The 116638-nt window shown below is 59.6% G+C and overlaps 14 protein-coding genes across 30 annotated transcripts in view; 5 read left to right on the top strand and 9 right to left on the bottom strand.

Moving 5' to 3' along the window:
• The first annotated feature begins 424 nt into the window (after positions 1-424).
• PIAS3 (protein inhibitor of activated STAT 3) lies at positions 425-19831 on the top strand. Of its 7 annotated transcripts, none has more exons than XM_074928946.1 (15): positions 425-535; positions 2131-2188; positions 5459-5915; positions 9587-9671; positions 10356-10406; positions 12587-12677; positions 14138-14272; positions 14430-14535; positions 15124-15197; positions 15709-15869; positions 16307-16443; positions 16907-17078; positions 17294-17427; positions 18177-18214; positions 18683-19177. In XM_074928946.1, exons 2-15 carry the CDS (start codon positions 2174-2176, stop codon positions 18914-18916), a joined length of 1890 nt encoding a protein of 629 aa, XP_074785047.1. In that variant the 5' UTR covers positions 425-535; positions 2131-2173; the 3' UTR covers positions 18917-19177. The 7 variants fall into 7 exon arrangements, with proteins under 7 accessions (XP_074785047.1, XP_074785049.1, XP_074785046.1 ...); XM_074928948.1 differs by lacking the exon at positions 2131-2188 and adding an exon at positions 16556-16566 and having other exon boundaries at positions 434-535; positions 16307-16448; positions 16929-17078; XM_074928945.1 differs by lacking the exon at positions 2131-2188 and having other exon boundaries at positions 434-535.
• Positions 19832-20100: 269 nt separating this feature from the next.
• NUDT17 (nudix hydrolase 17) lies at positions 20101-22390 on the bottom strand. 4 transcript variants are annotated; one of them, XM_074928951.1, is made up of 8 exons: positions 22297-22385; positions 21890-22012; positions 21632-21815; positions 21516-21541; positions 21299-21391; positions 21084-21182; positions 20336-20466; positions 20101-20247 (listed from the first exon to the last, which is right to left on the bottom strand). In XM_074928951.1, exons 1-8 carry the CDS (start codon positions 22366-22368, stop codon positions 20106-20108), a joined length of 870 nt encoding a protein of 289 aa, XP_074785052.1. In that variant the 5' UTR covers positions 22369-22385; the 3' UTR covers positions 20101-20105. The 4 variants fall into 4 exon arrangements, 1 of the variants encoding a protein (XP_074785052.1); XR_012635295.1 differs by having other exon boundaries at positions 20111-20247; positions 20336-21182; XR_012635296.1 differs by lacking the exons at positions 21516-21541; positions 21632-21815 and having other exon boundaries at positions 20111-20247; positions 20336-21182.
• A 218-nt stretch (positions 22391-22608) lies between these two features.
• On the bottom strand, positions 22609-31188 carry POLR3C (RNA polymerase III subunit C). 2 transcript variants are annotated; one of them, XM_074929010.1, is made up of 15 exons: positions 31107-31188; positions 30507-30683; positions 29804-30059; positions 29323-29508; positions 29118-29206; positions 25733-25837; positions 25496-25588; positions 25302-25382; positions 24555-24606; positions 24406-24466; positions 24177-24327; positions 23906-24007; positions 23125-23174; positions 22857-23006; positions 22609-22774 (listed from the first exon to the last, which is right to left on the bottom strand). In XM_074929010.1, the coding sequence occupies exons 1-15, from the start codon at positions 31125-31127 to the stop codon at positions 22693-22695; spliced, it is 1656 nt and encodes a 551-aa protein (XP_074785111.1). In that variant the 5' UTR covers positions 31128-31188; the 3' UTR covers positions 22609-22692. The 2 variants fall into 2 exon arrangements, with proteins under 2 accessions (XP_074785111.1, XP_074785112.1); XM_074929011.1 differs by having other exon boundaries at positions 29804-30008.
• Positions 31189-31354: 166 nt separating this feature from the next.
• RNF115 (ring finger protein 115) lies at positions 31355-50692 on the top strand. Its single transcript, XM_074928907.1, has 9 exons — positions 31355-31522; positions 41040-41098; positions 42174-42225; positions 44639-44850; positions 45306-45377; positions 45562-45634; positions 47324-47417; positions 48783-48898; positions 49050-50692. The coding sequence occupies exons 1-9, from the start codon at positions 31436-31438 to the stop codon at positions 49179-49181; spliced, it is 897 nt and encodes a 298-aa protein (XP_074785008.1). The 5' UTR covers positions 31355-31435; the 3' UTR covers positions 49182-50692.
• A 178-nt stretch (positions 50693-50870) lies between these two features.
• ITGA10 (integrin subunit alpha 10) lies at positions 50871-63009 on the bottom strand. Of its 2 annotated transcripts, none has more exons than XM_074928905.1 (30): positions 62914-63009; positions 61526-61637; positions 60736-60900; positions 60593-60641; positions 60336-60469; positions 60139-60295; positions 59214-59362; positions 57914-58064; positions 57647-57812; positions 57450-57523; positions 57020-57164; positions 56520-56668; positions 56280-56423; positions 55880-56083; positions 55635-55765; positions 55231-55397; positions 54665-54807; positions 54462-54569; positions 54300-54385; positions 54064-54205; positions 53460-53552; positions 53296-53372; positions 53105-53188; positions 52925-53009; positions 52735-52848; positions 52542-52643; positions 52336-52449; positions 52121-52216; positions 51899-52012; positions 50871-51810 (listed from the first exon to the last, which is right to left on the bottom strand). In XM_074928905.1, the coding sequence occupies exons 1-30, from the start codon at positions 62963-62965 to the stop codon at positions 51742-51744; spliced, it is 3576 nt and encodes a 1191-aa protein (XP_074785006.1). In that variant the 5' UTR covers positions 62966-63009; the 3' UTR covers positions 50871-51741. The 2 variants fall into 2 exon arrangements, with proteins under 2 accessions (XP_074785006.1, XP_074785007.1); XM_074928906.1 differs by having other exon boundaries at positions 60139-60266; positions 60355-60469; positions 60593-60681; positions 60803-60900.
• Positions 63010-63724: 715 nt separating this feature from the next.
• Positions 63725-66172, bottom strand: LOC141971458 (toll-like receptor 2). The gene has a single exon (XM_074928797.1). The coding sequence runs from the start codon at positions 66170-66172 to the stop codon at positions 63725-63727; it is 2448 nt and encodes an 815-aa protein (XP_074784898.1).
• A 3231-nt stretch (positions 66173-69403) lies between these two features.
• PEX11B (peroxisomal biogenesis factor 11 beta) lies at positions 69404-72928 on the bottom strand. The gene is made up of 4 exons (XM_074929240.1): positions 72819-72928; positions 72590-72705; positions 72296-72497; positions 69404-71270 (listed from the first exon to the last, which is right to left on the bottom strand). The coding sequence occupies exons 1-4, from the start codon at positions 72872-72874 to the stop codon at positions 70904-70906; spliced, it is 741 nt and encodes a 246-aa protein (XP_074785341.1). The 5' UTR covers positions 72875-72928; the 3' UTR covers positions 69404-70903.
• Positions 72929-73544: 616 nt separating this feature from the next.
• LIX1L (limb and CNS expressed 1 like) lies at positions 73545-83373 on the top strand. 2 transcript variants are annotated; one of them, XM_074928913.1, is made up of 6 exons: positions 73545-73934; positions 79054-79217; positions 80271-80411; positions 81132-81227; positions 82926-83003; positions 83128-83373. In XM_074928913.1, exons 1-6 carry the CDS (start codon positions 73601-73603, stop codon positions 83368-83370), a joined length of 1056 nt encoding a protein of 351 aa, XP_074785014.1. In that variant the 5' UTR covers positions 73545-73600; the 3' UTR covers positions 83371-83373. The 2 variants fall into 2 exon arrangements, with proteins under 2 accessions (XP_074785014.1, XP_074785013.1); XM_074928912.1 differs by lacking the exon at positions 73545-73934 and adding an exon at positions 73961-77572.
• Positions 83374-86910: 3537 nt separating this feature from the next.
• On the top strand, positions 86911-89383 carry RBM8A (RNA binding motif protein 8A). Its single transcript, XM_074929103.1, has 6 exons — positions 86911-87002; positions 87458-87517; positions 87703-87780; positions 87890-88026; positions 88260-88396; positions 88833-89383. The coding sequence occupies exons 1-6, from the start codon at positions 86936-86938 to the stop codon at positions 88876-88878; spliced, it is 525 nt and encodes a 174-aa protein (XP_074785204.1). The 5' UTR covers positions 86911-86935; the 3' UTR covers positions 88879-89383.
• Positions 89384-89944: 561 nt separating this feature from the next.
• LOC141971457 (gonadotropin-releasing hormone II receptor-like) lies at positions 89945-91399 on the bottom strand. Its single transcript, XM_074928795.1, has 3 exons — positions 90917-91399; positions 90601-90805; positions 89945-90414 (listed from the first exon to the last, which is right to left on the bottom strand). Exons 1-3 carry the CDS (start codon positions 91397-91399, stop codon positions 89945-89947), a joined length of 1158 nt encoding a protein of 385 aa, XP_074784896.1.
• Positions 91400-92970: 1571 nt separating this feature from the next.
• ANKRD34A (ankyrin repeat domain 34A) lies at positions 92971-95729 on the bottom strand. The gene is made up of 2 exons (XM_074929106.1): positions 95453-95729; positions 92971-94897 (listed from the first exon to the last, which is right to left on the bottom strand). Exon 2 carries the CDS (start codon positions 94841-94843, stop codon positions 93545-93547), a length of 1299 nt encoding a protein of 432 aa, XP_074785207.1. The 5' UTR covers positions 94844-94897; positions 95453-95729; the 3' UTR covers positions 92971-93544.
• Positions 95730-96309: 580 nt separating this feature from the next.
• POLR3GL (RNA polymerase III subunit GL) lies at positions 96310-98450 on the top strand. Of its 3 annotated transcripts, none has more exons than XM_074929078.1 (7): positions 96310-96523; positions 96628-96757; positions 97220-97288; positions 97432-97488; positions 97601-97674; positions 97815-97928; positions 98019-98450. In XM_074929078.1, exons 1-7 carry the CDS (start codon positions 96404-96406, stop codon positions 98103-98105), a joined length of 651 nt encoding a protein of 216 aa, XP_074785179.1. In that variant the 5' UTR covers positions 96310-96403; the 3' UTR covers positions 98106-98450. The 3 variants fall into 3 exon arrangements, with proteins under 3 accessions (XP_074785179.1, XP_074785178.1, XP_074785180.1); XM_074929077.1 differs by having other exon boundaries at positions 97432-97494; XM_074929079.1 differs by lacking the exon at positions 97220-97288.
• A 4161-nt stretch (positions 98451-102611) lies between these two features.
• TXNIP (thioredoxin interacting protein) lies at positions 102612-106327 on the bottom strand. 3 transcript variants are annotated; one of them, XM_074929232.1, is made up of 9 exons: positions 105818-106327; positions 105537-105545; positions 104896-104962; positions 104647-104794; positions 104211-104313; positions 103827-104083; positions 103578-103738; positions 103327-103474; positions 102922-103103 (listed from the first exon to the last, which is right to left on the bottom strand). In XM_074929232.1, exons 1-9 carry the CDS (start codon positions 106065-106067, stop codon positions 103068-103070), a joined length of 1179 nt encoding a protein of 392 aa, XP_074785333.1. In that variant the 5' UTR covers positions 106068-106327; the 3' UTR covers positions 102922-103067. The 3 variants fall into 3 exon arrangements, with proteins under 3 accessions (XP_074785331.1, XP_074785333.1, XP_074785332.1); XM_074929231.1 differs by lacking the exon at positions 105537-105545 and having other exon boundaries at positions 102923-103103; positions 104896-104968; positions 105818-106326; XM_074929230.1 differs by lacking the exon at positions 105537-105545 and having other exon boundaries at positions 102612-103103; positions 103327-103738; positions 104896-104968.
• An 8656-nt stretch (positions 106328-114983) lies between these two features.
• HJV (hemojuvelin BMP co-receptor) overlaps positions 114984-116638 on the bottom strand; it is a 5349-nt gene continuing 3694 nt past the window's right edge. Inside the window, exon 4 of the mRNA XM_074928935.1 lies at positions 114984-116184. Coding sequence (XP_074785036.1) covers positions 115564-116184 — 621 coding nt within the window. The 3' untranslated portion in view covers positions 114984-115563. The remainder of the gene's footprint in view (positions 116185-116638) is intronic.

Here is a 116638-nt window from a genome sequence, read left to right as displayed (position 1 = left end):
CCCGAGGGAATGGCCTCAAGCTGCCCCAGGGCAGGGTTAGACTGGATATTAGGAAAAATTTCTCCGCTAAAAAAAAAAAAAATAAGGTTAAAACCCACCAGAATAAGCTGGGGGGGGGGGGGGGGGGGGGTGTCCCCATCGCTGGGGGGGGTTGAAGAATCGCGTTGACCCAGCGCTGAGGGATCTGGGGGAGTTGGGAAGGGTCAGGGGGAAGTTTGTGGTTGGGCTGGAGGAGCTTCAGGGGTTTTTCCAGCCGGGATGAGGCTGGGATTTTGGGATCAGCCCCACATAGGACCGGCTTAGATAGGACGCGCCCGCCGCGCCACGCCCACTCCCCCCCTATAGCCACGCCCCCTACGGGGGCGTGGCTATAGGGGGGGAGTGGGCGTGGCGCGGCGGGCGCGGAGTTGCGCGACGCTCCCTGCCCGCCCCCTTGTCCCCGGCGCCGTGCGGCCGCGGCGGGGCGCGGAGTTTTGCCTCGGTCCCTGCGCGGCGGCTGCCATGTCCCAAGATGGCGGAGGCGGCGGAGCTGAAGGTGCAGCGCGGGGGGGGGGAAGCAAAACGGGAGCCCGGTAGAGCGGGGATGAAGCCAGGCAGTGTGGGGCTGAGGGGGTGTCTGAGAATTGAGCTGAGGGTTTGTGGGCCTGAGGGATCTGTGGGGTTGGGCCTAGGCAGTGTGGGGCTGAGGGAGGGGGGGGGGGGGTCTGTGAGGATGAGGTTGAGGGGTCTGTGGGGCTGAGGGGGTCTCTCGGGATGGGGCTGAGGGGTTCTGTGAGGATGAGGGGGGTCTGTCAGGGTGAGGGAGGGTCTGTGAGGATGAGTCTGAGAGGTTTGTGGGGATGAAGGGGTCTGTGGGGTTGAGGCCAGGCAGTGTGGGGCTGAGGGGGGGTCTGAGGATGAGGTTGAGGGGTCTGTGGGGCTGAGGGGGTCTCTCAGGATGGGGCTGAGGGGTTCTGTGAGGATGGGGGGGGTCTGTCAGGATGAGGATGAGGGGTTTGTGGGGATGAAGGGGTCTGTGGGGTTGAGGCCAGGCAGTGTGGGGCTGAGGGGGGGTCTGAGGATGAGGTTGAGAGGGGTCTGTGGGGCTGAGGGGGTCTCTCAGGATGAGAGGGGTCTGTCAGGATGAGGGAGGGTCTGTGAGGATGAGGATGAGGGGTTTGTGGGGCCGAGGGGGTCTGTGGGTTTGGGCCTAGGCAGTGTGGGGCTGAGGGGGGGTCTGTGAGGATGAGGTTGAGTGGTCTGTGGGGCTGAGGGGTTCTGTGAGGATGAGAGGGGTCTGTGGGGCTGAGGAGGGGGGTCTGAGGATGAGGATGAGGGGTCTGTAGGTCAGAGGGGGTCTCTCAGGATGGGGCTGAGGGGTTCTGTGAGGATGGGGGGGGCCTGTGGAGCTAAGGGGGGTCTCTGAGAATGAGGGTGAGGGTTTGTGAGCCTGAGGGATCTGTGGGCTTGGGCCCAGGCAGTGTGGGGCTGAGGGGGTCCCTCAGGATGGGGCTGAGGGAGTGTTGGGGCTGGAGGGACATTGGAGGCCGAGGGGACGGGGGGTGCTGGGGGATCTGGGGGCTGAGGGTCTCTGCAGCAGGCCCGAGGGGGTGTGTGGGGCGGGGGGTGTTTGGGAGCCAGGCGGGGTGGCCCCTGTGGGGTGCGGGGTGCCCGAGCCACGGGTTCGGGCTGTGGTGGGCGAAGAGGGCTGGGAGGCAGCGGAGGGGGCTGAGGGGGGGGATGTCGGGGCCGAGGACCGTGGGGTCCCACCGTGGGGGGAAGGCGCAGGGACCGCCGGGGCGAAGGGGCCGCAGGGAGGGCGCCGGGGCCTGAGGCTGAGGGCTCCGGCAGCCAGCCCGGGGGGCTCGTCGGCGAGAGGAGGGGGCTGGAAGACCTCGGGGGGCTTCGGAGGCGCAGAGCCGCGGAGAAGAGAGGTAGAAAGCCGAAGGCAGGGAGAGCCGGAGTGGCTCAGAGCCCCGCAGGATGCCGGGGGCAGGCGGGGGGCAGGAGCCGAGGTGGGCAGAGGGGGCCGGTGCGGAGGCAGGTCTGGGGCGGAGGGAGCAGAGAGCGTGTAACATGGTAGTGCTGCACCAGTGCTCACAGCTGGATGGGGTTTCATCCCCCTCCACTCTCTTTTTCTCGTTTTTTTAGGAGTCAGAGTGTGTCACCACCTTTGCCCACCAGACTGTGGAATATGAAATTGCCCCTGGTAACTAATTCCAAAGCTGATTTTTTTTTTTTTTTTTTTCCCTCCTCCTTGTTGGCGGTTTAATATTTTTTTTCCCCCCACAGGCTGCAATATAGATCTTAGCTGGCTGAAGTGGCCCCCTTCCCCGTGCTGGGAACAATAAGATGTTTGGGAACTGGCACCTTTTTGGCAGCCAGCCACAGCAAGAGCATAATTCTCCGGAGTAATATTTGTCTGTAATCATTCCAGCAGTGCCCTGTCCACGTTTTGATAGAGCTTTGTGTCGTGATCTTTCTCCCTCCCTTAAAACTTAAGCCTGACTACAACAAGGAGCCCTATCGAGTGGCAAAACGTTAATGATATTCGAGGAGAAATTGGATCTGTTAATTGGAACTGGATGACTTAGGGCTGCGCAGAAGTTGAGCTCCGGCAGCCGCGTCCGTAATCCTGCGATAGTTTAGCAAATGGTAAAGCTGAGCGTGACCCAGGGCGAAGTGTCTCTAATGTTTTCTGCTCCACTCCCTCTGCGGAGCAGTTGTGGTTTAAGACTTAGGTGTAGCTTAGCGCGCAGGTTTACAGCTCTGGGCTTTGGCCCCCCGGGCGCCAGAGCTTGGCGTGGTTCGAGGCTTCTTCAGTTTATTTTTGACTCTCTGCTCCTTTTCCCTCGTCCATCTCCCCTAACCCCCTTTCTGGTTTCCTCACCAGGAGTTTGTTTAAGCTTTTTACCATCTGTGTCTCATTGTAAAAGCAAGACGAGCCAGTTGAAAGCAAAATGATTTCTCCTTATAAAGCCCATAGTTGGCGTAAGACGCTTTATTTAAAAGGCCCAACGGTGACTCCCCTGGAGAGAGAAGAGGCTTGTGGACGTGCCTCGTTCAACAGCGGCACGGCCCGACTCGACTCTGCTGCAGATCCAGCCGCTCCCCGAGCCTGAGGTGCCCTCTGAGAGCTCTCGATTGCCATCTCTCACGGCAATAAAGAGTTTTTTCCGCTGCCCTGACGCTCAGAGCAGTGATCGGAGAGGCTTCGGGGGTAGCTAAGAGTCCACAGCTGCTGCAGCGGTGGTGACACAGCCATCCTATGTCACGGATGCGAGTGGTTTTTTTTAACGATAAACACGAATCTTGTGCTGGTGAGCCATGCTACACTAATCTCCTGCCTGTTAAGGACTCTGTCCGGAGGATTTGTAGGAGGAGTGGAGGTGGGAGGAGGTCGGTTGCTTTACAACGATTGTCGCAAAAGGGGAGGGCGTTGCTAGGAGGAATATTTGATAAATGCGCATCCCTGATGTATCTTTTCCGGGAGGTGTTTAAAACAGGCACTGTCAAAGTTGAGAGACCCCAAGTCAAGCTTTTTCCTCTTCAGTGACAGAGGTTTCCTGCTCCTAACACATTCTCCTGGCTCCAAAAAGGGAGAGGAGGGGGGAATAAAAGAAAAAAAACATTTGAACATATAATCATCCTGAACGCGTCACCCAGCAAAGGCAACGGGCAAATCCCACGCGACCTACAGGGTTTTTTTTTTCAACACGAAACCTTGATCTGTTGTGTCTGTTCTGCATCAGGGAGCACACGGCACTTTTTGTAACGACAGAGCTGCCTTTGATAGCTTTACCAAATACTTCCCTTTTTTTCTTTTTTTTTTTTCTTTTCTTGTCCCACTGGGAAGCGGAGCATCTGTCACGTTGCCCCGAGATGCTGCGTTTTCAGCGTGTGGGTAACACGATCCTAATGCAGCGAATTAAACCTCTTGGCAGATAGACCAGGATCGATGAACTATCTTGTAAGCCCGACCCGCAGGTCGCGGCGATGCGCCGCTTAATTTGGGGTTTATGGGTCACTCTCAAAAACTCAGGCTCGAAGATGTAACGCCGAGATGTTCCCACCAGCAATTCTGGAAGGAGAATTCCCTCCGCCGGGTTTGCGGCTCGATCCGAATGTAAAACACGCCTCTTGCTAAACCTGCGAGGTTTCAGCTTTTATTTTGCATCTCTTTGAGCGAAGGAATTGCAGGTTTTTGGCATTTCTGGACTCGCAGAAGCCAACCTTTCCCCTCTCCCCCCCGCCGTGACTCTCTGCTGCAGCCAGGTGAAGCCCCCATCCGTGGAACCAAAATGGTGGATTTAAACCCCACGAGGTTGTTAACTAATTTGAGAACAATTCTGCTGTTGAATCGGTTGCGTTTTGGGGGCTGAAGGGAAAAGTTTCTAGATGCAGAGTCGTGGTGAAACTCTGCGTGCCCTTTCTGATTTAAAAGGGAGAGTGTCGGGAGTTGCTTGATCCCAGGTTTAACCCTTTTTTGCTTGCGTGAAAGGAAGGATTGTGCTGTAATATGTACATATATATGTACATACGGGTACACATGTGCTTCCCTAGCGCGCTCTGTCATCCCGTGGGTGTTTCTGCATAAATATAATTCTGAAATCCTATTACGGGTTCAGAAGGACGATTTTGCGTTTGAGCCGAGTTTTTAGGCCTGCTACTGACTTGACTGGTGTGACTGCAGAGAGGTCTCTGAGACCCTTTTGATGTTTTTTCTCCCGTGAAGCAGGAATAATTCTATATTTTCTCCTCTTTGGGCATCTTTCAACTTAACTCTGTCAAGCTGGTTGGACTCGTGAGAGTAAGCAGGGCGCTGTTGGGGAGACTCCCCTCAGCGAGGCAGGTTGATAAGTGATGCCAGCCGAGGTTTAGAAGTGATGCCTGATGAATGTTTTTCCTTAATTTCAGCCTTTCTCATTAACGACCAACATCTCTTTTCAGATTTGATGTCTGATGTGTCTCTTTGGAGAAACATCGAGCCCAAACCGGGCATTCCTAAAGTGTATTTTTGACGTGAAAGAATAAAAGCGATGGCTGAAAAGTTTGGAGGTCGTGCTGGGGCTTGGCCTTTCTAAGCCAGCCTGAAGGGGACTTAAAGCAAGAGCTTTAAACCCAGAGAGTTACAGAAGCTTTAGTTTAAATGTGAGGTTGACCCTACAAGAAATTGCCAGCGTTTATTCGAAGGGAAGGTCGTTAAACGACTGTTTGGGTCTTGCAAACCACTCAGCCACCCATCGAAAAGGAAGTGAACGTGACCTTTCGCATTTCCAGATCCAAGCAAAGTATTTAAAACTAAGTCTAAATATTTACAGTTCTGCTACTGATGAGTTATGGATGACAAGGGGAACTTTGAACTTGACAGTGTCTCTTTTAAGGCCTCCACCATCTTCCTTAGTGAGCCCGTGGCTTGTGTCGGGATTGTGTCTCCTCACGCGGCGGTTGTAACGGTGGTTGTTTTATTTTCTTGCAGCATATGGTTATGAGCTTTAGGGTGTCAGAATTACAAGTTCTCTTGGGCTTTGCTGGAAGGAACAAAAGTGGAAGGAAACACGAACTTCTCACAAAGGCTTTGCAGCTGCTGAAATCCGGCTGCAGCCCGGCTGTCCAGATGAAAATCAAAGAGCTGTACCGGCGGCGGTTCCCGAGGAAGATCTTAACCCCTTCGGACTTGTCGATGCTCCACATCCAGGCGGGGCAGCTGCCCGCGGGCGCGGCGCTGACGCAGGGCACGGTGTGTCACCTGCCCTACGAGCACGGCGCCGCCGCGCCGCCGGCTCTGCTGCCGCCCGTGCCCGTGCTGGGGCCCAAGCACGAGGCGGACGTCCAGCACCTCTCGCCGCCCATCCACCCCGTCCACCCCGATGTCAAGATGAAGAGGCTGCCCTTCTACGACGTTTACGATGAGCTGATAAAACCCACCACGTTAGGTATGTTGGGAAACGCTCGCCTCGCCTGTTCTGCGAGGCTCCTTTCGTTTGCCGTGAGCCGGAGAGGTCCGGAGCCGGGTCGCTTTCCGTCGGGGCAGGTTTGGAAGGATGATGCCCAGGGCTGAGCGGGGCTTCGTAGGGTGATGGAATGATTTGGGTTGGGAGGGACCTTAGAGATCATCTTGTCCACCCCCCTGCCCCGGGCAGGGCCACCTTCCCCAGCCCAGGTTGCCCAAAGCCCCGTCCAACGCGGCCTTGAGCCCTGCCAGGGAGGGGGCAGCCCCAGCTGCTCTGGGCAGCCTGTGCCAGGGCCTCACCCCCCTCCCAGGGGAGAATTTCTGCCTCAGATCTCACCTAAATCTCCCCTCTCTGTTTAAACCCTTTCCCCGTCATCCTGTCTCTTTCTCCTGATCCAGAGTCCCTCCCCCCTTTCCCGCAGCCCCTTTCAGCCCTGGGGGGCCGCTCTAAGGTCTCCCCGGAGCCTTCTCTCCTCCAGCTGAACCCCCCAACTCTCCCAGCCTGTCCTCACAGGAGAGTGGTTCCACGGTTCCATCCCACCGATAACTTCCATCTCCAGCTCCTGTGGGCTGCCAGAGATGGAAGCTTTGAGTTGCTTGTCAGTCTTGTTCCAAACTAATTTGCTTGAAAAAGGCCATTTCTCTCCCAGCTGACACCTTTTCTGCTAAGCATGTGTTTCATAAGTGTATAAAAGTTTGGGATTATTTACTGGTTTTACCTGATAGAGCCTGGGTTTTCTCTGCGTTCTGAACTGTGAAGCTTTCTCTGGTCTGTGGTACCGTCAGCGTTTGGGTCTTAAACCTGAGAGAATAAAAACCTGGTTCTGTTGGCACGGGCTCCCTTTCCAAACAAATTAGCGAATGCCAGGAGAGTTAATTACGAAAAGCAGTTTATTATTTTTGCAAACAAATGGTGTTACAACTTCCAGCCAAAGCGCTTCTTAGAAAACCCTCTGCCACCTTGGAGGCCTAATTCTGCCTTAATTGTTAACAAAAGTCCGGTCCTAAAACCTTCCGGTATGTAAAATTAATGAACCTTTTTGTGCATTATGATTTAGCTTGTTGCAAATAGGAGAGAGGCCGGGTCCGTGTTGGTGAGAAAACTCAACGCTGGGCAGGAGGCAAACGGGGATCTTGGAGCAGAAACGGGGTACAGCAAGAGGGCAAAGGCGCTTGTTTCTCCATGCGACGTGGAGGCCGAGCGCTCCGATGTAAAACAGGAAAAAGTCCCACTTGTAAAACAGGAAAAGAAAATGCAGGTTTTTACCCAATTCCCCAAAAGTTGTGGTTCTTGTTAACTTTAAAATGCCGGTGGGGAGACGTAGAGTACAGACTTAGCTCGGGAATTGCTGGTGGGTTTGGAAGCGCTGCTGCAGGCTTCGCTTGGGATCCTTTGGGCTCACGAAGAAGGTTTTGTTCTGATTTATGAAGGTTTTATTCTGGTTTTTAGAGTAAGTTGTAAGTTGTATTTTTACTTTAGGTTGAGCCCTGCTGGCCTCTCCAGGCTAGATCCACCCATCTTAGGCCTTTTAAATGGTTTTTGCTTGGCTTCAGGGTTGTTTTTGTTTCATATAAACATAGTAATGTTTGCTAAAGTGGAGATAAGCGTCTCTCCTCGCAACCAAACCCATGTGTTTTGTTGAGGGGTTTGGTTTTGTTACTGTTTTGCTAAAAATTGCCTTTTCTTCGGTTTGGCTTTGCTCAGCCTCTCAGACAACCTGTGGTTAAGCCTCTTCCCTGAAATGGGATACTCGCCTTGCAAAAGAAATTATTTTTTTTTTTTTCTCTCCCCTGATAAAACTCCATTACTTTTGTGTTTGTGTTTGAACTTGAAAGAGTTTTTATGTAATTCCTAAGGGATGGTCAACTTTTATTTTTGGCTTCTGGTGGCTTGTGTGTTTCTTCTCCCTTTTGCTGTGTAAACGTCCCCTTCCCATTCTTTTAGTTTAGTTACTTGGGGCGACTTGTTATTTCCAGATATGAAGGTCGTGGTGTCAGGAAAAAAAAATAAAAGCCAGAAATAAGCAAGATGTAAGAAGAAATAATGCAAATGGGGATGGAGAAGGCGAAGGCAGTGACAGGGGGTTATGATAAAGCCTCCTGGTCCGCAAGGGAGGAAGGTCCAGGCTTTGGTTTTCCCACTCCCCATCTACACCAAACCTCTCGTGGCGTCTGGAGACGTCGGGAGCAGGAACACGGCTCAGAGATTGCTGATTAGGTGGAGGCTGGCCCTTGGTTATAAACGGAGGCAGCAGAGCACAGAGAAAGCTGCAGATTTTGAGCAGCTTTACTCTGCTGGCTCTGTTGGGAGCAGAATCGGGATCCGATTTTGTCATGGAGAAAGGACAGAAAATCCTAAGATGGTCAGAACCCCTCCGGTCTGCCAGCCTGTCGGCGCTGCCGGGCCGGGGAAGATCTGGCAGATGATCTGCCAGGAAACTCTGGGCCTTGCATTCCTGGCATTCCCGAGCTGCAGGAGGCTGGAGAAGGAAAAACCCTTCCCCTGCTGAGGAATCTCTGTTCGAATGTGCTTTTGGGGGAGGCCAAACGTGAGGGTGGCCCCGAGGACGGAGCCAACCTCCGCGGGTCTGCAGCTGCCTCGGATTCTCGTCACGAGTGTCACCAAATTCCTCAAAATAAATAAAGGCTCAAACTGTGGGATTTACACGAACACAGGCCACGGTGATAACGTCCTCAGCTCCGTTTTCTCTTGACCCAGGGACGCTCCGCGTCCCAGAGAGCACCAGCAGGAGCTGCTCTTGCTCAGGACCTCTCCTGACGGCTGTAAAAACGAGGGCAAAAGTGGCCACATTGGCTCTTTGCAAATCACATTGGCTTACAGCGTCGGTGGTCTTCATCCTCGAATACTGATCCTCTGCAAATACCAATAAAGCAGCTCAGCCTGTGGTGAGGGGGGCGGACACCTGCCAGTTTTACCAAGGGAGAAGCTCAGGCGCAGAAGAAGTAACTTGGTTAAGGTCAGGGTAAGAGAGGGGGAAATCCCGGTTTATTTTTACATCCATTTGGCACTAAATGTTTTTACCGTGCTGGTCACTAACCCTCCCATCAAATTCTTGACTCTCCCGTTAGGTGGGTTCCTCACGTGTGTTTATTTTTAATCAAGGGACGGGCTGGTTTTCTCCCACTTGGCCGTGACTCTGTCCGTGTGCCCGAGGAGAAAATGATCATTGTTCGGCAGCTGTACTTATTCCTGTCCCCAGTAATTAGAGTTTCTAGGGCAGGGGGTGACCTCTGGCACTCCCTTAGCTCCCCACTGCATCTTGCTCTTCCCAGCCCCTCGCCGACCCCCGGGAAGCGCCATGTGGCTCTTCGTGGACTAAGGAGGCTGTTGCCGGCCCGGCAGAGCGAGCGGGCAGGTTTCCCCGTTTCCTCCCCATTTGCAATCCCTGCGAGCCTCCTTTTCTTTCCAAGCCTTAGTTTTCCTTATAAATAAAACGATGGAAAGCAAACATCTGCCTTGGACAGCCCCGGCGCTTGGTTACGCGCTCAGGGACTTCCCTGCGTGGAACTGCAGTTAATTTTGACGACAGGTCGACTTCTGCTTTTCGCGGAAGCTGCCCTTTGTTTATTGGCGCCTGCAGGCGTAAGAAGGACTTAATAATGATTTAATTGGTCTGAACTTCTCTTCTGCAGCCTCGACGAACAGTCAGCGGTTTGAAGAAGCTCACTTCACCTTCGCTCTAACCCCCCAGCAAGTTCAACAGATCCTCACCTCCCGGTAAGCGAGGCGGCGGCGCCGTGCGTTCTCTTCCCCGGCAGAACGGAGAGGGGAGTCAGGAGGTAAAAAGGGGCAGAGTTTGGGTGAGCGAGCCCGGCAGATGAGGCGTCAGGGATGGTCGGAACAGGAGGAAGAGCTGAATCTTAAGCTCCTCCTGTTCCTCAGCTCCAGCGCAGAATAAACGCCGAGTTGGGGGTGAAAATCCTTGATGTTGGCGGAGCTGTGCTGCACCACTGAGGTCTTGCCTCAAAGCCTGCAGCTTGGAACTCCTGTATGCAGGAAGGAAAATATGGCCGTTGGGATAAAAACATGCTAGTTCATCCCAAAATTCAGGCCTGCCCTCCACCCGTGCCCGCAAACGCAACCGTTCCTTTGCGCTGGCGACGCTGCAGCTGGCGTTATCTTAACGCTCCGCAGGAGCAAGATTCTGAGGTTGATTTTTCTCCTTTTCCCACCACTCTCTCTTCTGTTCGATGGGCTTTTGTTTTACGTCCTGGCTGGGGAATTTTGCCTGCCAGTTCGGACAGGTAGTCCCCGTTTTCACAATCCAGCTGCGCTGGTTTTACTCCTACCCCAGGTAACGTGTATTGATACCAATATAATTTAATAAAATGTTAGGCTGTTGGGGTTGTAATTCTCCGTTAAGCCTTGCTGATGGACTGAAGAGCTGCTTTTCCGTTGCAGAGATATCTTACCAGGTGCCAAATGTGATTATACTATACAGGTGCAATTAAGGTAAGGTCCTGTCTTTTTAATGAATGCGTTAAGTCCCGTTCCCTCGGCATCAGTATTAATTTGTCCTTGATTTGGGTGAATCACGCTTTTGGCACTTGATTGGGTTTGAAATTGCCGGTCGATTTGCTCGGAGGGAACGTGACACGTTTGGTGCTGCGCTCTGAGCACGGGTTTCTGTCGGGGCACGAGCCTCTGATAAACGGCGCAACACCAAACCACGAGGGTCTGTCTGAACTCGGTGAGGCCACAAGAGCTGTCTCTGGGTGACGCTTCGCTGGCCCGTGTGGCCTCGCACGCAAGTTTTTTTTCAATTTTTAAGTATAGTAAAGTTTAATCTTTTTCAGTGTTCCGCACACTTACGTGGAACTTGCTTCTTTCTCTTCTCCATCTTAATTATTTGCCTTTTTGCAGATTGATGGCAAAAGGCAGAATCAGAGGCAAAAACCACGTGACCTTAAAATTTAAACATTTTTTGATATCCACCTAGTTAGTACTCATGACAGTGCGAGACCTCTTGGAGACCGCGAGTAGAAAAATACTTGAAAGTGCTTCACAGACGATCCTCCGGATCGTGCAGCCGGTGCTGGGTGGTTATTTCGGGGCCTCCCCCGCTGCCCCGCAGCGCCGAGCAGGAACTGAGGAGGCTCTTGCCCAACGCTCGACCCTTGGCAGAAAGTTAAATTCTGTTATCGGAGATTTGAACTTGGCAAAGAGACGGAGCATCGCTGCTGAGCTCTTGGGGGGAAAAGAAGTGATGAGTTGAGGGCTTTGGGCGCGACCCCTGGAAGTGTGGAGTTGTTTGAAAGCTGATTTAATTCAGAAGAAGCAGCACGTCGCCTTTCAGGGGGACGTTCTGGATTAATTATGATTCCGTGGCAGTGTCTCTCTGATTTGGGGCTTTGCTGCCGTGGTTTTCCTGCTGCGTCCATCTGTTCTGCTCTTGCACACGGAGCTGCTGGAGCGAAGCCGAGGGGCATCCTGTTCCCTGTGAAATGCATCAGGAGGTGGAGGCTTGGAAACGTCTCTGCTGTAGCACAAAATAACGCCACGGGTGTTTTTAAAGGGCCGCTCTCGCTGTATGTGCCTCTTGCTGTGGTTTGGGTGTTGGGGATGAGACGGAGTTTACAAATAGTCCACCAGGAAGCTTTCAGGAGCCTCCTGGGGTGTCCAGAGTGCACCCCTTCACCCGGAGGAGTGAACTCAGCAAACTTTAGTGCGGGAGTTAAAAACGACGGTGGCACCGTTTCTTCTCTCCTGCTGACGTGCCTCAGCGGTATCTCGTGTTCCCAAGCAGGAAAAATATTAACTCGCGGTTTTATTCTTTGTTTTATTTGGCGAGCGAAGAGAAAGGTTAAAAACCCAGTAAGATCAGGTTTAGTTTTTGAGAACGTTGGTGGTGCAGCTCGGCATCGGCGTGGCGCGGCGGCTCGGGAGGAGGCGGCCGAGGTCGCGGGCTGCGGAGCTGCCTCCTCCGAGAGACCACAGAGCACGGGGGTGACCCCCCGCCCGGTCTGGGCTGCTGCTGCTGCTGGACTCCGTGGTCTGAAAGGTCTTTTCCAACCTGACTGATTCTGCGCTGGGGGAGGCAGCGCTAGGACGTGGTGGCAGAGGAGCTCTGAGGTGCCTGCTCTGTCCTACTGCAGGACTCGCTTGGGGCCAAAACCGACTTTTTAGTTCCCCAGGAGCTTGTGTGGGGTAACAAACGGACGTAGCTCCCCGCGTCCCGCAGTGCTGCAGCATCTGTAGGTGACGTTGGGGGTGATCGTGCCCAGACCTGGGTTAAACCATCAGCCACGAGGCTCCCGCAGCGGGAATTACTGCGGGGGGGGGGCAGAGCGAGCAGCAGCCATCCGCCCCGCCTGAGCGCTTCCTGTCGGCCTTGGGATGACGTTAGGCCGGAGGAATACACTTTGCCTTTGAAACCACGACTCTGGGCAGCCTAAATTGTCATCTGGGCTGAATCAAAATTAGCCCTGCCCCTGCACGCCTCGCGCCGCGCGCGCCGGCCGTTGTTGGAAGTCACTGGCGCGTAGGGGCTGCTCGTCTGCTTCTGTGTTTTCCAGCCATTGATCTGTCCCGCTTGGAAAATGTGTTTTTTCCCTGTTTAAAGGGAAGTTTGGCTGCCAGTTTTTTTGTGAGCGTCACCACTCACTTGCCAGTTTCTCCCTCCTGCTTCTTAGGTTTTGCTTGTGTGAAACCAGCTGTCCCCAAGAAGATTACTTCCCTCCTAATTTATTTGTCAAGGTCAATGGAAAACTCTGTCCCCTGCCTGTGAGTAAATCTTATTTCTCTTAATACGTTGTAGACTAAAATCTGCCCTTTTACACAGCTGCAGCTCCCTGGGAGTGCAGTGGGAATGTATTTTCCGGAGATTAAAGACTGACTTGAGGACATGGTGTGGTTAGAACACAGAACTGATTTCATGTTACAGGGCTGTGGATCGGTGATGAAAGCTCTTTGATTCAAGGAGTGTGGTCTTTAAGTAGAAGAATATGCAAACTTTGGGCCCGTGGTTTGTTTTTTTTTTTTAAACCAGCAGATTCCCTCTCATTTTTTTGAGAAGAAACTTGATAATAAGGCAGAGTAAATTCTGAGGTTAGCGGAATAATGCACTGCCTTTAGTTTACTGCACTGCAGGAAGACCCGGGTGCTCCAGCCAAGGCTGGGGTCCCGTGTGTTGGATAATGTGGTTTTTTTTAAAAAAAAAAAAAACAAAACGGTTTGCCCCAGTTCACAGCCCATAAAGAGGCACGATCTGGTGTCACACCCAGGAAAAGTGTCAGAGGTTTGCCTGTGTTGGGCCAGTTCCCTGCCAGCTGCCCCACGCTGGCTTCGCTCCGCTGGAGCTGGCACTTTTTGCAATCAAACCTGCAGGACAGCCTCTAACGCTCCGCTGGAGCCGCTCCCTTAATATTTTTAGAGATTTGCATTTTTGGCCTCGGATATTCTGCCTGGTTTTGGCCAACACAATAAGTAACCTGCTTCCAAAAAAAATTAAAAATAAACCCAGAAGGTGTTTCCGGCCTCGTGGGGCGGAAAGAGGGAAGCGCGTGTGAGACACAAGATGGCTCAAGGGTCCCCCCAGTCACAGAGAAGTTTCTTGCGTTGCTTTGGATGAGTCAGTGCGGCTGAGGAGCTGCTGCAGCTCCACGGGAACCCTGTTTTTTGTTTCGCTTCTGCTTAAGCTGCGATGGGTGGTGGCTCCTGAATCAGCCTCAGGCTGCCCAGACTTAACTGAGGGCGATGAAAAAAGGGTGATGTAAATCTCTCTGAATCACAGAAAAGGCACTCTTGGGCTGCAATAATCGAGGTGGAATGTGGATATAATGAAGCAAAAACGAGATCAACAGGAGATTTGTCACGGGGTGTAAGTTTTTAGCTTCCCAGCCTCGATCCTCCCTGTAGGATTTGGGTTTTAACTCGGTGCTGTTTGGGCACATCCCGGACTGACGCTGTGTTTGCGGGGAGATTCGGCTTACGGTGGGGTTCCGGCATGCTCCTCAGCGTAAGGGTAGTGGAGGGAACCTTTATTCTTAATTTCTCGGCGTTGAGGCACAATAATGTACCCCTTGGAGACCGGTAGAGAAATTCTGCAAGCTCCAAGTTGTGACACGAAACGTCTCGAGGGACAGCGTGCCATGATGTTGGGTTTGTAAGATTCTTGTAGGTGGCTCTAACGCCTCGGAGAGGATTCACCCGACGCCAGGGAACCTTCCTGTCTTTCTTCGCAGGGTTACCTCCCGCCCACAAAAAACGGCGTGGAGCCGAAACGACCGAGCCGCCCTGTTAACATCACGCCCTTGGCGCGGCTCTCGGCCACCGTCCCCAACACCATCGTGGTGAACTGGTCCTCGGAGTTCGGCAGGGTGAGCGCGCTGAAAACCCTTGCCCCTTTCCTGCCGCTCCTTCACGGCAGAATCGAGGACGTTTCTGCAGCAGCACGGAGCTGTGCAGACCCGGGAGAGCCCTCTCCTCTGCGGAGGGTTTTTCTAGGTCTGAGCAGCGTCAACTTCCTCCCGACAGAACTACTCCCTGTCAGTGTACCTGGTGAAGCAGCTGACGTCGGTAACGCTGCTGCAGAAGCTGAGAGCCAAGGGCATCCGAAATCCCGACCACTCGCGAGCCCTCAGTAAGTGTGAGCCCTGCGAAGGCGTGGCTGCGCTTTGGGCTGAGCCTGAGCGGCGCCCGGGAAGGCAGAGCAGCTCTCAGTCCTCACGCGAGGGCAGCGCGGGTCTTTGGTCTTCGCGCGCGCCCCTTCTCGCGAGCCCGCCCGGCCTGTTGACAGGAAGGTCAAGATGGTGAAAATCCGGGATTATTTCTCAGCGATCCCATTCAACAAAGCTCGAGATCAAACCCGTCCTCCAGGGCGCTGCCCGTCTCCCTTGTGGTTCTCTCAAAACATTTGTCCCGGGAGCGGGGCCGGTGCTTACGCTCGGGTTCCGTTCTCCTTCCCGACAGCCAGGCCTTTCCCCCGTGAGGTTGTTTCTGAAATCGGGAGGGTAGGGGCTCTCTGGTTGTGCTGCACAGACAGTCTGGCCACGGAGACTCTTGCCAGAGCCCTTAATGCTGGTAACATCTGCTGCCCCAAGCGTTACCTGCCTGCAGTTTGGATAATAAGTGTCACGGTGCAAATTATAAATCACGGCTGCGCATATCTGTGCGTGTACAAAAGGAGGATGCTGACACGAGACCTTTTTTTCCCCTCCTCTCCTTTCAGTCAAAGAAAAACTAACAGCTGATCCTGACAGTGAGATAGCCACAACGAGCTTACGAGTTTCCCTGATGTGTCCAGTAGGTTTCTATGGTTTTGTTCCTTTTTTTTTTTTTTCCTTGGCGAACGGCTTCCCGCGTTACCGTCGCGTAAGAACGCTTTGGCCTGAGCTGACGCTGCTGCAGCCCCGCTGGTGTCAAGCACTCAGCTTTGATTCCTAAATAAAAGCAGAAGCACTTGCTTTTGTGTGTAAAAAAAAAAAAAAACAAACAAAAAAAACCCAAAAAAACAGCTGAGATTGTTGCCCAGCCAAAAAAATGCCTTCTGCTGGCCTTCCACCTTCGCTGCTAGCACGTGCTTGAGGTGGAAGTGTGCTTAAAAACAAAGCAAAAAGGCAAAAACACCCACAGGAATGTTTCTTTTATTTTGTTTGTTATTTCTTCATTGATATTTAGTTTATTCTCTGGTCAAACACGCTTTGAGTGCTGGGCAGGGGGCGAGGGGAGTAAACGGGGAACGCCGCCGCTGCGTGTAAAACCAAACAAAAAAGAAACCCAAACCCAGCTTTGTTTCTTCCTCCTTGTCGCCCAGCTGGGGAAGATGAGGCTGATCGTGCCGTGCCGAGCCATCACCTGCACCCACCTGCAGTGCTTCGACGCCGCGCTCTACCTGCAGATGAACGAGAAGAAGCCCACGTGGACCTGCCCCGTGTGCGACAAGAAAGCCCCGTACGACGCCCTGATCATCGACGGGTGAGCTGGGCCCGCCGCTCACGCGGCCTCTACCCTGGAGAGTGGTTTTCTTTTGAGGTTTATCCCCCAGCGCTGGCATACAGAGACAAGTTACGGCCTCGAGTAACTTTAAAATCTGATTTTTCGTTCCCGAAACTGCTGCGATGCCAGTCGGGAGAGATTTCTCCCAAAGAACAAGACGCCTTTGTCAGAATTTTGGCTTCCCTGCTGGCAGCCTCTGCAGAGGCAGTAACGAAGGAACCTGCTCACCGGGGCTTGAACAGAGCCCTCCTGTGTCCACTGACCATCGTAAAACCCCCCGGGCAGGTGATAGCGGCCCGATTTCAGAGCAGTGACTCTTGGTAGCCCTTTGAGCCACCTCCCGAGCGCCATCACTCCCGTGTCGCCGCGTTTCTGCGCCGTCCGGGCTCTCCCCAGCCTGTGCTCTCGCCCGACAGGTTGTTCATGGAAATCCTGAACTCCTGCACGGACTGTGACGAGATACAGTTCATGGAGGACGGCTCCTGGTGCCCCATGAAACCGAAGAAGGAGAACCAGGAGGTGTGCCAGGCCGCTGCGTTCGCTGGGATCGAGGGTATGGCAGCTTTGCTCACCGACTCTTTGGGTTTGCACTCTTCTTATTTTTTTTTTTTTATTTTTTTTTTGCCAAAGCAACGTTTACACTTAAAATTTTTACATTTACAAAGCAACATTCGGAGCGTTTCAGATCCCGCCTGGGAGATTTGAGATCACACTGAAATACCAGGAGCATGACAGGCACTTAGCACCACGCTGTGGAGTAAGTGCTAGAAAAATCAAGGAAAAAAAAAAAAAAAAGCGCAGTTTCCTCGTGAAACCGCAGCGTTAATTCCAGGCGGGCTGTGCAGGCCTGACCCTAGCGTGGAGATGCTGCCTCTGTTCTGGGGTGGGGTGTGGATTTGCCACGAGCCGTTGGGAAGCCCCGAGCCTCTCGCCGGGTCGCAGCACTTGTAGAACCGGTGGCGTTTTGCTCGTGTCCGTTCGGGCAGCAGCCCCTGATGGCTGGTTTCCCCCTGCAGCCGGTTCCCTCTACACCGTCAGCTCCGAGGGCAAGAACTCTTCGGAGGGAAAAAAAAAAGTGGAGGTTATCGATCTCACTCTGGACAGCTCGTCGGACGAGGAGGAGCCGCCTGCCAAGAAGCAGTGCCCCGTCTCCAGCACGGCTCTTCCCACAGCGGCCGGGCCCAAGGGGTAAGGCAGTGCCAGAGCCCGGCTTTGCTGGGCCTCGGCTCCTTTTCCTTCCCGCTCTCCTCTTGCTGGTAACCGGATCCGCCCCTGGGAAGCGCTGGTGACCCACCCCGGGGGGGCAGGGGGGGTATGGTAGCTCCAGGGGTTTGTTTTGGTGGTAATGCCGGAGGAATTCTGCCCTCAGCGTGTCCCTCGGGCGGGTCTGTGCTCTCTTTCAGGGTGTTGAGCATCGATCACCAGCCCTCCTCGGTGCTTCGGAGTCCTCCCATGGCAGCTCTGGGCAGCGACTATCTCTCCAACCTTCCCCTTCCTGACTACCACCCCTCCTACCAGGTGTCCTCCGAGCTTCAAGGTACCAACAGCAAACCCGGCAGCAGTTCGCAAACGCCCCCAGTTGGACCAGTTGACCAGCCCAAGCAGCGGCTGGCGCGCCGGCCGCCTCTTCCACCCAGCGACGGGGGCCTGCGGGTCACTCACACCCCAAGTTTTTCGTGGCCTGGCAGCCACCGCAGATCAGAGTTTTGGAGCAGCCGACCCGACACAGAAGAGGGAAGAAGGGGACGAGAGTTTCTCTCCCTCCTGGGGCCCGCTGCCCTCCCTCCTGGGGGAAATCTGGTGCTTAGATACAGATCGCGGGTCGGAACGACCCAGGTTTTGGCTCCTTAGTGTGTCCCGGGGCCACCACGCGGCGAGGCCGTGGCTCCCTTTCACGGGCTGTTTGTTGTTCCTGGGTGCTTCCCGGCCCAGCACCAAACCTTCCCTGCTTTTGGGGGGGGGGGGGGGGAGATAAACCGCTGGGCTGGGGATCCCCCTGCGCCTCTCAGGACTTAGTTAAGCCAGGCTTTACGCACAGGGAGGCCCGGAGGGATGAAGTGACGGGCTCCAGTCCACCACGGGACCCGCTCGGGCGTCCCTCGTCCCTCACGCTGCACCCCCAAACGTTTTGGGGTGTCGTGGTGTCACCCCCCCAGTCCGGGTGATGCTGCCCCGGCCCTCGGCGGGTCGCTGAGCTTGGCTGGTGCCTGGGGGCAGCTCTAAGAAGTGAAATTTAATTCTCGTAAGAGATTTATTTTCCCCCTTTTTTTTTTTTTCTTTTTCTAGGTCTGGATTTATTTTCCTTCCTTCAAAGCGAAAATCAGGTAAGTTTGGAGGTCGTTTCGTTTTCATTTCTTTCTTTTCTCCGCGCCCGATCTGCAGACTGGCAAAACCCTCTCCCCTCAGCCAACCTTCCTCCTGCCTCCTCTTCCTCTGGGAGAGCCCTTCAGGGTGACGGGGAGGGTGTGTGTGGGGGGGTCCACAGTGTGCTCAGCCCCTCAGCATCGGCCTCGCTGCGGCAAATCCCCAACTGCCGAGGGCTCCGGGGTGGAGATATTTTTTGCTCCTCCGAGGCCGCGCAGACGCCGGCAGAACGCGACGGGGGGGGGGGGTTTGGGCAGGAGCTGCCGCCTCCATCATCTTCCTCCTCACCGGGCTCCCGCGTCCCACCACCCCGGGCTCGACCCGCCTCGTGGTTTGGTCCCTGATCCGGGAGGGTCCGGGGGGGCGCAGGGCGGGTGTCTGTGGGCGCCGTGCGCTGACGGCAGCTCTCCCCCCCCCCGGCTCGGCAGCACTACAGCCCCTCCGTCATCACCTCCCTGGACGAGCAGGACGCGCTCGGACACTTCTTCCAGTACCGAGGCGCCTCCGGCCACTTCCTGACGCCGCTGGCGCCGGGGGTGGGTTCTCACGGCAGCGGCGGCCCCGCTGCCCCCCGCCTGGGCAGCGCCGGCCCCGCGCTCCGCGATGCCCACGGCAGCGGCGGCGTGCCCGGCTGCCGCCCCGACGTCATTTCCCTGGACTGAGCCGGCATTGGGGCCGGGGGGGGGTCCCTGGGGCCTCAGGTTTAACCAAAACCTCTCGGCTTTTACGACTTTTTATTATTTTATTTTTTTTTCAACCCATCTCTGCGATGGAGGATTCTGCTACAGGTAGCAAAGAGCCGAGATGGGGGGGGTTCAACCCGCCGCGTCCTGCGCTCGCCGCCCACCCCCCAAAACCCCCACGGGCCGGGTGGGGGCTGCCGCCGTGCTCCCACCGGGAATTTTTCCCTCATTTTTTTTTTTTTTTTAGGGAAGGCGGCAGAGGGGGGGAGAGCGGAGGCAAGCGGGGCCTCCTGCCTGTCCCTGCGGTGACAGCGCTGCCTCAGTTGTAACGACGCTGTATTTTTAAAAAAAAAAAAGAAAAAAAGAAAAAAAGCAAACCAAAAAAAAATTTAGATTTTTTTTTTTTCCTCCTTTTAAATATTTCCAACGCAGACCTGTACAGAGAACAAATAGATGATCTATATTTTCAGTTGCAGCTTTTGTACATAAAAAAAAAAAACCTCCAAAGACTCCCCCGTTTCTGTATTCCCCCCCCCCCACACACCCCGAGGACTAAATGAAGGTTGCGTTGGCTCCGGGGCCGACCTGCTGCCCCCCTTGCACAAATTATTTATGTATTTAAACGTATAATTCAGTCTGTAACCCCCCCCCTGCCCAACCTGCCGCCCCATGAGGGCCCAGGCAGGCCCCGCTCATCCCCCCCCCCCCCCCGCGCCTGCGGGCAGGGATCACATGTAGCAATTCTATCTTTTTTTTTTTTTTAATTTTTATTTTTTTAAGCACCTTTTTAACTGCTCCTTCCCCCGGATTCAGAAGCCGCGCTGGGCCTGGGGGGGGCAGCGCGTGGGGTTCTGCTCAGATGATTTTTCTGGTTCTTGTATCGTAACCGCGGGGACTATTTCGATGCAATAAAGCTGTTGAACCCCCCCAAACCGCCGCCGCTCGGGACCGGGGGGGGGGGACGGGACAAGCAGGACTCAGGGGGAGGCAAGAGGCCACCGGGCCTTTGGCCCTGACTCGCCCACAAGTGCCCCAAACCCCCCATGTGAGGGTTTTTTTTTTTTTGAGATTCTGAATTTGGGGGTTCCCAAATCCCACTCCCGGCTTGTTTATAACCCCAGTGGGGCCCCCCCCAACACGCACACGGGGCTCCACAACCAGTCATTTTTTATTGGGTGCTGCTGTTGGGGGGCCCAGCTGCCCCCCGGGCCCCCAGCCAGCGCCGAAGAGCGAACTTGGTGCCGGCGCTGACGCGCCCCCGCCCTGGGCGCAGGAAGGTGCCGCTCGGGCCGTCGCTCCGCTCGGTGCCGCTGAGGGAGGGACGGGGGTGAGGGCCGGGGCGACGCGGGGCCCCGTTTCTTGCAGCCCTCGGGGAGCCCCCCCCGGCCCCGTGCTCACCCCACAGTGGCCGGTGGCGCCTCAGCGACGTGTCCCACCCCCTCGGGTCCCTCCTGGGCGATGGCCTCCAGGACCGACGGCTCCAGCCAGGCGCAGGCGCTCACCTCGCGGGCGCTGGGCCGCAGCCGGGCCTGGGCCACGGGGCAGCGCTCAGCCGGGGGTGCACCAGGGCACACCAGGATGTACTGGGATGCACCAGGACACCCCAAGATGCACCAGGGCACACCAGGATGTACTGGGATGCACCAGGGCACACCAGGATGTACTGGGATGCACCAGGACACCCCAAGATGCACCAGGGCACACCAGGATGTACTGGGATGCACCAGGACACACCAGGATGCACCAGGACACACCAGGATGCTCCAGAATGCACCAGAGCACACCAGGATGCACCAGGATGTACTGGGATGCACCAGGGCACACCAGGATGTACTGGGATGCACCAGGATCTACCAGGATGTCCTGGGATGCACCAGGGCACACCAGGATGCATCAGAATGTACTGGGATGCACCAATACACACCAGGATGTACTGGGATGCACCAGGGCACACTGGGATACACCAGGATGTACTGGGATGCACCAATACGCACCAGGATGTACTGGGATGCACCAGGGCACACCAGGATACACCAGGATGTACTGGGATGCCCCAGGGCACACCAGGATGTACTGGGATGCCCCAGGATACACCAGGATGTACTGGGATGCCCCAGGACACGCCGCACCGCGGCCCCTCACTCACCTCCAGCCGCCGGTGCCCCTCGGCCGAGCGCAGCAGCAGGTAGACGATGACGTGGTGGTGACGCGGCAGCCCCTGGCTCAGCGCCGGGGGGTAAACGGACTGTGGGGACAGCGTGAGGTGACACCCACAGCTGGGGGGGGGGGGGCCCCCACCCAGGGGTGCTGAGCTCCCTCGGGGAGCCGCGGCGGCGCCGAGCACCCCCGGTGGGCCGTTACCTCCCAGAGGCCGAGCGTCCTCCAGGAGAAGGTTCCCGGTTCCAGGCGAAGCCCCGTCTCCTCCTCCAGCTCCCGCAGCCCCGCAGGCAGCAGCTGCGGCCGAGCGGAAAGTGGGGGTGAGGGGCATGGGGGGTCAGGGTGCCCCAGCACCCCCCAACTCACAACGGCCTCGTCCTTTCCCCAGCGGACGCCAACAGTCCCCTCGGTGTCCCCTCACCTCTTCATCTGGCTCCACGTGCCCGCCTGGGAGGAGGGACAGCGGGTTCGGGGCACCCCAAAATAACCAGCGCCCCCCGCCCCGGATCCCCCGCCCCGGGGCAGGGCTGGACTCACCGGGCGGGACCCAGACGCTGGGGAAGGTGCTGAGGGCGGCGGCGCGGCGGGTGAGCAGGACGCGGCCGGTGCTGGCCTGCAGCAGCGTGGCCACCGCCGCCGCCACCCCCTGGCCCCGCAGCTGCGGCGGGAGCCCCCCGGCCGGCGGCTCCCCCAGGCGCTTGGCGGGGCAGGAGGGGGGTCTCTGCGGGGACGAGGGGACGTGAGGGGACGTGGCGGCACTTGGGGGGCACCTGGGGGCCACCGACCCCGACCCACCTCGAGGAGGGCAACGGTGGAGCCGGGGAAGGGCGCGTCCGAGAGGAGGAAGCGGCCGCGGTCCAGGCCGCAGCTCACCACGGCCGCGTCGGCGTGCGCCGGGCAGAAGGTGCCGGTGACGCTCTACGGGGGGCGTGTGGCCGCCGTGATGGCCACCACCGTGCCACTACGGTGGCCACCACCCCGGCACCGCTCCAGCCATGGCACGTCCCTGACCAACCAACCAAGATGGCCCCACCCTGGTGCCAAGATGGCCGCCGCCATGACACCCCACCCCTCCCTCCCGCTGACGTGCACCCTCCGCGCATGCGCGGGACCGCCCTTCCCTTGTGCACACGCCCCTCCCCGCTGTCTCCGCCCCCTTTTGCACACCGCCCGCCCCCCCCCCCCCCCCGCCATTCCGGTACCTGCCCGGCCCGCGCCGGCCGCTCCGCCCCGCCCCGCCGCACGTGCACCAGCACCCGCCGCAGCCCCGCCATGGCCGCTCGGGGGGGGTGTGGCCTGTCCGCGAAATGGGCGGAGCTTCCTCAGGGCGGGGGCGGGGCCAAGGCTGGCGCCAAGGAGCGCGCTCCCTGCCGGCGACCGCCGGGACAGCGCCGGGGGGGGGGGGGGGGAGGGCTGGTGTCAGCCTGTGTCCCCCCCCAAACCCCCCCCAGAGCGCCGCCACACTGTCCCCAACGTCCCCAACGTCCCCAGGGGCCACTCGCGCGGCACCGGTGCCTTTTGCTTTATTGGTCTCAGCGGCCACCGCCACCACCACGGACAAACACGCGCGTGTCCCCCCCTCCCCACCGCGAGCACCCTCAGGGCCTCTTCACGGTGCTCTCGATGAAGGACTCCAGCACGAAGATGGTCTCGTCCACCTGGGTCTCGCTGGCGTCGATCCTGGGGGGCAGACGGGGCGGTGGGAGGGTGGATAACGGGGTCCCCGGCCCCCCCCCCTTTCCCCCCCCACCCCACGGCTCACTTGTTGACGTTGCGTTTGAGGGTCTCCAGCTGCTGGCGCTCGGGGGCCGTGATCATCTCCTCGATCTCCTGCAGCTGCGTCTCCTCGGCGCCCGTGGCCTGCATGGACGCCAAGATGGCTTCCACACGCTGCGACTTCTCCAGCAGCCTCCTGAGGCGGGGGGGGACACGCATACAGACAGTAAAACGGTGGATTCAGGCCCCCCCCCTCCCCAAAGATCCAGCACCCCCGAATGGCCTCGCTACACCCCAGCCCCCCCCGCGCTCACTTGTTCTCCTTGGTCTCGTACTGGCGCCGTTCCATCAGGTTGGCCACGCTCTGGGAAGGGGGAGGAGAAATGGAGCAGGTGAGACCCCCACCCCGGGGGTGGTGACACCCCCCCGCCCTGTGGCACCCCCCCGGCCAGGCCCCAGGGTGGAGGAGGTGGCTGTTACGCTCAGGTGGAAGAGCCAGGGCTCACGCGGCCGCAGGGAAAGCGGCCCAACAGCCGCTCTCGCTTGTGTGTGGTGGAGGAGAACAACCACACGTGGTGGAGGAAGAGGAGAACAATCATGTGTAGTGATGGTGGAGGAGGAGGAGGAGGAGGAGGAGGAGGAGGAGAACCACACATGGTGATGGAGGAGAAGAACCAAGTGTGGGGGTGATGGAGGAGGAGGAGAACTCCACGTGGGGATGGAGGAGGAGGAGGAGGAGGAGGAGGAGGCGAACCATACACGGTGATGGAGGAGGAAAACCTCGTGTGATGATGAAGAACCATGTGTGGGGGTCATGGTGGAGGAGGAGGAGAAGAACCACACGTGGTGATGGAGGAGGAGGAGAACCACCACGTGCAGAGATGGAGGAGGAGAAGGACCACACGTGGTGGCCCTGGAGAGCCACTGGGCTCCATCTCCCAGGGCAGGAGCACGCCCGGGGGCCTGGACTCCCCCCGTTGGGATCGCTGGGGTGGGTGGAGGCTGCGCGGGGACCCGGCGGGGGCCGGTGGTGCCTGGGGACGGGCGAGTGGAGCGGGGCCACCGGGAGCCTCCGCGGCGCTGCCCGGGACGTACCTTGTAGCACCTGTGCAGCAGCATCCGCGCGGAGGCCGGGACGTTGACGGTGTAGAGGTAGAAGGTGCGGGACGGCGCGTGGTCCGGGGTCTTGGGAATCTCCTACGGAGGAGGGGAAGGACCCTGGGAGCTACACGGGGTTGTGCCGGCGTCGCTTGGGGGGCGCGGGGGCCCCCGCTGGCTCGGGAGCGCCCGGCCGGTCGCTCCGGGGGGCCTCTGCCCCCATCGCTCCCCGTCCCCGCGGCTCCGGGGGCAGCCCGGGCGCGCTCACCTGCAGGGACACGAAATTCTCCGACAGCATTTTGTAGAGCATGTCCTTGGCTTCCTTGGCCGGGATCATGGCGAAATCCTCCACTTGCTTCTGCTCCAAATGCTTCTTCCGCAGGAGCAAACGGAATATCCTGGCGCAGCGGGAGCCAAACCTGAGCGGGAGAGGGAAAGAGATCGGGGGGTGGAAGCAAAAAAAAAAGGGTCCAGAAGTCTTCAAATGGCCGCGTTACCTCTCCTCCACGATGGACTCCAGGGTGGCCGTCGCCAGAGAGGCCAGGGCCTTGTGCAGATCTGCACGAGGGCAAGGTCAAGGGACAACACCGGGAATCGCTGCCTGCGCTGGAAAGGGCTGGGGGGGCAGTTCCCCCACAAAGGATACTGACGGTGTACATGCCCCCGCCGCTGTCGCCGGATTTACCCACGAACTCGAGCTACAAGAAAAAAAAAAAAGGAAAAAGAAAAGAGGAAAAACAAAAGGGGAAAAACAAAAGGGGAAAAACAAAAGGGGAAAAACAAAAAATAAAGGAAAAAGAAAAGAAATAAAGAAAAAAGGAAAAATTAAAAAATTTTAAAAAAGAAAACAGAAAAAATAAAAATAAAAATTAAAGAAAAATAAAGAAAGAAAAAATAAAGGAAAAATAAAAAGGAAAAATAAAGGAAAAAATAAAGAAAAAAAATGAAGAAAAAATAAAGAAAAAATAAAAAATAAAGAAAAATAAAGAAAAAATAAGGAAAAAATAAAGGAAAAATAATTTTTAAAAGAAAAAATAAAGAAATAAAGGAAAAATAAATAAAAAGAAAAAATAAAAAATAAAGGACAAAATAAAGACAGAAATAAAATTCAGTATATCCCACAGTCATAAAAATCCCAATTTTCTTAAAATCTTCATTATAAAAAGTACTACGTGGATTTTAGGAAAAAAATCCCCAGAATCCAGTGCGGTTAAGAGCCTGAGCGCGTGGGCCGCGTCTGGGTGGCCCCTGCGGTACCGATTTAACTCCCGGTCGCAGGCGCCTCTTCCCGGGGCTGAGCTCTCCCGGCGCGTGGCCCCGGGTCGGGGCGCAGGAGCCCGGTGGGGCCCCCCCGCCCGGCCCCCGGCCGCAGAGGCCCCCCCGCGCCCCTCACCGGGTCGTCGGCCAACAGCGTCAGGTACTGGTCCAGCACCTGCTTCCCGATGTTGTACCCGGCGGGGAGAGACCGGAATATCTACGGGAGGGAGAGGAGGCTCGTGGAAACGGGGGTGAAAGGGAACAAACCGGCTTCTGCCGCCCCGCAGGGCCCCCCCGAGGCCGCGGCCCCCCCCCGGGGCAGGAGCCCACCTCGTTGGAAGAGAGCGGCTGGGTGTGGGGGGCGCTGGACGTCGTGGTCACCTCGCTCATCCGCAGCATCGTCCGCACAATTTCGCTGCTGGTCTGGGGTTGGGGGGAAGGAAACGGCCCGGCCCGAGCTCGTCCCGCGGCAGCGCCGAGGGGTCTCAAACCTCCGCAGCCACCCAGACCCCCCCCCGGGACGGGCAGAGGGACGGCGGGAGGGCCCCGAGCGTTTCCAGCACCCACCTGGTCCATGCGGTTGGCCACGGCGCTGACGATCCCCTGGTCTCGGAAATGCTGGTGGAAACGGTCGATGTTCACCTGCCAGTAAATGCCGTCGTCGGGCGGAGGCTGCGGGGGGACAGAGAGGGAGAGGAGGCACGAAAAGTGAGGGAATGGAGCCACGAAAAGCGAGGGAATGGAGCCACGAAAAGCGAGGGAATGGAGCCACGAAAAGCGAGGGAATGGAGCCACGAAAAGCGAGGGAATGGAGCCACGAAAAGCGAGGGAATGGAGCCACGAAAAGCGAGGGAATGGAGCCACGAAAAGCGAGGGAATGGAGCCACGAAAAGCGAGGGAATGGAGCCACGAAAAGCGAGGGAATGGAGCCACGAAAAGCGAGGGAATGGAGCCACGAAAAGCGAGGGAATGGAGCCACGAAAAGCGAGGGAATGGAGCCACGAAAAGCGAGGGAATGGAGCCACGAAAAGCGAGGGAATGGAGCCACGAAAAGCGAGGGAATGGAGCCACGAAAAGCGAGCGAATGGAGCCACGAAAAGCGAGGGAATGGAGCCACGAAAAGCGAGCGAATGGAGCCACGAAAAGCGAGGGAATGGAGCCACGAAAAGCGAGCGAATGGAGCCACGAAAAGCGAGCGAATGGAGCCACGAAAAGCGAGCGAATGGAGCCACGAAAAGCGAGCGAATGGAGCCACGAAAAGCGAGCGAATGGAGCCACGAAAAGCGAGCGAATGGAGCCACGAAAAGCGAGCGAATGGAGCCGCGAAAAGCGAGGGAATGGAGCCACGAAAAGCGAGCGAATGGAGCCACGAAAAGCGAGCGAATGGAGCCGCGAAAAGCGAGGGAATGGAGCCACGAAAAGCGAGCGAATGGAGCCGCGAAAAGCGAGCGAATGGAGCCACGAAAAGCGAGCGAATGGAGCCACGAAAAGCGAGCGAATGGAGCCACGAAAAGCGAGCGAATGGAGCCACGAAAAGCGAGCGAATGGAGCCGCGAAAAGCGAGCGAATGGAGCCACGAAAAGCGAGCGAATGGAGCCGCGAAAAGCGAGCGAATGGAGCCACGAAAAGCGAGCGAATGGAGCCACGAAAAGCGAGCGAATGGAGCCACGAAAAGCGAGCGAATGGAGCCACGAAAAGCGAGGGAATGGAGCCACAGAAAGCGAGGGAATGGAGCCACAGAAAGCGAGGGAATGGAGCCACGAAAAGCGAGGGAATGGAGCCACAGAAAGCGAGGGAATGGAGCCACGAAAAGCGAGGGAATGGAGCCACAGAAAGCGAGGGAATGGAGCCACGAAAAGCGAGGGAATGGAGCCACGAAAAGCGAGGGAATGGAGCCACGAAAAGCGAGGGAATGGAGCCACGAAAAGCGAGGGAATGGAGCCACGAAAAGCGAGGGAATGGAGCCACGAAAAGCGAGGGAATGGAGCCACGAAAAGCGAGGGAATGGAGCCACGAAAAGCGAGGGAATGGAGCCACGAAAAGCGAGGGAATGGAGCCACGAAAAGCGAGGGAATGGAGCCACGAAAAGCGAGGGAATGGAGCCACGAAAAGCGAGGGAATGGAGCCACGAAAAGCGAGGGAATGGAGCCACGAAAAGCGAGCGAATGGAGCCACGAAAAGCGAGCGAATGGAGCCACGAAAAGCGAGCGAATGGAGCCACGAAAAGCGAGGGAATGGAGCCACGAAAAGCGAGGGAATGGAGCCACGAAAAGCGAGGGAATGGAGCCACGAAAAGCGAGGGAATGGAGCCACGAAAAGCGAGGGAATGGAGCCACGAAAAGCGAGGGAATGGAGCCACGAAAAGCGAGGGAATGGAGCCACGAAAAGCGAGGGAATGGAGCCACGAAAAGCGAGGGAATGGAGCCACGAAAAGCGAGGGAATGGAGCCACGAAAAGCGAGCGAATGGAGCCACGAAAAGCGAGCGAATGGAGCCACGAAAAGCGAGCGAATGGAGCCACGAAAAGCGAGGGAATGGAGCCACGAAAAGCGAGGGAATGGAGCCACGAAAAGCGAGCGAATGGAGCCACGAAAAGCGAGCGAATGGAGCCACGAAAAGCGAGCGAATGGAGCCACGAAAAGCGAGCGAATGGAGCCACGAAAAGCGAGCGAATGGAGCCGCGAAAAGCGAGGGAATGGAGCCACGAAAAGCGAGCGAATGGAGCCACGAAAAGCGAGCGAATGGAGCCGCGAAAAGCGAGGGAATGGAGCCACGAAAAGCGAGGGAATGGAGCCACGAAAAGCGAGCGAATGGAGCCACGAAAAGCGAGCGAATGGAGCCACGAAAAGCGAGCGAATGGAGCCACGAAAAGCGAGCGAATGGAGCCACGAAAAGCGAGCGAATGGAGCCGCGAAAAGCGAGCGAATGGAGCCACGAAAAGCGAGCGAATGGAGCCGCGAAAAGCGAGCGAATGGAGCCACGAAAAGCGAGCGAATGGAGCCACGAAAAGCGAGCGAATGGAGCCACGAAAAGCGAGGGAATGGAGCCACAGAAAGCGAGGGAATGGAGCCACAGAAAGCGAGGGAATGGAGCCACGAAAAGCGAGGGAATGGAGCCACAGAAAGCGAGGGAATGGAGCCACGAAAAGCGAGGGAATGGAGCCACGAAAAGCGAGGGAATGGAGCCACGAAAAGCGAGGGAATGGAGCCACGAAAAGCGAGGGAATGGAGCCACGAAAAGCGAGGGAATGGAGCCACGAAAAGCGAGGGAATGGAGCCACGAAAAGCGAGGGAATGGAGCCACGAAAAGCGAGGGAATGGAGCCACGAAAAGCGAGGGAATGGAGCCACGAAAAGCGAGGGAATGGAGCCACGAAAAGCGAGGGAATGGAGCCACGAAAAGCGAGGGAATGGAGCCACGAAAAGCGAGCGAATGGAGCCACGAAAAGCGAGCGAATGGAGCCACGAAAAGCGAGCGAATGGAGCCACGAAAAGCGAGCGAATGGAGCCACGAAAAGCGAGCGAATGGAGCCACGAAAAGCGAGGGAATGGAGCCACGAAAAGCGAGGGAATGGAGCCACGAAAAGCGAGGGAATGGAGCCACGAAAAGCGAGGGAATGGAGCCACGAAAAGCGAGGGAATGGAGCCACGAAAAGCGAGGGAATGGAGCCACGAAAAGCGAGGGAATGGAGCCACAAAAAGCGAGGCACAGTCGCCAGGAAACTGCTCGTTTGTTTTCCCCCAGAGAACGTGTTGGGGACGACTCTAGATCCCTCGAGCCCGTCAGCCCCAAGGAGGAGGAGGAGGAGGAGGAGGAAGAGCTCAGCCCTCGGCGGGACAGGGCCGGGGGCGCGTCCCCTCCCCAGGCAGGTCCCGGGGTCCTGCCCCTGCCCTTGCCCCGCGCTGGTTTACGCCCCGTGGAGCCGAGGGCGATGCTGCTGCACCCCCCCGGTACCTCCGAGCTTTCTCCATCTTGCTTCTGCTTTTTTGCTTTGCGTTCGCCGTTCTCGTCCTCGTCGCACGATCGCCTCCGTTTCCCTTTCCCTGCCACAGACAGAACACGGCGTCAGCTTCGCAAAACTATCGTTATGCTCTGAGGGGAGGGGCGGGAGGGCTGAGTACCCCCCCAGACACCCCACAAACCATCCGCGCTTCCTCACCTACGAGGTTCAGCCTGGGCACGATGTACATGTCCTTCTCGTTGATCACCAAAGTGGGCGCGGGGGGAGGCGGCGCCTCGGGGGTCTCGGGGGTCTCGGGGACCTGCGGGCACCTCTGTACGAAGTGGGTGTCCGCCAGACGCACAAACGTGTTGGAGACGTCGGCGTAATCCATGGTCTTCCCGTCTAGGCCAAGAGGGGAGGGACGGCAGCGTCAAGCTCCGCCGGCCCCGGGTGGTTCCCGTGGCTCCAGGGGACGCTGTGTGCCTCAAAGAACCCCCCTGAACAGGCTGTTTTGGAGTGGGGGGCAGCATTTATCCCCCCCCTTGGCAGCGAGGCCACGTTGGGTGGCTCCTCCACCAAGCTCACACCAGCGAGGCCGCCCGAAGAGCCTCCGGTACCGCATTCACCGGGCGAAACCAGCCCCCGGCAGCCTCCTCCCGCTCCCAGACCCTTTTATTTAAGGAGAGGAGCTTCCCACCTTCCATCGTTTCGGTCAGCCTGTCCGCCACCTTCCTCACCACCGCGCTCATCGTCATCTTGCCGTTGAGGAGCAGCTCCTCCACGATGAGCTCGCCTGTGTCGTTGTAGAGGGTCTTGGCGGTGTAGATGTACCGCGGGTAGCGGAGGATCCTCAGGACCCGCTTGCACTGGGCCTCGTACTCCACGAAGCCTCGTTTCTGCACCTGGTAGGTCACCAGGTTGTGTTGGATGAGGACACAAAGGGCTTTTTTAACCTGTGCGGGGCAGAGCAGGGCTCAGTTACGCGATGGAGAAGCCCCCTCTGCGCTCATGGTGGTCGCGGAGCGTTTCCTCCCTGTGCAACCACCGTTGTCCCCCTGGCTGAGACCCGACGGTGTTTGTGCCGCCACCGTGTCCCCTGCGCGTCACTCCCGTCGCTCCGCGCTCTGTTCCCTTTGCTCCCTCCCAAGGAGTCAAGACTCACTCTCCTCCCCGCCAAACTACTTTTTAAGTGAGATAACGAACCACCTCTCCCGCTTATGAAAACCCGATGGTTTCTTTTATAAGCAGCAAAGCGCTCACTTCTCCTTCTCAAGGTTTTCCCACCAGTTTCTCTCTCAGGAGCAGCAGCCGGGGGGTGACAGCTCAGGCTGATATCAGAGGGGTCCAGGCTGCGTTATCTAACCCAGGTGAAAGCCGCCACGAGCGGGTTCAAGACGTACCTGATCCAGCAACAGCCCCGTGTCATTGACGATTATCCGCAGCGGCTGTGTGCCCGTCCTGATAAGATAAGTCCCTATCTTCTCCACAATCTCCCCAAAATGTTCTTGCAGCAGGAGGGAACACAGCTTTATTTCTGCCTGAGTCATCCTGACAGCAGATGGATGCAGCCGGTGGTGCTGGGGGAGAGAGTCGGTGTTGTTATGGCTGGGAAAAGCCATCCGTGCTCCGTCCCAAAATGGACGGGTGGTGGGAGAGCAAGCAACCAGCCCCGGGCGCGGAGAGGGGACGGACGCTTCGGCACACGGCGGGTCCCCCTGTCCCCTCCCAGAGGATGGCGGCTCCTCCTTTGGGGCCTGGGGCTAAGGGTTCCCTTCCCAAGGGGCAGCCCTGTCACTGGGGTCCCTGTGTCCCCTCCCAGGGGGGTGGCAGCCATGTCTGAGGGGGCCTGGATCCACAGGGGCAGCCATGTCAGGGCGGGCGGGCGGGGTCCCCTGCGTCCCCCACGGAGGTCTGGGGTTCTGTCAGAAGCTCGGGGGCCCTGTGTCCCCTCCCCGGGGCCAGCCCCGCAGCCGGAGCCGTCCGGCCAGGCTCTCACTCACCCAGGCCCGACCTAGGCCCATGCGGCCACCATGGCAACCAACACTTCCGGTTCTCCGCCCGATACTTCCGGTCGCGCTCGGAGCCGCCGCCCCTCATTGGATGCGCTGGAGGACCGGGCCGGGGCGACGCTCTGCTCACGCCGTCTCGTTGGGCCCAGGTGACGCTCTACCCACGCCCCCGCCCCTCGCTGCTCGGTCTGGAGCAGACGAGTAGACCGGAAGTTGGTGGCTAACGGGTCGTTCCGCCGACGCTCTATGGCGGCTCGCGGCCTCGCTGCTGCGGCGGAGGACTGACGGCAGGGAGCCGGCGGAGGCGGGGGAGAGAGAAGATGGCGGAGGCCTCGGCGGCGGCCGCCGTGTCCCAGCACCGCTTCTTCTGCCACAGCTGCAAGGGGGAGGTCAGCCCCAAGCTGCCGGTAAGCGCCGGGGGCTGCGGCCGCAGCAGGGAGCGGGTGTGGGGGGAGGCCGAGGCCTCTCAGCGCCGCTGTCCGCCCCCCCCCCCCCCCCCCGCCCGCCTCGCCTTTCGGCTTCCCCGGTGGGGACGGGCCGGGCTCGGCCGGCCCCGGGGCTGAGGGGATCGTCCCCGTTTCCCCCACCAGATCTCCCCTTAGGGCGGGGCCTCCTGCCCGGGATTCAGCCTGGGGACGGGGGTTATCCCCCCCCCAAGCCCTGCAGGCAGGGGTGACCCCCCAACCCCTCCCTGACCTCTGTGGGGAAGGGCAGCCCCCCCCAAGCCCTGCAGGCGGGGGTGACCCCCCCCAATCCCCTCCCTGACCTTTGGTGGAAGGGGCGTTCCTGTGACACCCTACAGACAGATGGGACACCCCCTTTCCAAAATGACTGCCTGCCCCCCGTGGGGAAGGGGTGCCCCCCCATCCTATGGGGAAGGGGTGCCCCCCCAAAACCAGGGCTGCCCTGCAGAGCCTTGGAGGCTGCTGTGATACCCCCAAACTTCCTTAAACCCCGCAGGAAAAGGGTGACCCCCAAAATCCCCCAGGGAAGGGGTGGTTCTCCAGAAACCCATCGGTTAGAGGTGACCCCCCCACAGCTCAGGCCCTGTGGAAAGGGGTGAACTATCAAATCCTGTTGAAGGTTGTGGCAGCAAGTTGCCCGCCCCCCAACCCTGATGGTTGGTGAGTGCAGTGACACCCCACCCCCCCCCCCCCCAAAAAAAAACCCAAACCCCTCTTGGGCACAGGTTGACCCACACCCCAACATCTGTGGGGCTGCAGGAGAGGATGGGCCCTCTCATCCTTCTGGGAAGCGCCCGTGTCCCTGCAGAAGGCTGCGGAGAGTAGCTGGGGGGGGCTATATATGGCCCCTCCCAGAGGTGACCCCCAGCTTTCACCCCCTAACCAAGCCTGTGAGGGGGTTTTCATTGCTGCTGTCCCTCCACGTGAGGGGAGCTCGAGTGCCCCGTATCTGGGCAGCCCAACACCCCCGACCCCACAGGGGTGAGCAGGGAGGTGACAAATCCCCGTGGCCCCTCACCAAGGCAGCTCGAAGTGGGTCTGGGCTGACCTGACCTCGATATTCGCCCTCCCCCCTTTCCCTTTTTGTGGGGTTTTAAGCCTGAAAGGTTTGGCCTGTGATTGCTGAGGTTGGGGGACATTAGGGGAGAGGGGGCAGGACCGGGCTGACGCTCCCATTCCCCACAGCTGTGGGGATAATCCCAGTGCTCAGCCCGGGAGGGGGTAGGGGCAGGACTGGGGGGATGCAGACAGGGCTGGCGTGTGGGGTGGCAGCAGGAGGGGGTGAACCGGGCGGCCACCTTCACCCAGCCCCTGCGTTGTCCCCGGCTGAGTGGCGGGACGGGCTGCACCCGCGTGGAGTCCCGGGTGTGAGGTGTCCTTGCTCGGTCAGGGACCTGCAGTCACCCTGGGATCTGCAGGCAGGGAGCGACCGGCTTCGTTAACCCCAAAAGTTCATTTCTGAGCTGGGAGTTGTGGGTTTTCTCTGCTCCTTTACTCCAAGCGTGTTGGAGCCCTTCCTGCCGCCCGTCGGCAGGACGGGAGCGAGGCCACGCGCAGACCCCTCGGGCGCCGAGACCCCTTCCCTGATTTCTGTCAAATCCAGGGAAACGGAGCGACGTGGCCCCTCGGCCACCCCGAGAGGGGTGCGTGCAGGTCCCGAAAGCGCTCGGCCCCGGTACAGCCACCAGCGGGGGCTTCTGCAGGCACAAGCAGCCCCCCGAGGCTTATCCTCGTCTGCTGGGATGGAAATCCGGTGTCTGCATCCAAATCCATCCCAACTTCTCTTCTCTGGAGCCGGTAGCTTCACCTTTGGGTGCTTCTCTTCCCTCCCATCTCCCAGATTTTGCTTAACTCTCTTTTTCTACCACTTCCCTCTGTTGCTGACTTCAGCGCTTCACCCTCCAGTGTTTCAAAATCCACTTTGTTAAAAGAATTACTGTCCAAAACCTGCTCAAACCCCGTCCGTCCACAAGACTCGGGCTTTCCCGGTGCCTCAATAATCTTGTTCGTCCTGGGAATAAAAGTCCAGGCCTGCTCCACAAAACACCTTTACACCAAACCTCTCCTCTGCTCTGTCGTTTCCTCGGATCCGGCGTGCCGCGAGCGCTTTCCTTCGCTTCTAAATCGGGAGCCCGGGCGGACCCAAGTCCCTTCTGCTTTGCGTGGGCATTAAAGAGGTCGCCGAATCCTCTGCCTGGAGGATGCCTTGCCCAGCTCTCCCGGCGTGTCTTGCTCCAGTTTCTATTTCGAGAGCACCCAGAAACCCAGCACAGGGTTGAGGCCTTGGCGGAGGCTATTTTGCCTCTCCCCTTCCCCTCCGGATGCGGATGGATTTGGGTAGGGACCAGCCTCGTAGAGCTTTTGGTGGGTCTAGAAATGCAAGTTATTACAGTCCTGGCTTTATAAAAACGTTTATTTGGAGCTTGTGCCTGCCACGGTCATGAGTATTTTTTGCTCTTTTGAGATCTCTGCTCTTCCGTCCTGGCCCTGGGGTGGGGATGGGCAGGTTCCCTGTGACCTGCTGGGGACTGTCAGTTGTCCCCAAACCTGTTCCTTCGCCTCGTCTCTTTGAAGGAAAGCGTAACCAGAACGTCCTTACGCCCTTCCCCGGCCGGTCGACTCACCTGCGAGAGGCTTTTGCAATCTTCACTCGGTGCCAAGACGCGCTTTGAGGAGCGTGACTTGACCAGCCGCTGCGTTGGGTCGGTGCTGTCCCTGTGGCTTGGGGACAATCAGTGTGGGGGTGTCACCCCAACCCCTGGCTGTGGGGAGGACGAGGCCGTGGGGCTGCAACGGGGTGACCTTGGGAGTTGCTTTTGCCCTTTGCTCTGTCCTCGGAGGGTCCCCGTGTCCCGCGGGCTGCGTGGCTGGCACCCTGCCTTGCAGGAGGGGTGCTGGCTGTGGGCACCCCAGTCTGGCCCAGCGCTGGTTTCCTTTGGGCCAGTAACTCTCCCTCTGTGCCTCAGTTTACCATCAGCAGAGCCATTACTGTCTTCTGTGGGGGAGGATCTACAAAACTGAAAGTGAGAAGTTGGGAGAAGCTGGACCCCTTTTCCAAGACCAGCATGCAGTTCTACACCCTGACTTCTTTGTTTTTTGTTTTTTGGTTTTTTTTCTCTCTCTCACCCCAGACAAGTAACTTCTCTCCCTGTCTTTACAAAAACAAAACAAATGCTGAGCGCACTGGTTTGTTTTTTTTTTTAAGCTGCTCTCACCAGGATAATGGCAACCTAAACTAAAACCCCGCCTGCGGATCGTTTTGTCAGTCCGGTCTGAGCAAGAGGAGCTGCTGCTCCTCAGGAAAGATTTAGGGATGTGGGGCTGCTGCCTCCTCCCAGCACGAACACGCCACCGCCACGGTGTCTGTTGCCATTGTGGGACCTGGCGAGGGCTCCCAATGCATCAGGTTTAGATGCAGCAGTTGTCCTCAGCGGACCTGCTGCGTTCTCTGGCTTCAGCAGTGAGCTGGGACCTCCTTGAGAGTGGGCAGAGGTGGCGTAAACTTTCCTCCCTGCCTGCACATGCCAACATGTGGGTGCCCCGAGCAGGGACAGCACCTTGAGAGGTCACCTCTGGCCCTTTTGGGGCGGTTGGGAGCTGTCTGTGTGTCAGCAGGAGCCTGGAGTGTTTGATAGGAGGTTGGGAGGGCCTTGGGGCTGGTCTTGCGTTGGGCCTTGGGGCTGGTCTTGCGTTGGGCCTTGGGGCTGGTCTTGCGTTGGGCCTTGGGGCTGGTCTTGCGTTGGGCCTTGGGGCTGGTCTTGCGTTGGGCCTTGGGGCTGGTCTTGCGTTGGGCCTTGGGGCTGGTCTTGCGTTGGGCCTTGGGGCTGGTCTTGCGTTGGGCCTTGGGGCTGGTCTTGCGTTGGGCCTTGGGGCTGGTCTTGCGTTGGGCCTTGGGGCTGGTCTTGCGTTGGGCCTTGGGGCTGGTCTTGCGTTGGGCCTTGGGGCTGGTCTTGCGTTGGGCCTCGGGGTGGTCTTGCCTTGGGGCTGCAGTGCTGGTTTGGTGCTCAGAACCCGGCCAACATTTAACGATTCTGCCGGCTATTTCAATGTGTGTGCGCAGCAGACTCGTGTCCTGACGGGGCTGCGGCCCTGCGGGTCTGTTTTTATTTTAAAGTGGGGAGGAAAAACCCAAGAGAGAGAAAGAACGTGTGGCTCGATGAGAGGCAAAGCCGAGCAGGGATTTTGGAGCTTCAGAGAAACGCTCGGGTTGGGCGGCGAGCCGCGGCAGGGTAACGCGATTCATATTGGTAGCGAAGGGCACGTCCGTGTCTTGCCAAAGGCCCTGTCCTTGCACCGGGGGGAGGAGGAGGAGGAGGAGGAGGAAGCAGCAGCAAATTCTGGGGTCAGGGTTTGGGGTCGTGGCTTCATCCAGGAGTGAACAGGTAAGGGGATGCTGTCCCAGAGCGTTGTCACCTGCTCTCTTCTCTTGGCAAAATGGTTTCAATTTAAAAAAAAAAAAAAAAACCAAACCAAACACAACCCCCCCAAAAACCTAAACACCTTTTTTCATAAAATTAACTGTTTTTTGTCACTTGAGCTCTGGGTGTCCTCCCTGAGAGGGACTAGGGGAGGGATTAGGGACAAGGGAGCGGGAAACGAGGGGTTACCGAGCAGCTTTTCTTCTCGACCTCCCCGTGCTGAAGCATCTCCTGAGCTGGAGACTGTGCCTGCGCTCTTGAGTTTTAAGAATCACAATCCTCCAAGAATTCACCTATTGACTTTTTAAAGACACTTTTATCCTTCTGGCTTCCAGCAGCCTCTGGCCGCGGCCTCCACGGCCGACGCGTAGCATGAGGAGGGTCCTCGGGTGGTCACGACGTGCGTGGAGGTGTTAAGCTGACCCGGGGGAGAAGCTGCTGAGCCCCGGGGCTGAGCCACACCGTCCTGGATCAGGAGCAGATCTGGGGAGCTCCCGAGTCCTGCCGGCGGGAGGAGATGCCGGGGAGGTTATTTTTGCTGCTGCTTCCTCACGTGAGAATGCAGGAACCATCTTTTCCTATCTGAGGGTTAAGGCGTGTGAGGCTCAGCTTTTCTCTGAGCTGCAACCCGATCGTGTGGCTCTAAAGTGTTGAATTCGGGTCAGTTCTCTTGACTCTTTCTCTTTTTTTCCCCATGTCCAATATAAACCACGTGGTTTATTGACCGCAAGGAGCCCCTTGGGTGAAGCCCGTTTGGACGGCGCGGAGAAACGTAAAGATGAGGAGTTATTGCTGCAGCTGCGGGGATCACAGGAGGGATATTTAATTTGGCAAGACCAAATGAGTCAAGCCCAGGGTGGTGGAGCTGAGTTATCGTGCCCGTAGCTGCCTGGTGGAGAGAGGGGAAGGTAATTAGTCTGGGATTAGCCGTGGGATGAGCTTGTGGCCGTCGAGGAGAGGGCAAGGGACCGGGAGCCCGAACGGCACCGTCCATGCACCGAAGCAGCCTTTTCCCGGGGCTTTGTAATCTCTAAATTCAGTTTTTTGCAGTGACCTCTAAACTTAGACCCGTTTGGCGCCACACACCTCTGCTTGTTTCTTAATTGGAATTATATTTGCATCTTTGCCTCTGTTTTGGGGGTGAAGGGGTGGGTTTGGGGACCGCCTGGGTGTACAGACTCACAAAGCAGGGGCTGAAAAACTTCCAGTCCATCCTTTCTGGCATCAAGTCTAACAACTCCGCTCCTGACAGACGGGCTTAGGCTAGACTTGGATGTGCCACCCGGTTCTGGCTGCTAACGAGCAGGACACACCGGGCTGCCCCTGGGCAGAGCCGCAGGCCACGGGGGCTCCTCCTGGGGTTTTTTTGTTTCCTTTCCCTCTGGGAAGCACACGCCACCAAGCTGAAGGGGGCTCGGAGCGACAGGACACTGTCGTTCCTCCTTGGAAAGTCTCTTTTTATTTTTTTTTATTTTTTTTTTTTTGTCACGCTCTGGCTGGATCCTGCTTGGGGAACGAGGTCCCTGTGCTCACGCGAAGGGTCACGGTGGCAGTTTTTGGGGCACGGGGCACCCATCAACCTCTTTCTGTGCAGGCAGTAAGACGGGGGGCTCGTGCCGCTCCGTGCCTGCGATGGCTCTGCAGTGTCCCACCCACCTCCCGGCGTCTGTTCTGGTTTCCCTTCTCCCTCCCCCCTGTTGCTATTTATCCCAAATGCCATTTTTATCTCTCTTCATGCTCTGACTGTACATTCGAGCTTCTGGGCAAGACGCTGGTAATTTCCATACAGTAACATAAAAAGAAACATTCAAAAGCTTCCAGAAATGCCTCGGACCTTCAGTGTCCCCGATGGCACAACCTCCTGCTAAGTTTAGGGGGGAAAAAAAAAAAAAAAAGAGAAAAAAAATTAAAAAAAAAAAAATCTTTCTGACGTCGTTATTTTGACAGGGAAAAGGCTGGAAATTAATTAAGTGAAGGATTTATAGGCAGAGTAGAACATCCTCCTGGTTCGGTATCGCTCGGAAGCCTGATGCTGTGGCATGAAACGAGGTGGGATTGGATGAAATGAGCTTTTTTGACCCCATTATTTCATTGCCTGGCTTTAGGTTCCGTATGCATTCGTTACTTTTAAGAAATTCTGGGCATTCGCTGCTCCTCGCTTCGAGTTTGCAGCTCAGCCCCAACGTCTCTCAAGAGGGACACCTGAGCGTACGCTGCATTTTGCAGAGCCTTTTTATTTTATTTTATTTTTTTTCCCCCTGTATTAGGATTTTTGTTCAGAGGTGGGTCCGGGCTGTAACCCGCCGCCTGCCTGGGCTCGCAGCCAGGCTCGCTCTCTCCGTGGTGGCATTTAGCCCCACGATTTGCTCCTGCACAGAACCGAGCCACGCACATTCCTCTTCCGAACACACGCGTCGGTTCTCGTTAGCCTTGCAGTTCACGGATGCAAAGCCGAAAGCCCCAGACAGATTTTTTTTTTTTTTTTTTTTTTTTCTTTCTAAGAGCTCATCACCCATCAGTTCCCATTATACTCAAGGCTGGAGCTCTTTTGAAAATACACCACATGTTCGGCCGCATAAATGGGCCTTTGTGCAAACCTGCACTCGACCTCTCCCGTCGCAGGCCGGGGTGTCACGCACGGTTTGGGAGCGAAGCTGCTGGGGGCAGCCCCCCACCGAGCTCTTCTCCATCTCTGAAGCTGCTCGAGCTGGCAAACGACTTGCCCCCACGTCAGCACAGCCCTTGGTAAATATTTCTTTGCTTTGGGGGTGAAAAAAAACCAAAATGAGATGAACTGAGGGGTCTGGAGGAGTTTGGTGCCGTTCCCAGGGAAATGCAGATTCAGTGGGAAAATGATCCGGAGCCGTGCGGGGATGGGAAGCTGGACTTTGTGTTTCGTGAAAGCAAAAAAAACAAAAAAAAAAAAAAAAAAGCCTTTGGGTGAATTGGAATTGTGTTACAGGGTGGGGGGGTGTGTCTCGCCTGCGCCCCGGCTCTGGTAACGCTACGCCGGGAATTTGATCGGTCCTGGGGTGCCGCGGCGGGTTGGGAGTTCGGAGGAAGGAGCCGGGGCAGCCGCTGTCTTCGGTGTCTTGTCTTATCTCTCCTCTTGCCGGGCTCCGGGTCTGGGGTGCAGGGTTGGACACCGAGGGCTCCGGGTCTGGGGATGCTGGCGGGGTTTTTATCTGCGGGCTGGGCAGCGCGAATGAAGAAAGCAAGACTCGTTTATCGGGAGGCTTTATTTGGGGACAAAGACCCCCCCAAATGGGTTGGCAAATCGCTGCCCGGAGCGTGGGCTTTGGGAGTGCTGCAGTGGGACGGGCTGGGGAGGGAGGCTCTGGGGGTGCTTTGGGGTTTTGGCAATGCTTTGCCCTCCTTTGAAGCCGATCCACGGCTCTGGGACGAAGCGAGGGCTCTCGCAGTGAAAACTTTTCTCCTCTAAAGAAATTTTTCTCGCTGCTTCTAAAAGCTGCCCGGAGCCGAAGGCAGGGTGGCGGTGGTGCGGCTGGACGTGCCCTCGGTCCGGGTGGAGGCTGGCGAGGCCGCTCTCGCCCTGGGGGGCAGCCCTGGAGCTTCTCCGGGGGGTGAAGAGCTGGAAACGCGCCTCGCTGGGAAGACAGAGCCCGGCCTGATGCTCCCTGTGGCCGTGTTGCCCCCGGGCAGGGGTAGCTGCTGTGGTGGGTGAGGAGCCGCGGGGCAAATGGGGACTTTTCTCCTTCGGCTGGGGGTGGGGAGGCTGGGTAATGCCTTTTGCCCACCCTCGACACAGAACTTGGGCTCCCGTAGCACCGCCTGAGGAGTTCGGAGGAGCCGCCGGAGGTTTTCCCCCTCCCTGTGACCGGGGAGGTGACGTGGGGTGCCCGTAGGGCCCCGAGCTCGGGGTGCTGCTGCGGGGGGGGGACCCAGAGGCGCCTCTTCTCCACGTCCCGCGCCCTGGCTGCGTGTGTCCGTCTGTCCCTGCGCAGACCCTGCTTTGATGGCCCCAGCAGCCCCTTCCGGAGCCAGGAAACCTCTGGATTATCCAGTTTTCCCTCTCTCCAATCCTTAAAAGCTTTGCAACCCCCAGAGCAAACCCACCCACCTCCGTCCCGCCTTACTGGTGCCCAGCGCCTCGGCTGCGGGGGCCAGGCTCGGGGCGGGGGGGTCGGCAGTGGGAAGGGTGCATGTTTCACCCTTTCACTTCGGGGTTTTGCGGCCTTGGGAGTTGCTGCTTTTTCTGCAGGGGATGTGCCAGGGAGAGCAGCCCTGGGGCTGCGTGTTCCCGCTGCCCAGCTCACGCCCTTCGCGCGCTGGGAGGGAGGGCACCGCTGGCACCGCTGATCCAACAGCCGGCGAGCCTGCCTGACGCGTGGGGTCCCCATTTATGGCAAAGGTTTGGCAGAGAAAAGTGAAAAAAAAAATATTTTATTTTCTAACCCCGATAATCGCAGAAGGTCCGTAAGTTCCCTGCGGTGCGTGCGGCAGCGACGGCCGGAGCTGCGTTATCAGCGGCTCGTTGTTTTCTGACCCCCCCTTTAATCGGAGGGACTGGATTTCCCTCGCCAGGGCCTTGTCCTGGTGCTTTGCAGCAGGCTTGGAAATGGCTCTTTTTCTTAAATGTCATTATCTGGACAGGCTTGAAGCTGTAGGTGTGTTGTTTTTTTTTTTTTTAGTTTATTTTTCTTCAAGTGACTCTTAAATGTCATTATCTCGACATGAAGCTGTAGGTGTGTTTTGTTTTTTTTTTTTTTAATTTATTATTCTTCAGTCCGCCGCTACCGGTGCGTGGTTTTGAGAAGGGTGTTTTTCTATTCCACAGTTGTCAGTCGAGGTTAATAATCTCCGTGTAATCACCAGTCTCTGAAATCCTCTTAATGAAACCGAAACCCTGGTCCTCCGGAATGGAGGTGGAGACCAGGAATCCCCCCCCCCCGTTATACTCCTGGCGTGTAACTTCTTGAGCTCTGCCTTTTTTTTTTTTTTTTTTTTTCCTTTTTTTTTTTTTTCCTGAAATCCCAAGCGAAGTGCTTGGTGGCTAAGCCCAGCTTCCCCTGTCTCTGCAGGAGTACACCTGCCCGAGATGTGAATCCGGTTTTATCGAAGAAGTCACAGATGATTCCAGGTAACGTACACGGCGACGTGCGGCTCAGTTTGCCACGTGCTTAACGTTTCTTCTGGGTTTGTAAGGGGCCTGGTGTAAAGCCTCTAACAAGTAAGGAATTCAGAAGAAAAACTCATGTATCAGTGTGAATTTGGACTTAACGCTGGGTGAAACTGAAAGTACAAGTGGCCGTCGGTCTGTGCCGGAGCCACGTGAAGGGGTTTGGGGAAGATTTCCAGGAAGGTGGGAGTTGTGAGTTAAGGCCCTACAGGGTCCCGTGAACAAAAGCTCTTACAGGTTTTTGGTCTATTAGAGCGAAAAGCATGATTTTATTCTTTTTTTAGGAATCAAGCTTGTATCCCAGTGACTCACAGTCCCTTTCTTTTTCCCTCCGTCGGCCCCAGCTCAGCCTCCCGACCACCTCTCCGCTCTCACAGCTCAGTTCAAAGAGAGACAGAAAGACATTTTTCTCTCTGGGAGCACCAGTTTGGTCACTGGTCACCCAGCAGAGCGCGGTGCTGCATCCAAAACGATGCCTGCTCAGCACTTACTATATTCAGTCTTGAGTAACTGCTGAGAACTGCTTTATTTGGGGTGAGGGGAGGCGAGATGAAAGGGTGATTACGTGACCCTTTGCTATCTGTGACTTCCCACAAAAGGAATCTGGGGCCGGGTGTCACTGGGGGGGATGACTTGATGTCACGCTACGTCCTTTTTTAAATATAAATGTGTACTTGTCAATTAAGGCGAGACTGGAGGGCTCCTCCGGGGCGCTTAGCACACGATCCCCTTTGCAGAGTGATGATGCTCCATCTCAGACGCTTCCTCTTCGGAGGCTCCTCCAGAGTCTGGACGGTTAGAAACCACGTTTCTTCCACGGTCAGGTTGTACCAGTGTGCTGGCACGGAAACAAACCTTTTACTTTTAATAGTCCTTGGCTACCCCTAGGAATGATTCCGGCAGGCAGGATGTTTGCTCATCCCTTTCTCTCTCAGACCACACCGGGTCTGTCTTGCTCCCGTCGGTGTTTAACCCTGGAACAGGAGCTGATTCCAGAGGGTGACCTGCTCTCACTCACCTCTTTTTTTTCCTCCAGTTTTCTAGATGGCAGCGGCATAGACGACAGCCCATCCACACAGTTTGCAGAGGTGAGTTTTGCCATCTTGCTTTGTTGTGTTTTTTTTTTTGTTTAAAACTGTTGCCACAAAGAGCTTTTCAGCCTCAGCTCCGGCTGCGGTTATGTCAAGGCATCTTCACACGTTGCCTTGCAAAAAAAGACCTTCCTGAGAGTTTTCAGGATCTTGGTGAATTTTGAGGAGACTGTTGACGTTGCCGGGGTTGAGACCTGCCAGAGATGTGCTCACTGGGCAGGGCAGGAAGAGAAGATGCTAGAAAGACACGCTGGCCCCTGGTGTCGGTGACGCTCGGCCCGGCAGGGCGGGTGTTGCCTGACTGCCCTTTCCTCCCTGCTCATCGCTGCTCCCAGTTTTACCAGAAACGCAACTGTCAAAAAAAGCCCAAACTCCTCATAAAATCCCTGTCTTGTAATTCTGTTGCGTGGCCCTTGGAGCAGGGGCTGCTGGGCAGCGAGGGCTGGAAGAGTCTTACCCGGTTACCTAAAGGCTCAAACGGGCAGGGCGAGCCCTTTCTCAGGGCTCTGTTTCCCTTCAGGAGTTCAGCTGAGCTGTGTAAAACGAAAATAAAATTTCTGAGCGGCTCCTCCGCCAGCAGGCCTTGCTCAGAGGTCGTTTTTTTTAATTTCCTCAGTTCTTGAGGAGTTTTAACTGTTTCTCAACCCTGCCAGGAGGTCGCCTCGGGGTCTTTGAGTCCCAGCTCGTTGGCCAGGGTAGATCTGGGGGGGGGTCTCTGGTGTTGCTGAGCTCCTTCGGGTGCTGCCTCAGTGCCAGAAGCGGGGTCACCAAATAACTGAAATTCCTCTCCGGCTTTGTGCTTCGCATCCTGTGTGCTTCCACTTCCCCCGCGTGGGGCTGGTTTGCCTCTCCCCTCCTCCCTTCCTCGCCGTTTGTCTCCTGAACAAAACTGTCGCCGTGTCCCAGAACCACCGGTGTTCTGGCCAGATAAAGCCATCTCGGCCAGATAAAGCCGTCTCCTCTCGCGGCCCATGCGCTGGTTTACAAAGAGCTTTGGGATGCCTCCGCATGAAAGGCGCTGTGTAAATTTAAATGCCTTTTAGGATTAATAATAAATGAAAGTCTTCTCTCAGCAGGGTGGCTGCGGGCAGGCAGAGCTCTGTGTTGATCACAAGCAGCAGGAGAACAAGCAAAGCTCTTGTCTGCGGGGTATTAATTCAGAGAACAGGTCATAAACTTGACTTCTGCCTTTCCTCCGATACCAAATCGAACCAGGCAACGCGAGAGACTTTTAAAGTGAGCTAATTTGGTGTGAAAGGGAAATGAAGCCGCTCTGATCATCTCATAACACATGACGAGGGGCTGGTAGAAATAAGAAAAGAACAACCCTGGCGTTACGCTCCGTAGCGTTTGAATTCCCGCAGTAAATCCGAGGACACTGCTCCTTCCAGTAGCCCTTTGGCAGCACAGAGCCGGGCCTGGGCACGTCGGGCGTCAGCGGCCTCTTGCCCCCACGTGGCACACGGAGGGTTTCTTCTCTCATGCTCCTTGTTTTCTTGTCCTCTGTGAATTTTTTTTTTTTTTTTTGCATAAACCCACACCGTAAATCTTCAGTGCCCTCCTCAGCTGTTAGTTTAATCCGTGGGCGATCCGAATTGCGGAAGGAATAAAACCAAAGGGGTTTTCCAGGAGAGGGTCGCTGAGGGGGGGGGCTCTCAGCTCCGGCTCAGGACGGGGTTGCCTTGCTGTGGGTTTCTGGGTGGTTTTGTGCACACCCCCCCCCCCCCCCCAGCTTCCCTGCAGGCTGGCAGCGGGGCCTGTAGCCAGGAGCTCTTGACTTGTGGCCCCGCTCCCCCCGCAGTGAGGCTCAAGGGCTGGCGCTTTGGTCGAGGAGCCAGGTGGGTTTTTGCAGCGCCGGCAGCACGTAGATCTGCTGCGGGGCCAGGGGGCGACTGTCCCTGCGTGGACAGACCCCCCCAGACGCTGTGACCTGGGTGAGATTTTTTTTTCCTTCTCGGCCGTTTCACGTTGGTGTTGCTGAACGCAACCAGGGACACAAACCCTCCTCCTCGGGGCCGTGCTTCACTTTGGGCCATGTCCTTTTGTCACCCGGGGCTGTGAGGACCCAGAGCCTGTGGGTGGGGGGACCTGGGTGCCCAACACTATCTCCCCTCAACTCTCCTTGGAGAGAGAGAGAGACCGACCCCCGCGGTGCCCTGGGGTGCCTTAACAAAACAGATGTTGGGATCTGTAGAGAGCAGGAAAGAGCTGACGTGTTGGTCTTCCCGGGGGTGGTACATCTGATTAGTTTAGGCTATAATTAAGCGTTTTTTGTCAGACTTTTTTCTGGGAGCCATGGTAACCGTAGGAATTTGTTCAGTTGCTTCTGTCGAGGTGGACTTCCCCGCCTCTGTGTGGGGCTCAGTGACGGAGCCCTGTGTGGTTTGTGTCTCCCCTTTTCTCCCCGCAGCTTTGGGACCATTTGGACCACACAATGTTCTTTCCTGACTTCAGACCCTTTCTGAGTAGCAGCTCACTGGATCAAGACAGCAGGGACAACGAAAGGGGCCACCAAGCCCACGCCGACCTCTGGGGACCAAGCCGACCCCCGCGATTGCCCATGACGCGGAGGTACCGATCCCGGGGCAGCTCACGCCCCGACAGATCCCCTGCCATCGAAGGGTGAGTGACTCCATTTACCCCCTGCGAGTGGCTCCCAACCCACCACCAGTGGGGAAAAAAAAAAAAGTAGGATCTCGGGGAGAAACCTGCTGAAATGGGATCCTCGCACCTCGAAAATTTTCACCTCGACCCTTTGCCCGCCTCGGTACGAATTGAAGGGGCGTGGTGGGAGAGGTGGGTTTTGCCTGTGACGGTGCCAGCTCTCACCACAGGAAGACGAGTCAGTGCTTGGGAAACTCAGTGATTTCCTCTCCCAGCCCTCCCACACTCGGCTGAGTTAGCATCCCGCCTTCCTCCGGGCCGAGCCTGGTTTACCTAGACGCGAGTCTCACGACAACACGGCCACCACTGATCGAAGCGGTGTTTCGTGTTTTGTTGCCCATTCTTGCTAAACCACTGCTCAACTTGTTCTCTCTTTTTTTTTTTTTTTTCTTTTCCGATTCCTCCCTCTTTAGAATAATACAGCAGATCTTTGCAGGGTTTTTTGCAAACTCGGCGATTCCTGGCTCACAACACCCTTTTTCCTGGTGAGTAGCGAGCGTGGTTTAGACCGTGGCTTTGCTCACGGTGATCCACACCAGTAAAGAGCTGTGCTCTGGTGCCTGGGAGCTCTGTCTCCCCACTGTGGCTTCTCTGGGAGGATTGTGCAACCCTCGGGGCCGCTCTGGGGTGGGTGAAACAGCTTCCCTGACTCTCTGCTCCCGTCTGCAGGAGCGGGATGCTGCACTCCAACCCCGGCGACTACGCGTGGGGACAGAGCGGCCTTGATGCTATTGTCACCCAGGTAGGACCCATGTTCTGCACTGGTGAGGCCGCGCCTGGAGGGTTGTGTCCGGTTTGGGGGCCACACTCGCCCCCCAGCTTTGTGGCACCTCCGAAGTCATAAAATGAGGACGGAAGAGCCCCCAGAGCCCACCAGCAACGTGAAGGTGGGGAGGTGATCCTTGAGTGTTGTGTCCCGTTTGGGCACTGCAACCCGAGAGAGATCTGGAGGGGCTGGAGCGAGGGCAGAGGAGGGCGACGAGGCTGGGGAGGGGCTGGAGAATCAATCCTGTGAGGAGGCAGGGCAGGAGCTGGGAGTGTTCAGGGTGAGGAGGAGGAGGCTGAGGGGAGCCCTCATCCCTCTCTGCAGCTCCTGACAGGACATTGCAGAGAGGCTGGGGCTGGGCTCTGCTCCCAGGGGATCAGGGACAGGACAAGAGGGAACGGCTGGAAACTGCCCCAGGGGAGGGTCAGGCTGGGCAGGAGGAGAAAATGTTTCACCAAAGAGTGGTCAGAGAGCGGAGGGGGGGGAGTCCCCATCCCTGGGGGGGTTTCAGGGCCGTTGGGATGAGCTGTGGGGGGATGTGGGGTAGGGGAGAACTTTGCAGAGTCGGGCTGAGGGTTGGACTCGGTGACCCCGAGGGGCTTTTCCAACCGGAAGGATTCTGTGACCCTCTGACGTGCCTGGGTGGAGAGAAGCCCACGCTGGGCTTGGATCTTTGTGCCCCTCTGGTCAGTCCCCGTGTGGGGGTGAGCCCCGGGATCCGAGGAGGAGCGGGGACAGGCCGTCAGTCTCTGGTTGGTGGTGGTGCCTCTTCAGAGGGGTCGGAGCTTATTCCTGTGGAAATACAGGATTTTTGTTCACGTCTTTATCACCGGTGCGTGGTGCAACGGGCTCCGCAGAGCCTGAAGATGAAAATCTCCAGCATCAGCCCCAGATCTCTCACCAAATTTGGCATTTTTCAGCCATGAGCCATTTCCCCCCGCCCCGTGGCGTGTGGAGCGATGAGCCGAGTCCACTCCCGTTCCCCAGAAGCTCTGTCTGGCTCCTCTGAGGCTCGGGGGGGGTCCAGCCTCCATCCCCAAACAGCCTCTTGCAGGGTGTTGGCATCCCTGGGGCGGGGAGAGCAGACGGATGCTTTACCCAGAGCTAATTTGGCTGCTGCTGTCGTGCTGACGCCTCCCGAAAGCGCCTGGCGGGGCCATCTGCTGCCATTCGTAACTAGCCCCCGGCTTCCCAGGCTGTGTCACCGGCCCGTCTCACCCCCCCCTTACTCACCACTTCCTACAATGAGTCTGCTCAGAGACGGCACCTTCCTCCTCCCTCCCCGCCCCAGCAGCACCGAGTAAAATCCTCCGGGAGCAGCTTTGCCCCCTCGCCCGTGGCCGAGGCGCCTCCCAACTGTCCATGCCAGAGAAAATACGCGGAAGGCAACGCTGTTGGGAGGGGGATTGCCAAGGTCAGAGGCGTGACGGTAAAGTTTCACCACCCAAAATGTTGCAGCAGAGAACGGGTCACCTGTGCGCTTAATTTAAGCCGGGCTGAACCGGCCTGAGCTCCCTCCTAGGCTTGGGCAACAGGAATGTTTGTGGGGAGCCGGTGGCATCTGTCCCTTCAGGATGGCCCGTGCCTGCGCGCCTGCTCTCCCCGTGCTCCGTGTTCCTACGGCGCCGCCGTGGCCCTGAGCGCTGCCCGTTTTCTTCCCCGCAGCTCTTGGGGCAGTTGGAGAACACGGGGCCGCCTCCAGCCGACAAAGAGAAGATCTCGTCCCTCCCGACGGTGACAGTCACTCAGGAACAAGTCGGTAGGTGAAATCGGGCGCCGCGTGTCCGACGTCGCTCCTCTCCGCATGCTTTGTGGTGTCCTGAGCTGCCCTGCTCTGCCCTGGCGCTTCCCCGGGAGGCTCCAACCTCCTGCCTGGACTCGGGCTGCAAACACTCGGGTCTTCCAGCTCGGCAGAGCCCGAGCTTTGCTCCTGCTGCCGCCTCAGCGTCCGCTTCTCGTGGGACTCGCAGCTCTCGGCCGGTTCAAGCCATCAGCAAAGACCTCCTCCATCCCGCAGGGTGTTTGTGCAGCCCCTAAACGCTCGCTGCTTTTTTTTCGGCCTACCAAGGCCCTGATTGCTTTCCCCGCCTCGGAACTCGTCGTTTACGGTCTCACTAGAGCTGGGCTCGGTGCGGCGCTTTCTCCCCTTTCAAATTGGCTCGCGGCGGGGCTGGCGGAGGACGCTCGGGGACGTATTTGTGCCGAACTTCTCTGGAAACGTCGTGGCGAGCTCGCAGGTTCTCGCAGCGCAGCTGCCAGCCAAGGCCTGTGGGTTTCTCAGAACGTTTATGGTTTTGCAATTAGCTCGTCCCGGGGATTTTTCTCGCCGTGTTTGCAGAAGGCTGTCTCCAAAGGCTGCTCAGAGGATCCTTTTTCCCTCCAAGCTGCTCTATTACTGGAAACTAAAACGCTCCGTTAATACAAACTGATTAGAAAAGCTGTTTCCACAACAGATTATTTTTGTCTGGCGCTTTTTATATATACACCCAAAGTCTCCTCTTCTTGTCTGGGAAGCCAGGAATTTCCATGCTGTAATGCTCGGTCTCGCCTGGTTGCATGGAGAGGGCCGGGACCTCGCTCTCCTCTGCGGGGGCATTAAGAAGGGAGGGGGGGGCAGCAGGTTTGGGCTGTTTCCCGTGGCTGAGGGCACGTGGGCGACCCGCAGGGTGCCTGTGGACGAGGCTCCGCGGTGCCCCCCTTATCCTGGGCGAGGAAATTTTGTCAGGATCTGTCTGAGTCTGGACACAAGTTAAAAAAAAATGTTTCCCAGAGTGATCAGATGGAGGAGGGGGGGAGTCCCCATCCCTGGGGGGGTTTCAGGGCCGTTGGGATGAGCTGTGGGGGGATGTGGGGTAGGGGAGAACTTTGTCGAGTCGGGCTGAGGGTTGGACTCGCTGATCCCGAGGGGCTTTTCCAACCGGAATGACTCTGGGATCTAAACCCCCCCTGAACTTGGTTCGTTTTGTTGTTTGTCGTACGCGGAGAATTCCTCCGAGCCCTGGCTGTGGGTGCCCCCCCCCCGCAGTCTGTACGCAAACAGACCCCAGCTTGCAGAGCCCCGAGCCCTCACCCCGGGTGGGCTAAAGCCTCCCCCTCCTCACCCCGGGTCTTTCTCTTTTCCCAGATACGGGTCTGGAGTGTCCTGTGTGCAAAGAGGACTACACGGTAGCGGAGCAAGTGCGGCAGTTACCGTGCAATCACTTCTTCCACAGCAACTGCATCGTGCCGTGGTTAGAGCTGGTGAGAACCTGCACCCGGGCTGGGGGGGGGCTGCGGGCTCCCAGGGACCCCCCCCGAGCCCCGCGTCGGGACGGGAGCGCCCGGGTCAAACCACCGTCTCCTCAAAGCTCTCCTGTTTGGGTGTTTTTTTGTTTTTTTTGTTGTTTTTCAGCACGACACGTGTCCGGTGTGCAGGAAGAGCTTAAAAGGGGAAGATTCAACTCGGCAAACACAAAACCCCGAGGCCTCAGCGAGTAACAGCTTTAGCAGTGAAAGCCAACTACAGGATCGATGGACTTTCTGACGCTCGGGGGCTTCCTCGGGGGCTCTGGCCACGAGTATCAACGGATGTACATTGTATTATAATTCAAACACCACCACCAACAACAACAACAAAAAAAAAAGAGTAGCAGGAAATAATAGTGCAGGGGAGGGACCCCACCCTGTGGTACCACTGCCATGAGTGCTGTCTTTTTCCCAAAACTTTTAAGTAGCCGCCCCGAGCGAATCCCGTCTCCATTGGAATCGCCTCTTTAGTCCGAAATTCAGTCGTTTCTTGAGTGATTTGACTTGATTTTATATTTGTGAAACCTTTACTTCCAACGGGACCCATTTGAAGAAGGGACGGGGGGGGGTTAGGCCAGCGCAGGGAGGTTTGGGGAGACCCCGCCTGGGGCCTGAGGTCTCGCCTGCAGCTGCCTCTGCTCCCCCGTCCCTCCCTCCCTGGCAAAAAGGTGGCAAATTTGGGTGGGGGGAGCGTCCCCGTTGCGCTGCTCCTCGTAGTAAAGGAGGGGGTGGAAATTCTCCACTTTTCTCCTCTTGACCCCTTTCCCTGCCCCTCGAACCGGGTCGGGGTGGAATCAGATCCAGGAGGTGTTTTGAGCTGGGTTTTGGGTTTGTTGGTTGGGGTTTTTTTTTTGTTTGTTTGTTTTCGGGGGTTTTTTGGGTTTTTTTTTTTTTTTTGCTCCCTCTTGAATTCAAGTGACAGTTTCTATAAAAGTGCTGTAGGTTTTCTCGAGGGCGAGGCAGAGGTGAAGATGGAGGCACTGAAGGGTCTCTGGATCTTCCTGAGGCGCTCAGGACACACAGGACCCCCCCCCACCCCGTGGTTCTGGGAACAGGAATGCACCAAGCAGGAGTTTTCTGTCTTGTCGTGGACCTTTTTTTTTTTGTTTGTTTGTTTGTTTGTTTGTTTTTCTGTTCGTTTGGTTGGTTGTTTTTTTTTTTTTTCTGGCCCTTCTTCACGTGCCTGTGTCCCCAGGTCTGTCCCACCCTGTCCCCCCACCCACCGTGAGTCGTTTAGGATCCTTAGCTGGCTTGTATCATATGGACCACATTAAAATCATCCTTTAGGAAAAGAGACCCAACCGTTTAACATTTTAACACCCAATTCCTCAGTGTTTAACACGCAATCTTAATTCTCCCTTAGTCCCATAACTTCAAGAGAGTCTCTTTTATTTTTGCGGATTTTTTTTTTTTTCCCCCTTGGTTTGTTTGTTTCGGTTGTTTGTTTTTTCTTTTGTGTTTGGTTTATTTTTTCCACTTCTGTAACATTTCATCCACGTTTTGACTTCTTGGGGGTTTTGTTTGTTTTTTTGTTTTTTTTTTTTTTTTATCGTCCAAAATAACGTCTGTACTTAGGGCACCCACTAAACCAACCCCGTGGCAATGTTTAAACCCCCGGCTCGGCCTTGGCAGCGGGCGGGAGGGAGAGGTAGGTCGCGTCTAAACATGTTGCCGCTTCATTGCTGTAAACAGTGTACTACGTACACTCGATTTAAACTAGTGTTTTGTTTGCTATTAAGTCAAATAAAGGCCTTTATAAAGAAGATCAAACGTGGTGAAAGATCGGCTGGTTGAGAAGCTCCAGGAGGGTTTGGGAGACTAACGGGGGGGGAAAATAACCTCGTGGCGTGGCTGTAAAGGGATTTTCTGGCCTTGGTTTAAAGCGCATCCCGCTTTTGCTGGGCCAGGGTGGGAGTTCAGAGCTGCCAAATGGCTCTTGGCTGCAGGGGGTGGTGACAACCCACGGGAAAAGGTGGTGACAGCGCCAGGACCCTGGTTTAGGTGTTTTCTCAGCCGGGTTGACCCCTGTTATTCCGTGTTTCAGGCTCCTCCACAGGCCCTGAGGTTTTGGGGGTGCTGGGGGATGTTTGGGCTCGTGCCAGGTTTCTCCTCCTTGTCCTTCCCTCCCTAACGTGCCCAAAATTGGGATTTTTTTTTTTTTTTTTCCCCCCCTGCGGGGCAGAATTTAAGCCAGATGCTTCCCGGGGTGTCCGGCCTGGCCGAGGAGGCAGGACCCAGGGAGGATGGGGGGAGATGTAGGGCTGAAGGGACCGTGGAGGGGGGGTTTGGGGGATCTGGGGGGCTTTACACCCCTTACCCCACCCCTCCCTTTGTGTTTTCTGGCCCTGGCTGGTGTCACTCCAGAGCATTTTGGGGGTTTTCTGAGGAGGGGAAAGTGTTTCAGCTCCTGGAGCAGCCCCACGCGCGGGCACCACACGCTCGAGCGTCTCGGTGGGGCTGAGCTTTATTTGGCGGGGAGGCGGCGGGAGCCGATTGTTTCAGCCCCGCGTGATTTGATATTTTTTTTTTTTTTTCCCCCCACCTCCACAACCAACCCTCCAAAATCCTTCAGGTCCAACCTGGGGGGGGCTCCTTCGCCCCGACGCTGGACCCCCCCGACCTCACCTGGCTGCATCCACGTGCCAGCACAATCCAGCGCCCGTGGAGGCATCGCCCTCCGTGAGGATGGAGCCGAGGCCGGGGGGTGGCAGAGTCCCGAGCCCCTCGTTGTCCCCAAGGATGGGGAAGGGCCGTGGCCCCTCCCGACAGTGCTGGGCTCGAGGGGCCCCCGCCAGCCCTCACTGCTCCTCCTTCTTCTTCTCCTCCTCCTCCTCCTCGGGGAGCTTCTTGCGGGTGAAGAAGCCCAGCTGGGGTGGGAGGGAGAGGATGGAGGGGAGCGTGGCCGAGGGCCGTGTCCCCTGCTGTCCCCCCTCACCCCCAAAGCCCAGTTCTCACCTTCCACAGGCAGAAGATGATCAGCGCCAGGAGGAGCAGCCCCCCCAGGATGCTGCCCACCAGGATCCAGAGGGAGATGGGCACCCGCTTCCCTTGGATGATTTCAAGCACCATCTGCGGGAAAATGAAAGGTCCCCGGGGAGCAAACGGGGGTGGGGGTGTCCCCACAGGCCAGCACCCTGAGTTTGGGGGGCAGCGGGGGGCTGGAGGGGGGGCTCCTACCTCCCTCTGATGTGCCCCCTCCTCCAGCACCAGGATGCTGCTCCCCGGGACCCCCAGCCAGACCCTGCTGACGACTTTCACGCTCCTGAATTTAGCCTGAGGGGGGGAAAAAAGGGCTGTGGGGGGGTTCAAGCCGTATTTCCCACCTCGGGCTCTTTGCTTCTGGCTGAAATGAGGCGGGGGGGGTGGGGGGGTGACGCCCATCCTCTCCTCACCCCACGGAAGAATTCGTTGTGGATGGTGCGGAGGAGGTGGATGGAGACCTCCCCGCCGCGGTCCAGCCGCCCCAGCTGGCAGCTCAGCTCCTGGCACCAGGCGTTGCCGCAGTCCTACAGGGACAAAAAGTAGGGGGGTGACATAGCAAAGGAGCCCCCCCAAACCCCAGCTCGGGGTGGGGGGGTGTCGTTGGGGTGATACTCACCAGCCTGTCCACGTGCAGGAGATCTTCGGGGTGCACGGGGACCACCGTGACCGTGCCCCGCTGCCGCGGCTCCTCGGGGGGGGTCCGCAGCGTGCAGGTAGCCTGGGTGGGGGGAGACGGGCTGAGCTCAGAGCCGGGGGGCTGCAGGGAGCCCCCCCCCCCCCAGGACCCCCAGTTCGGGCGAGGGACTCACGTTATCGGCCAGGATGCGCGTGACGGAGAGGAAGGTGGCCCGGCGGTAGCCCAGGGCTGGCAGGGCCATGCGGAGGGTGAGGTTACGGACTGGGTAGCACCCGAAATTCTGCACCTGGGCGGGGGGAGAGTGGGGTGAGCCAGGAATCCCCCCCAGGACCCCCCCTTTTCTCCCCCGTATCTCCCCTCACCTTCACCGTGGTCTTGAATTCAGGGCCGGGGCCGTGGGGGAAGGTGCCGAGGGGGTGAACCTCGTAGCGGTGCAGGTTGGTGTCGCTGCCGGGACGGGAGCGGGGTCGGATCCTGCTCCCCAGCACCACGAAATCCCCCCCTTCCCCCCCCCAGCCCTGCCCCGCTCCCCCCAGCCCTACCTGGAGAGGAAGAGGTCGGGCTCGTAGCGGATGGGGGCGGAAAGCTGGACCACGTTGTCCTCCCGCGTCGCCTCGGTGCTGTCACTGCGGCCACAGGCAGCTCAGGAGGCCCCCGAGACCCCCCCAGATCCCCCAAACCCACCGCCACGGTTACCCCGTGGGGTGCAGCTCCCCCCACCCCCCGCTCCTACCTGCTGGCCTCGAGGGTGACCTCGGCTCGGTCGAGGAGGACGGAGCAGCTGAACTCCAGCTCCAGGGAGAAGGAGACCTGAGGGGTGAGTGGGGCCATCAGAGGGGTGGGATGGGTGCACGGGGTCCCGGGGGGGTCCCGGGGGGGAGGATCCTGGTCCCCTACCTTGGCCAGTGAGCGGAAGACGGGGTAGCCAACGCTGCAGAGCTGGCGGTGGCCCGCCAGTGCCGTGCACTCCAGCTTCACCAGGCTGGTGTCCTGCGGGGGGGGACGGACATCACTTGGGATGGGTCGGGGGCCCCATGTGGGACCACGCAGACCCCACCTCCCACCTGGATGAGTTGGGGGACCATATGGAGCCAAAGGGACCCCCCACCTCCCACCTCAGATGGATTGGGGGACCCACGTGAGGCCCAATGGACCCCAACGGCGCCACATGGACCCCCAACTCAACCTGGGATGGGGTGGGGGACCCATATGGAGTCAGATGGACCCCAACGGGGCCACGTGGACCCCCAACTCCCACCTGGGATGGGTTGAGAGACTCATATGGGGCCCAACGGACCCCAACAGGGCCATGTGGACCCCAACCTCCCGCCTGGGACGGGTTGGGACTGAGAATGGGCTGGAGAGTCTCTATGAGACCGAAGAGACCCCAACCTTTGTCCTGGGATGGCCAGGGGGGGGGTCTGTACAGTGTTGGGAGGACTACGGTGTCTTGGAGGGGCCACAGAGCTCCAGAGGGGGCCCCCCCCCACCTCGCGGGTACCTGGAGCGCGAGGCTGGAGAAGTGGAGGTTGCTGGAGAAGCGGAGGAGCAGGCTGGCGTTGTAGGCGTTCTCCTTCTTGTTCTCCAGGGCCACGTCCAGCACCACCTTCCTCCTGCCCTTGCGCAGGACGTGGGGGCTCTGCCTGCAGCCGCCAGGACGGTTACGGCCCCTGGGGAGGGGGGGGTCGCTCCCAGGACATGGCTCAGCCCTGGGGACCCCTCGGGGACAGCCCGTACCTGGAGCCCGCGATGTCCATGGTGGCCCTGAGCACCAGGTCCGTGACGCACTCGTTGTCCTCGCCGCAGTCCTTGAAGAAAGGGATCTGGAAGGAGCCGGGTGTCACCCAGGGATGAGCCTGGACCCAGCCACCCCCCCACACCCTCCCCTCCAGCACCCACCAGTTTCCGGATGGTGGTGGGAGACGCCTCATCCAGCACCGGCCCGGTGGATTCGGCCATGGCCAACCTCACCGTGAAGCTGAGGGGTCGCAGATAGTCCGTGGTGTCCTGGGGAGGGCGGAGGGGTCCCCGTTACCCCCCCAGTGCTGCGGGGAGGCGGTGGGGGGGGGTGTGTGTGTGAAAAAAGCCCCCTCGTGGCTCACCAGGACGTGGAAGGGGAAGCGGAGGCAGCTCTGCCTCCCCAGCGAGAGCTCGAGGCGCCGCTGCAGCAGGCGCCGGGCGCCGGAGTCGAAGGCGGCGCGAGCTCCCGGCGCCCTCTCCTCCAGGGACACGTTGTAACGGAGCTCTGGGGGGGGGGACGGGGACGGGGGGGTCAGCGCCTGGGGACACCCGAGGGGCTGGGGACACCCCGGGGATGCTCCAGAGAAGGTCCAGGGGTGCATCAGGGATGGCGGATGGATGCTTTGGTGATACTCCAGGGATGCTCCCGGGATACTCCAGGGAGACTCTGGAGAAGCTCTCGGGATGCTCCAGGGATGGCACATGGATGCTCTGGTGACATTCAGGGGACACCCCAGGGATGCTGCTGAGATGCTCTGGGGAAGCCCCTGGGGTGCTCCAAGGACACCCAGGGATGCTCCAGGGACACCCCGGGATGCTCTGGGATGGCACATGGATGCTCCAGTGACACTCTGGGGACATCCCAGGGATGCTCCAGGGACCCCCCCGGGATGCTCCAGCCCCCGTCCCCTCAGTCCCCTGCACTCACCGACCTCCCTGACGCGCTGGCCCCGGGCTCGGGTCCCCGCGCGGAAGCAGAGCCTGGCCCGGAGGCAGACGGCGCCGGTGCCGCCGCGCCGACAGTTCTTCTGGATGACGTTGATGGCCGGTGGCTCCACCGTCAGCGACGTGTTGACCTGGACGATGTGGCGGGAGCTGGCAGCGAGGGGACAGCGTCACCAGGACGCTCGCGAGGACGGTGACATCCATCCCTGCGCCGCCCCCAGGCTCTCCTCCGCGGAGAGCGGGGGGGAAACTGAGGCACGGGGGGGGAGTCCAGGAGACCCCCCCACCAAGGGCATCCCGCCAGGCAGGGCTGAGGGGGGGGGTGGCCCTGCGGAGCACGGGGGCCCAGCGCTGTCCCCTCCGCTGTCCCCTGTCCCCAGGCCTCACCGCAGCAGCACGGCGGCCCCCTGCGCCCCCACGGCCAAGTCCACCAGCCCGTCCCCGTCCGGGTCCAGCTGCCCGTCCACGCTGCGCCCGAAATAGCTGAGGGTGGGGCCCAGCGCCGCCGCCTCGATGCGCTGGGGAGGCGAGAGCAGGGCGAGCGGTGGCTTCGCTGCTGTCTCGTATGAGCTTGTGCTCAACCCGGATGGCAGCCAGATCCTCCCACCCCCCCTCCCCCAGTCCCATCTCACCTGCTTGTACTGGGGCAGGAGGGTGCCCGGGGCGCCGTGGTAGACGTAGACGGCACCGCGGTGCCCGTCCTCCAGCGGAGCCCCCACCACCACGTCGGTGAAGCCGTCGTGGTTGAGATCCGGGACAGCGGCCATGGCATAGCCAAACCGGGAGTCCTGCGGCTTCTTGTCGGCGTGCAGGGTGCCGGCGGGGGCCAGGAGCCGCTGGGGGGGCGCAGGGTGGCCCTCGGTAGCCCACGGTGCCGAGTCTGGCCCCGTGGGCTCCATCCGGGAACCAGTGCAGGGGGATCCCTCGGGCCGGGTGTCCTCCACGACCCTGCTGTGGGCCCCCCCAAACCCTGCTGTGTCCCCCCAACCCCGCCGCACCCCCCCAGCCCCCCTGCACCCCCCAGCCCCTCACCTGCCCCACTCTGTAGAGGTAGACCCGCCCCGTCTCCCTGCTCTGGGCCCCCAGGAACATGGGAGCTGCCACCAGCAGCACGTCGGTCACCCCGTCACTGTCCACGTCCAGGGCACAGACCTCGCTGCCAAAGTAGGAGCCGATCTGCGGGTCGCAGCGGGGCCGCGTGAGGCTGGGGGCTGCCACCAGCCCCTCCCCACGGCTGCCTGGGCCCCCCAAACCCCCAGCAGCAGCCCCTACCTGCTCCCCGGTCAGCGCCTGGGCCACCGACACGGTCCCCGTGGCATCCAGCTCGAAGAGGATGACCTTGCCCTTGTGCTGGAAGCGGGGGGCTCCGGCCACGTACAGGCGCTGCCCGCGGGGCAGCCGCAGCGAGGAGACGGCGTAGCCTGGGGGGGCCCCTCGCGGTCACCCGGAGCACCCAGCACCCCTGGTTTTTCCTCCCGTGCCCAGGACACTGAGTGCCCCGTTTGCTCCACATCTCTGGGGTGCTCAGCCCCACCCTGAATCCCCGGGGCACTGAGAATCCTCGGGACATCGGGTGTCACCGAACGTCCCGGGGGCACCGAGCATCCCAGAGCTGCCAATGGTCGCCGGTTCACCCCAAATCTCCAGGACATGGAGAATCCCCAGTGCCCCCCAAATCTCCAAAACTTGGAGCATCCCAGGTTCACCCCAAACCTCCAGGACATGGAGCATCCCCATTTCCCCCCGGCCCCCCCGGGCCATCCCCCCCGTACCCAGATAAGCCGCGTGATTCTTCAGCTTGGTCGGGAATTCCTTCTCGAAGGCCTCCCGGGGGGGCACGATGCGGCCGCGGGGGCTCTCCTCCAGCACCCCCCCGTCCCAGTCGTAGGCTCCCACCGTGCCGAAGAGGATCCCGTCCTGGGGAGCCGAGGACAAGGTCAGGGGTGTGTGTGTGTGTGGGGGGGGGGACACACACACACACACGCGCATGTGTCACACACCCCGAGGACGCCGCGTGCGCGGCGATGCCTCACCGTCCCCAAACCCCCCCCACGATGTCACTCAGTGCCCGCTGTGACAACCCCGGGATGGGCTGAGGATTATTTTCCACTTCTGCAAAGCCTCGGGGGCAGGCGGTCGCTGCCCTCCCCCCCCCAAAAACCCCTTCCCTGGGCCCGATCCTGCCCGTCCCCGCGGCCGCACCTCCAGGGGGTGGATGGAGAAGCCGATCTGGGACATCTCCAGCTCGAAGGAGCTCTCGTTGTAGCCGTGGGTGCCTGGAGAAGGCAGGAGGGGGGGCAAGGAGGGGGGAATATTGCTCCAGATGTGGTTCCAGCTTGGTTTTCCTGCAGCCCCCCAACCCGTCTCGGGGTCCAGGCCCGGATCCAGCCCCACGGCACCTTCCAGACTGAAGATGCGGTCGCCCAAAGCGTCCACGATGTCGTTGAGGGCGGCCTCGTCGGTGACGTTGAAGAAATATTTCTCGTCGGGGTCGCTGGCGATGAACTTGATCTCGCGGATGAAATCCTCGGGGTCCTGCTGCCGGCGGAGGTAGTGCCCCAGCACCTGGGGACGGCGGGGGGGGGCCCAGCGTCGGCCGGGGGTCAGATCCTGCCCCGAGCCCCCACCCCGGCACGGCGCAAGGAGGGGGCGCCGGAGCCGCTCACCGCGATGGCGTAGCGGGTGACGTTGCGCTTCTCGCACTCGGCCAGCGCCTCGGGCAGCTCCTCGCCGTCGTGGGACTCCCCGTCCGTCACCACGATCAGCAGCCGCGTGGCGTCCGCCCGCCCGCCCCGCTCGGGGCTGAAGGCTTCGGTGCTGCCGGGAAGGGCGGGTGGCGTCAGGCGCAGGCCGCTGCCGATCCCGGCCCTGAGCCCGATCCCAACCCCAACCCCAATCCCGACCCTGATCCCGACCCCAATCCCAATCCCGACCCCGATCCTGATCGCAATCCCAACCCTGATCCCAACCCCAATCCCAATCCCGGCCTGAACCCCAGCCTTGATCCTGACCCCAAACCCTGAATCTCGGTCCCAACCCCAATCCCAACCTCAATCCAAATCCCAGTCCCAATTCTGACCCTGATCCTGACCCAAATCCCAATCCTGACCCAGACCCTGGTCTTGATCCTGATCCCAATCCTGATCCTTTCCCTGTTCCCAACCCCAAATCCTGATCCCAAACCCAATCCTGATCCCAATCCCAACCTCAATCCTGAACCCAATCCCAGATCCAACTCTGAGCCTGATCTCAACCTGGAGCCTGATCTTGAAGTTGAGCCCATTCCCGACCCAATTCCCAGCCCCATTCCTGACGCCGTTCCCAATCCCATTCCCAGCCCCATTTCCATTCCCAATTCCATTCCCAGCTCTGTTCCCATTCCCACCCCTGTTCCCAGCCCCATTCCCAGTCCCGTTCCTGTTCCCGTTCCCAGTCCCGTTCCCAGTCCTGTTCCTGTTCCCATTCCCGCTCCCATTCCCAGCCCCATTCCTGTTCCCAGTCCCGTTCCCAGTCCCGTTCCCAGTCCCGTTCCTGTTCCCGTTCCCGTTCCCAACCCCATTCCCAGCCCCAGTCCTGTTCCCAGTCCTGTTCCCAGTCCCGTTCCCGCTCCCGTTCCCGCTCCCGTTCCCGCTCCCATTCCCGCTCCCATTCCTGTTCCCGTTCCCGCTCCCATTCCCAGTCCCGTTCCTGTTCCCATTCCCGCTCCCATTCCCGCTCCCAGTCCCGTTCCCAGTCCCGTTCCTGTTCCCGTTCCTGTTCCCGATCCCATTCCCAGCCCCAGTCCTGTTCCCAGTCCCGTTCCCAGTCCCGCTCCCAGTCCCGCTCCCAGTCCCGCTCCCGTTCCCGCTCCCGTTCCCAGTCCCGTTCCCAGTCCCGTTCCCAGTCCCGTTCCCGCTCCCATTCCCGCTCCCATTCCTGCTCCCATTCCCAGTCCCGTTCCCAGTCCCGTTCCCGTTCCCGACGCACCACGCCTGGCGGATGGCGAGGGCCGTGCGCGTCTCCCTCCCCTCCTGCCGACTGATGTTCTTGGCCGCCTCCACCACCTCGGCCGCCGTCCGGTACCGCCCCAGCACCCACTCGTGCACCGCCTGCTCCCCGTACTGCAGCACCCCCACCTGCCGCCAGAGGGGGCTCAGCCCCGCGCCCCAAAACTCCCCCCGGATGCGCAGGGGGGTGTCCCCGTGTGTCCCCCGCCCCCCCCCAACCCGGCAAAGCGCATCCTTGACCCTCCGAAAGCATCCGCAGCTGCCACCGCCCCGGGGGTGGCGTCACCCGGGGAGTGGCATCGCCCTGGGGACAATGACATCGCCACAGGGGTGGCATCACCCTGGGGACGATGGCGTTGACCCAGGGGTGATGGGTGGCGTCACCCCAAGGGTGACACCGCCCCAGGGATGACGGCGCTGCCCTGGGTATGATGGCAGCATCCAGGGGATGGCATCACCCTGGGGACAAGGGGACACCGGCATTACCCTGGGGAGACCAGCACGGCCCTGGGGACACTGACACGGACCCAGGGACACCAACACTGCCCTGAGGACATTGGCACTGCCCTGGGGACACTGGCATTGCTCTGGGGACACCACCATGGCCCTGGGACACCAACATTGCCCTGAGGATATTGGCATGGCCCTGGGGACACCACCATGATCTCAGGGACACCAGCATGGTCCTGGGGACACCGACACAGCGTTGGGGACACTGGCATGGCCCTGGGGACACTACCACGGCCCTGCGGACACCACCATGGGCTCAGGAACACCAGCATGGCCTTGAGGACACCACCATAGCCCTAGGGACACCGCCATGGCTCTGGGGACGCCACTATGGCCCTGGGGACACTCCCATGGCCCTGGGGACACCGCCACGGCCCTGGGGGACACCGCCTCACCTGGATCTGCCCGGGCCCGATGAAGAACTTGCTGAGGACGTTGCTGAGGAAGTTCTGCACCTCGTACCAGGGGTAGATGCTGTTGGAGCCGTCGAGGACGATGACGATGTCCATGTAGGTGGAGCAGCCTGGCGGGGTAGGGGGGGGACACGGGCAGCTGTCACCGGCACGGCCCGTCCCCGCGTGTCCCGCGTCACCGCCGGCGGCCCCACTCACGCTGCGCCGTGGGCGCGATGGTCCCCGCCGGGCGCAGGTCCCCGTCCAGCCGCGCGCAGACGCCGGTGCTGAAGACCGAGGTGCCGCATTCCTGGGACCAAAGCGGGGCACAAGCCTGGCCGGGGAGGGGGGACACGGGGCAAGGTTGGGGGGGGGGGGGGGGGTCAGAGCGTGAGCCGGCCCCCGGCCCCTGCTCCCCGCCGTGCCTCAGTTTCCCCCCGGGGGAGGCTCCTCTCACCACGAAGCCGCCGTCGCTGGCGCCCAGCAGCGTCATCCCGAAGTGCACGCTGCGGCCGGGAGCGGGGGGGACACCGGTGGCCGCGGCTCCTCACAGAGAAATAAAGGGGTGGGGGGGGTCAACACCGGGGTGTCACCTCCCACCCTGAACCCCCCCCCCGTGAGCTCAGCAGCCAAAGCCACGGCTGCAGCCCCCCGGCCCCCGGGGTACCGAGGTTGGCTTTGGCGCACGTGGCGTTGGGGGGTCCCACGCGGCACTTGTAGACGTCGCCTTGGCGGTCGCCGTCCCACGGGGCCCCCACCAGCAGCCTGCGGGGACGTGGCGGAGGGTGAGGGGGACACGGCGTGGGGTCACCCCCCCACCCCCCCATCCTGCTCCCGACGCCGCGTTTCGGGGCTCAAGGCCAAACCCCGCTCGCCCCCGCGCCACCGCGCTTCCGCCGCGGGCTGCCGGCGGTTTCCGTCCGTCCGTCCGTCCGTCTGGGTCTGTCCTCCCTTTGATTGGCAACCCCGCTGCCGGCGCAGGCACCCGGACCCCCCCCCACAGCCCCCCCCGCAGCCGGTTTTACTGAGGGGACCCCTAATTTCATCCCCCCCCCCTCCCCCTCCCCAAAACTGGTGCCGGCGCAAAGCCCGCAGTCACAGGGAGCCTTAAAACCCCATTTCTGCCCCCAAAAAAACACCGCGGGGGCTTTGCCATCCCCCTCCCTGCCTCATTTGCCCCCCCCCGCCTCATATTCCCTCCCCCCAACCCTCATTTCCCCCCCCCATGCCTCAGTTTCCCCTCCCCGGGCCATCACAACCCCCATCTCTTCACCCTGCCCCACATTCCCCCCCCCCCTGCTCCGGGGGATGCTCTGGGAGGGGGGGGGGTGTGGAAGCCCCACAGGAGCCCCCATTTCGTGAGTGTGTCCCCCCCCCGGGTGCCACTCACCACTTCTCCCCGTCACTTGCCCGCTGCAGCACTTTGTAGCCAAACTGGGCCTCAGCCGGGCCGTGGAAGAGCCGCGGGTGCCTCACGTCGACGTTGAACCCCCCACACAGCCCTGGGGGGGTCCGGGGGGGGGCAGAAAGGGGATGGCGAGTGCTGAGGGCTGGGGGGGGGCACCCACAGACCCAAGCATCTCACAGCCCCCCCCCCCCCCCCCAAACACCCATCTATAGGGACGGGGCCACTTTGGTGCCACCCCCCCCCCCCCCCCAAACCGTGACAGCCTTGAGGGGGGGGGGGGGGGGCCACCATTTTTTTTTGGGTGCTGGTGGGGGCACCCCCCCCTCCCACCCAGCGGGGAATGAAAAGGGACACGCGGGGATGGGTGCGCCCCGCAGCTGCCTCCTTTGCGGCTGCAGCCCCGTAATTACGCAGGGCAGTGCCCCCCCCCGACCCCCCCCCGGCGGGTTTGGGTGGGAAAATGAAGAAAACGGGGGGGTTTGGGGGGGGTTGCGGCACTGGCCTGGCACCCATGGGTGCGTGGGGTGCCCTTTGCCCCCTCCCCGAGGGGAGACTGTGGGGAAAGAGGGGGGGAGCACAGCCCAAGGGGGTGTGGGGGGGGCCCTTGTACTGAGGGGGGGGTGCTGAGCACCCCACGGCAGCACCCAGCACCCCGGGGAGGACAGGACAACTCGGGGGGGGGGGGGGGTGTGTTTCTACTTCGGGGGGGGTCGTTTTTGCAGCCAAAATTCCAAAGATCCGCAAAGTGGGGGTCCCGTGTCCCCCCCTCCACCCCGTCCGGCTCCTGATGGGGAAACTGAGGCACGGGGGGGGGCACGGGGTGGTGCCTCAGTTTCCCCTCCGGCAGGACACGGTTGGGGACCGGGGACCCAAGCACTGACCTTCCCCTTGGGGTGGATGGAAAAAAAAAATATTTTTTTTTTTTCCCACCCCCCCCCCCCCCCCAAAAAAAAAAAAACCAGAGATTTTCCGTTAAATTTTCTTTCTGAGTCCCTCTTAGCCGGGTTTGGCTTCCTTCCACCCCAGCCCTGGCCCCAAACCCCGCGGAGGTTTTTGGGGTTCCCCCCTCCATCAGAAAAAAGCAAAAAAAAAAAAAAAAAAAAAGAGGGAGGGGGGAGAAGGACCAAAATCAGGCGTTTTTTTCCCCAAAACCCCCCCCCGACCAGCTCGGTGGGGGGCACCCACACATCGCTGCACTCTGGGTTAATGGGTACCCAGCCCTCCTCTCCACCCCCCCCCTCCACCCATCATCCCCAAACGCCTCCGATTCACCCACCACCCCCCCCAAAAAAAAAAAAAAAAAAAAAAAAAATTAAAAAAACCAACCACCCTCTTTTCCCAAATCCGGATGGATTTTGGGGTGACGTTACCTGGGAGTAGGAGCAACGCCGGGAGGAGCCGCCAGCACCCACCACCCTCCATCGCGCCCCCCCCCGAAAAAACGTCGCCGGCATCAGCCGGGAGCAGCTCAAAGGTTACTCTGTCTCCGGACGGGATATTTTTCTTTTTTCCCTCTTTTTTTTTTTTTTTTTAATATTTTTTTTTCCTCCTCCTTCATCTTCAATTGGCTGCTAAAAATAAACAGCCTGAGCGGTGGCTTTTTTTTTTTTTTTTTTTCGAGGGGGGGACGGACGGGACGGAGTTTGGAAAAAAAAAAAAATAAGCGAAGTGGAGAAAAACACGGAAAAAAAAAAAAAAAAGAGGAAAGAGGAGAAAGGGGGTGGCAGGGGGGGCACCGCGATGCTCGGGGTGCTGCCCGAGAGGATTTTTTTTCCCTTTTTCCCGGCAAATTGTCCCTGCACGGGGTGGGAAGCGTGGCCCGCGGTTTGTGTCCCCCCCACCCTGAGGACTGAACCCCACGGACGTGGGGGGGACACACACACACACACACGACACTCGGCCCCCAGGGATGGGGGTTTGGGGGTCGCGGCTCGTCCCCCGTCGGATTTAGGGTGGATTTCGGGTCGCCACGTCCTCCGGGTGACACTGCCACCTCCTGGGCACTGTCCCCATGTCCTGGCCCTTGGAGGAGGTGGAGAAGACGGGGTGAGCTTGGCGAGGACCCCCCCAAAACCCACCCCGACAGCTGCTCCGTGCGCCGCCCCTGGGAGGGGAAACACGGCGGCGCCCCAAGACCCCCCTCCAGCTACGGGAGGACACGGGGCCCACCCGAGGCCACCGCTACGTGGTGGCGTCCACGGCCGTCTCCTCCTCGCCGCTGGCCGGCCCGAGCCCCCCGGGGTTGCCCAAGAGGCCACGAAGCTGAAGCCAGAAGAAGGTTCGTCTCCCGGGCTCGCGGGGCCACTCCAGGTAGGTCTTGGTGCCCAACATCTTGCGGAGACGGGCGAAACGCCGGGGCAGACCCCGGGCGTCGATGGGTTCCTTCACCACCAAGATGACGTCCTCGGTGCCCAGCCCCACGGCGCGCTGGTGGGCGAAGTAGAGCTCGTAGTTACACCACTCGCTGTCCACGAAGCTGCGGGAGAGGACGAAGATGACCTTGGCGCTCCTCTCGATGTTCTCCACGATGTTCTCGATGATCCACCGGCCCGGCGTGAAGTCCCGCTCGTGGATGCAGAGCCGGTACGGCGGCGCGGTGCTCTCCAGCCGCTGCAGAAGCTCCCGGCGGACCCAGTCGGCGTCGGCGCAGCTGTAGGAGATGAAGGCGTGGTAGGAACACCGGCGCGTGGCGCCCGCCCGCCGCCCGGCGTACTTGGCGCGCGCCAACCGGTACGTGGCTCGCAGGTACCAAGCGGCGTCCAGCTTCCAGCAGAGCGCGGCGCAGGCCGCCACCGCCACCGCCGTGCTGGCCACCGCCACGGCCACCAGCGCCAGCACGTCGCATTCCAAGGGCCGCGGGGCGTAAGCGGCCACGGCCGTGTCCAGCAGCGGCTCGGGGTGGTAGCAGGTCCAGTTGTGGGGCCAGTCGGCCAAGGTGGGTCGTCCCCGTCGCCGCGTCTCCTCCAGGAAGAGGTGGAGGTCGCAGGTGCAGTGGTAGGGGTTGTTGCCGGCCGCCAGGCTAACGAGCCGCGGCATGTTGACGAAGGAGCCGCGGTTGATGACGCCGAAGGAGTTGCCGTCAATGGCCAACACCTCCAAACTGGGGCATCTCCACTCGGAGGGGATGAACTTGATCTTGTTGCCGCTCAATCGCAGCTCCCGCAGCCGGGGGCTTCGGGTGAAGTAGTCCATGTTCAAGCGGTCGAGCTGTGAGTAGGAGAGGTCCAGGTACTCGAGGGTGGTGGGCAGGCACCCGAAGGTGGCCGCCGTCACCGGGTTGTGGTGGAGGGCCAGCCAACGCAAGGTGGGACTCCATTGGCACGTCTCCTGCAGGCTGCCCAACCTGTTGTGGCTGGCATCAAGGCGGGTGAGCCGGGGCCAGGTCCGCGTCAAGGCGGCCACCACGGCCAGGCTCAGGAGCTGGTTGGTGGCCAATACGAAGCTCTCCAGCTTGGGCATGACGTCCTGGTAGTGGCAACGTTGGTTGTAGATAAAACCATCTTCCAGGCGGTTGCCGGAGATGTCCAAGGCCTCCACGTTACGCATCTCGCCCCAAACGTCGCAGGGGACGTAGTTGAAGTTGACGTTGATGATGGAGAGGGCGGCCACGCCGCTCAACCAGGTGAAGGTCCAGTCGAAGCGCAGGACGTCGGGGTTGCTGATGTCCTGCAGCAAGAGGCGGTCGAGCCGCGGGGCGGCCGCCCCCACATTGGAGCCGTTCTGCCGTGGCGAGCGGGCGAAATCGATGGCCACCAGCGCCAGGTCGCGGACGCGGGAGCGTTGGACGTTGAGCAAGGCCAAGCGCAGGAGGTTCTCGTTGAACTTGCCTCGGAAGAAAACCAACTTGGTGATCTGCAAGTCGGCCAAGCCGGCGAAGGGATCGGCGTCGCCGGTGTAGTAGGTGAACTCGAAGAGGTTACGGAAGCGCAGGTACTCGAGGGGTTTGTCCCGCAGGTCCCGCAGCATCACCGGCAGAGCCGCCGCGTTCTCGTCCAAGGCGATGTCGCACCACAGCTCCGTGGTGTTGAGCCACGAGAAAGCCCCGGCTTCGTACCGCCGCAGGCCGGAGGCCGACTTGAGGGAGAACTTCTGCAGCGCCGTGTCCTTCAAGACGGCAAAGTCCCCCCGGGAGATGTCCCGCAGCAGCGGCCCCCCCAGCGACAGCTCCCGCAGGCGCCGCAGCCTCCCGAAGCCGCCGGCCAACGCCGCGCTGCCGTAGAGGTTGTTGGACATGTCCAACCAACGGAGGTTGACCAACGGCTGCAAGGCCGGCGCCGGGATGAAGCTGAGGGAGTTGTTGAAGAGCCGGAGCTGCTCCAGGAGGACGTTGGAGATAAAAGCGTCCGGCGCGATGCGGGAGATGTTGTTGTAACCCAAGTCCAAGCGCCGGAGCTGGGTCATGCCGGCGAAGTCGCCCGCCGTGACCTCCCGCAGTTTGTTGTAGGAGAGGTCGAGGCCGTGCAGGTCGCGGGGGAGGTCGCGGGGGACCTGCCCCAGGTCCTGCCCTTTGCACAGCCCCGTCCGGTTGCCGGCGTCGATGCGGCACAGCGGCCGCGCCGCGGCCCCCGCCAGCGCCAGCAGCACCAGGCACCGAACCCCTGGGGCGCCGGTGGTCGGGGGGGGGCCCATGGCCTCCGGCGGGGCGGCCACGGCAGCGGCGGGGCGGGAAGGGGCATCCGGGTGTCCCCGCGGAGGCGGCCTGCGGCAGGAGACGGGGGTCAGCGAGGATCCCCCCCCCCAACCCCTTCCCAGGGAATCGACCCCCAGCGGGAAGCACCAGAGGGGGGGCGGGAGGCGGCACCTGGATCCGGTGGGATGGGCAAGTTGTCCCTGGGGGGCTGGGGGAGTGGATCCCAGAGGGATCTGGGATTGGATCGGGGGGGAATCGGATCCCACAGGGATCTGGGATTGGATCGGGGGGGCTGGACCCCGGGGGGGTCAGATGCTGGGGACCGGGAAATGGCTCCCAGGGGCGTTGGGACCTGGATCCCCAGGGGATCGGGAACCGTATCCTGGGGCAACCGGATTCCGGGGGGATCAGGGACCGGATCCCAAGGGGATTGGATGCCAGAGCGGGGGGGGGGGGGGGTCAGGGACCCAAATCCCCGGGGGTCTCCAACAGGCACTTTGGGGGGGGGGGGGGAGACTCAGGGCCTCGCAGAGCAGATCCCGGGGTGGAGCTCAGCGACCAGATCCCGTGGGATTTGGGACACCAGATCCCGCAGGCCGAGGGGCCCAACCCAGCACAAACACCCAACCTCTTCCTCCTCCTCCTCCTCCTCCTCTTCCTCCTCCTCGCCTGGGCTGCCTGGAGCGGGGCCGGGGGGGGCTCCCCCAGGCTGACCCCCCAGGTTTGCTTTTCTGTTGATTTTTCGGGTAGGTTTTATTTTCTAATTCCCTCCCCCTAATTTTTTTTTTTTTTTAATGTAAAAATTAGCTTTTTTTGCACAGAGACAAACTTGTGCTTCTGGGCTGCGGGGCGGTTGCGGCCAAGAGTTTCGGTATTTTTATTGGGGGGGGGGGGAGAAGAAAAACAACAGGAAACTGGAGGAGAAAAACAGACGGTGTCTGTCCTGGCCTGGCGAATGCGGCAAAGCCGGGCCTGGCACGGCCCCCCCGGGGGCCCAGCGCTGCCCCCCCCCCATGTCCAGGGCCAGACCCACGGGGGGGGACACGGCCGAGCCACCCCGCTTCGTCCCCCAAATTTTCCCCCGCGCCTCTCGCTCCTCCCCGGGCTTGCAGGAATAAGGAAGAAAACCACCTGGAATTGGCCCAAAAGGGTGGCAGGTGGGTGAGGGAGGGGGTGTGGGGGGGTCCCCGATATCCCCCCAGGACAGAGCTGAGCCCACCTGGGGAAACTGAGGCACAGGTGACCCTCGTCCCGCCCTGCCAAAACCCTCCCAGCACCCAACTCTTCCTCATTCCCGACGCCAGCCCAGCCCAAACGCAGCCGGTCACCCCAAATTCTGCTCCCCCCCCCCAACCACACCCCCTCCAACCCCCCCCCCCAAGCCCTGCTCACCCCACGTGGCACCTGGGATGCGGCGAGTTGGGCAGAGCTCAGCCGGGGCGGGAACGGCCGCGTCCAGGAACCGCCGGGACGCGGCGAGGAGCGGTTGCAGTTTTCCGTCCGTCCGTCTGTCCCGAGTTGGGGTTTCCCTCCCCCCCGGCCCCCCCCGCTGCACTTTGTCCCCAGGGAGGGTGGCAGGAGGCAGCTGTGCCGAGGGCCTGGGGAGGGGAGGGGAGAGGGGGGGGTGTTGTGTCCCCAAAGGCCCCCGCGCCCCGAAACGAGGTGACCTCGTGCGCCAGGGTCCGGCTCCGCCGGCCCAGTGCGCCCAGTCCTGCTGCAGACCCCCAGTTCAGCCCAGTGTGCCCAGTCCTGCTGCAGACCCCCAGTTCAGCCCAGTCCTGCTCAGCACCCCCAGTTCAGCCCAGGGCGCCCAGTCCTGCTCAGCACCCCCAGTTCAGCCCAGTGTCCCCAAATGAGCCCAGCACTCCCCAGTCCTGCCCAGCCCAGGACCCCCAGTTCAGCCCAGCACCCCCACCACTACCCCCAGTTCAGCTCAGTACAACCAGCTCAGCCCAGTGCTCCCAGACCAGCCCAGCACCCCCAGTTCAGCTCAGCCCAGTGACCCCAGTCCAGCACCCCGAGTCCAGCTCGGTGCCCCCAAACCAGCCCAGCATACCCAGTTCAGCCCAGTACCCCCCATCCAGCTCAGCAGCACCAGTTCAGTCCAGTACCACCAGCTTAGCCCAGTTCCCCCAAATCCAGCCCAGCACCACCAGTCTATCCCAGTGTCCCCAGGCCCCCCAACTCCAGCTCAAGTGTCCCCAGCCTATCCCAGTGACCCCAGATCAGCACCCCCTATCCAATGCAGGACCGTCCCAGTTTACCCCAGTGCATCCCAGTCTTCCCAGTCCCCCATCCATCCCCCCCCCAGCTGCCCAAATTTCCAGTTTGGCAGAAAGTTCAGCTCCTAAACTTTCATATTTCCTATAAAAATTAAATTAAGGATGAAAATTAAGGATGAGAATCAAATCAGTAAGAAAATTAAATAAACAGCAAAATTAAATAAATATGAAATATTTCCAAATATATAAAACCAAATATACATTATATATCTCTGTAAGTTTTTATTAACAGTAATTTTGTAATAAATTCCCCAAGCCCCACACCTCCACATCCTGGCGCAGGGCAGAACCGTGAGGACCCCCCCGGCCCCCCCCCCCTTGGTGGGGTGCCCAGCACCAGCCTTAGGTACCAGCTAACGAAGAGCCTCGTCTAATTAGCGACAATTTCCCTTATCCAAGCGCTTTTAAAAGCGGGGGAAGCTGGAGCTGGGGCACCAGAGCCCACGTTGGACCCCCCCCAGCCACGGAGACAAAAGCAGGGGGGGTGTCACTGCACTCTGCTGGGGCTGAGCACTGGCAAACTCATTTTGCTCACAGCAGCTGAGCCAAGAAAAAAAATAATAATAAAAAAAAAAGTACCTGGAGAGGGGGGGGGGAAAAAACCCCTCAAGGAAACGATGAAATGAGCTCGTTCGTCTTCCCAGTTTCTCCCACACCAGCTCAGAAGCGCAGGGGGGGGGGGGGGGGGGCAGGTTTGCTGCAGAGCAAGATCCGGGGTCCTCCTGAGTGCACCACAAAAGCCCCCCCCCCCCCCCCCCCCCCCCCCGAAAAAAAAAAAAGGCAGCGAGGACCCGAAATATTGAGGGGACACACGAGCCCCCGGGGTGTCCCCGTCACTCGCAGCCTGGGACATGGGGAAACGCACGAGCCCCCCCTCCCCGTGACAGGTCAGATGTGTTTGCGTCCCCCCCAGAAGTGATGGCGACGAGGGAGGAAAACGGCAGCAGCTCAGTAAAGGGGCTTTAATAATTAAGTAATTAAGTAATTAACTGCAAAATACCACGGGGCCCGGAACACGCGGCTCCAAGTCGTTACGTCCCGGGGTCGGCCCCGTCTGCTCGCGTAACTCCTTCAGGGTCACCCAGGGAGTCCGAGGTGGCCGAGCCCAAGCTGAGGTTTAACTCGAGCCCTGAAGGGAACTGGGGTGCAGCTTTCACCAGGCAAATGTTGGGGGGGCGAGTACCTCACCCTGCACCTTCCCGGACCAGAAACCCGCCGTGGTGTCACCCCGCCCCGCCGCCTCCATCATCCGGCTGAATCAAACCCCCTCGGGCTAAAGCTCCGCGTAGTTTGGCTCAGTTTTTTGGGGTGCACGCACCCCCAGCTTCCCCAGCGACTCGGCCTTTCCCTGCCCTGTATCACCCCAGGACCCATCAAAACCCGAACGGGAGGGTCCTGGAGCGGGGTCGGGACTAAAATACGAGCGAGTCTCCGGGTTTTCCAGCCCAGGGCCAAGCCTTTGCCGCCAGGAAGGGGGTTCAGCCCCAGCTGTTTGTGCACAAAGCTCAAAAAACCCCCAAAACCACACCGGGGGGGTTGAAAAGCACGTGGGGTCCCTCCCTCCATGTCGCCCTCCCGGGGATGGGCCAAGGGACGTCACAACCCCGGGTAAAAAAAAATAAAAATAATCCCCAAGCTCTGAGCTCGTCCTTCAGTCTGTGGTTCAGTAAAACTCTTTAGAGCTGGGCCAAGCTCACTGCCCGGCGTTAGCAGCGTTACCTGGTGTCACAGAAACCAAGAAAACGGGCAAATTTAGCGAGGTGGCATCGCGGGGAAGGTGCAGGCCAAGGAAATCACCTCACCTCAAACCCCCGACCGCCGGCGGAGCGGCGCCGCCCAGGACCCCACGGACTTACCCCGAGTTCAATTCCGAACGCCCAGCTGGGTCCGGCTCATGTGCAGCCCAAGTCCTTTCAACTCACCCTCTCTGCACTTAAGACTTCTTTAAAAGGAAGATAAAGTGTCAAAACGGGCGTTGGATGAGCCCAGCCAGCGCTAGACACACCCGCACCCCGTGTTTTAAGACCCCCCCCAGTCTGAGCGAAGCACCCAGTGACCCAGGCAGCCTCCTCCAGCCTCAAATATTTCCCTCTTGGCTGGCTCCGTATTAAGAGACACTCCCGTAAAGAGGGAGGGGAAATATTAAAGCCCTAAAACAGCCGGACAGGCCCTACAGTCGCTGGGGAAAAAGAACCAAATTTAGGTGTGTTGAGTATCGCCCTCCTCGGCGGCGACGCGGGGAGCGGAGGCAGCTGCAGCAGGTCCCTGCGGGCTCCGACGCCGCAAACTCCCTCCACCTTCCTCCCATCCCCGCAGCCCGTTTTATTAAAGCGGCCACGGGACCTACACAGTCAGCTTGAGTCGTGTCCCAACCCCAGGAGTAAGCCCCGGGGTCCCCAGATATCTGCCTAGGCTGGCCTTGAGCCCGGAGACAGGCTCTGAGCACAACTAAGGCTTCAGTTTGAGCCAGGGATGAAGGATGGTGAGGATGGAGAGGATGGAGGAAGTCAGGCCGCACAGCCCTACGAAGCCCGGGCTGGTTTTATACAGCCCCAGCTTGTCCAGGGGGATAAAAAGGTCGCAGGCGTTTTTCACCAGGTCCAGCAGCAGAGGAGGGTTGTTCCGGAGGACGCGGAGCAGGAGGCGGAGCTGGATCTGCAGCCTCAGCCCCAGCTGCTGCAGGCCGGTGTCAGCCTGGAGCTGGCGGCCGCTGTCGGAGCCTTTCGCTCGCTTCCCGCCCGCCTCCCGCTCCATCAGGATCCGGATCTCGTAGGCGTCCCGGCTCAGGTTCACGACGAGGGCAAAGAGGTAATACCTGAAAAACAGGGGGGAGGAATGGGGCAGGGGGAGAGCAGAGAGAGCGGGCAAACAGCGCAGGGGCCTGCGGCACCGGGAGCCTCCGGCTGTTTATCAGCCGCTAAAACAAAACGCCTCAAAACCCCCCGTCCTGTGCGGGGGGAAGAGCCCACGTCCTGCCCACAGCCGAGGGGCTGAGCCGGGCCAAGCGCCCACCGGCCTCCTGAAGGCAGCGCTCGGGGGCAGCACAGCCCCCTTCAGCCCCCCCCTACCCTGTGGGGCAGCAAAAGGGAGAGAGAAACCTGCTCGCCCTGGGGAAGATCAGAAACTCAGGCTGGGCAAGGAGGGGCTGGAGCAGGAGAAGGACTTGGGGGGGCTGGAAAACTGCCTGTGAGCCACCAACGGGCGCTGGCAGCCCAGAAAGGGCCCCGTGTGCTGGGCTGCACCCAGAGCAGGGTGGGCACAGGGCCGGGGGGGGATTCTCCCCCTCTGCTCCGCTCTCTGAGCCCCCCCTGCAGGGCTGGGTCCAGCTCTGGGGCACCAACAGCAGAAGGACACGGACCTGCTCCAGCGGGGCCAGAGGAGGCCACGGAGATGCTGGGGGGGGCTGGAGCCCCCCTGTGAGGACAGGCTGGGAGAGTTGGGGGGTTCAGCTGGAGGAGAGAAGGCTCCGGGGAGACCTTAGAGCGGCCCCCCAGGGCTGAAAGGGGCTGCGGGAAAGGGGGGAGGGATAGGACGAGGGGGAAGGGGTTTAACCTGAGAGAGGGGAGATTTAGGGGTGATCTGAGGCAGAAATTCTCCCCTGGGAGGGGGGTGAGGCCCTGGCACAGGCTGCCCAGAACAGCTGGGGCTGCCCCCTCCCTGGCAGGGCTCAAGGCCGCGTTGGACGGGGCTTTGGGCAACCTGGGCTGGGGGAAGGTGGCCCTGCCCGGGGCAGGGGGTGGCACCGGGGGGGCTGTAAGGTCCCTCCCAACCCAAACCGGTCTGTGATTTTATAATTCCGTGGCTCTGAGCACACCGGGGGCAGCCGCCCGAGCCCCTCACCTGAAGGACCGTTGGCTCCACTTCTCCTGGTCCACTCTGGGGACCAGCCCCGTCTTCCCGGCCCAGAGAACGTTGTCGCAGGCGAAGTACATGGCGCGGTTGAGGTGGCTGAGGGTGACGCAGAACCGCAGCACCATGTCCGACAGGTGAATGGCCCGTTTCGCCGCCTCCAACGCCTCGGCCGAGCTCCCGAGGCGCAGCACTGCGGGACAGACAGACAGACGGTTACCGGAGGGACACACACACGCGGAGCGGGGCGGGGGGGGGCCGTTTCCCCGGGCCGGCCCCACTCACGTTTACGGCCCAGGCTGAGGTGAGCCTCCAGCTGCTGAACGCTGGCCAGAACCGCGGCGCTCGCCCCGTTCCTCCGCAGCGTGTCCCCCGCCAAGGCACAGGCGTATTGCGCGGCCCTGCAAGAGACACACCGCGGCGTGAGGGGCCTCCGCGACCGCCCTCCCGCGGGTGAAGGGAGGCCGGGCAGCCCCGCACCGGAGCCAGCACAACAACCGCCCGCCCCCCGCACCTGAAGAGCCGCTCCTTGGCCTGGCTCTGGGCGCTGAAGCGGACCCAGGTCTCCATGGCCGGGCCGGGCCGGGGCCTCGGCGGGGGGCGCAGCGTAACGGCGCGAAGCCACTTCCGGCAGCGCGACGGAAGCCGCCGCGGGTCAGGGCGGGCGCGGGGCGGGCACTCGCGCCACCTGGCGGCCGGCGGGAGAACGGAGCCCGCACGGCTTGTCCCTATTGGCTGCATGCGACAGGCCCCGCCCTCTTCTATCAAAACAGAGGCCGTGAATGGGCGGTTGCGACGGTCTCCTCCTCTGAAGCCTTTGATTGGTTGACTTCTCCATTTCCCGCCCCCTTCTCCCGACCAAGAAGAATGTGGTTGCATTTCCCCACCTCCTCCTCCGCTGCTTTGCACTTTGATTCGTTCTCCTCTCTGTCATTACAACGAATCCTGCAGCACGATTGGAGAGCTATTCTATAAGCCACGCCCCCTCGCCGTGTGGCTCACTTCTGATTGGGGTAAGGCGAGCACGCCCCTCCCTCTCTGCCAGTTCTGATTGGCCGCTCCCCGCCACGCCCCGCCCACCTTCCCGCTATTCTGCCCTGCGATTGGCGTGCTGCCGCTTTCACCGCCCTCCTCCCGCCGCCGTCCCTCCGAAGTCCCCTCCGCGCTACCATTGGCCAGCTCCCACCGTCGTCCCGCCCCTTCCCTGAGGTGCTCTCCACGCCCATTGGGCCCCCGGGCGGTGAGTGACAGCGGCTCCGCGGCGGGGCTCTCCCTCGGAGCGGGCTGGCGGCGGTGATGGAGTCGGTGCGGGCGCAGCGGCTGCAGCCCGGCGTGGGGACGCTGCGCTCCCTGCGGCCCGGTGTCACCGGGGCCCCCGCCGCCGCCTCCGCGCCCCCCCCGCCTCCCGCCCCTCCGCCCGCCGCCGTGGCGGCGCCGCTGCCCGCCGCTCCGCCCCCGGCCGGGCTGGGGCTGGGGCTGGGGCTGGGGCTGCCGCCGCCGCCGCCCCCCCTGGGGCTGCAGGGCCCCGCCGCGCCGCCGCCGCCCGGTGCCGGGCCGCCCGCCGTGCTGCGGGAGGCGGTGGAGGCGGTGGTGAGGAGCTTCGCCAAGCACACGCAGGGCTACGGCCGCGGTGAGCCGGGGACCTGGGGGGACGGGCGGCGGCGGAGCGGGCCGCGGGGCGGGCTGGGGGCTCCGGCGGACCGGTACCGGGGGGGCGCTGAGGGCGAGGGATCCGCAGGGAGAGCCTTCTCCCGTACTTGGCCCCGTTTCCCCGGTGTCAGCCCCCCGAGGGGCCGCCTTCCTCGCCCGGGGCTGGTTCCTCCGCAGCTTGAGCCGCTTTCTCCTTCCATCTTAATCCCCGTGTCCCTCTCCTCGGGAGCGGGAGCTCCATCCCCGCCGGGAGCGGGAGCTCCATCCCCGCCGGGAGCGGGAGCTCCATCCCCGCCGGGAACGGGAGCATCATCCCCACCGGGAGCGGGAGCTCCATCTCCCCTCTCCCTCACAGTCTCAGCCCCCAGGGCTGGGGGTCCCCTTTGCCCCTTTTCTCTCCCCTCCCGGTGCTGTAGCTCAGCCCCCCCGCGTCCCACCACTGCAGGGGCTGGGATCTTCTCGGGGTGTTTCCCTGTGGGCTCCCTCTTCTCCTTCCAGTCTTGTGTCCGGGGCTCCCCTGTCCCAACGCTCCTTCCCCAGTAATTCTCCCTCTCTCTGGGATCCCTGTTATAACCCATTTTCTTTGGTCCGTGCTCCCCTTTTCTCCAGCTTTAAGGTGTGGAGCTCTCCCAAGACTTTCTTCCTTCCCTGGAATTTGCCTCCTCGGGTGAGGGCTCTGCTTCCCTTCCCTCCCCACCACCGAGCTTTGAGCGCCCCTTTTCCCTGCAGACTTGGAGAAAAGACCAGAGGGACCCTCTCCCGTGGCTGTACAGATAAATATATATTTTTATATACATATAAACCGCTTCAGCAGGTGGTTTGCCTGTGTGGTGGGCCTGAGGAGGCTTCCTCGATTGTTGTCGTTGGGTTAAATGTCAGTAATAAGCGTTTTGTGCCCTTTGTGGAGGTTTTGCCAACGTCTGCTGCTGCCTCAACCCTCGTGCTTGGGATCTCCCGGCCGTGCAGAGGGAGCTCGTATGGTTTGGGCGATGTTAAAAGGTGAGCGTGGGGAGGAAGGGAGAATCCCTGCTTCAGCCTGATCTATCTGGGGCTGCTCGTGCCAAAAACAAGAAAGTAAAGTAAAAGTGAGTAAAATAAAACCGCTGAGTCCGTGGTTTCTCTGGGTCGGCTTTTTCCCTGAGGAGACTTGTGGTTTCAGGGGTCAAGCTTGAGAAACATTCATGGATCTCCTTTTCTTAGAAAGCTCTGTAGCCTCTTAAATGCAAACTGCTGTTTTTATGGTATCAGATACCTAATCTGACGTGGGTTTTTGCTTTTAGAGGGAGAAGACAAGGTAGGGGTAGGCAAGGATGTAGGTGACCACAAAGGAACTGGAGCTGGGCAGACGAGTGGCTTAAAGCTGAGGAAGTTTCCTACTTGTGCTGTACCTGTAACAGGTAAATGTGTGATAAAGTTAGAGAAAGTGGAGGCTGTTTGTTTTATTTTAGTGGGTTTTAGATATTTTTAAGAAGGAGGATTCTACTTGTGCGATTTAGTCCTCTGTGTGATTCCTTTACATCAGCTTGATGTCAGGACCATTAAAAAAAAAAATAAATCTGATTTCTGTCAATGAAGGCAGCAGCAAAGAGGGCTCTGCTGGGCAATCCTGGCCCGTTCCTCATGCCTGCAGTTTTCCTGGGATCCCCCTCAGTTCTGTGCTCTGCACGGCTGTCCCTTGACGAGGAAAATCGGAGGAAAAATCAGCTCTGGAGGCGGCTGGGGCGGGGGTGTTAAGTGCTCCACCACACTCCGGCACCGCTGGGCTCCAAGAATTGCATCAGAGGTGCCCGGTGAGAGCCCCTGGAGGAGGCTCAGATCTGGGTTTCTTGTACTCTCCTTTTTATTTAAAAAAAAAAAAAAAAACCCAACCAAAAAAAAAAAAGCACAGAAGCAAGAAAAAAAGGTGAAAGCACATATTTGACTGACCCTGTGATGGAAAGAATCTTCCACCCCACCCAAAAGGAGACACTTTGCAACTATTTTGAGTTCCCGGCTTCTTCCGGCTACGGCAGCAGGTCCAGCGGAGGCGGTCGGAGGCTTCCAAGCGGTGAGTCCTTGGCCGGCGGCACCGCCGGCGTGCGGGGGAACCGCTGCTCGCCTGGCTCGGGGCCGCCCGGCGCCATGTGGAATCACTTACTCCTCTGTATTTAATATGCGAGTCAGATGTGCTATCGTGTACACGACGCCGGGACACGGGGTTACGCTCCAAAGCAATAAACAGATATGACTGATGGTCAGAGCAGGCTCTGCTCGTCGTGTCTCCCAGCTTCTCTTCGCCTGGAGCGGCAAAACGAACCGGGGAGCTGCTCCAGGCAGAGGCGGGGGGTTAAGCTGTGCTCTGTAAATCGACGGGGCTCCCCCACGCAGGTGCGGGACGGAATTTTTCGAGCAGACCAGCATTTCCCTCAGAAATGCAAACAAACAGCCTGAAAGCTGCCGAGAGCAAGAGCTCCAGTGTTTTGAGCTGGTAGAGAGGCTTGTTTTACTTGCAGGCGTTTAGAAGACCTTTATTTACACGTTGGGTTTCCCGTTAAACGCAACCTCCTGCACGGTGCAAAGATCACATCATTTTTTCAGCATCTTCACCGGCGTTCCAGCCATCCGGTCGTTCTTCTCTCTGCCCTCTCCCCAGCCCGAGCGCTGCGTTGTCTTTCGTGCTCCGTACAGGATTAAAATCCTTCAGGGTGCAGAAGGTTCCCTCTTTCTCAAGGACCGTCCTATAAAAGCAGATTTTTTTTCTGAAGCATTTGGGGGGTTTCAATGAGGTATTTTACTCTCTCGTCTCCTAAAACCATCCTGCCTGCGGCAGCTGGGAGCGTTGAATCCAGTCTGGGGATAAAAAAGCTCTTTTGGATGCGTCTCAGCTGTCTGACCTATCGCTCCAGTCGCTAACGAAGTTGCCCAGCCGGCGTCTGGCACAGAGGAACCCTTGTTTTGGGCTGAAAACACAACTCCGTGCCCGTGCGCCCGTCGCATGGCGTTTCCTCGTTAACCCGCTCTTAACGCCAGCTTCTCAGACTTCGCTAAATTAAACTAAACTGTAATTTCTCTGAATTTTCGGGGTAATTCTGTGTGCCGTGAGAGTTTGCGTTGCCTGGTGCAGCTCAGCTTTTCCCTGCGGTTTCTTGTGTGGCCGCTGCTGCGAAGGCTCGGTTGCCCCGTGCCAAACGAGCCCTGAAGCCGTTAGTGAATTGGGCATTGTCTCCCCAAATCTGTTGGGGATTATGTGCATGACTGACGCTGTCCCTGGGCCGGGAATCTGCCTGGCTGGAGATGGGAAGTCTGTCTGGGTATTGGTGCACTGGAGAACTGGCAGGGAACCCTGTATTGTTAAGTCTTTGACGGAAAATTGCTCCTGTCTTGCATGTTTCATCAAAAAAACCCCCAACAAATTAAACTTGAAAATAATCCAGAGTGACTGCTTTATGAACAAATGCCCTGAAAAGCCTGTGGTTGAACGAGGAGGGGAATGCTTAGTGAAGAACTACTGTGGCAGCGACTCCTCGCCTCGCTTCATCTTGCAGAAAGCAATAAAAACTAAAAGGCTCAAGCTTGCCGACTTCCTAAAAAGCCAAAAAAGTTACGGCGCTGGATGGACAACCGAAAAACTAAGCCAAGGTGGCTTGGGATGGGCTCGGCGTCGCGCGTGGCCTCAGATTAACCTCCCTCGTCTGTCTTAGCCCGGGAGGCTGCGAGCAGCAGCCTGGTCTCTCTCGGTGCTCAGCCGCGGCGCTTACGGGAGAGCTGGCGTGGGCATTTTGGGGGTTATTTTCTCGTTTTCGTGAGCGAGCGAGCTCTGGGGTAGGGTTCTTTTAACAGCCCTGCCTTAGCGAGGAGTCGCTGTAATCTGTTTTGCAGATCGTCCCGCTTCAAAGCGATTGCTGAGATGAGCAAGGCTCAGAGCAGGAGCGCTGGGGAGGAGCTGAGGGCAGGCTCTCCCTCCAGCTGCCTCTCCAGCTTCAGCACGGAGAGAAGCTCAGAGCAAATTCGATGGGACTTTGAGCGTTAGATGCTACGAGGTTTGTTTTTCTTGCCCGAACCTTGACAAAATAAAGGGTGGGTAAACTTAGAACTGCTCGGAGGAAGTCCTCGTGGTGCTGGGGGTTCAGAAATTAAGAGGCAGACAGGACAGCTGGCTCTGTGGTACAGTAAACACCCCTAGTTCTTGCATAGGTATTAAAATAAGAGTTTAATCTCGTGGATTTGGGCTACAAGCCGATTGCCACGAGGGCTGCGTGCGTTGGTTGCCTGTGCGTGGGGTGGACAAGCTGCTGGGTGGTTAAAGTTGGGCGAGTGCTCAAACCCCATGTAGAAGATTTGGTGCTCCAGAAGAGGTTCTTGCTTCCAAACGACTTCTGGAAAGACTCTTAATTACCAGAATCAGTGAGGGTTAATGTTTTAGGCTCCGATTTCCTACCTGGGATAGAAAACCCACTTACTGTAACAAAGCTAATCCTGGTTTTATCCCGTGGTTCTGTTAAACATCCTCCCGAGCCGAATGGCACAAACAAGATTCTCCAGCGAGATGTTTCCGTTCTCCTCGTGCTGTTACACGCGCTCTACGTGACAGTTCAACGCTCCCACCCAAACGACAGGGAGTTCTGCCAGGAGGCGGCTTTCCGCCTCAGGTCATTTCTTGTGTCTCCATCGCGTTGTTTGGAGCTCGGTACGGGATGTTCAGCCTGAAGGCAGGTGGTTTTTTTTTTGCAGGCCTGACGGTGCACGCGCAGGTCAGCTGCTTTATTTTTAATTTTTATCTTGAGCCTAAGGATGTCAACACTGAGGGGCAGGTGAGCAAACCTGCCCAGCCTGTTGACCTGCCTCCTGCGAAGGCAAAACGCCTCGCTGCCCTCGCAGCTTTTTCCAAATCCTCTTCTGAAAACTTTTCCCTGGGTTTGCTGGGATGAGAAAGGTTTTTCTGTAGGGAGCTTTGCTTTCTAACGCGGGGATTCTCCCTACATCCCTCTGGCTGGGAGAGGCTCTCGGTGATTTGTTTGACATCGTGTGTCCGCGGCTTCCCCTGAAGCGGGCGGTTTCTGACACGAGCCGGGGCTGAGCTCCCTGGGCAGGTGGGAATTTTTATTTCTCTCCCCCCACAGTGAACGTCGTGGAGGCCCTCCAGGAATTCTGGCAGATGAAACAGTCGCGCGGGGCCGATCTGAAGAACGGAGCCCTTGTGGTGTACGAGATGGTCCCTTCCAACAGTCCCCCGTACGTCTGCTACGTCACCTTGCCGGGAGGGAGCTGCTTTGGCAGTTTCCAGGTAGGCTGGCGGGGCTCACTCCTCTCCCCAGCGCTCTGACTTGGGTGCCCCGAGCTTCCCCCGCGCCCCGGAGTTACTGCTCAGATCCGCTCTGCTCCGGGCACAGCGTTAACGTTTTCCTGCGGATCTGAGGCGTGAGAATGATGCGGGTCTGACTGTAACCCTCCTTCGTTTCGGGCTGGCTACTAAATGTTTCTAACTGCCTCTAAACCCCCCCTCCCACTTCAGTCTGGGGGGTCTGGCTCTACATTTTCCTTTGCTGTATGTCCTGGATTCCCCACACGTGACTGACCTGGACCTTGGCAGAGCTGGGGGCCGGTAGGTGCTGTCAGAGAAAACGGGCGGGTTGGCTGGTTTTGAGACTTGGTTCTCCTTCGCAGGATTAAGCAGTGGGGTGTACTGACAGAACACAGCTCGGACGGACTGGTAGAGTAATATTTCCTTGCAAGGGCTCTGGATTTGGCCCAGAGCCTCTTCTCAAGGTGCCAAAAGACTCTAGAAATCAAATCATAACATTGGATCAATAGTTCCTCCCCTCTCTCTGTTTAAAAGGAAAACGTCCAACCCAAATAACCTCGCTGAAAGATTAAGGTCCAAAAATCACAACGGGTCCCGACTGCGTTGCGGATTCCTTTGCCATAGTGGCTTTAGGCAGTTACTCTCTAGTCTTGGTTTGAAGAACGTATCCAAAAGAAACAGTTCCAGCCATCACAGGCTCTACCCATCCTGAAGAGCAGTCCTTGTGCTTAAGAGTAATTTGGTTACGTTTCGGTTTTAAGCTAATTAATTTTGTGGACGAGCTGATGGGCGGCGTTTCCTGGTTGCAGATACTATGTGCTGAGTTCAGCTGCCTGCCTGAGTTCTGCGTTCAGCGTGGTTGGGATAGCTGTGGTTTCAAACCAGCTCCTAATGATTTCAGGCTGTCTGACAGCACGACTTCCCAAAACTACAACACGCCGCCGCCACCTTATTCCCCGTTTCGTGTGTCAGGGCCGAAGGGATCTCGGTCATCTTGGCTGTTTTTCTGTCCTGACGGCGTTTGTCTCTCTTCAGTTCTGTCCAACCAAGGCTGAAGCCCGGAGGAGCGCAGCGAAGATTGCGCTGATGAACTCGGTGTTTAATGAGCATCCCTCCCGGAGGATCACGGATGAGTTCATTGAGAAGAGTGTTTCGGAGGCCCTGGCATCTTTCAACGTAAGGCTCTTCAGTGCCCAGACAGCAGCGATCGATGGGCACCGGGGCGGGGGGAAAAACTCAAATCATGGCAAGAGAAGTTTTCTTTTTTACATCTGGAACTCCTTATGGCAGGGTTTTTTTGGTGACTTCTGAGCATTAAAACTTTTTAACTGTAGCTCTAATTCTGCTTCCCCTCCCACACGGTCTCACACTTCTTGATTTTGATTGTGCTGCCCTCGGATCAGGCAGGGTAGGATGATAAGGTGTTGATTCACGTGGCCCTTCTGTGACCGGATCGTCACGTTGGCAAGCTTTCCTTAAACCAAATGTTTTCCAGAAACTTTATTTCTAGCGGCGGGAGCTTTGCATTCTTCTTTTACTGCTCTAATTATACCTTATCCTGGAGGGAGTTCTTGCTGTGCAGTCACACGGCGCTTGACAGTACCCAGAGTGTTGTAAGAAAAAACACCGTAATGGGCTGCAGGAAAAAAAAAAAAATCCTGTTTCAAGTGGCTTTGTCAAAAGCAGAGGGAGCTTTGTTGCTCTGTCAGAGCTGTAGTGAACGATGGGAAGTGCTGGAGGTTGAACTAGACCAATAAGCACGTCTGCCAGCCTAAGGCATCCTCCTTAATCTGACCTGGAATTGCTGAAGTGGAGACGATGTAGCGTGAGTGGCGGGTTCGGGGTGAACCACACGTGGTTGGGAATTGCAGCTCCGGTGTGAAATGTCTCTTGCAGGGCAATCGAGAGGAAGCTGATAATCCCAACACCGGCATCGGGGCTTTTCGCTTCATGCTGGAATCCAACAAGGGAAAATCAATGCTGGAGTTCCAGGTACTGCTCATAATTTAATGTCCCGGTTCAAGGGGTGGGTGGTTTGATCTTTCAGCTGCGTCTGTAGTGGTTTATGTTCAATCTGAGAGCGGGGCTTTCCTCTTAGAACACAACTTGGGATTTGTGGCGCTTGTGGGTGCTGGTCTAGCGGAGAAATAGTTGGAATTGTAAACGCTCTCTGCTCTTGGCATGGCTCAGTGTCACGGGAGGGTTGTGCATTCTTCTGATCCGGCGGGGTCAGTGACGTAGTTCTTTCAGTAACCGGTGCTGGAGGTCCAGAAGCTCCAGGTACCTGAACTCGTGGCACGAAGCGAGGCGTTTCATTTGTGGTTTTTATCCTTTCCCTGTAAAATGGGAGAGGTCTCGCTTCCCTTAGGAAAGCTGGCGAAGATCTTTCATCCGAAGACATTTTGACCGTGGAATTAGGAGCCTTGATTCCTGTCGTTACATGCCCTCAAACCACAGTGTTATCGGAGCAGCCTTGCTATCCTACTGAAATATGCTCAGGCTGTCTCTCGTTACGACAAAACATCTGTGAAATGAAAAGTACAAACTGCTGAGGGAAGCTGCTGTAACACGGGTGGGTTCTGGTGAATGGAGCAGAAGGAGTCCGTGCCGAACAGACGCCTGAGAACTGAGCTGGGCTTTATTCCAGCCTTGCGGAGGAAACGGCTCCTAGGAGCGGAGCAATCTTATTTACCTGCAAAAGAAAAGCACAGACTGCTGGGGGAGAACTCAGAATCCCGCGTGTGACTTGATAACCTCTGAGCACCGTCCTCGCCAGGCGGGACGTCTGTCCCCGCGTGCACGGAGACGGCGTGGCCACGGCGCTCGGGGGTTAGCGAGTCCTTTTCCTTTCAGCTTCAGAACTCGGAGTGATCATTGTGCAGACGAGCTGACTCTCGGTGCACCGACTGGAACTGGGTTTTTTAGAAGAGGAGAAACTAGACCGTAACTCCCCTCCAGACAGTGCAGCGGGGTTTGGATGCCTCTCAAAGGAGGCGCCTTCAGCCTGTAGCGTGGCTGGATTTGGGGTTCTTTGCTGTAGGCAGCCTCTTCCCAGAGCTGACTTCTTGCCTGGCTCGTTTCCCTTGAATGGAAATACTCCGCAGGCGGAAGACAGAAGTGTTTATATTAATGGGCCTGTTTACACAGGGTGACTCTCTTATGTATATTCCTTAGGCCGGGTTTGTGTTTGGGAAGCCTAAGGAGCGGCTGCAAGTTTGCGAAGGAAAATTTGTGTGGCCTTGAGAGAGGGATGTTTGCTTGGAAAACATCGGGGTGTCGCCCGCTCCGGAGGCTGCGGGGTGAGAGTCCTGCTTGCAGGCTCCTCAAATCCCCGGGGCAGAGGGAGCACCGGCGTCTCCATCTCCTCTGTCACATCTGGGCGGGGGACGATTGTCAAGCGGGATAAGCCGGGCTTTGCCCTCACGTCCTGGCTCCTTCCATCCCCCCCGCTGCTGCGCTTTCCTTATCTTTTTGATAAATCCCAACTCATTAACGCTGGAAGGTTTTTTGCAGCCTCTGAGGCTGCAAGCGTTCGCCGTGATCCCTGGCGACCGCGAAGGACTGGCCGTGACGTTCCAAAATCCGTCTCAGCTTCTCGTTCCCAACACTTGAACCGAGCTGGGCTCCTCGGAGGGCTAAGTCCTCGGCCCCCCCTTGGCTCGCAGCCTGACCCTCCTCTTGCCCTTGCAGGAGCTGATGACCGTCTTCCAGCTGCTGCACTGGAACGGCAGCCTCAAAGCCATGCGGGAGAGACAGTGCTCGCGGCAGGTGAGTCCGGGGGTCCCCCCCCCGGGGTGTTTTAGGGTCTCAACAACCTTCTGGCCCGGCCGGGAAGCCGGGTGCCGTGCAGCCCGCCCTGCCACTTGTCCTTCCTCTGTCCCTTCGCCCCCAGGAGGTCCTGGCTCACTACTCCCACCGCGCTCTGGACGACGACATAAGGAACCAGATGGCCATGGACTGGGTGAACAGGGAGCAGAACAGCCCCGGGGCCCTTTCCAGGGAGCTGGCTTCGACCGAGAGAGAGCTGGACGAAGCCCGCCTGGCCGGGAAGGAGCTGCGTTTCCATAAGGAGAAGAAAGACATCCTGATGCTGGCGGCCGGCCAGCTGGGGAGCATCCACTCCTCCAACTGCTAGACCGGGCGGCAAGTCCTTCCCCCCCCCAGGCCTACTAACACCTCCCGACAGGATCCGGCCCGGCTCACGTAAAGCATGTCACGCCTCTTCCAGAATCCTGGCCCATTTGCACATTTTAAAGAATTGTTTTTTTGGGTTTTTTTTTTAAAGAAAAAAGCTCCTGTACAGATTTTTAAACCTTTTAATACGCGCTTCTAGACCTACTCCTCAGCCTCCTATCCGCTAGAGAATCCCTTCTGTCACTGTTTGTTTTTTTGATTTTTTTTTTTAAGACAGTGTTAAAAATGCAGCTTTTCAGTATTAACGCCGAAGACCTCCGCTCCACGTTGGCACTATATAGTCAGCAGTTTCCCATGAAATGTAGCACTTCTTCCAGAAAGCTTCTGTTCTTTGGAGCCGACGTGTGTCATGCAAACCTGCTTTTTTTTTAATTTTTGTCTCTCCTTCTGCTCCTATAGTTGAAGGGGGGGGGGGTCTATCAAAACCTGATAAGCACACTAAGTAGAAAACCCAGCAAAACAACCAACATGTTCTCTTTAACAGTACAGTGCAAGCTGTGCAGGGGAATGCACCCAAGCACGGAAAAGGGATTTAAAACTGGGGTTTTGTTTTGGCCAGACTTAAGTCTGGGGGTCAGTCTGCAGCATTCCGGTTCCAGGCTCAGGCAGGATTCGCACATACCCCCACGACTGTCTGGTGGCTGTTACCCGTTCCTGCTCTGGTCCTTCGTCCTCTGAATAATGTACCTTGGAACAACACGAAAACAATGACAAACTCCAAGCCCTGCAGTGCTTCAGGGATTGGATTTGGCAGTTGGATGAGGCTGCACGAGACAGAGCCTCTTGCTCTGCTCCTTTTCAATCCTCCTTGGGTTTTTTTACAGAGTTTAGCCCAGTCTGGCAGGGTGGAGACGCTGAAGTCCTGTCCCAGGCACCAGCACTCGATGCGGGGGGGATGAAGTGGCCGGTTTATTTTGCTGGAAACGGAGCGTTAAAGCTTTTTTGGCTTCCCCAGCCAAGCTGGGGAGATGTGAATTTTTGAAAATCTTACATGAAATGGGAGATGGACATGCTGTTCTCTCCGGAGCAGCTTCCAAACCAAATGTCAGACTTGGCCTTTCCGAGGGAGGTTTCAAAAGCCTGGCCAGAGTCTCAGAACTCGCTGGCAGTAACGGGGGGAACTGCTCAGCTTCTCCCTCAAGAGCCCTGCAAACACAAGTCAGTTTTAACTAGGCCTGTGTTTAAGGCTTGGTTAATCAGATCTGTGTTTAAGGCTTCGTTAACCAGACCTTTTAAGGCTTGGTTAGTCAGAGCTGTGTTAAGGCTTTGTTAACCAGACCTTTTAAGGCTTGGTTAGTCAGAGCTGTGTTTAAGGCTTGGTTAGTCAGAGCTGTGTTTAAGGCTTGGTTAGTTAGATCTGTGTTTAAGGCTTTGTTAACCAGACCTGTTTAAGGCTTTATTAACCAGACCTTTCAAGGCTTGGTTAGTCAGATCTGTGTTAAGTCTTGGTTAGTCAGAGCTGTGTTTAAGGCTTGGTTAGTCAGAGCTGTGTTTAAGGCTTTGTTAACCAGACCTGTGTTTAATCCTCTGAACCAGAGCACAGATCCAGCCCCAACCAGCAAAAGCTCAGACTAGGATTTGGCCTCAACTCTGCTTCACTTCTCCCAGGCAGATAAAGGGGTCTGACCCTTGCCTGTGCCTGATTTACACCACCCAGCTCCCTCCGCAGCCGTCCCCGTCCTCCCCAGCACAGTTATTGGGGACAGTTCTTGGGATTTTGGGTAGAGCGGGGGGCTGAGTAGCCCTTTGGGGCAGCAGATCCCACAGAGCTCACCGTTCCTCGGGGAAAACCTGGAACAGGAGGAAAGGCTGAGCAGAGTGACAGTGGGGGCTGCGGTTTTGGGGGGGGGTTTGGGTTTTGGAACAGCGACACTGGAACGAATTGTCGCTGAAACAAAAATTTCGATATGCACTATGGGGTTTTTAAATAAATATTTCCTATTTAGGGAACTAAATCTAGAGATTAGAGTTTAAAAAAATGCCTTTTCTGACATTAAAGCTCAAGTTCACTCAAGAAAATAGCGACTCGTTGAAGGTAATTCCCACATCCCTTCCTGCTTTTCCAAAAAGTAGCCCGGAAGAGCCAGCAGCGTCTCAGCAGGAAGATAAATTGCAGACAAATTTCTTCTTTCAGCGCAGCTTTGAGCTTCCTCTGGTTCTTTTCCCTGCGGTAGAGGTTACAAAACCTTCGGGACTCTGCTATTTCCATGGACAGTTTCCCCCCTCCCTTCTCCTTTCTCGGCACCAGCCTCTCGCACAGTATGTTTGACCGCAGAGGCAGGTGGATATTCGAGCAATAGTCTTTGTTTTGAGATGGAAATTTTAAAAATTGCATTATCTGTAGGTATTCTAGTTTTGTATTCTCATCCTAACAAGCCTATTTGTTTTTTTTTTTATATATATTTTTTTATATGCAGTCTCTTTACACAACAGTATTAATGTTTAACACGTTTCTAAATATGATTGTAAATGGTGTGGAGTTTATTTTTTTGTTTTTTTTGTTTTTTTTTACGGGCAATATCTAGACCTTGCATTTGGATTTAATCCCTTGCTCTAGTCTTAACAGCTCTCTGCCAGCACTTCCACACCTGCCTGTAGCATTCCGTCGAGTGAAAGGGTGATTTATCCAACGGCCTGACCTCGGAAATCAGGGAACTCCCAAGAAACCTCACAGCACCTCCCTCGTCACGCGCCTGCCAGCACTCCTCCGCGCTCTTTTTGAGGCATTTCCGAGGGTTTTGCGCGTCGGGATTTTAATGCTTTTAGCCAAAATCTCCGCGACTCTGTCCTGCAGCACCGGGTTGCCCACGAGCTGTTTCAGACGGGCAGCCGCTCGCAAACGGATCGGGGAGATTTATGGTGTTTCCATCCACCCTGGCGGAAGGGAAAAGGAAAAACCTGATGTTCTGTGTGATTTGTGTTTGTGGCGATCTGGGCACCCGTGTTGAGTCTCCGCATCGGCTTGGAAGGGGATAAAGTGAACAAATCCAGGTTTTTCTCAGCATCCAAAGGGGTTGTTCTCCTTATTCAGGCTACGTAATTAAATGCAAAGCTGAAAGGATAAATCACACTGCGACGATGCCGTTTGTATGTACGATTTTATACAATAAAGCAATAGATTTTGGGGTAGCTGTGGCGGCTTCTCTCATCTTTTGGGGCAGTTGGTGCCCCTGACCTCTCCTTTGAATGGTCCCTGCGCAGGGACTCGCACCGCGGGAGCTGCTAGACTGGTGTCACCCCCGGTGGGTGACAGTGGTCCCCAGTACGGCCCCAGTTTGGGGAGAGCGGTGCCCCCGCCCTTCCCAGCATGGCAGTGCGGGCGGGACGAGACGCCTTGACCTCCCCAAGATGGCGGCGCGGGCGTTTCCGCCGTACGCCCTCCCCAAAATGGCGGCGCGGGTGTTTCCGCCGTACGCCCTCCCCAAGATGGCGGCGCGCGGCGCGGCGGTACTTCCGGCGCGTTTCCCGGCGTGCACTCCGAGAGCGGCGGCAGCGGGAGCGGCAAGATGGCGGACGTGCTGGATCTCCATGAGGCGGGAGGCGAGGACTTCGCCATGGACGAGGATGGCGACGGTGAGGGCGGTGCTGGGGCTTCCCGCTATCGGTCCGGCCCCTCCGACCGGCCCGGCCCAGGTCCAACCCGGTGCCTCCTCGCCTCGGGCCGGCCCGGGGGGTCCCGCCTCCTCCTGCTTGGGGCCCAGCGCCCAGCCGCGTCCCGGTCACAGCGGGACCCGTCACCCCCTCCTGTGTCGTTCCCCCCTCGCGGTCCCGGTTGGAGGCCGGTTCATCTCGATCCCGGGTTATTCCCGCTTCGGGCTCGGTCTCCTTCCCGTTGGGGTCCCCCCCTGCCAGTCCCGGCCCGATTCTCTCCCCTCTCCGCAAGTCTCGGTGCCAAGTCCGGCCCGGGGGGACTGTCCCTGGCTTGGGGGTCCCCTGTCTGACCCGGGGGGGGTCCCCTGTCTGACCCGGGGGGGCCGTGATCTGTGTGTCCCCCCCCCGGTTCTGACCCGCTCCCTTCTCTCCCTCAGAGAGCATCCACAAGCTGAAGGAAAAAGCCAAGAAGCGGAAAGGCCGAGGCTTCGGCTCAGGTGAGGAGCACCCGCCGCGCTCGGCCACGCCGGGGTCCGGGGCGTCCCCCCCACCCTTGGTGTGACCCCCCCCCCCTCGCTGTCGTTGTGCTTTTGGGGCGTTTAAATGGGTTTGTGATTGTCTGGGCCCTGTTGTCTTCCTGAGTGACGCTACCGGTTGCCCGTTTCTCTTTCCCCGTGCCCAGAGGAGGGCTCGCGGGCCCGCGTGCGCGAGGACTACGACAGCGTGGAGCAGGACGGGGATGAGCCGGGCCCGCAGAGGTGTGAGTATCCCCGGGGGCACCTTCCCAGCCCCCCCGCCTCGCCGGGGTTTATTTTGGGCTTCGCCAAGCCCGCGGCTGGCCGGTAACTCTCGCCCCTTCCACGCCGCAGCGGTGGAGGGCTGGATTCTCTTCGTCACGGGGGTTCACGAGGAGGCGACAGAAGAAGACATCCACGACAAATTCGCCGAGTACGGCGAGATCAAAAACATCCACCTCAACCTCGACAGACGCACGGGCTACCTGAAGGTAGCGGGGTTGGGGGGGGCTTCCCCGGCGCCGCCTGCGCTCGCCCCTCGACCTCCGTTTTCCCTCGGGGTGGGGGTAGGGGGGTGTTTGAACGATGCGACGCCCGCTCGTGCGTCCCCAGGCGCTGGCGCGGAGGCCGGGATCCCCCGGGGTTCGGCCCGGGGGGTCATTCCCGTATCCCGGGGTTCCCCCCCCTCTGCCGCGGCTCACGCTCCCTCCCTCCCGCTCCGCAGGGGTACACCCTGGTCGAGTACGAGACGTATAAAGAGGCGCAGGCGGCCATGGAGGGGCTGAACGGGCAGGAGCTGATGGGGCAGCCCATCAGCGTGGACTGGTGCTTCGTGAGAGGCCCCCCCAAAGGGAAGAGACGGTGAGAGCCGCGGCGGGAGCCCGAGCGCGGCGTGTCGGCGCCGCCTCGGCCTCAGGGCCGAGAAAAACGGGGTGAATCTGGAAGGATTTGGGTCGGGAGGGACCTTTTGAAGACGGTGTCATTGTTTTCTGCTGGAGCTCTGCCGAGGGCGCGCCCCGTCCCCCCTCCCCATCCTACGAAGGGTGTTGTGGTCCCAGTACGGGACACTGGTTGTTACTGGTTTCCACTTGGACGTTGAGCTGTTGGCTGGACCTCTCGTGTTCCCTCCAACAGTCCATCCCTCGCTCCTGTAGCTCTCCCAGCGCAGAGGTGACCCCGTACGCAGGGCCATGACGTCACTTATCCCCCGATGACATCACTCCGTAGAAGGGTGACATCACCAAATTGCTAAAAACACCAGTAAACCCCCCAATTCCCTCTGCTCTCTCTCTCCCAGGGGCGGGCGCCGACGGAGCAGGAGTCCGGACAGGAGGCGCCGATGATGGACCCTCATTCCTACCCGCGCGTTCCAAGTCCAAACTGGGGAAACTGGGAGGGAAAGGGGGTGGGACGGGGTTTGTACGTCGGGAACGGGGCATTTGGAGGAGTAAAAAAAAAAAACCAGTTCATCGCTTCGGCGCATTGGCTTCTTACAAGATTTTATTGTTTTTAAACGAGAAAACTCGAGTTGAAGAAGCAACACCTGAGGTTTCGGGGGGGTCCTTGTCACCGGTGGTTGTGGTGGACGCGGCCCCTGGGCCCGGTTACGCCCCAAACCGCGACGTTTTTAAGCATTTTTGTGACGCCTGCGAGTGACCTGGCTGCTCTTTGGTTTTTTTTTTTTTGGAGAGAAGTTGTTTTCTGTACCCCAGGCGCGCGTTCCTTAAATCTCCCGAGGGGTTTATTCTGTTGGTTTTACGGTTGCGAGCGAACTCGGCCTTTTAAATAACTGATTCTGCGCAAACTCCTCCTCTCGTTATTTGTCCTTAATTAAACACTCTGAGGAGCTGTAACCGAGCCCCGGTTCCTTTCCTGCCTCTGCTATTTCTAGATTTAAAACCGGTCGGTGTCACCACCCCGGCTCTTGATCTCAGGGCTGGCAGGAGAACGATTTAGCTGTTGAAAAAGTGCTTTTTCCGTCAAATCGTGTTTGGAAGCGACGCGTTTGTTCTGCCGGGGGGGTCGCTGGGCTCGCGGCGTAGCTCGGCTCTGGTGGCGTTGAATTCTCCCCGTGCCCCCAGCGCAGGGCAAGGGGCTCATTTTAAACTCAAATATGGTTGTTTTTTTTTTTCCCCCCTAAGGAGCCCTTGCGGTGTTTTTTAAAGGGATTTTTGCCCCAGATTTTCCCCGACACGGGGCGCTTTGCTTCTGGCTGATCACCGGGGCCGTTAGACCCTGCCCTGTGCCGGTTAAACCGTCCCTTGGCGCAGAGACGGGCTCCCGCCGCCGAAATAACGGGGAGTTTATTGTTGAGCGGCTTCGCGGGGGCACAGAGCCCCCGAGTCTCCCCCCCCCCCCTCCCCAAACCCCACTTCTGGGGGGTTTCCCCGTGCTCCGCCGGCCTCCCCCTCACATGAAGCTCTCCGCCGGCCTCCCCCGGCACGGCTCGTGGCTCTGTCCCGCCGTCACCTCCAGTTTTGGGGACCCCCCCGGGCTGCTCCCGGGTTTCCCGGCGGCGGTGGAGACGCGCCAGGAGCCGGTGCGGGCGGCGGAGACGGCGACTTCCTCGTGCCGGCGGCTGCGGCGGCGACAAACCCGCCACGTTTCCCTGCGGAAACGCACCGTGAAGAGCCCGTAGACGAGCGGGTCCAGGCAGGTGTTGAAGAGGCCGAAGAGGAAGAGGATGTGGCTGAGAGACGGCGGCACCGTCTCCCGCGTCAGCATCTCGGGGGAGAACCAGTACCAGAGGCCCAGGAGGTAGTAGGGCGTCCAGCAGACGACGAAGGTGAGGACGATGACGATGGACATCTTGAGCGTCCGCATCCTGGCCCGGGGGATGTTGTCGTAGGAGCGACGGAGCTGGATCTCCCGGGAGGCGACTGCGGGGCGGAAACGGAGCCCGGAGGTAGCGGCGGGAGAGGGAGAACGCGTCGCCCGGCGGTTAATTAAGAGCGCTGCGTTAACGAGCTGGGGAGAGGGGACCCGAGCGGGACGGGGGGGGAGCGCTGGACCCCAAGCGGAGCGGCGGGAGGCGAAGGAGGAGAGCGGCGCCGGCGCGTGCTCACCGCGGGCGTCCCCGGTGCGGCCCGAGATGGCGGCGAGGATGCGGCCGTAGCAGAGCAGCATCGCCAGGAGCGGGAGGAGGAAGAGGAAGGCGAAGGTGAACATGTTGTAGAGCGTCTCCTGCCAGTGCGCCCCGAAGCTGCCCACCGTGGCGCATTGCACGAAGCGCCGCGGCCGCCGGCGCCGAACCGTGCGGAAGACGAACGCCTGCGTGGGGAGGGGGCGGCCGTGGGGCTGTCAGCACCCGCCTGCCCTTCCTCCTCCTCCTCCTCATCCCCGCTGAGGCCTCCCCGGGGTTTTTTTTTTTTTTTCACCCACCTGGGGCAGAGCCAGCACGGCGCTGAGCGCCCACGCCGCGCCCAGCATGGCCTTGTTGCGCCGCTCGGCGCGAGCCGCCGCCAAAGGGTTGACGATGGCGGCGTGTCGGTCGACGGCGATGACGACGGTGACGAAGGCCGAGGCGTACATGGCGGCTAATTTAAGGAACATAAGCCCCCGGCACGCCGCCTCCCCCCCGTACCACTGCACGGTGACGTTCCAAGCGGCGTCCAACGGCATCACCACCACCGTCACCAGCAGGTCGGCCGCCGCCAGGTTGGCCATCAGGACGCGGACGCGGGGTGGCCGCCGCGCCCGGGCCACCGACCAGAGCACGGCCCCGTTGCAGCAAGCCGAGGAGAGGAAGAGGAGGCAGGTGACCCCCACCCGCACCTTGGCGGCGGTGGAGAAGGTCGGCAGCGGGACGGGCTCCTCGCCGGCGCCCGTGCAGCTCCGGTTCCCCGCCGGCACGCTGACGTTCATGGTGGCGGCCGCAGCCCGGGGACGCGCTCGGGCTCGTCCCCGCAGCAGGACGTGGGGACATTCGGTATTTTTTTTGGGGGGGGGGGGGGGGGTTTGCCCCTGATTCTGCCAGCGGGTGTCCTGAGTTTTGTCAGGTCTCAGCCTGGGAGCGGGGTGGGGGGGACCCGGGACGAGGAGCCCGTCCCTGAGGCCCCCCCTGCCTCGGCTGTGGGAGCACCCAGGGGTGCGGGTCACCCCGGGACCCTTCAGCACCCAGCGGGACGAGGCCGGTCACCCGCGTCACCCCCGCCGTGACCTTCCTCCTTCTCCTCCTCCTCGCCCAGGGAATAACCCTGCGGGGGGGGTTTGAAAATCCCTCGTGTCACCGAGAAAGGGACAGTGGGGGGGGGCTGCTCCCCCTCCTCGTGTCTGACCCCCCCAGGGCCCCCCCGCGGGGTGTTTATCCAGCTGAGCTTTGGGGGGGGTGGGAGGGGACAGTGGGAGGGCCTGGCTGTCCCCTGGGTGCTGTCCCCATGTCCCCAGCTGTGCCCTGGGGCAGTGTCCTCCACCCTGTGCCCCCCCCGCCCCCCCCAGCAGGGGTCCCAAGCAGCGGGGGTGCCCCATGCCACTGTCCCCAACCCCGCTGGTGTCCCCAAGCCCCAGCGGTGTCCCCTGGCGGTGCCCCCCTGCAGCAGCAGGGCCCCCCAGCGATGTCCCCACACCCCAGCAGTGGCCCCCAGCTCCAGGAGTGTCCCCGCAGTGTCCCCCAGCCCTGGCAGTGGCCCCCAGCAGTGTCCCAAAGCCCCCCCCGTGGCCCCCAGCAGTGTCCTCAAAGCCCAGCAGTGTCTCCAAGCCCTCCAGTGTCCCTCAGCGCCAGAAGTGCCCCCCCCAGTGTCCCCCACCAGTGTCCCCAGTGCCAGCAGTGTCCCCAAACCCCACCAGTGTCCCCCAGCAGTGTCCCCAAACCCCAGCAGTGTCCCCAAACCCCCAGCAGTGTCCTCAAGCCTCAACAGTGCCCCCCAGCAGCGTCCCCCAGCACCAGCGGTGTCCCCAAGTCCCCCAGCAGTGTCCCCAAACTCCCCCCAGTGTCCCCCAGCAGTGCCCCCCCAGCCCGGCAGCCCCCCCGGTGCGGTACCGCTCTGCAGCGCTGCCCGGCCGCGCGTTGCCGCAGCCGGTGCCGCCAGCGCCCGGCACAGCCCAACCTCCCGCTGCGGCACAAGGGGCCTCGGCCTCGCCGGGGGGGGGGGCACGGGCCCCGCACCCCCCCCAGCACAGCGCTGCCCCTCGGGGGGCCCTGCCAGCGCCCCCACTTCCATCCCCCCCCCCCCACCATGGGGGGGACAGCCCGGGGCCCCGTGGGGGTTGGGGTACCCTGTCCCACGGCCACCCCGCAGCTCGGGACCCCCCCCCCCCCCCAACATCTGCAGCTTCTTTCTCCCCCCCCGCCAGAAAACCCCCTCGGGGTCCCCGTGCCCAGATGTGCTGCCCCCCCGCCCTACCCGGCCCCCCCCCCCCCCCCCCCAGTCCTCGGAGACGGGCTGAGCTGAGCTGGGGCCTTTATTCACCGTGACACCGACAGCGTGTGACCCCCCCACACCCGCTCCCACCCTGGCACCCCCTCGCTGGGAGCCCGAGCCCCAAAACCAGGGGGAGACACACCCCCCCACCCCCCCCGGGGAGGGAATGTTGGGGGCGGGGGGGCACGGGGGTCCGGCAGCTGTTATTGCTCACAGCACCCAGCCCCGCACAGCGCCTGGCGCCGGCGGGGACGTGGGGACCCCCAAATGTGGGGCAGGTCGGGCAGTCGGCGGCTGCTGCTGAGGTCCGTGGGGAAAAGCGCTGCTGGGAGGATGAGGAGGGAGCAAGAGGAAGATGCAGGGGAGCTCGGAGAGAAGGGACACGCCGGCTCCTGAAGGAATTTGGGTATCGTGCAAAGTTTCTGCCGGTGGTGGCAATGGAAGAATTGTTGTGTGCCTGCAGTCATCAGTAGGGTTCAGAGTGAACGTTGCCACCGCCTGCACAAAGAGGCCTCACGCTGGCACCAGAGCAGCCGGGCGGGGCTGGGGGTGATCCCTTCACGGGGGGGGGTCCCCGAGGATGCCGGGAGAGGGTCTCGGGCATCCGGGTGCCACTCCGGTGGGGGACACACGGGACGCAGGGGGGTCCCTAACTGCCCGGCTCCGGGGCCACGCTGCTCTGGAAATTGGCCAACTGCCGCATCTCCTCCGTCTGCATCGAGTGGCGACGCAGCAGCTTGCGGCGACCCTTGGGCGAGCCGGGGCCCGGGGGGCCGCGGGGGCCGGGGGGGTGCGGGCCAGGGTGCAGGGGGGGCAAGAAGCCGGCCCGCCCCGTGGCCAAGGGCTCCAGCAAGAGGGTGCCGGAGCCGCGACGCTCCAACAAACCGGGCGGGCGCCGGCGGGTGCCGGGGGGGGACTCGGCGGGCGGCAGCGCCATGACCTCCACCTCGGGGGGTTCCCAGCGGGGCGGTTTGACCCGCGCCGTCTCGGGGGCCGTGTTCCGACGGGCCAAGGGGCAAGCGGGGGGCACCCGTTCGGCCCAGGCGGCCCCCGGCAGCCCCGCCGCCTCCCGCCCCTCCACGCTGTGCCGCCGCGGGCGCCCGCCCAGGCTCAGCCCCTCCATCCCCGTCACCAAACGCTCGGGGGGACCCCGCGGCCCCTCCGAGCCCGGGGCCACCAACCCCCAGGGCTCGGAGTTGAGGCGCTTCAGCGGCCGCCCCCGGGCACGCGGCGGCTCCGGCGCGGCGCTGGCCGGTGCCGGCGGCGGCGGCGGCGGGAAGCAGAAGACGTCCCTCTCCTCTTCCTTCTCGCTGCCGGCCGGCGACGCCGCCGTCCGCACCTCGATGTCGGAGGGCGACATGCAAAGCGCCGGCGAGCGTTTTTCCTCCAGGCCCGGCGACGGGGGCGAGTTGAGGTATTGCCGCGTGGTTTTGGTCCCCGAGGGCGAGGTGTCGGTGGTGATGATGATCACCTCCTTCCCCCGGGCCTTGCAGGCGTCCAGCAGCACCTGCAGCGTCTCCCGGTCGCCCCGGTTAATGGCGTAAACCAAAGCGGACGCTCCGGCGTAATCGCGGGCGCTGGGATCGGCGCCGTGAGCCAACAAAACGGCCGCCACCGCCGGGCCGGCGCGCTCGGCGCAGGCGTGCATCAGCGCCGTCTTGCCCGTTTTGTCGGGGATGTTGGGGTCGGCGCCGTTTTCCAGAAGGTACCGGACCATGCGGGGTTGTTCGGGCGGGTCGGCGTAGCCGGCTCGGCACGCGGCCATCAGCGGCGTTTGCCCGGCGGCGTTGCCCTCGTTGATGTAGGCCCCCCCCTCCAGCAAGAGCCGCGTCAGGCGGAACTTGCCCTGCGCCACGGCCCGCAGCAGCGCCGACCCGTCCGCCGGTAACGTGGTTAAACCCGGGGGGGGCCCGGCGGTCCCGGGGGGGCGCCGGACGGGGCTGGGCATCGCGGCGCTCACGCCAGCGGCGACGGCGGCTGCTCCGGGAGAGGCTCCCGCTCACTGCAACGGGACACGGGGGTGCACGTTGAAGCCCCCCCCCCCCCCCCCCCCAAAAGCTCCCTGCCTCAGTTTCCCACCCAGGGGACGGGTCCTGCCGGTGCCGCCGCCACCCGCAGTGTCCTGAGCCGCCCCCCCCCGCCTGCCTGCATCCCCCTTCCACCCCCCCCCCCGCTGCCTGTGACCCCCCCCCCGCAGTCGCCCCCCCTGCCTGTCTCCCCCTCCCGCACCCCCTCCTTGTACCCCTCACCCCCTGCCCCGCATCCCCTGCCCGTCCCCCCCCCTCCCTTCCTGCACCCCCCCCCGCATCCCTGCCTGCGCGGTTCCCATGGTGACGGCAGCTCATCCCGCTCCTCCGACCAGCCGAGAAAATGGGGGAGAAACCACCTCCCCCCCCCCCCCCCAAATTCATCACCCCCCCGGTGAACCGCCCCCCCCCCCCCCTTCCCCGTTGCCACCACCGAGCCTGTGCCCGGCACTCGGGGCTGCACCGTTCCCCCCACCCCAAAGAGGGGACCCCCCCCAACCCCTTTCTCCCCCATCCCTTTTTTCTGTTACCATGGCAACCGGAGCGGGGTGTCCCTCGGCGGCGCGTCCCGGTCCCGGGTGTCCCGGGGATGGCGATATCGGGGACATCGGCCGGTGGCCGCCATCCCCCGGCCCGCCGCCGGCGTGGCGGGAGGGGGGAGTGCGGGGGGGGGGGGGGGGCGGGGGAGGTTATTCGGGGTTTTTTTCCGCCCCCCCCATCGCTATTTTTGGCAGCCGCTGGCGCGGGGAGCGCTGGAGCCGGATGAATCACCCGGCGGCGCAGGCAGCGACGAACCCGCTGCGCCGAGCTGCCTGCGCGGGGGGGGGGGCACGGGGGGGGGGGGGCACAGCGCGGCGGAGCGGGGGGGACACGGCAGGGGGGGTCCCAGGGCCGCGGGGATGAGGGTTACGGGGTAACGGGGATGGGGGGGGGTGTCCGTGGGGCAGCGGGACTGGGGGGCCCAGCGCGGTGGGGATGGGGCGGGGGGGGGGCACGGGGTATTGGAGACCGCGGGGGGGCCCCGGGGGCAGCGTCGGGGGGGGGGGGGGGGGTCACAGCGCGGGGCGGGGGGGCCGTGGGGCTGGGGGGGGGGCACGGGTGGAGCGGGGCTGGGGGGGGGCTGAGACGCCCCGGGGAGGCGGGGGAGGGCGGAGGGGGGGGGCTGAGGCGCCTGTGCCCCCCCCTTGCCCCTCCTCTCCCGCGCCCCGCGCCCCCCCCCCCGTTCATTCATCCCTTCCCTCCTTCATTCATCCCTTCCCTCCTTCCCTGCGCCCCGCCCCTTCCCTCCGGACTGACACTGCCACCCGCAAATCAGCGCCCGCGCTGCCGCGCACGGCCACGCCCCTCACGTCACCTCTACGTGAAGCGGCCGCGCATGCGCAGTGCGAGGAGCAGGCCCCGGGCGGGGGGGGGGCTGCTCTGGGCGTCCCCCCCACTTTATCCCCAGCGCCCCCCCGGCCCCCCCCGGCCCCCCCCCGGCCATGGCGGGCCGGGCCCGGGGCCGCGGCCGCGGGCAGATGACGTTTAACGTGGAGGCGGTTGGGATCGCGAAGGGGGACGCGCTGCCCCCCCCCACCCTCCAGCCCTCCCCGCTCTTCCCGGTAAGTCCTTGGGGGGGGTGTCCCCGATTTGGGGGGGGTCTCCCCGATTTGGGGGGGGTCCCCAGCTCCGTGTGTGTGTGTGTGTGTGTGTGTCCCCCCCGCAGCCCCTGGAGCACCGCGCGGCCCCGCTGCCGGGGGGGGAGGAGGGCGAGTACATGCTGGCGCTGAAGCAGGAGCTGCGCGGCGCCATGAAGGGGCTCCCCTACTTCGTCAAACCCGGGGCGCCCCGCAGAGGTACCGGGGGACGGGGCGGGGGGGGGCACACCCCGACCCCCCCAGACCCCCCCCCTCCCTCCCACCCCAACCCCGATCCGCCTGCGCCCCCCGATTGAGCGGCGGGGGGGGGGGACACGCACAGTGTTATTAGCACACCCCCCCCCCAATCACCCCCAGCCCTATTTTCGGGACCCCCCCCCCCACCGCTGTGACCCCCCCCCGGTTTTGTGACACCCCACACACTTTCGTGACCCCCCCCCCCCCCCGCCATCACTGTTGTGACCCCCCCGAACTGGTGCGTGTGTGTGTGTGTGTCCCCAGTCCCACAGCACCAGCCCCATTGTGGCCACTGCCTTGCGTGTCCCACGAGTGTGTCCCCCCCCCCCGCAGTGACCCCCCACACACACCCCACTGACCCCCCCCACACCCCACTGACCCCCCCACACCCCACTGACCCCCCCTCATCGCCCCCACCCCCAGATATCGAGCGCTACTCAGACAAGTACCAGGTCTCCAGCCCGGTTGACAGCGCCATCGACTGGAACCCAGGTCTGGGGGGGGGGGTGTGAGGGGACCTGGGGGGGGGTCTGGGGGTCGGGGGGGGGGTGTCTGGGGGTCGGGGGGGGGGTCTGGGGACCTGGGGGGGGTCTCGGGGGGGGCCCCTGACCCAAACCCTTCTCTCTGCCCCGCAGACTGGAGGCGGCTGCCGCGGGAGCTGAAGATCCGGGTGCGGAGGCTGCGGAAAGGCCGTGAGTGTGTGTGTCCCCCCCCCTTGTCCCCCCCCCCCTCCGGCCCCATCCCCTCTGTGGGGCCGGATTCTGCCCCCCCGGGGGGGTAACGCTGCCCTCTGCCCCCCCCCAGGGACCACCATCCTCATCCCCAAGTGCAAGCAGCGGGTCGCCCTCGACAAGGACGAGGCCATTAAGAAGCTGGAGGTAACGAGGCCGAAGGCTCGTCCCCCCCTTGAGGGGGGGGGTGCGGGTGCTGTGGGGGGTGTCCTCAGATTTTGGGGTGTGTCCCCCCCCCGGGTTTAACGCTGCGGGGGCTCCCCGGCCCCCTCGCCCCCCCCCCTTAGAGCCTGGAGAAGAAGGAGGAGGAGGTGACGTCGGAGGAGGAGGAGGAGAAGGAGGAGGAAGAAGAAGGGAAGGAAGAGGAGGAAGAGGAGTACGACGAGGAGGAGCACGAGGAGGTGAGCTGTGAGGGCTGGGGGGGGGCACAGGGGGGGTGAGGACACCCCTGACCCCCCCCGTGTCACCTCTGTGTGTGTCCCCCCCCCCAGGAGACCGACTACATCATGTCCTACTTCGACAACGGGGAGGACTTCGGCGCCGACAGCGACGACAACATGGACGAGGCCGTTTACTGACCCCCCCGGGGGGGCCCCTGTGCCCCCCCCCCATCCCCACAACCCCCCCCGGGGGGACACGGGGGGCCCTGTGTGTCCCCCCCCCCAACCCCAGCACACGAGGGGCCCCCCCCAACCCCCTACAGACACTGGTGTCCCTTGTCCCCCCCCCTCCAGCCTGCAGGGGGCGCTCGTGCTCCAGGGATGGGGGGGGGACACATGGGGGCACCCCCCAATCTGGGGGGGGCCCGCGGGGCTCCCAAACTTTTATTTTTTTTTTTTGGGGGGGGGTAAGGACCCCCCATTTTTATCCCCAAGCCAGCAGTGGGTAGGACTGTCCCTTCCAGTGGCAGTTTGGGGGGGGGGGGGGGGCAGCTCCCTCCCCCCCCCCATTCTTGCACCCCCCCCCCCCCCCGTTTTTTTTCAGCATTTTTTTAACTTTTGGGATTTTTATTTTTTTTTCTTAAACGAATTTTGGGTGGATTAAAGTTGATTTGTGTATTTCCAGTTTGTTTTGTCCTGTGGCCTCACCCCCCCCCCCCCCCCCCGGGATTTTTACTGCCCCCCCCCCCGTGTGGGTTCATTAATGTAACGAGGTTTGTTTCTGCTGGGGGGGGGGTCAGGGAGCTGCTGTTTGGGGTTCCCCCCCCCCCTTTTCACCCCCATCGGGGCAGGATTAATTTTTTTTTTTTTTTTGGGGGGGGGACACACACAAATCTCCAGCTCCCGGAGTCAGGGGATGCAGCAGCACCGTGTGTCCCCCCCCCACGGTGTGCCGGGGCTGTGGGGGCAGCTCTGGGTTTGGGGGGGGGGGGGGGGGGGGGCAGAGGGTTTTGGGGGGAAAAGTGTTTTGTTGGTGGAAGGTGGTTTTGGGGGAGAAAAGTGGGTTTTTGGGGAAAAAGTTTTAGTGGGGGGAATGTGGGGTTTTGGGGGGAAAAAGGGGTTTTATGGGGGGGGAAAGTTGATTTTTTTTGGGGGGGGGAAAGATTTATTTTGGGAGGAAAAGGGGTTTTTGGGAGGAAAAGTTTTATTGGGGGGGAAAGGTTTTTTTGGGGAAAAGTGTTATTGGGGGGAAAAGTGGGTTTTTGGGAAAAAAAGTGTTGGGGGGAAAGGTGGGGTTTTTGAGGAAAAAGGAGTTTTATTGTGGGGGGAAAGCGGTTTTATTTTGGGGGGGGAAGTGTTTTATTTGGTGGGGAAAAGGGGTTTTTTTGGGGGAAAATTTTTTGGGGAAAAAGTGTTTTTTTTGGGGGGAAAAGGTGTTTTTTGGGAAAAAAGGTTTATTGGGGGAAAGGTGATTTTTTTTTTTTAGGAGAAAAGGTGTTTTATTGTGGGGGGGAAGTGTGGTTTTTTTTTTTGAAAAATGATTTGGTGGGGAAAAGGGTTTTTTTGGGGAGAAAAAGTGGTTTTGGGAAAAAAGTTTTATTGGGGGAAAAGGTGGTTTTTTGGGGAAAAACGTGTTTTACTGTGGGGGGGAAAGTGGGGTTTTTTTTGAGGGAAAAAGATTTTTGGTGAGGAAAAGGGGTTTTTTGGGGAAAATCTTTTATTGGGGGGCAAAGGTGGGTTTTTTTTGGGAAAAATGTGTTTTATTGTGGGGGGAAAAGTGTTTTAATGGGGGAAAAAGGTTTTTTTTGGGGAAAATTTTTTTTGGGAGGAAAAATGGTTTTTTTGGAGGGGAAAAATGTTTTTTGGGGGAAAAATTGTTTTTTGGGGGAAAAATTGTTTTTTGGGGGGGAAAATGTTTTTTTTTGGGGGGGGAAAATGTTTTTTTTTGGGGGGGGAAAATGGTTTTTTTTGGGGGAAAATGTTTTTTTTGGGGGAAAATGTTTTTTTTGGGGGGAAAAATGGGGTTTTTTTGGGGGGGAAAAATGGGGGTTTTTTTGGGGGAAAAATGGGGTTTTTTTGGGGGGAAAAATGGGGTTTTTTGGGGGGAAAAATGGGGTTTTTTGGGGGGAAAAATGGGGGTTTTTTTGGGGGAAAAATGGGTGTTTTTTGGGAAAAAATGGGTTTTTTTTGGGAAAAAATGGGTTTTTTTGGGAAAAAATGGGTTTTTTTGGGGGAAAAATGGGTTTTTTTTGGGAAAAAATGGGGTTTTTTGGGAAAAAATGGGGTTTTTTGGGGGGAAAAAATGGGTTTTTTTGGGGGGAAAAATGGTTTTTTTGGGGGGAAAAATGGTTTTTTGGGGGGAAAAAATGGTTTTTTTGGGGGAAAAAATGGGGGTTTTTTTTGGAAAAATTTTTTTTTTTTTGGAAAAATTTTTTTTTTTGGGGGGAAAAATGGTTTTTTTGGGGAAAATTTTTTTTGGGGGGAAAAATGTGGGTTTTTTTGGGGAAAAACATGGTTTTTTGGGGAGAAAAATATGTTTTTTGGGGGAAAAATATGGTTTTTTGGGGGAAGAAGTTTTATTGGTGGGGAAAAGATGTTTTTATGAGGGAAAAGTGTTTTATTGGGGGGGGAAGAAAGTGTTTTTTTTGGGGGGAAAGGTGTGTTTTGGGGGGGGAAGGTGTTGTGTGGGGCCAGGCCAAGGGCGGCTCAAGGCCGGGGCGGGGCGGGGTCGCTCACATGAAGCTCATGTGATGGGGAAGCGCCGCCACCCCCCCCGTGCCCCCCCTCACCCGGCCGGTTCCTGTTTGCGGCGGTTTTCGGGCTCCGAGTGATTTAAAAAAAAAAAAAAAATAAAAATTAAAAAATCCCCGAGTAGAAGCGGCCGCTCGGTAAAAGCCGACACTTGTCCCCATCGCGGGACTCCAGGAGGTGGCGATTTCCCACCGACAGGCCCCGGGGGGATGAGGGGGGATTTGGGGTCCCCCCCCCCAGCCCCGGGTGGTTTTAGCCCCCTCGGAAGGGGCTGGGGGGGCGGCGGGGGGTTGAGGGTGACGGATCTGCCCCGGCAGGAGCCCGAGACACCGGGGGAGAGCGAGAGCCGTGCGGGCAGGAACGGCAGGAGTGCGGGCAGGAGCAGGGGCAGGAGTGCGGGCAGGAGCGGGGGCAGGAGCGGGGGCAGGAGTGCGGGCAGGATTGCGGGCAGGAGCGGGGGCAGGAGTGCAGGCAGGAGCGTGGGCAGGATTGCGGGCAGGAGCGGGGGCAGGAGTGCAGGCAGGAGCGGGGGCAGGATTGCGGGCAGGAGCGGGGGCAGGAGTGCGGGCAGGAGTGCGGGCAGGAGCGGGGGCAGGATTGCGGGCAGGATTGCGGGCAGGAGCAGGGGCAGGAGTGCAGGCAGGAGCGTGGGCAGGATTGCGGGCAGGAGCGGGGGCAGGAGTGCGGGCAGGAGCGGGGGCAGGAGTGCGGGCAGGAGCGGGGGCAGGATTGCGGGCAGGAGCAGGGGCAGGAGTGTGGGCAGGAGTGTGGGCAGGATTGCGGGCAGGAGCAGGGGCAGGATTGCGGGCAGGAGCAGGGGCAGGAGTGCAGGCAGGAGCGTGGGCAGGATTGCGGGCAGGAGCGTGGGCAGGATTGCGGGCAGGAGCGCGGGCAGGATTGCGGGCAGGAGCGTGGGCAGGATTGCGGGCAGGATTGCGGGCAGGAGCGTGGGCAGGATTGCGGGCAGGAGCGGGGGCAGGAGTGCGGGCAGGAGTGCGGGCAGGAGCGCGGGCAGGGGCAGGATTGCGGGCAGGAGCAGGGGCAGGAGTGCGGGCAGGAGCGTGGGCAGGATTGCGGGCAGGAGCAGGGGCAGGATTGCGGGCAGGAGCAGGGGCAGGAGCGCGGGCAGCAGATGCAGGCAGCAGACGCGGGCAGGGCCTGGCTGCCCGCACGGGCCCTGTGTGCCGCGTCCCCCCCCCAGGCCCTTTGTCCCAGCTGGGCCGGGGCCAGCACCCGCCTCGTGCCAGGAGCCGGGGCCAGCGCGGGGGGGGGATACCACCCCCCCCTTTCTTTTTCCCTAGCAAATCACTATTTTTGGTCCAATTCCGCTACAAATAACACTCCCCCCCCTCCCCCCTTATATAGCCCGGGCTGGACAGAGGCTCCAAAATACCCCTGGGGGGGGCGCTCTCCCCCCCCCCGGGACTGACCCCTCACCCACCTGGGGGGTGGCCAGGGCCCAGCCCCCCCCAAGGGAAACTGAGGCCCGGGGGTGCCAAGTCGGGGAGGGGTGACAGCGCAGAGCTCCCCCCCCCCCCCCCCCCAAGGTCAAGGCTGTTTTCCTCCCACGTGTCACCTTTCACCTACATTCCCCCCCCTCAAAAAAAAAAAAAAAAAAAAGGGCTGGGTGGGGCCCCCCTGATACCCTCCCCCAAAACGTTTTTTGCGGGGCAGAGCCCAAGAACACCCAGTGGGGGGGGGGCGAATGTAATTAGCAGCTGCCCCGTTAATGAGCGGCCGCACCCAAAGGGCCCTCACAGGCGGTTTGGCCCCCCCCCGCCCCGGCCCCCCCCCAAGGTCAAGTCAAGAGGTTTCGGGACCAGCTGCTCGTTTCCAGCTTTATTAAAAACGTCGTCGCCCCCCAGGGGCTCACAGTGCATCCATAGTACAAAATAATTTTTTTTTTTTTTTTCCCCTTCCCCCCCCCCCCCCCCCCAAAAAAAAAAAAAAAAAAAAAAAATACAAAACTGTACAAAAAGTTCCTCGTGACCCTTGACCTTGCGCCCGCCCAGAGGCAGCCGGTTGGATTCGGAGCCGGGATCTGCCCCGACCCCCCCTCGGCCGTGGCACCGCGGTTTGAAGGCCTCTCAATGGTGATTTTTTTTTTTTTTTTTTGGGGCGGGGGGACACGGGACATTTTTCAGCGTTTGTTTGGGTTTTTTTTCCACCCCTCCCTCCAGTTTTTCAGCCTCTGGGCTCCCCGCGGGGCCTCTGGGCCCAACCAAGGCCGAATCTCGGTAGCGACGATGGCGGCGGCGCCTCCTCCTCCTCCTCCTCCTCCTCCTCCTCGGCGCTGAGCCCTCCGCGCGCTCCGGCCGCGCCCCGCCCGGCGTCCGGCACCGCCGGAATTCCAGAGTCCAGGAAAATCAGGAGGGGAGGCGCTGCCGCCCCCCCCCCGCGCCGCGGCGCTCACTGGACGTTGTTGTTGGCCACGCAAGGATCCACCTGCGGCGGAGACCCAGGTTTAATTAATCCCAGGTTTAACTAATCCCAGGTTTAACTAATCCCAGGTTTAACTAATCCCAGGTTTAACTAATCCCAGGTTTAATTAATCCCAGGTTTAACTAATCCCAGGTTTAACTAATCCCAGGTTTAACTAATCCCAGGTTTAACTAATCCCAAGCCTAAACCCCGTCGTTTTTTGGCACGGGCCCCCCCCCCTACTCACCTCCGTGTAGGTGGGTGGCGGCATGAACTTGAACTCGGGGGCGTACATGAAGATGGGGCTGTCGAAGCTGTCCGACTCCTCCAGGAGGGGGGTGGTGGGGCTCTCCAGGCGATGGTCCTCGGGGACGATGTCCAGGTAACACGGGGGGCTGCGGAGGGAGAGAGCGCCCCGTCAGCTCCCCGCGTCGTAACACACGCGCCCCCCCCAACTTCAATAATTCTTGAGGGGTGGGTGGGTGCGGGGGGCCCAACTCACCTTCTGGGGCGTCCGGGAGGTTCAAGTCCACCCAGCTCATCTCGGAACTGGTCTGACTGGCCATGCTGGAGCTGCGGCTGCCGATGCCCGAGCGGCTGCCGATGACCAGGGGCAGCTCCAGGAGGATTTTTTTGGAGCCGGGGACGCTGACGTAGATCTGGTGGGACGAGGAGCGGGAGCGTTAGGGAACCACCAAGGGCTCGTTAACGAAGCGAGGCGGGTTAACGAGGCGGCGAGGGGCTCACCTGCAGGAAATACTCCACGCGCAGGATGTTGCAGCCCAAGATGGAGGGTTTGAGCTTCTTGACGCGGATGGTTTTGCCGCGCCAGGACTCGGAGGTGCCCGAGATGATGTGGTTGCCGCGGACGCAGGTGAGTTTCTGGGCGAAGACCTTGGTCTGCCCGTTGGCCAGGTACGTGTGTTTGGCCACGATGGCGGCTTTGGGCACCACGATGCGGGAGCAGGTGTTCTCGAAGTCGGCGTTGATGCAGATCTCGTCACCTGCCAAGGGAAGCACCACCGGGATTAGTTTGGGGTGTTTTGGGGTTTTTTTTGTCCCCCCCTCCGGAGGTTTTTCAGCCGGAGACGCGCAGGGGCGGGTGGTCCCGCTGCCCCCCTCCGCCCTCACCTTCGCAGAAGCCCTTCCTGTCGATCTGGGCGCTGACCGACACGCGCCCGTCGGGAATGAACATGCAAGTCACCTTCTTCTCCTTCTTGGCAGCGACTGGGGACTGCGGAGGAAGGAGGCTGTTAGCCGGGGGAAACCCGCCCGCCGTCCCCATCCCGCTCCTCCTCCCTCCCCTCTTATTCTGCAGGAAAAGCTGCGGGTTCCCTGCCAGGCCCCAGCGTCCCGCAGCCCAGCGAGCGCCTCGCTTTAGCTGCCTCGGCGTTATCGACGAGGAACTAGGACTTCTTAAGGACTAAGTATTTAATCCGCGCTCAGCAGCAAAGCCTATTAGAGGAGCCTTAGCGACAGAGGTCGGCCTGACCCTCCCCAGGGGTTTTTTTTTTCTCCCCCGAAACGCCCACGACACCCCAACCTCTCCCGGTGAAGCTTCACTGACCAGCAGCTCCGGCGTGTTCACGTCCACGGGATCCATAACCTCGAAGCGTTTCTTTATCTCCTGCGTGGGAAAGGACGGGCGCTCCAGGAAGGCCTTCACCCAGTAATCCACAGAGCCGTACTTTCCCTTGAAGGTGGTACCCAGCGGCCTGGGGGGAGAGAGACGCTCGTTAGACACGTCTGGCAACAGGAGGATTTCCCGGAGCAATCCTCGTGTAATTGTCAGAGGCGGCGTTTGTCTCGTACTCACCCCTGGGGAAGCTCGAATCCGAATTTGTACTCGTATTTGTTCCCGGGTCTGAGGATGACGGAGCCGTCTCCATCTGGGAAGAGAAAAGGGGAAGGGAAACTTCAGCCACGGGTTGGTTCTCCAGCATCCTCCTCGGCGCCGCATGGGCTCTGTGCTAAGAGCTGCCCACACCTGTCCCCCAAGAGCAGCCCGAGCCGCCTCCGAGCAGGGAGACGCCGCTTGTTTCATCTCAACTTCTTCTTTCAACATCCTCATCCGGAACGCGGCGTCCTGGGGCGCCTCCGTCCCCCCTCCCCTCACCACGCCCAACTTCCACTCGGTGGGAATATCGAGGATCCACTTCTTCCCTCCCCACCCCCCCGGTGCTATCTCTATCCCCAGGACTTGACGTCACCCCGGTTATCTCTCGGGACACTCTGCCAAGTCCCTATCGCTCTCCTTCCCCGCAGTTGGCCAAACAAGGAGGCTGCTGGAGGGAGCGAACGCTCCCCGTCTCAGGCGAAATCTCCCCTCGCTGCCCCCCGAGCACCCCCCCGGCCCCTCCTGCCTCCACGGGCAGCACTCGCTGCCTGCGGGCACGCACCCCGCCTGCCTGCGCCGCCAGCCAACACCCAAGGGCTTCCCTGCGCTCCAGCAGGGACCTTGTCCAGCTTTCTGTTTCCCAACGTTGAACTTGACTCAGCCAAGACCTGTTGTCCTCCGCCCCGTCAAGAGCTTTCGATGAACTTCCTTCGTTTTCTCCTCAAATTCACGCACTGTCCCATCCCACTCAGGGCTCGGTGCTGAGCCCCGACACCGGCGAGACACCGCGACCCCAACCCCGAGGAGACTCTCCTCTCCGGCCTCCCCAACCGCCGGTCCGCGGCCAGTTTTCAACCCCTTTCCTCCCACCACCCCCCTTCTCCCAGCCCCAGCCCCTCACCCGTGGGCTGCTCCTCCAGGGTGAGGATGTCCTCGAAGCGCAGATACTCCATCTCCTGCCTGCACTGCTGGGGGCCCTTGGCCCAGTTGACTTTGGCCACCCCGCAGGCCAGCACCTTGACGGCGCTGACGCGAGTCACCTCGGCCACCTCCACCAGCACGCGCCCGGCCACCTTCTCCCCGCTGCAATAAACCTTCTCGGGCTCGCTGAAAGCCATCACGAAGGTCTTCACTTTCTTGAACATCACCATGGCTGAGGTGAGAGCGGGGAAACGCTCCTGAGCCACCAGCGAGGGCGAGAACCGCGGAGGGTTGGTTGATTGGTTGTTTGGTTTTTTTTCCCCCGAGAAGAGGAAAAAAAAAAACCCAAACACAAAAAAACACCCTAGGACAGGCTGATTTTAGGCAAAAAGAAAAAAAAAAAGGCGATTTCACCCTCCGCTTGGGAGAGCGGGAAGGGGACTGGCGGGGCCGCTCCGCGCCGCTCGCTGCCCTCAGCGCTTTGAGAGCGGCCCCCGCCGGCCGCGGCCCTTTTATGGGCTCCGTCGCCCCGCCCACCCCCCGCCCACGCTTGTTGATGCCAGCAGCTCCACGCCGAGGGCGCGTGGCCGGGCGTGCTGCTCGCGTGATCAGCGCCCCCATTGGCTGCCGCCGCCTTGTTTACAGCCCCGCTGGCCAATCAGCGCGCGAGGCGAGGAGCGTGGACAGCGTGTGAAGGGAGCGGCGAGCCGGTGTTCCAGGGAGAGGAGGGTGGGTGAGGGGGGCGGAGTGACGGCGACGCGGGCCAATGGGGAGCGTGGCCGGGCGGCCGCGCTGGCCAATGGCGGCGCGCGGAACGGGCTGTAATGGCCCGGCCGTGAGGGAGGGGAAAGCCCCTCAGGGCGGGTGCCGGCCCAGTTTGGGACGTGCTGGGCTGGGGGCTGCTGGACTGGGCGAACTGGGAGCGGCTTGGCAGGGCCTCTGCTGCTCCCCTCACCCTTCTGGGGGCTCTTTCCCCCTCCCTCAGCCCCCCCCCCCCCCGCGCAGAGCAGCCCGGGGTCATCCCCACAGCCCCCCCCCATGGCGCCCCCCTTCACCCCGCGTTCTTTGAGGCAAATAAGGACGGATTTGGGGCAGGGGACCAAAGCCTGACCCTGGGGACGTCGTCTCCATCCTTGTGGGGTGTGGTGGAGGGGATTTCACCCACCTCTGCCGCTCGCCACGGCCCCCCACGACCACCCCGTGGATCCGTCCCCGCCCGGTGCCTTTCGGGGACCCTTCCCTCGCGTCCTGCCCAGAAACACCCCTCGAGGTGCCGTCATCCCGCTAAAAGGGAAGCGCCACCACCCCTCCCGCTCCCCCGCGCTTCTGGATCCTTCCAGTCTTGAAGGAAAGCGGCGGGGGGGGGGGGGGGACGGACGGGGACATGACAGAAAGTAGCTGGTGATAAAATCTGAGGCAGACGTTTATTTTTAAGATCGCAATGTCTAGCTGTTTCTCGCCGTTCGCCCTAGAAAATGAAAGATTTTTCTCTGTCGACAACTCTGTGGTCTAAGAGAGAGCAAACAGCCACATCCTTCCCGTAAACAGTGCCCGGGGCAGGCCCCTCGCCCCAGTTTTCCAACTGGGATCTGGGGAGTTGGGACAGTTGCGGTGTTCTCCGTAGGAGGCTTTGGACTCGGAGAAACCCTCGAGTTTTCCCTCCTAGATCGTTTTTGCTGAGCGGACATTCCTTCCCTGGCAGGCGGGGGCTGTCGTGCCCTTGGTTTTCAAAGCTGTTTAATGCTTTTACAGCTCAGGAAAACAACGGGGAGTGGAGGAAATGGGAGAACAATATTTCTGGAGCCACCCAACAAAGCAGGAGTGGAAAACGGGGCCTTCCAAGCCCTCCCCGCCCCGCATGAGGAAAAGGGATGTGTTTTTGTTAGGAGTTGTCTCCCTTGTCCTCTGGAGCTTGTTTGTCCGTGTGTTCCTGGCACGCACCGTGCTTTTCTTTCTCTGCCATCCTCTCCTTTCCCCAGAGTTAATTCACACCTGTTAGTATAAACTGATAAACCGGCCAGATAAACTGTAGGGCATAAACTGTTCGCCTGCCAAACTTCAGAACAAATCCCCTTACTGGGAGAGAATTATTTCACAATTAGGCACGTAATGGAGGAGCTGCACCTTTTTTCTGCCGCCTCTGGTCCCGGCAAGCTCGCCCCATTGTCTCCCGCCGCACGCCAGGAAAAAAGGGTGCTGGGTTAAGGAAGAATTGCGGATTTGTTCTAATTTGGCAAAACGAGGCGAGCTCTCCTTCCAGCCTTGCCAGCTACGGGATATCTGATCCCAAAGACCCCAGCTTGGATCTGCACCCGGCATTCCCTCGGGAGCCGTGTTTACGGTCTCTCTCCGGTTTCCTTCGGTGCCCATCTTTTCAAGGAAGATGTATGTATCCAGCCCCTGGCTGCTCGCTCTTGGACAGTAAAACACATTCCAGCAATGTCAAAGGACGACGGAGTCCTAAACCAAAGAGCTTGCCAAAGACGCGATCCAAGGCACGTTCCACAGCCCCGACCCTCTCCAAATTTCTCTTTATCCGTCCATCAGCTTTTGCCCTCTGCTCTCCTGACTCCTATCTGGCTGGAAATGCCTCCCCCGGTCCTTCTGCAGAAGAAGGAACAGCTGTAATTTCCTCAGGGCTGAGACTCGGTTCACAAGGTTTCCCACGCGAGCAGCACCCTGGGTTAAGCAAGGGCTTTGGAAATGTTGCAGAATTTCAGCTTGTAAAAAGGAAAGCTTCAAACCCTCACGTTTCCTTCTAAAAACAAGGGCACCAGGAGAGAAGCCACTTGGATTTCTAGGCAGAGACCAGCTCTTGGGGGCTTCCTTGCTCCCACTGAGGATTGATTTTAAGGTGTTCACCCCCCTCTCGGCTCATATCCCACGGGGATCGTTGGAGTCTCCCCCCACCCTTCACTGAGAGCAAAGCTGCTGCCGAGGGCGGACGGGGAGAGTGGCCAGAGCCTCGTCCCGTCCCGGCGTGCCTGGCCGGGGGCGAGGGACAGCGAGGAGAGCTGTGTGACTAACGTTATCCGCCGGGGATAACCGGGTTCAAGAGCAGCAGGGTTGGGCTGAGCAAGAAACCAGGCCCTGGGGTGACTCACGGAAAGCCAGGGCTGCTGCCTGGGTCACGGAGAAGGAATTGGGTAAGGCAGAAACTGGGCACCACAGCAGCTGCCGGCGCCGCGCGCGCCGTGCCGGCCGCGCCGTGCCCTGCTGGAAACCGCCCTTATTCCCACCATCCATCTGAATCCTGCTGGTAATAAAACCCTGACTCAGATAAAAGCCTTTTTTTTTTTTTTTTTTTTGCTTGTTTTTTTTCCTGGTCTAGGTTATCGGGAGCTGCCACCCATCGTTGCCTGGAGAAGCCACGCTCCTCTCGTGGCAGGCTGGCCTTTGTCCCCTCTGCCAGGCGACCGGCTGCCACCCTGAGCTGCTGGGAGAGCTGGTGGGTGCCTGCTGGAGGCTGCAGCTCCTCGGTGCTGTTTTCTCCTGGTTTTTTCACCATATATGGTTTCTTCCAGCAAATTCCAGGCAGGGAGGTGGGGGGGAAGAGAGGGACGCGAAGGGATTCACAACAGCCCGAGCAAAGGGACAGAGTGTGCCTGGTGTGCGGTCGAGAGCGGGAGCCAGGGCGGAAAAGGCATTTCCTCTGCGAGGTTGTTTATGTCCAGGGAACGTAATAAATAAATCCCCCACTGATTGCGTCGGATGCGTGTCCCTGCAGCTGGAAAACGAGGGACTGCGGGACTGGGCTGGCTCCTGGAAAGCCACCGCTTGTCCCACGCTCGGCTTCTCGCTGCTCCCCTTGGGCTGTGGCCCGTGGTGGCTCGACAGCGAAAGGGCTGCCCGAGATTTCGAGGTTTGAAAGCAGGCGGCGAAGCGAGGGCAGCGTTCTCCCTTTCAGTTTCTAAATAAAACCACCCAGCAGTTTTGGGGAGGATGTTAAGGTTTGTGGTGCCTGGCTTGCGGCGGGGCCACCGCCGGGTGGCTGGAACAGAGAGGGAACGGGGCTGGAGTCTGAGAGCTCCTCGGGGATCCGCCGGAGATGGGTTGGAAAGTTCTCGGGGTCGATCTCCCTTGGGGCTTTCCAAAACGAGCTTTTTGTTGGCAGCTTTCGAGCGCAGCGACGGGTTGCGTCACGGCTGCCTGTGCTTCGTCGCGCTGCGCAGGCCGCGTGTTCCGTTTTGAAACGCTTTGGGATCAGGGTTCCCCCTTCCCCTTCCCCATCCCCGCTGAATGGGGAGAAGTCCCCTCAGGGCTCGAGAGTGAGGACTGCACCCCCAAAAGCCCCGAGTTTCCAGCTCCTGGCCAGGGAGTGCGATGCGAAAGCCCTGCCCCGACAGCTGCTTCTCGGCCGCGGTGGGATTTCTTCACTTTTTTTTCTGACCAGCTTGTGTTTTGCAACAGAGGAAGGGGAAAGCCACAGCGAAGTGTCAGCAGTCTGTGACAAGAGACCGAACTCAGTCGCCCATAAACAAGGAGGAATTTGAATTCAGAGTTTGGGACGTCCCGTGTCTATCATCTGGTCTGCGCAGGAAGACTCTGTTACACCAGTTCTCTCCTCCAACTGGGAGAGCGTGACCCCTCCCGGGCTCCCGGCACACGGCGGGGCCGGCGGAACCCGCGGCTCTCGGCTCCTTGGCCAAGCCTTCCTCTTCTCAAATCGCTTCTTCCAGCTCATCTCTTTGCCAGGCCAGCCTGCCAGGTCCTCTGCGGTGTCCGCCGGGTTTTAAATATGTTGTTATGAAGGGAGGGAAAAGGATCATAAAGCAAAACTTTTCCTGCTTCAACCATTTGTCCCTTGAAAGGCCCCGGCAGGTTTTGCAGATTTTGGACACAAAGAAATGAGGTTTTTTTGGTTTGTTTTGTTTTTTTTTTTTTACTTTTCAGCAGCCAAAGCTCTTCTGAGGCTGCCAGCGTGTTTGAGGGGGGACCTGGGAGCAAGGGGATCCTCACAGAGATGCTCACCCCGAGCATTAAGCTCCCTAATTTAGAAAACGAGACTGGGGGGTAAAATTGGAGGAGGACGAGGGGACGACACACGCAATCCCCTCCCGGAGCTCCGTCACCCTCACTGATCTCCCAGGCAACGAGGCCAAGCGCTGGAACCTTTCGGGGAGCAGTTTGGTGGTGGTTGGGGTGAGGGTGGACATCGCCAAGGCCCTTCCCATATTTTGGGCTCTGTGGACATCTAGAGGCTTCGCCGGGAATGACACGGGAGGGGTTTTCCTCCCCCCGCCCCTGCGGGCTGGTCGGTTGGATTCCACTGCCGACAGATTGGTGGTACTGGTGTCTCCTTACTGGTGTATTGCTCTGCCCAGTCCCGGGTACAAAGTTTAGGGAGAGGCAGGTGAAGCTGCGTTTTTTTGAGCGGTTTTTTTTTTTTTCCTCGTGTTTTGAGAGTGTGTATTTGTAACGGTGAGAACGAGAGTGAATCTTTTAGGTATTTACGAGAAGGAGGAATGGCTGCGAGGGGCCGAAACCCGCGGCGTGAGGACGCGGGCAGGGTGACCCTCCTGCCGTGCCTCTGCTGCCCAAATGCCACTGGCAGTATTTCTTTCTTTCTGTGATTTGAGGTTATTTTTCATTCCAAACAGGGGAGGAAGCGTTCCACGCCGAGACGTGCCCGTTCCAGCCACCGTCCCCGTTCCTGTTCCCGGGCGGTGCCGCGGCTCGAGGCGTTGGCCGTTACAAACACGAGGAAGGTGAATCTAACCCTGAACTTTGTGGGCGAAGTTCTCGCCTTGGCTTTGCTGACAAAAGCGCGTGGCAGGGAACGTGCCGAGAAAAGCCACACACGTTCGGGTGGTTTTGAGAAAATGCTGCCATTTTGAAGTCCTGATCCGGGAGCTCTGGTTTGCGGGTCAGAGGCTCGGCAGCTCCAGCGGCCGCGGCTCTGTGCCGGCAAACCCGGGCGCTTCTGGTGACCAGGCTGCTTTCCGGCACACGGAGCAGCAGCTGCTAATGAAGATTCAGGTTTGGCTACCACACCTCGTGCCCCGAGGCCTTGGCAAGTTCTCTGACTACTAGAAATCAGAGCGAGACGGGATGTAAGAGGAGCAGATTGTCCCAGACTTGTCACGTCTTCCTGCAAGACCCGGTGCCGGCTGCTGTTGATAACCCCCTACCAGCACAAGACTGGGAATTCCTTTGCTCCAACCACCCAAGTTGGGCATCTGGATTCAAAATGGCCCAAAATGGACTCGCTTTTAAAAATGCTGGCCGGTGTTGCCACTGTCTTTTTTAGCAGGTGACATACGCGAGGAAATTTAAGGGCTCGCTCCAAAGTCTACTGACGTCAATGGAAATACTCTTGTTGACATCAGTGGGGCTTGGATCCACGCCTACGTTCCACTTCTTTATTTCAGACTGCAATCTGTCAGGGGTGGAAAGGTCTCTTTTCTACTTGCAGACTTTAGCACGTCTTTGAAAGGTCTCGCTTCCTCTGCAATCATTAAGCTGAGGACGCGGAGCGCGGAACAATGATGAGAACGGGCGCAAACCCATTCAACGCTGCGCACGTTCCCTCGGCGTTGCTGGACCCCGGCCAGGCTGCAGCTCAGGTTTAGGTGTCGAAGGGGGGAGCTGGCCTTGGCTGTGACACGCTGTGACTCCCCAGTACCCGCTACAACCAAGAATTACACCTCCGTGAGCTGCTCGGGATGGTCCGACTCACCTTTCCCAGAGGGGGCTGGCCAAAGTCCTCTCCTCAGGGAAGATGCTCTTAGTCAGATGGGTTTTGGGTAATTCTGTGACGAGCAGGGAGTTGGACTCGATGGTCCGTTTGGGTTCCTTCCAACTTGAGCTATTTTGTGATTTTCACGGGCTTTGGGGTTTGCCAGGTGATGTGTGAGGGGTCTTGACTCCACCTTTTGCAGGCAGACCCAGGAAACTCCACTTTTCTTTCCAACAGGACCAAAGCCCTCGGAGCCCAGTTCGTTGTCTCCATCCCCGGTGGGACGTTCAAGAACGGGTTGGGAAGAGTGAGAACAGCCCCCTGCAAAGCTCCGGCTTAGCACTGGCCACACGCCTCGGTGGGGCTGGAGCTGACGCGATGCTACGAGACACGTGGTGGGCCGGGCTCTGCTGCGCCGCTTCCCGGCCGTGCCCAGGGCTCACGCAGGATCACAGAATCCCAGAGTCATTCCGGTTGGAAAAGCCCCTCGGGATCAGCGAGTCCAACCCTCAGCCCGACTCTACAAAGCTCTCCCCTACCCCACATCCCCCCACAGCTCATCCCAACGGCCCTGAAACCCCCCCAGGGATGGGGACTCCCCCCCCTCCGCTCTCTGACCACTCTTTGGTGAAACATTTTCTCCTCCTGCCCAGCCTGACCCTCCCCTGGGGCAGTTTCCAGCCGTTCCCTCTTGTCCTGTCCCTGATCCCCTGGGAGCAGAGCCCAGCCCCAGCCTCTCTGCAATGTCCCGTCAGGAGCTGCAGAGAGGGATGAGGGCTCCCCTCAGCCTCCTCCTCCTCACCCTGAACACTCCCAGCTCCTTCCCTGCCTCCTCACAGGATTGATTCTCCAGCCCCTCCCCAGCCTCGTCGCCCTCCTCTGCCCTCGCTCCAGCCCCTCCAGATCTCTCTCGGGTTGCGGTGCCCAAACGGGACACAACACTCAAGGATCACCTCCCCACCTTCACGTTGCTGGTGGGCTCTGGGGGCTCTTCCGTCCTCATTTTATGACTTCGGAGGTGCCACAAAGCTGGGGGGCGAGTGTGGCCCCCACTCACCTCCAAAGCTCATCAGCCAGCGAGATCCTCATTTTGAGCCCCCCCTTTCCCCACGGCATTCTTGTTGATTGGCTCCGTTGGCCAAAATCTAAAGGATAATTCTATTTTTCATCGTTAAATCTGCCCGTGAGGCCGTTTCTGGCAGTTGCCTGCTGTCGAGGAGCTGCTGTCGGCACCCTGGAGGTGGCTACCTGGATCAGGTGAATCCTGTTTGTGGGAGGAGCTCCGGCGCTCTCGGCCCCGCAGCCTCCTCAGGGTTTGATCCCTGGGGGGAATGTTGCCACCACGACGTGGTGGAGCGGGGCCGCCCGGCTCCTGCTCATTCAGTGCGTGTATATATAGACCACGAAGTGCCCCGGAGTAAAAGGAGCCGTGGGTGGAAGGCGAGATATTATTATCTTCACCTGCTGCTGCCGACCAGAGAAATAAAGAGACAGATGACAGGAAATGAGGACTTCAAAAATAGACACCTTTAATGTCAAAACCTTCAGGGATTAGCGAGAGCACCGTGCAAGAAACAGAGAAACTCTCACGCTAGTCACCATGCGCTCCGAGTGCGTTGTCGGAGGAGGAAGCGTGCTGAGATAATCTGCGAAATGTTTCTGCGTCCACTCTTTGTGCCCTTGGCGGAAGAACCAGGGGGAAAATAAAACAAAACTGACCGAAGAAACTGCAGAAATACTGAAACACGAGTTGTAAAACCTCCCCTTACGGCTCGACAGATCCTCAGTACCTCGATGATCTTGCAATTCTCTTTCCCCCCCGTGTCTGCCAGCTTCATTCTCTGCCCCCACGGGGCTTTTGCAAGGCTCCTCCTATGGCTCCACGGGACAGGAATGGCAAAGTTTGTAATGCGAGCCTGCTTTATTAAAAAAAAAACCAAAACAAACAACAAACCAACAAACCCAAACCTTTTTGCATAAGGAAAATATTTCTTAGCATATAGAACTCTAGCTGCTTTCCTTAAAACCTCTTAAATATATTAAACATCTCATTTGGCCTCACCTCTGCATTTATGTACATCTGCTAGCAGTTCCCCTCCTCATCCATAGAGTCATACGGCTTCTTGCCAGCTCCACGTTTTCATTATTAATTCTCTTTTGCAAGTGAAACCCACAGTCTGGGCTCTTTTTGAACGGGGTTGTGACAAAGTTGGGCCCAAGAGAGAGGAATACCAAGGGGTATTTTTCCTCACTGAAACTCAACGCTGGTCCAAAGTCCAGAACTGGCTATATTGAGTCCTAGACAGGTGCCAAGACAACAAGGAAAAATAGCAACAGTAGCCTGAAATGTCAGAGACCTGACGCTCTGCAGCTCCCCACGCTGGAAATTAGCACGTTACTAATCCAGGGAGAGGCGAATACAGTGCGAGGGGGTTGGTTTTTAGCTCAGAAAGCTCAAACCTTGGTTGCGACACTCCAACAACCAGCTTAGTGCCTTGCTTGTCTCTTGGATGAGTTCGGTAGCAGCTGGGCCGAGGGGCCCCGAATCCACCAAGCAACAGTTTTGGACTGCTAAAAACTGGGGTCTGGGCTTTGAGCTCAGTATTTCTGACTCTGTAAGGTTCCCGAGTAAATTCTGCTGTAGTAAAGCTGGAAGGAAGGTGTAAAGCCAGTTTATGGAAAGGCTTTGAGGGGCAGAGAGGTTTTCTAAATGTGTCTTCACCCCGTGTCTTTCTTTTCCTTTGGTACGGGTGCAATGTCCTCGTCTTTAGAAAAAAGAAATGCATCGGAATCCAACAGAAAGAAAAAAACCTGCGATCTGCCTTCGGGAGAGGAACCAGGTGTGAGAGCCGTGGATGCAAACGGCGTCTGACCGCCGTCCATCTCCCGCGCTCCCCCCGCAGAGGTCTGGGCCTCCGGTTCCTCATTGCCGCAGCGACACTCGATCCTCGGCAAGGCCCCGCTCCTGAGCTGCCAGGCACGGGCCTTGAGTCAGCAGCTCTCTCGGGTTACCCCTCCGCACCGGCTGGACGCAATGCCAGCCAGAGTTAAAAGTGCAACAAAACAGCCCCAAGACCAGAGGTGAGGAAGAGGAGGAGGAAGGAAGAAGAGACGCGCGGGCAGCCCGCCCCAGCCTGGAAGATGTGGAGTTTCTCAGCGTTGGGAAGGAAGACCCTGGCGTCCTCCAAGGCCCCGTGAGCCGCCATGGTGAAGTTGGCGTCCCCGGAGGTCACCACGTCGAAGACGCACGACTGGAAGTAGACGTCCTCCACGGGCAGCATCTCCTTGCAGAGCGCCCGGGCCGTCTCGGCCGCCTCGCGTCCGCGGCAGCACTCGCTGCGGGAGATGCGCTGGCTGCGGGGGCAACCTCCCACGCAGAGCTGCAGGTCTTGCTCCTCCGTGAAGGCTCGCGCCACCTCCTCGGCTGCCCGGATGGAGAAGGAGAGCTGGCGGCCGGCCTGGCGGACGGCGATGGTGGTGCCGATGTACTCGGCGCGGATCTCCACGTGCCGCCCGGGGCTGCGCTCCCGGATGGCCAAGCTGCTCCCGCCCGGCCTCTCGCCCCCGTTGACCGAGCCGTCCTCGAAGGCTGCCGGGAGGTTGTCTATCTCAGCCTGGTAGACCTTCTGGTCGATGCATTCCTTCATGTTCTTGAAGATGATGGTGAGCTGCGGAGAGGAGATCGGAAGGGGTTTGATCTCGCTTGCCGGGCGTCAGAGTCGTGGCCGGGTCCCCACCCCAGGCACTGGCTATTGAGGGGAGGGCGAAGCAGCTCGCACCCCCTCTGTCCCCAAACCGCCTCTCCCACGCTGCTGCAGCCCTTTGGGGAGAGCAGCGATGTTTCCTTCTTCCCTTCCTTTGTCTCCTTCTTTCTTTAAGACCATTTAAACCACTGAAAACTGCGACGGAGCCAAGCCCGGCCAGAGTGCGTGGAGGTAACCCCAGACCACGCAGTGACCCATCCCCAGGCAGCAACAGGAGCGTTTTCAGGCCTCTCTGGTCCCCTCGAGGACCTTCATCCCGCTCGTTCCTGCAGACCTTCCTTCCTGCTCCCACCTGGGTTTAGCTGAAGCCCTTTCTGCCCTCCCCAGCCGTTTCAGGGAGGGCGAGGAGCACCCTGAG

Source organism: Athene noctua, chromosome 29 (genome assembly GCF_965140245.1).
Source record: "Athene noctua chromosome 29, bAthNoc1.hap1.1, whole genome shotgun sequence".
NCBI classification, from domain to species: Eukaryota; Metazoa; Chordata; class Aves; order Strigiformes; family Strigidae; genus Athene; species Athene noctua.
The sequence above is the reverse complement of the archived record's forward strand: the minus strand, read 5'-3'. Positions and strand labels throughout refer to the sequence as shown.

Excerpts from the sequence above, each read along its gene's own strand:
- RBM8A (XM_074929103.1), top strand. The coding sequence starts at position 86,936 with ATGGCGGACGTGCTGGATCTCCATGAGGCGGGAGGCGAGGACTTCGCC. Across the intron at positions 87,003-87,457 it reads CATGGACGAGGATGGCGACG|AGAGCATCCACAAGCTGAAG; the intron begins GTGAGGGCGGTG and ends TCTCTCCCTCAG. Across the intron at positions 87,518-87,702 it reads AGGCCGAGGCTTCGGCTCAG|AGGAGGGCTCGCGGGCCCGC; the intron begins GTGAGGAGCACC and ends CCCCGTGCCCAG.
- RNF115 (XM_074928907.1), top strand. The coding sequence starts at position 31,436 with ATGGCGGAGGCCTCGGCGGCGGCCGCCGTGTCCCAGCACCGCTTCTTC. Across the intron at positions 44,851-45,305 it reads AGATCCCCTGCCATCGAAGG|AATAATACAGCAGATCTTTG; the intron begins GTGAGTGACTCC and ends CTCCCTCTTTAG. Across the intron at positions 45,378-45,561 it reads TCACAACACCCTTTTTCCTG|GAGCGGGATGCTGCACTCCA; the intron begins GTGAGTAGCGAG and ends TCCCGTCTGCAG.
- TXNIP (XM_074929230.1), bottom strand. The coding sequence starts at position 106,067 with ATGGTGATGTTCAAGAAAGTGAAGACCTTCGTGATGGCTTTCAGCGAG. Across the intron at positions 104,084-104,210 it reads CAGGAAGGGCTTCTGCGAAG|GTGACGAGATCTGCATCAAC; the intron begins GTGAGGGCGGAG and ends TTCCCTTGGCAG. Across the intron at positions 103,739-103,826 it reads GCGTGGAGTATTTCCTGCAG|ATCTACGTCAGCGTCCCCGG; the intron begins GTGAGCCCCTCG and ends TCGTCCCACCAG.
- POLR3C (XM_074929010.1), bottom strand. The coding sequence starts at position 31,127 with ATGGGCCTAGGTCGGGCCTGG. Across the intron at positions 25,383-25,495 it reads AGCCGCTCTCTTCCAACGAG|ATATTCCGGTCTCTCCCCGC; the intron begins GTGGGCTCCTGC and ends TCCCTCCCGTAG. Across the intron at positions 22,775-22,856 it reads CTCAAACGCAACGTCAACAA|GATCGACGCCAGCGAGACCC; the intron begins GTGAGCCGTGGG and ends TCTGCCCCCCAG.
- PIAS3 (XM_074928944.1), top strand. The coding sequence starts at position 2,087 with ATGGGGTTTCATCCCCCTCCACTCTCTTTTTCTCGTTTTTTTAGGAGT. Across the intron at positions 14,536-15,123 it reads CGACCACTCGCGAGCCCTCA|TCAAAGAAAAACTAACAGCT; the intron begins GTAAGTGTGAGC and ends CTCTCCTTTCAG. Across the intron at positions 18,215-18,682 it reads TCCTTCAAAGCGAAAATCAG|CACTACAGCCCCTCCGTCAT; the intron begins GTAAGTTTGGAG and ends CCGGCTCGGCAG.
- LOC141971457 (XM_074928795.1), bottom strand. The coding sequence starts at position 91,399 with ATGAACGTCAGCGTGCCGGCGGGGAACCGGAGCTGCACGGGCGCCGGC. Across the intron at positions 90,806-90,916 it reads CCGTGCTGGCTCTGCCCCAG|GCGTTCGTCTTCCGCACGGT; the intron begins GTGGGTGAAAAA and ends CTCCCCACGCAG. Across the intron at positions 90,415-90,600 it reads CCGCACCGGGGACGCCCGCG|TCGCCTCCCGGGAGATCCAG; the intron begins GTGAGCACGCGC and ends TCCGCCCCGCAG.
- PEX11B (XM_074929240.1), bottom strand. The coding sequence starts at position 72,874 with ATGGAGACCTGGGTCCGCTTCAGCGCCCAGAGCCAGGCCAAGGAGCGG. Across the intron at positions 72,706-72,818 it reads GCCAAGGAGCGGCTCTTCAG|GGCCGCGCAATACGCCTGTG; the intron begins GTGCGGGGGGCG and ends TGTCTCTTGCAG. Across the intron at positions 72,498-72,589 it reads CCTCAGCCTGGGCCGTAAAC|TGCTGCGCCTCGGGAGCTCG; the intron begins GTGAGTGGGGCC and ends TCTGTCCCGCAG.
- ITGA10 (XM_074928905.1), bottom strand. The coding sequence starts at position 62,965 with ATGGAGGGTGGTGGGTGCTGGCGGCTCCTCCCGGCGTTGCTCCTACTC. Across the intron at positions 57,165-57,449 it reads TCTCCATCCACCCCCTGGAG|GACGGGATCCTCTTCGGCAC; the intron begins GTGCGGCCGCGG and ends TCGGCTCCCCAG. Across the intron at positions 56,084-56,279 it reads ACCTCTACAGAGTGGGGCAG|CGGCTCCTGGCCCCCGCCGG; the intron begins GTGAGGGGCTGG and ends GCGCCCCCCCAG.
- ANKRD34A (XM_074929106.1), bottom strand. The coding sequence starts at position 94,843 with ATGCCCAGCCCCGTCCGGCGCCCCCCCGGGACCGCCGGGCCCCCCCCG.
- NUDT17 (XM_074928951.1), bottom strand. The coding sequence starts at position 22,368 with ATGGCGGGGCTGCGGCGGGTGCTGGTGCACGTGCGGCGGGGCGGGGCG. Across the intron at positions 22,013-22,296 it reads GGCCGGCGCGGGCCGGGCAG|AGCGTCACCGGCACCTTCTG; the intron begins GTACCGGAATGG and ends CGCCCCCCGTAG. Across the intron at positions 21,542-21,631 it reads CAGCGTCTGGGTCCCGCCCG|GCGGGCACGTGGAGCCAGAT; the intron begins GTGAGTCCAGCC and ends CCCTCCTCCCAG.
- LIX1L (XM_074928912.1), top strand. The coding sequence starts at position 77,179 with ATGTGCATGACTGACGCTGTCCCTGGGCCGGGAATCTGCCTGGCTGGA. Across the intron at positions 77,573-79,053 it reads AACCGAAAAACTAAGCCAAG|TGAACGTCGTGGAGGCCCTC; the intron begins GTGGCTTGGGAT and ends CTCCCCCCACAG. Across the intron at positions 81,228-82,925 it reads AATCAATGCTGGAGTTCCAG|GAGCTGATGACCGTCTTCCA; the intron begins GTACTGCTCATA and ends TTGCCCTTGCAG.
- LOC141971458 (XM_074928797.1), bottom strand. The coding sequence starts at position 66,172 with ATGGGCCCCCCCCCGACCACCGGCGCCCCAGGGGTTCGGTGCCTGGTG.
- POLR3GL (XM_074929077.1), top strand. The coding sequence starts at position 96,404 with ATGGCGGGCCGGGCCCGGGGCCGCGGCCGCGGGCAGATGACGTTTAAC. Across the intron at positions 96,524-96,627 it reads AGCCCTCCCCGCTCTTCCCG|CCCCTGGAGCACCGCGCGGC; the intron begins GTAAGTCCTTGG and ends TCCCCCCCGCAG. Across the intron at positions 97,495-97,600 it reads GCTGCGGAAAGGCCGTGAGT|GGACCACCATCCTCATCCCC; the intron begins GTGTGTGTCCCC and ends GCCCCCCCCCAG.